At 35.3% G+C, this 144179-nt stretch overlaps 3 protein-coding genes across 8 annotated transcripts; 2 read left to right on the top strand and 1 right to left on the bottom strand.

The window, feature by feature from the left end:
• The first annotated feature begins 775 nt into the window (after positions 1–775).
• LOC126977003 (exocyst complex component 7) lies at positions 776–40473 on the top strand. 3 transcript variants are annotated; one of them, XM_050825638.1, is made up of 17 exons: positions 782–1097; positions 1171–1336; positions 2633–2760; positions 3714–3788; positions 5752–5869; positions 11521–11726; positions 11830–11894; positions 12149–12249; positions 14348–14524; positions 16177–16358; positions 17364–17502; positions 23017–23112; positions 28854–28960; positions 30063–30169; positions 31466–31559; positions 31999–32168; positions 40316–40473. In XM_050825638.1, exons 1-17 carry the CDS (start codon positions 1020–1022, stop codon positions 40401–40403), a joined length of 2097 nt encoding a protein of 698 aa, XP_050681595.1. In that variant the 5' UTR covers positions 782–1019; the 3' UTR covers positions 40404–40473. The 3 variants fall into 3 exon arrangements, with proteins under 3 accessions (XP_050681597.1, XP_050681595.1, XP_050681596.1); XM_050825639.1 differs by having other exon boundaries at positions 783–1097; positions 31999–32193; XM_050825640.1 differs by lacking the exon at positions 2633–2760 and having other exon boundaries at positions 776–1097.
• LOC126977004 (uncharacterized) lies at positions 40424–71022 on the bottom strand. 3 transcript variants are annotated; one of them, XM_050825641.1, is made up of 16 exons: positions 70798–71022; positions 70422–70587; positions 69233–69412; positions 67016–67267; positions 64286–64406; positions 61369–61539; positions 60103–60217; positions 57919–58055; positions 55953–56117; positions 53175–53284; positions 50396–50531; positions 49281–49432; positions 48461–48621; positions 47089–47206; positions 43013–43064; positions 40424–41198 (listed from the first exon to the last, which is right to left on the bottom strand). In XM_050825641.1, the coding sequence occupies exons 1-16, from the start codon at positions 70809–70811 to the stop codon at positions 41176–41178; spliced, it is 2073 nt and encodes a 690-aa protein (XP_050681598.1). In that variant the 5' UTR covers positions 70812–71022; the 3' UTR covers positions 40424–41175. The 3 variants fall into 3 exon arrangements, with proteins under 3 accessions (XP_050681598.1, XP_050681599.1, XP_050681600.1); XM_050825642.1 differs by having other exon boundaries at positions 42953–43064; XM_050825643.1 differs by lacking the exon at positions 43013–43064.
• A 51684-nt stretch (positions 71023–122706) lies between these two features.
• On the top strand, positions 122707–137469 carry LOC126977007 (facilitated trehalose transporter Tret1-like). Of its 2 annotated transcripts, none has more exons than XM_050825648.1 (3): positions 122707–122919; positions 133302–133437; positions 135354–137469. In XM_050825648.1, the coding sequence occupies exons 1-3, from the start codon at positions 122899–122901 to the stop codon at positions 136643–136645; spliced, it is 1449 nt and encodes a 482-aa protein (XP_050681605.1). In that variant the 5' UTR covers positions 122707–122898; the 3' UTR covers positions 136646–137469. The 2 variants fall into 2 exon arrangements, with proteins under 2 accessions (XP_050681605.1, XP_050681604.1); XM_050825647.1 differs by lacking the exon at positions 122707–122919 and adding an exon at positions 123610–123821.
• The last annotated feature ends 6710 nt before the right edge of the window (positions 137470–144179 follow it).

Raw genomic sequence — 144179 nt, forward strand, 5'->3', positions numbered from 1 at the left:
ATTAGATTCACCAACTTGTCAATTCTGTAATTTATCCATCCAAACTCTTGATCACATTTTTTTGACTGTCCCCAATATAATCTTCAAAGATTTACATTGATAGACTGCCTCTTGGATATTTATAAGAATGCTGAAGACATCCCGAGCTCACTTCAGCAGTTATTGAAAACTTATGACTACTTCGTGCCGCTTTACAAATTTATAGTTTCAACGGTAGGCGAAATTTGAAAATACGGCTTGGCTTTTGACTCAATCCCTTACAGAGACTTAAAACATATTCGTCCATAAATTATTAATGGACTTGTGTTTATAATGTAAATTTTAATGTATTAATGTAAATATTATATTTGTACTTATACCTTAAATTAGTTTCATATTATCTTATAATTATATTCAACTAATATTCATCATTATTACTTATAATTCATGTTTAATATATTTCTTATAACGTATCGAGATTTATATTTTAGTATTATATCATAAAAGTTTATTATTAAACCCCGGCTAAGCTTGGTCTTCATTGGAACAAGAATATTATCAATAAAAGACTTGGCATCGGCCTTTCATGCGAACCTATATGTATATGAAGAAAATGAAACATGAAGAACACGAAATACCACTTTTATGTGAAATTGTACTATTTATGTTTGAAGATGATATAAAGACTTAGCTTGACTTTGAACAAGCTGTGTAACGTGAAGAATAGAAAAATAAAAATGAAGACTTGGCTGTATGGGCTTTTGACCCCTTTGCCTGTCCAGATGGACGAACAGAACCAAAAAAAATGAGTTATTATTCTATTCAGTATTTGAAACTTTTTGTAGGTTCTAATTAGTTGCAATTGGTATTTATACATACATTTCACCATATTATTATTATGAGTTTATGATCGCAAACTCGTTTTTATCTAGTTATTAGGTAATCAGCTATTAATTGTGTATGATTAATTATTAAAGTTCTATGACATTCAATTTGTAAACACGGCGCCCTAAGATAGAAAATTATACATAGTTTGTTGAATGGTGCTGAGTGAATTTATGCCTGGAAAAATGTATGCAGTTGAGAAAAAATTAGAGATTGAAATGAAACTTAAAAAGGTATTTATATGCTTGTGAATACAAAGCAGTTCTGTAAGAAGCAATATTAATGGGGGCGTATTTATTAATGCAGGAAATGACTAACATAGAGGAGCTGAAGGCTGCGACAAAGCGAAGTTCAGCCATCGCGAATGATGTATGTAATGTGCTGGGTGCTTGTGAACAGAGACTGCAACAACTGGAGTCTGCAGTGCTACCACTCTATGGAGACACAGCAAGGCTACAACATATACATCAAAGTTAGTGCGTACTTTTTACAATATGTGAAAACACAACTACTATATTGTCCATAATTTACACCCTTGGTATTGGTATTGGTAAATGGTCTTTGAACAGGAAAAATCTATGTGTACTCACTAGGATGCTAACCGGGCACTGTCACCTAAACAAGCACCTCAGTGTGGTCAGCATCAAAAGAGACAAAACTTGCAGATTCTGCCTTGAAGATGATGAAACGCCTATTCATCTACTCTGCGACTGCGGCCTACTAATGCATAAGCGTAACACAATCTTTGGACTACTTTGTGCCACCAGATAGTGTTTGCAACACTCGCGTCAAGGAATTACTGCGGTTCGTAAAGGCGGCAGGGCTTGACAATGAGCTTTAGTATGAGTGGCGAACACAATAGTTCAGTTTTGGATGTGGTGTTACTAGGAATCTTTAGGACTAGGAAATAGCCACCCTCTTCAAATAATAATAATTGGTAGTTGTAAAGGGCTCCTGTTTCCGCAATTAGACCGCTTAGTTGGGTCCATTTTGTGTGCAGTGTTGGCCTGTCATTCCAACCAGCCCAGCTCCTTTCAGAAGTTCAGAACACTCCTGGGGTGCTCGCAGACTTCCTGGAGCGACCTTATATTTAACGCCCTCATAGGTTGTACAGTTTGATGAACAATGTACTATTATATTTCATGTTCTCTGAAAGTGTTGATGTGGATTGTTGGCCGAACCTGCATCATTTGTTTAGTTTAAATGAGTGGTAAAAACAATTGTGTGAAAATCAATATATAATGTGTTCTTAATTTGTTTTTTGGTTGATTATTGAATATTTTCAAGCAAGGCGATAGCACAGGCCAATTACAAGTTATGTGAAATGTAACATATTTTATAAAAAACTTTTTTATAAGGCTGCCAAACATTAGTCGTTTGTTTTCAGAGTAGCTTTCTGTTGAATTTGTGAAATTGATTATTGTAGATTAGCAACTGGTATTATAAAGTTTTAATAATTAGTTATACATTTACTTGTAGAAGTAGCATAAATTACTATGTATCACTCCAGAGAAATTGCAATTCACTTTCTTGACTTTATTTAGACAACAGATTGTGTTTATAGGAATTGTTAAAATTTAAAATCTTGTTAGTGAAAATATAATGTAATTTAAGCTCTAATTCTTATATCTTTTCATTTATCTGCCACAAAACAAAGGCAATTATATTGTGAAGTTACCTTTTTTTTTTTTAGAGACTTGTAGTTTGCTATTCACTCAAGTGTGTCCTGTTCCTGAGTAATTAAAAAATGTTTCATTTAATTTGCCAGATATGGAAAAAACAGTGAAAGCTTTAGATCATGTTATCAATTACTATATGGTGTCCAGAGAACTTGCTGATCTCATTCAAGCAGGGCCACACACAACCACTAGTGATGCTTTAAATATATATCTTGAGGTAATTTTGTAGTAAGTTTTCTTATTTAAAGTAAAAGTTTTGTAACCAGGGTTAGCAATATTCGGTCAAAAGCAACATACAATTGACAACAAGTCTCACAATCACTATCAAATATTGTTTAAAGGAAAACTCTGCCTGACAATAAATGACAAAGCATTCAGTGAAAAACTGTCCAACTAACATAATATATCAGGATGGAGTGTTATATTTCAGTTAAGTGCCCTTTGAAATGAACATAATTAGTAACATAATTTTGTTCATTTCAAACTGAAATTTTTTAATAATCATTATGCCAAATAATTATATTTCAATGGCTAAAATAAAATGTACTTGCCTCATGTTTGCTTCCACGCATGTGTTTCTAGCGAGTGACCTAGTGTTACTACTTACTAACATACAGTAGGCTTTGAACATTACTGCCGGTATAACGTAAGGTAATAAGGTGTTAATATAAATGAATATTAGACATAAAAATGTTATCTGTAGATACATTTATGAAGCCCGCTTTATATACCAGAGTTTAAAATATACAAGCCAAATAATAATAAGTGTTGTATACATATATACAATGCCACTTAGACATTTTTAGACTACATTTTAATAGGTGATTGGGAGTCTTAGTTGTTTATATGTCAATTGATTTACTGTCCAGGGAACCATCATTGTTCTAGAAATAGCTTACCACAAACCTCAACTGCCTTAGGTCCTTTTGTAGAGAATATGTTGGTCACCTCTTGCACCTACTTCTTTATATATTAGAGCTCATCAGGTCATGTCATAGGAGGTGGTAATGAAAATTAACTAAAGAACAGTCACAGTGGACTATCTAAAGCACAAAAAACCCCAAAGAAGAATACCATATAGACATTGACATATCACTAATTGCAAACCTTTATTTTTGTAAATATATTTTTATTCAGAATTAATTTGTAATTTAAACAAATATTTTTCAGGCCTTAGATAAACTGGCGGAAGCACAAAATTATTTTAACAAAAACAACCCACAAAGTGTTGAATTGGAAAATATTGTAAGTACTATGTCATACTCATATGTAAGTACAATTGATGATATGCCTTTACAACATGATCCCCAAAAATTAACAAATTCAGGAGTTGATCAAAATGCTTGGTGGTAAAGGTAAAGTTATTTATACTGTGGTTAACAGTAGTTCTTTTAGGATAATGGAGTGATTGCTTCTTGGCTTTTAATAAATCAATTTAATTGTAATGCATAATTATCTTGAATTTGGAATCAAATTATTTTTAAATTACACACATCAAAAAAGTCTAAGCAACATGTACTAATTTAAGTTTTGGGATGGTTTTTCACATTATAACATTGTATTTTATTTTTAAAATAATATTTTTAGGGTCATATAATGTAAAAATAACAGCTGTTGTCTTTATAAGTTCTTTTAGTAACAGAAATTAACAATATTAGAAATATACTGCAGAAACTAAGGTACATAAGCAATTAAACATTTATTTAATATAATGAAATTTCTAAAGAAAATGAATCTATTGTGAATGAATAGCATAATTTAATACAAAGTATGACCTCCTCTGCTATTCAGAACTTGTCGGCAATAATTATTCATTGAATTAATGAGACTGTTTATGTCATCTTGCGGTATTCGCTCCCAATGGAATTGTAGAAAATCTTCAGCTGTTGGGTTGTTGTCACTCCGTCCAAGTCCTTCAAAACACGTCTCTGGAGCATATCCCATGCGTGTTCGATGGGGTTGAGGTCTGGCGATTGGGCAGGCCAGGGTAATACCCTGACGTTCTCTGTTGCCAAGTATTGACTGGTTCTCCAAGCTGTATGTGAACGTGCGTTGTCATGCATTAACGTAAAATCGGAGCCAAAGGTTTGTGTTATATCCTCAACGTAATTTTCAGCGTTCATGTTTCCATTTACAAAAACGAGCTCAGTTCGCCTGTTCTTCATAATACCCGCCCATACCATAACTGTTGAGCCGCTGTATGAATGAACTTCCTGAATGCACCTGAGCCTTTCAGTATTTCCGGGCCGACGTTACACTCGCACCCTTCTTGTATCAGGCCTAAACCCGAATCGCGACTCATCGGAAAACATAATTTTATCCCATTGTTCCTGGGTCCATGTTCTGCGTTCTCTACACCATTCATTTCGACGAGCGCGATTCCCGTGACGTATCGGTGGGTACCTAATTGGGCGTCGAGCTCGTAGGCCGTACTCATGCAGTCGCACAGTTTGGGGACTTACATCAACACAACTTGAATTATATAGCCTCAAACTTTAAACTGAATGCTGTTAAGCTGGTTCCCTTGTATTATTGCAGCGCTGCCAAAGACGACAAATAACACTTCTATGAATGCCGAGATACCTAAGATTGATTACTTCCCGCTTGCAACATCCCTACAGCTCTTTGCATTTCATTTGCCGCCAAATGACGTCGCCTCATGACGTAAAGAATATCTAACAATTCAATTTTGTCGCTAACTTTACTTAAATGGTTGGTAAAATTATAAAATAAAGTCTAAACGTAGCAATAAAACGCACTTAAATTCAAACAAATTCCCTTTCATTTAATATTATGAAAAAAACAAAACAATCGATTTTTTTTACAACCAGCCAGTATGTCATCAATAACAAAAAAGTTTACATACCTATGCACTTTGAGTGAATAAAGACTTAGAAATTAATTAATATAAATGGTAAAATTGTAATATCAAGCATATTGCTTAGACTTTTTTGATGTGTGTATTAGGTACCAATATGATTGTTCTGATTAATTCACACATATGAAAAATACTTGCTCTTTTATGTGTGCATGTTATTGAACTCAAATCAGAGACATATTCAGACACATATTTAAACATTTAAAGTAAATGTTTTAAAACATATTTGTGTAGTGATTCTTTAAATAGATATTTGTTATCACATTTATGTACATAATCATACAAATAGTTGTTTACTTATTATTATTATTATTTATTTTCACATTTCAGAATCAGCTGTATAATTCAGGGGTGCTCAAGTTGGAAACTGCATTTGAGGAGTTGCTCAGTCGGAACACAAGACCACTGTCACCAACCACACTGATGGACATGATTGCTATTGAAGAAGGTAATATCTCTCATATAAATACTATTAAAGTGTATTTACTATATATAAATATATACAGAATATATAAATGAAATTTTATAAATATATGTGTTTGGTTGGCGATTTTAGTTGTCGCGGGTTTTATCTGGCCAATGTACTGTATCACGTTTTCCAGTGTTATATTATTTGCTAGGTGGCCTTATTTCGAGCACTAAGCTAAATATTTTCGAAGGGGATAATGGTGGGTTCTTAATGTTCACTTAAGCTTTTTAAGGGTTACTCAGCAAGATACAAGATACCAATATCACAATCAATTCTTGTGAGATATTAGAGATACCGGTTTCATTGTAAAAGCATCAATGGTTTGCAAGAGTGTCTGCTAGCCTGCTTTACCATCAGTAGCTATGGACTTTTAATTCTTACCATATATTAATTAACTTAGGAGGGCATAGTCCCCCACCAGACTTATTACTTATCGATTATTATTATTATATATCGATTATTTTTTTTGTTTGAATAATAAGTATTAACAAAGTATAGTGAGAACATTCATAAATAAGTTACACTATACCAAAGATTATCAACTAACAACACAACTAATACAAAACTGCACAGAATTATGCAACCAAGCGGGGCATGTGCAGACCGTCACTCGCAATTTGTAAATATTATACAGCTGTGACTATTATTAATAACAAAAATATGTTGGATATGAATTAAATAATGATTTTATTTTACCAGTGGGGGGCTCCTTTGCACAGGATGCCGGCTAGATTATGGGTACCACAACGGCGCCTATTTCTGCCGTGAAATAGTAATGTGTAAGTATTATTGTGTTTCGGTCTGAAGGGCCTCGTAGCTAGTGAAATTACTGGGCAAATGACACTTAACATCTTATGTCTCAAGGTGACGAGCGCAGTTGTAGTGCCGCTCAGAATTTTTGGGGTTTTTCAAGAATGCTGAGTGGAACTGCATTGTAATGGGCAGGGCGTATCAATTGATGGTAATTACCATCAGGTGAACGTCCTGCTCGTCTCGTCTTTTATTTTCACAAAAAAAAGGGTTGACATATGACCTCATCTTTATAGTTTGTTATAAAAATAACGACCCCTTATGATTTTCAAAGGACCGTATACCGTTATTACTAAAGGGGTCGAAAGAAACCATCAAAAGGGAGACGTACACACTGAAAATAAAGTGTTTGCTTTAATAAATATCTTTGTAGGTGTGATCCATATGAGCCTAAATAGTTCTTGACTTCTGGGTGCCAAGAGAACTTTGTTAAATTATCATTGTTCCATTTACTAAGTTATTTATTGGTTTAATCACAAGTAGTACTAAATTTAGCTCAACATTGGCTAGTTTAAAAATGAAAACTTGACACATTAACACACATAACTTATAGATTGAACTAAGATCTTACATGGATACATCTGTGAAGTGTTATCAGTTCAATTTTATTTATTTATTTTACATATTCTTTTTTTATTTAGAGACTTAAAAAAGTGAACAACATTTACACCATAATTTATAGACCAAAGCATTAGACTAAAACTTAAGGCTGTTTTTTGCAACTGGCAGACCAATTACACCGAAGCTTGTGCTAGGGCTGTCCAAATATCCTCGGCCAAATAAAAAAAAAATATAAGTTTACTTTTAGTTCTAATTTAATCTAAACTTTTAATCTTATGAATTATGTACCTAACTAAACTTTATTATTAGTTTCATTTGGATTATCATATTATTGCAACACTGTATTACTGTATTAAGTTTGAAGTATAGTTACTTGTAAAAAAAAAAAGAAACAAGAAAAAATGGCAAAATTAGAACACTATAGACTTTAGAGAAACATAATATAATTAAATCAGCAGGTGTGCGCAAAGGATTTAAAGAATTAAAAGAAATAAACAAAGACTGGATCCCGAAAGTCAAACGAGGAACAAAGGCCGTTACAAAAAGGGAGGATATAGTTAGGATAGCTACACAATTTTATGAAAAGCTATATACGGACTTCCCTTATTCCAAATATATATTTGTATGTAGATTTGCGGCGTGATTTTTTTTAACTACTTATTAAGATTTATTTTGAGAGAGGCCCAACTGAAGTGTAAATAAATACATTTTATATTTATTTCTAAACGTATAAACACTATTTATATTACGAAGGGGAGAAGGTAAGTTATTCCATATTTTAGAATAATTATAACAAAAGCCTCCTTCGAATGCCGCTGACCGGTGTGGTGGTACACAGAGCAGGTAAGGAGAAGCTCTAGTGTGATACTTGCAAGTGTCAGCAGATCATCGGAACTTGGTACAAAGATATTGTGGAATTTAGTATTTTATAACACCAAAAAGAAGAGTGGCGAAACGCAATTGTCTCCGATATTCCATTTTCAGCATTTTAGCATCATTTAGATATGGTGAGACATGTTCAGGCATTTTGTACCCGCTGAATAAGATTTTTAGTTCTTGATAAGAGCCTGTGACTTATAACTGCATTGGCATAATTGAATTTAGATAGAACTAGACTCTCACAAAGCTTGATACGTGTCCCTCCACATTCAAGTAATCCCGAATATTGTATAAAATTTTTAATCGATAGAAACAGTTTCGAACGGTAGTGAGTGTGTGCTTCTCAAATCTTAACTGTTCGTCCATTAATAAACCCAAGTTACGTGCTTCACTAACTCTTTCGATACTTTTACCATTTATTTGAAGTAATGGATGCTGTTGCCCAATAATATCGATGTGATTTTTAGTTCATAATATCATGAACTTCGTTTTATCGGGATTTAATAATAGAGTATGTGTCTCTGACCACTATGAAATACGTTATAAGTCTTCATTTAGTTTCGTAACAGTGTTACTAACATCGCCAGGCTTACATGTAATATATAATTGTAAATCGTCAGCATATAAGTGGAACTTACAATGCCTAATACTTTCTACAATGTCTGCGCAGTAAAGTGCAAAAATTATAGGGCCTAGGATGAAACCTTGTGGAACACCTCGATTGACAGGAGTAAATTCAGAAAAACATTTCTCGCCATCAATTGATGTAAGCTCCAAAGTTTGCTTTCGATATTCTAAGTAACTTAGAAACCATTTAAGGGTGTCCAAGCTAAAGACATAAAATTTTAACTTAGATATTAATAAAGATCTATTTATAGTTTCAAAGGCACGCGAGAAGTCTAGTAAGACCAAGATTGTACCCGCCCCCTTATCTTGGGCATCTAATATATTATCCAATACTTCCATTAAAGCAGTAGTTGTGCTATACCGGTTCCGAAAACCCGATTGCAATTTTGGTAGTTTGTTATTTATCTCTAAATAATCTGTGAGTTGAGCATAAACAATTGTTTCTAATACCTTTGATAGGCACGTTAATATACTGATTGGTCGTAACTCTTTCATTAAATTAATGTTTTCTTTTTTTGGTATGGGCTTCACCAAAACTGATTGCCAACTTGTAGGGCAATAATACATCAGATGATTTGGATGTATTCATTCTGCTAGTGATGACGGGTAAAGCGTGGGATAACAATAATTGAAGCATAACAAATGAAATTCCATCAAGACCAACGGCGTTAGAATGAAACGAAGTTTTATTTTTAAAAACAGATATTTCGTTCGTGGGCTTTAAAGAAAATACACTACGGTTATACCTATTATTTTCATAATAATAAAGATAAATATTGCAATGCGAAGTGTTTAAGGCTATCCAGAGTCAACAGATACTAAAAGCAGCAGGACCCGATAATATGTAGATATTATCAGTGTAGACTGAACTTCTAAAAGGGATGGCCACTGAACTAGCTCCTGTACTCATAAAACTATTTAATAGAATAATGACTAGCCAGTGGATACTAACACAAAAGGAAACATCACACATCATCCTATTACATAAGAAAGGTTCAAAGGAAGACATAGGTAACTACAGGCCCATAAGTCTGATATCTAATCTGTATAAAATATTCTCAAAGGTTATTTGATCGAATAAGTAAAAGACTTGATGAAAACCAGCCAATCGAACAAGCTGGTTTCAGGAAACACTTTTCAACATTAGATCACATCCACACAGTGAAACAAGTAGTGGAGAAAATAAGTACAACAAAAATCTGTACATGGCATTCAAAGACTATAACAAGGCATTTGACAGCATAAGCCACGAAGCCATGTGGGTAAGTTTGTCAAGTCAAGGTATTCCAGAGATGTATATTAATGTCATTAAAACCATATAAAAAAATAGTAAAGCAAGAGTTCAACTGGAAAAAATTGGCTCAGAGTTTAAGGTAAAAAGGGGTGTAAGACAAGGAGACCCAATGTCCCTCAAGTTATTTTCTGCAGTCCTTGAAAACATTTTCCGCAAACAAGATTGGGATCACATGGGCCTCAACATAGATAGTAAGAAACTAAACCACCTCAGATTTGCAGGTGATGTCATATTATTCGAAGAAGATCCAAAGAAACTCCAAGGTATGATCGAGTCACTATGCAAGGAAAGCGAAAAGGTTGGTTTAACAAACACAAAATTAATGACGAATTTAAAAAAAAAAACAGAAATTAACATAAATACAACCTTCCTGGAAAATATAGAAGAGTACACATGCCATGGCCAACTAATATCTCCTGTAGACCTCACAAGCAAAGAAATAAATACAAGAATAACCAATGGATGGAAAAAATGAGGATGAGGAGGAGGATGAACTCAAACTCACAGCGGGCCCGAATTGGAGTTTTTGACCCACGACAGACTCCAATGGAAAGAGCTAGAGGAGGCCTTTGCCAAGCGGCATACTGAGTTAAGAGACTTACTCTAACTCGGAATAAAAAGGGCTTAATAGATATTAGACAGTTACTTGTACATAGTAAATATAATAGTGTCCATGATACAAATAGCATTAGCATCAACAAATCTTGTCATAAAGACATTTAAAGTTAGTCAATGAAATTCTTATGTTGTTTGAACTAAGTTCTTGTTCTTATAACTTACTAGCTGACTCGACAGACGTTGTTCTGTATATAATAAATAAAATAATGTTTTTTTATGAATTTGTCAATAATGTATCATAACATAAAAATTATTTTTTATTTATTATTTATTCGTAAAATATGCACCCTGCTGTCGTAATGTAATTTTTTCACAGCAAAACTGTCAAACCGTGCGTCAATAAATTCTCTCGTAGAAACTATGTATGGACACATCAAAGGAAAAACAAATTTGTTGTTTTTATTTAATTTAGCATCATTTTCCTATTTACTCACTTTTAACCTTCCCTGGACTTCCACAAATAATTCAAGACCAAAATTAGCCAAATCGGTGCAGCCGTTCTCGAGTTTTAGCGAGATTAACGAACAGCAATTCATTTTTATATACAGGGTGTCCCAAAGTTATGGGACATGAAGGGAAAGTACCTTAAATATCGAAGATAGGCTATTTTACTGAAAGAAGACTTTGTTATTTTTAAAAGTTAGTACTTCTGCATTCAAAGATGTTCTAAAAATTACTTGCCTCGTCTGGGAATCGAACCGACTGAAATGAAAAAAAAAGCACCCGTACTTTTATAATGCCAATCGAAAGAATGTCCAAAAACTAAAACTTTGGGACACCCTGTATAGATAAGTACTCGTATGCTGGATCAATAGAGTCAGTATGTAATGAATGCCGGCAGACTCGAGCGCGGACAGTGTGAGCGTGGGCGGCAGCCAGCCGGCAGGCGGCGCTGCGGACGCCATGCGCGCGGCGGCGGCGTGGCTGAGCGCGGCCGGCCGCCCGCCCGCCGCGCCGCTCGTGGCCGTGCGCGCACCCGCCGCGCTCGCCTCGCTCAACAACTTCCGGCACTACCTGCGCTCGCGCTCCATGGCCGCCTCGCCGCTGGTGCGTACACACGTGCACAATGTAGCGCTGGCCCGCTGGCCCGCTGGCCCGCTGGCGGGCAGTGTGCTAAGTAAATACCAATGGCTCGTTTTGATACTTGCAGAGAGGAAAGAAAAATCTGAACCGGACAGACAGCACCACGAGGCGGACCAGCAAGATTCAGAAAGTGTAAGATTTAACTGTTTTATCTGAACTTACATACATATTATAGTCGAGATAGATAAACTTTAATTTGCAGTATATTTTTGTATAATACGTATAAGTACGTAAATATTTTTGTTTGTTAACACGGCTAGTGAGTTTATTATGATAGCTTCTTGTAATCCATATTGATGTGAAATTTTTACACATAAAGAAAAATGCTGTATAAAATCTTGAAGTTATATAACCTGCATCTGTATATCATATCTGTTGCTCGGCAGAATAGAAAAGCGCGCCATCAACATAATGATGAAAGCTTCGCAAACGCTCGAACAGTCGACCGGACTGGCCATCGGGCCGCGTCGCTCTCTCAGCGAACCTTGTGAGTACTACTGAATGATTCCATAGAGCCTATGTTATATTTTGTTCATCGGTCCTGGAATGTAACCTTGGCAAGTTCTCTTTCCCACACTACACTGCGTAGCCCCAGCCAGGTGCAGTAATACAGCTGCAACAATTGATAATCTTAATGCGTTGCGTTATCTTAAATTGTTAATTTGTTAGTGTAGTTAAAGTTGGAGTAGATTCCTACGAGGTCCGGCTATGTTGTCGTCATGTTTTTCCATGAAGATAAGCTGGAGTACGACGTGTGGCCTGAGCAAAAATGTTCCAACAGAGATTTTACGACTCTAGCAAAGTCAGTACGAAGTAGCGACTTCACATCGGTTTTCCGTGTGAGTGAGCTTTTAAAATGCAGGGCTGTTCAAGTGTACTACGAACTGTTTTCTCAGTCATGTAAGCATTAATACTAACCATATTACTTTTCCATCTTAACCAGAATTATTAAGTCAGAATATAGCCCTAAGCTGGGTGACGGCAGCCAGTTCGTGCTCGCTCGTCCTAAGTAACGGTTCTGCCCAAGGGTTTCTAAAATCTTTTAACATTGTTTTATCGAGTCCTTATTTACTGTTCAATCTTTATATATATATTTCTTGTGTGCGTGTATGTCACTGAACTCCTCCTAGACGGCTGGACCGATTTTGATGAAATTTTTTGTGTGAGTTCAAGGGTATTCGAGGATGGTTTAGATTCACAATTGAACTACCTCCTAAACGGCTGGACCCATTTTGATGATTTTTTTGTTTGTTTCAGTGAATTTGAGATTGGTTTAGATTCTCAATTCCGTCCATGTAATATAATTCTCCTGCTCATGTGTATGTTAGTAAACTCCTGAACTTGTTGGCTGGACCGATTTTTCAAATTTAAGACGTGTGTACAGGACAACGTCTTTTGGGTCCAGTAGTATAATATAATCCTTTAATTTAAAATAAATCTTTTTAACCGATTTTAAAAACGGAGGAGGTTCTCAATTCATCTGTATTTTTATATTTGTTACCTCAGAACTGGATGAAGCTGAATGAATGATTCTTTTTTATTTGAAAGCTGACGCTTCCCGTGTGGTCCTTTTTCATTTTAGTCCAGTTCTGACAGTGGGATCTATGAGAAAACCATATAAGTCTCACAGTCTAACCATAAAACCACAACATCACGCTAACCGATTTCGATGATTCCTTTTTTTATTGGAAAGAATGTACTTCAAGGGTAGTTTGATGAGAGTTTGGATAGGTTCTGTTGTTGTTATGGGATTTATGACAAAGTAACGGAACTCTTCAATTCTTAAGAGGTAACTAATAATACTCGGCCGAATCTTTATATATGCTTTGCGAATATTTGAGTGACCTACCTACCGACCTAACTTCGTTATGGTCAAGTAGCCCGACTGATTGTCATAGTCGAATATGATGATCAATGGAACTCCATAACGGCTTACAGTAAGGGTGTTCTATTCTTGGGCTCTTTGCAAGTCTCCTTTGAAATTATCCTCGAGGTAGATTTCCTTTGTGATGATGAGATGGGCGTGTCTCCCTGACTTCGTTTGTTTCATTTAAACGGCGCTGTCTCATGAGCAGCACGTTTAGTAGGTCTACAGATCTTGAGAAAAATTAGTTAGTGTTATTCAGATTCACTAAAAGTAAAAAAAAATAACAAAAAAGCAACCCACTTCAAAAATACTAATCCAATATAATATGCACTAAAATGTAAAAAAATAATTGCGTATCCTTCTACAACATTATAATCAGTATAATTTACAATTATTGTTATTTTTGGAGTCAGCCAAGGTAGGATTGTAACTACATACATAAATAAAATAAAATTAAAAATACATAATTATAGGTGGGATGTGCTTGTGACGTCACGTGGCGAGAGAGGGGCCGCGGCGGCAGGACACCGATTAGGTCAATAGAGATCCATAACAGAACGTTCACAGACACATTAGACATACCACCTTGTTTCTTCGATTGTCGATAGGTGCGGAGCGATATTGTGATACTCATAATATTGTGATAATGCCGTCTGTTTTAATTTTAATTATTGTAAAAAAAACTTTGATAAATTATAAAAGAGAAAGTGTATTGCAGATATGGAAGAGTTCAGCGAAGCAGTGGAGGAGCACGAAGCCGATGCGGCGGGGACCCTGGCGGTGGCGCTTTGCCGGGTGGTGCGCTGCGAGCAGAGACACGCCCTGGGGCTGGTGCCGCTGCCCCGTCTGCCGGCGCTGCTCACCGCCATCACCAGCCAGTGCATCAAGCTGCTGGGTACGTTGTGGCTAATGGAGCGCGCCTCACACTCAACTACGTCGGTCTGTCCACATTATGATATGACTCGTGTGTTGTGATTTGAAACCGTGCATTGAGTGAAGGAGCGTCATGCGAGGAGCACGCTTAGCACACATTGATAGTACAGTACTTGTGCGGAATGAAATGGAGACGAAACACGGGCAAATTATAATAAGCATTCTAATGATTAGATCCATCCATGGTTGCTATAGCTCTAAAGTGTGGTTGAAACATGAATTGAGTTGTGCTACGCTTGGTTGGACATTTCGATACAATGATGATTGACAACTGATAACGATGACAATGACGACGATTTTATCTCCACCCATGCTTTAAATGCTCTATTAAAGATTCTAAAACAGTAATATTTTTGCCAACATTAAAACACCCAATGTCCTAATAACCATTACATCATCCAAACGAGTATTGTAATGAAATTTAGTACAACATTACATCATCCATTTTCATTATAGCACTTGTTTGGATGATGTAATGGTTACTATGACTGGCTTTTTTAATGTAAGCAAATTTTTTTATGTAAGCTACCTGTTTCAGAATCTTTTATAGAGGATTCTTATTATGGGTGTCGATAAAGTCCTGTATGAAACTGTTGATAATTAGATATTAAAACACTCGTGTGATACTATTATTACATGAGTGTTTTAATACCCCTTATTATATACAGTTGTTTATAACCTTTATTTACAATTTTATCAATATGATTAACGAAGGTGAGTTTCGAGTATAAAATGACGCCTAGATCCCTAACTTCAGTGACTCTTGTAAGTTCTTTTCCACGAATATAATAATTGTAAAATATTGGATTGCGCTTTCTTGTAATAGTAATAATATGACATTTTTCTGTATTTAAAAATAAATAAATGTGCAATTAATTTCATAAATATTAAATATTATTTTGTATATTTTAGTATCATTTGCGTATAATATTGAATAAGATTTCCTTAGTATCTCAGAAATATCATTAATTTACAAGACAAATAATAGAGGGCCCAAATGCGATCCTTGTGGAACACCAGAACTTACTCATTTAAAATCAGAAACGAAACCACTTGTTGTTGTTGTTGTTGTTACAGCCTGACTCCTTTTAATGATGTATGACTTGTTGCCAGAGCTTTATCAATAGTGTATCATGACAAATTTTGTCAAATGCTTTGGCATAATCGGTATACACACCATCTACTATCTACTACATTTGATGTACTTTCATGACTTATACCAAGTGATTTTGCATATATTGTATGGTAAATGAATATTATTTTATTCCATGCATACTAATGGACAAACAATACCATGTTGCTTTTTATCTTATATTAATATGCTGAGAAAGATTTACTCCACGTTGGCGAGGTAGCGAGCTAGTGACATTACAAATCTGACAGAGACTTTTTTGTTACAAAAATCGGACGTAGAGATCTCTCACCGAATGATAAGTGGTCGGGAACATAAGAATCTGTTCAGCATATGACTGGATAGCTATTTTATTGTTCAATAATTCGTTGAGTGAATTCTATTCGAAAATGCAGGTGCCAATTAGTGCCTGTGGTTTTTTGCCGATTGTCAGGAAAGTAGTAAGTTAGTAGCGCTTGTTATATGAGGCGTTGTAACTACAGCGACGGAGGTCGAGAAGGCGTGCGCGCGCAGCCGGCGTGGCGCGGCGCGGTGCTCGGCGGGCGCGGCGGCGTGCTGGGGGCTGCTGGCGCGCCTGCAGCGGCTGGCGGCCGACGTGGCGCGCGCGCTGCACCCCGCCTCGGCCGCGCCCTACGCCGCGCTCGTGGCCAGCGCGCAGCAGCTGGTGAGTACAGTGTTGTATATAAAGAAGAAATAAAATATAAATTAAGAAGTTAATAAAAACATCACGCATTTAGTTATTGTTGCAACAATTTTCGAAGTGTAAGTAAAGAAGTTCTATAGAATCGTTGATTTTTGAAACTCGATGAAACGAAAAAGCTAGACGATAGAGGCGCCATTCCCTGCTATATCCGAGGTTTTCTAGGGTGCGAGAACGAATCATTTTTGAAATCCAAGATGGCCGCCGTGCAAAATTATGATTTCAACAATATGGTTATCGTATACGAGGGTGCAGAAAACGAATTTGGGATCATTTTTTAAATCCAAGATGGCTGCGGTGATAAATTCTTTTGAGGCTATACGCATGCGTGGTGGTTATAAACGTAATGAATGTTACCTTATCTACTTATATACTTGTATAAATGTAACCTAAAACAATAAAGTACCTTCTGTTTATTTGATTGTCGTGCCCACCGTTTATAGGGAACACACTGTAGTTACTGTCTATTCTATTGCCCTTACATACATACATGTATTGTGTTTGTCCCAATTGGTGGACCAAATAAAAAAAAAAACAAATCATGTGGCGTTGTACATTATAGCCTCCTATCAATATCTACAAATAAACACAAAAAACTATCCCAGCGGAGGAACTCGGGGTATATAGTACTTTCATAGTTGGCAACATATTTTTATAATGGCGTCTGTTTTGTTTACAAAATATTTTGAAGAATGTATTAGCTTAAATTAAAGGTTGTGAAATAGTATTTAGTTGTGAAATGTAATTTTCTTATCATAATTTTTATTATAAGACGCTTTGTGTCACCCTTTCACCGTACAATATGTTATTTTTCAATTAAATTTCGCGCACTGATTGTCATGGAAGTTGACAGTGAGTGACACGTTCTAAGCGTTATTATTCTAAGGTTGGCAATAAGCTAACTGTTTTAGAATCTTTAACAGAGGATTTAAGGCGTGGTGTAGATAAATGTATCTTACTGCATTACAGTGCGTGCGCTCGCTGGAGGAGTGGGTGGAGGGCGTGCGGGGCGAGGGCGCGGAGGGCTCCGTGGACGGCACCGTGCACCAGCTGACGGTCGCCGCGCTGGCCTACTGCCAGGGGCTGGCCAGCCACATGCGGCATCTGGGTGAGTGGAGGACGTGACACGTAGCTTGTACTGCATAACAGTGAGTGGAGGGCGTGCGGGGCGAGGGCGCGGAGGGCTCCGTGGACGGCACCGTGCACCAGCTGACGGTCGCCGCGCTGGCCTACTGCTAGGGGCTGGCCAGCCACATGCGGCATCTGGGTAAGTGGAGGACGTGACACGTAGCTTGTACTGCATAACAGTGAGTGGAGGGCGTGCGGGGCGAGGGCGCGGAGGGCTCCGTGGACGGCACCGTGCACCAGCTGACGGTCGCCGCGCTGGCCTACTGCCAGGGGCTGGCCAGCCACATGCGGCATCTGGGTGAGTGGAGGACGTGACACGTAGCTTGTACTGCATAACAGTGAGTGGAGGGCGTGCGGGGCGAGGGCGCGGAGGGCTCCGTGGACGGCACCGTGCACCAGCTGACGGTCGCCGCGCTGGCCTACTGCTAGGGGCTGGCCAGCCACATGCGGCATCTGGGTAAGTGGAGGACGTGACACGTAGCTTGTACTGCATAACAGTGAGTGGAGGGCGTGCGGGGCGAGGGCGCGGAGGGCTCCGTGGACGGCACCGTGCACCAGCTGACGGTCGCCGCGCTGGCCTACTGCCAGGGGCTGGCCAGCCACATGCGGCATCTGGGTGAGTGGAGGACGTGACACGTAGCTTGTACTGCATAACAGTGAGTGGAGGGCGTGCGGGGCGAGGGCGCGGAGGGCTCCGTGGACGGCACCGTGCACCAGCTGACGGTCGCCGCGCTGGCCTACTGCCAGGGGCTGGCCAGCCACATGCGGCATCTGGGTGAGTGGAGGACGTGACACGTAGCTTGTACTGCATAACAGTGAGTGGAGGGCGTGCGGGGCGAGGGCGCGGAGGGCTCCGTGGACGGCACCGTGCACCAGCTGACGGTCGCCGCGCTGGCCTACTGCCAGGGGCTGGCCAGCCACATGCGGCATCTGGGTAAGTGGAGGACGTGACACGTAGCTTGTACTGCATAACAGTGAGTGGAGGGCGTGCGGGGCGAGGGCGCGGAGGGCTCCGTGGACGGCACCGTGCACCAGCTGACGGTCGCCGCGCTGGCCTACTGCCAGGGGCTGGCCAGCCACATGCGGCATCTGGGTGAGTGGAGGACGTGACACGTAGCTTGTACTGCATAACAGTGAGTGGAGGGCGTGCGGGGCGAGGGCGCGGAGGTCTCCGTGGACGGCACCGTGCACCAGCAGACAGTCGCCGCGCTGGCCTACTGCCAGGGGCTGGGCTCTTTAATAAGTTTTCATTATGTTCCTTTATGTAGGTATTATAAGTTTCTGTCCTGTTTGTGAAGGATTTCAGAAATTCGGTGTATTCTTTATTAGAGTTCGAAGGTGTTTCGTCAATTTGCCTGTCTTGAATGTCGATAGGAGAACTCATTGGAGGAGGTGGATTTAAAGAAGGACCTTGGGCTGGTGGAGTAATAGTGATCTCTGGAGACGGAGGATTCAGTGGAGAGAAGTCAATATTTTGCTCATCTAGTGGACAAATACCCAAGACACTTAATTGAATTAAACCTTCGATGTTATTATCAGGAATATCTGATTTAGAAGTGGGTAAATTATCGGATAACCCAGATGTAGAAGGTAGTGGATCTGTGTCATCTTGTATGATTGGGTTGACTGGATAACGCGACAAAGTGTCAGCGTTGCTGTTAACTTTTCCTTTATAATACATGACTTCGTAATCATACTCCTCTAATTTCAGTCTTCATCTGACTAATTTTGAACCTGGTTTTTACAATTAAAGAGCCATTTTAGGGGCCGGTGATCAGTTACAGCCGTGAATTTGTGGCCATATAAATAAGGTCTGAACATTTTTGTGCCGAAAATAATCGCTAAGCATTCCTTTTCTGTAACGCTGTAGTTAAATTCAGCTTTGTTTAGTGTTCGGGATGCATATGCGATGGGGCGATTAGCTCCTATAGGCCCTTGAGATAGAATGGCAGAAATGGCATAGCTCGATGCATCGCATGTTAGAACAAACGGTTTGGTGACATTTGGGAACAGGGAATTCTTCTACTGCTTTGGGTTTTTCCGGATTGGGTCTGACACCTTGTTCAGTAGTTATATGGCCAAGATACGACACCTCCTTTCGGAGAAATTCGCATTTATCGGGTTGTAATTTGAGGTTAAAACTACGAAGTCTGTGGAAAACATTAGATAGATTTGTCAAGTGTGTGTCAAGGTCGTATGAATAAATGACAATATCGTCAAGATAGACAAAACACTGGATTCCCTGAAGGCCGGATAGAGATGTATTCATTAGCCTTTGAAATGTGGCTGGAGCTTTCTTTAGACCAAATGGCATACGTGTGAATTCGAAATGTCCTTGCGGAACTGAAAAAGCAGATTTAGGAGCGTCTATGTCGGAAATTCTGATCTGATGGAATCCTGAGGCTAAATCGAGAGTGCTGAAGTATTTGGATTTTCCAAGCTGGTCTAATATTTCTGAGATATTGGGAATGGGGTAAGAATCTCCTATTGTGATGTCATTAAGTTTGCGGTAGTCTATCTCTACACGCCATTTACGCTGACCTCCGACCCACTCATTTTAGGAACAATCCAGATGGGAGACGACCATGATGATGTTGAGGGTTTTATTATTCCATCACTTAACATTTTATTAATTTGCGATTCAACTTCTTGTTTATGAATTTCAGTGAAACGATAGGATTTTGTGGATATTAGAATTTAGGAAGAGGTCGTAATGTCGTGTTTAACAGCGTCAGTATACGTCAGCTTGTCGTCAGGAAGATAAAAAATATCAGAGTAGTTAGAACAGAGGTCATATAGTGCGTTGGATTCTTCTTGATTTAGGTGGGAAACTCGTAGGAGGTTTAGAACTTTTTCAGTGCTAGCTGAAATGTTCATATGGTCGTCGGAGTATGATGTGTGGAAAATCATTTTATGATCAATTTTATCTATAGGAAAGAAATTTAAAATCAGAATTTATTTGATTTGGAGATTCAGAGATATTTACGATATTTACGTTGACTCGACCGTTTGGTTTTACTTTTATAATGCAATTTGCGACGAGTACAGAGTCGTTTTGGGTTTTGATCAAAAATAGCACCTTCACTGACTTCAGGAATCTTTTAACATTCAATTATCGGTTATATTTGGTTTCTATGAAAGGCAGGATTTTTTTTGTTAGGATTAGTAATAATGTTATAAATTTGTGAGATATTTCCTTTCATTTTAGAAGCAGAGCATGAGGAACAGGATTTATCTGTTAGCAGATTGAACAGTAGTCGAATTTAGTAGTTTCTTTTGCTTTTCTTGGCTGCCCGAGATAGTATGGGGATGAGAAACAGTGGTTAGGGCGCCACGAATACAAGGAGGATTTAGTAAGTTATGTGATACAGTGAATGGGCTGTTTTGGTTTTGGGGCTGGTTACCCTGTTTGTTTACACGACCGGATGCAGTGGAAGCGACACTGTAAGTTTGGGGCTGGTTATCCGGTTTGTCAGTGCGCTGAGAAACAGTGAATGGGCTGCTTTGATTTTGGGGCTGGTTACTCTGTTTGTTTACACGCCCGGATGCAGTGGAAGCGACACTGTAAGTTTGGGGATGGTTACCCGGTTTGTCAGTGCGCTGAGAAACAGTGAATGGGCTGCTTTGATTTTGGGACTGATTACCCTGGTTGCTTGCACGCCCAGATGCAGTGACAGCACTACTATAAGTTTGGGCTGGTTACCCGGTTTGTAAGTAGGCTGCGATACGGTGATATTTTTTATAGAATTAGTACGGGTTAGCGATTTTTCAATTGTATAGTTTTTCTTATTTAATTTTTCCGCAGATACTGGACGGGAAAGCTTGTCCATTTTAAATTGAGATGATCATCTAATGTGGATCCTTCAGGATCGGATGAATTAATGCAGTGTATCGGTTGGTGTTGGCGTTTGAAATTATTAGTAGATGTATTTGGGTTTCTCTGGATTGTACTCAGGTCTCCTATTATTATTATACTCCCGTTTCCTACAATTATCGATACTATGGCCTATGTTTTTGCAAAATCTAGAGACAGGTGGATTGGGCCTCGACCTTAACTGAAATTGGTTCTGTGACCTTGAATATGAAGCAGTGTTATTATTAGGCCTACGCTGTTCGGGTTGGTTGGTATTAAATGTACGTGAAGGAAATTCAGATTTTTTTATTTATTTGTTATGCCTATAATTTTTTCCTCGGCTACGGCGAGGCTTATGGCTTCATTAAGTGTGGGTGGATCTCTACATCGTATAACCATACATAGAGATAGAGTCGCGGTTGCAAACCGATAATAATAAATACATTTAGCGCTAGATCTTGCATGGCTGCAACACGACCTGTCAACTCGTCTTTTTTCTTGGTAGGAATTGATATATTAATTTCGCTTAAGAGTTTAGCTACACAGGATTCCACGCGAAGGGAATAACTTAATAATAACGCGAAGGGGCTAACGGGTTCGGTAGGGCCCTATTTGCAGTCTTGCAGATCAGAGAGTAAATAGGGATAATGCTTCCTCTCGCCAAATTGACTTTTAAGGAATTCTTCTAGCTGACTCCACTTTGCAAACTCCTTAATAGCGCATGCTGATTCGGCCTTGCCTATTAAGCGGCTTAGTATATATTTTAATAGTATATCTGCCTGTGTGCTTGAAGCTAACGTAATTGCGTTGCGACAATTATTTATAAAGGGGCTCAATTGTTGCCTAGACCCGTCGAAGGTTCCGATAAATTTAATTAGGACGTTAAGGTCGATTTCAGACATTTTGATTTGTATATCTTCGTCTTTCAGTTATTATAAAATGCTTAAAAGATGTACAAAGGCACAGGCAACGTGAGGTTTATCAGTTCTAAGAAAGGTAATGTATACGTTTTGTGTGGGCGTCAGGTGACGACTCGAGCTCAAAGATAAAAACTATTGATATCTTATTTTATGAGAACCTACTCTATACATTATTAACTCTGAATATGACAATCTTATATAAATTAAATTTAGATCTTAAAAACCCTGTAAAATAACACAAATAGCACAATAATAAAAGAATCACGAAATAAAATAGCACTTTCACACAATGTTTATAAAAATTTCTCGACTTACAGTAAATTCACGAGCATTTCTTTCCATCTTAAAGATGGTTCAGGTCCGATTAGCTGCGTTTTCCCTTTCTGGATGCACAGGACACAGCGGGTCCCCGGTGATTTTGATTTGGGTATGACTGTATATAATATGCTCTAGAATACGGTGAATAAGATAGCATTCATGAAATGTTCTGCCGTGAAGCAGTAATGTGTAAGCATTTTTATGTTTCGGTCTGAAGGGTGCCGTAGCTAGTGCAATTACTGGGCAGATAACACTTAACATCTTATGTCTCAAGGTGACGAGTGCAATTGTAGTGCCACTCAGCATTTTTGGGTTTTTCGTTAGGGCGCATCAATAACCATCAGCAGAAGGTCCTGCTGGTCTCTTCCCTTATCTATGTCAGACCGTTTTTTTTGTGTTCCAGGTCCGGCGCTGGCGGCGGAGGCGTCGTACAGCCGCGCTGCCAGCCAGGTGCCCGCCGCCCAGGACCGAGATGCGCTCATGTTCTCTCTGTACATGCGTGAGTATAAATATGAGGCTTTCATCACAAAGCTTAGCACGTGAAACGATACACTCACGTCGGAATAATCAGTGTTGTGGTGACTAATAATGTATATAATAATAGTATACTCCGATTCAGATAAATTAGTCTGGGGACACGGTAGTGACACCGCCATGTGGAGCAAAAACAAGCGGTACGGCCTTACCATCATTATATAGGCTCTATAGATCTCAGTTTAAGTACACTCTATAGATCTCAGTCTAAGTACGCTCTATAGATCTCAGTTTAAGTACACTCTATAGATCTCAGTCTAAGTACACTCTATAGATCTCAGTCTAAGTACACTCTATAGACCAGGTGACTAAAATAGTTCACATAATGAAACGTGGTAAGTCACCAGATCATGATGAGCTTAGCTTAGAACATGTACTCTATGGAGGTGAACAATTGCACATTATATTATGTAGGCTATACAATTTGTGTATAAGATACTGTTATCTCCCACAAGACCTAATGAAGACAGTAATAGTACCGATTGTCAAAAATAAAACCGGTGATTGGGCTTCAGCAAATAACTACCGCCCAATCTCACTAGGCACTCTCACCGGTAAAATTTTGGAGCAGCTGTTACAACCCGATCTGCTGAAGAATATTGTGATTGACGACGCGCAATTTGGTTTCCGTCCTGGTCTCTCGACGGATTCAGCAATTCTTAGCTTAAAGTATGCCGTAGACTATTATACAAGTCGAGAAACATCAGTGTACGCATGTTTTTTTGGTCTTGAATCAAGCTTTCGACCTGGTGAATTATGATATTCACTGGGCGAAATTGTATCGTTCACAGGTTCCAAAAGATGTTGTGGGTCTCTTGAGATACTGGTACGGAAACCAAATAAACAATGTTAAACGGGGCGACACGACGTCTAATTCCTATAGATTAGACTGCGGCGTACGTAAAGGAGGTATCATCTCTCCGGATCTATTTAATTTGTATGTAAATGATTTGATAGAGGAGTTGAGAACCACAAATATCGGATGTCACATCGGTAACACGTGTTTTAACAGTCTCAGCTACGCCGATGACATGGTGGTCGGGCTTCTCAGCCCGTCTATCAAGGGACTTGGGAAGTTGCTTTCAGTCTGAGCATTATGCGAATGCTCACGGTCTGAAATATAACGTTAATAAGACAGAAATGTTGGTATTTCGTGCGGGCAAAGGTCCGGGGAGGGTATCTGAGGTGTTGTTGGATGGCTCAGCTTCAGCGGTTCAAGTTGTAACAGAGTTTAAATACCTGGGACATGTTCTTACAGAGCACCTGAAGGATGACTGTGATATTGAGAGAGAGGAGGGCACTCTCGATTCGTTGCAATATGTTGGCCCAAAGATTTGGTAAATGCAGCAATCCCATCAAGATTGTAATGTTTAATGCGCATTGCCAGTGCTTCTACACCTGCCAACTTTGGACTAAATTTCTCAAAAAGTCATATACGATAATGCGCTTGCAGTACAATGATGCTTTTCGCATATTGATGGGATTGCCTAGGTACTGCAGTGCCTCGGGTATGTTTGCTGAATCGAGGGTGCCTGATCTCTATGCTGTGATTAGAAAAAGAGTTGCTTTCTTCTGGGATAGACGTCGCAAATCTCAGAACTGCATTCTCCAAACGGTTTGTGACGGGATTCCTAGCAATATTTTTCATATTGGATATCTGTGCATCAAAACAAAAATAGTAAATAAATGACAGTGCCATGACCAAGACGCCTGGGAAGAGCTTTATTAACCTTTCCAGATAGAGTATAAGTTTTTGTGTATATTTTATCTTTATATACTGTATAAGAATATCACTGCTTTTATATAATGTATTAGAATATTACAACTTATTTGTTTCATAATATGTATAGTGGGTAATTTTACCTTTAATAAAAACTTATTATTATAGATCTCAGTCTATGTACACTCTATAGATCTCAGTCTAAGTACACTCTATAGATCTCAGTCTAAGTACGCTCTATAGATCTCAGTCTAAGTACACTCTATAGATCTCAGTCTAAGTTCGCTCTATAGATCTCAGTCTAAGTTCACTCTATAGATCTCAGTCTAAGTACAGTCTATAGATCTCAATCTAAGTTCCCTCTATATATCTCAGTCTAAGTTCGCTCTATAGATCTCAGTCTAAGTTCGCTCTATAGATCTCAGTCTAAGTACACTCTATAGATCTCAGTCTAAGTACACTCTATAGACCGCAGTCTAAGTACACTATATAGATCTCAGTCTAAGTACGCTCTATAAATCTCAGTCTAAGTACACTCTATAGATCTCAGTCTAAGTTCGCTCTATAGATCTCAGTTTAAGTACGCTCTATAGATCTCAGTCTAAGAACACTCTATAGATCTCAGTCTAAGTACACTATATAGATCTCAGTCTAAGTACACTCTATAGATCTCAGTCTAAGTACACTCTATATATCTCAGTCTAAGTACACTCTATAGATCTCAGTCTAAGTTCGCTCTATAAATCTCAGCCTAAACTTCCCTACACTTGAAAGTTTTGCCCCGTCTAATAATATAAAAAAAACTCATTTGGATTTTAATGAAAAATTTCTAGCGGCATTTTCGTAGAGGAATTATGTAATTCAATCCAAGATCCTGTCCCGTTATATCCACACAGAAACTGTGACCTGCGCCGTTGCAGTAGCCGATGTGATACTGTAGGGCATGGATATTTTTATACCAAGCTCTGTAGTACCGATCGGTGGTAGATCACAGCTCTGGTTCGATGCGTCAGTTAAAGCAGCATCTGACTGCATAAAACAGGGGTATCGGACTTGGGTTGCTGCGCTGGGCTCAATGGATCCGAACTGCAAAATACTGAAGAGGAAATATAACCGTGCCACCAGATTTTTTAAGCGGCAAATCGCCCGTGCGAAATCGAAGCACGTCGTCAGAATCGAGTAGCTTTCCAGTTACCCGACCGGAATACGCAAATTCTGGTCGTTGTCGAAAGCTCTTCTTGGCTTGCTCAACCAACCGTCCATGCCGCCGTTGCACATGAATGACACCCTGGCCCATACGGCAAAAGAGAAAGCCGATCTCCTGTGCACTCTTTTTGTCTCCAACTCTACTCTTGACGACAATGGAAAAACACCGCTAACCATACCGCGGTGTCAGAGCTCCATGCCTGAAGTACAGTTCAGACAGATAACTGTTCGGCGAGCTCTGTTTTTGTTGGACGTCAGGAAGTCGAGCGGGCCGGATGGCATTTCTCCCATCGTGCTTAGAACGTGTGCCCCTAAGTTGACGCCGGTGCTAACGCGTTTATTCCGGCACGCTTATTCAGAAGGCGTAGTCCCTGACTCATGGAAGTCAGCCCTTGTCCATCCGATCCCAAAAAAAAAGAGACAGTTCGGATCCGGCAAACTACAGGCCTATTGCTATTACCTCCCTGCTCTCCAAAATCATAGAGAGCATTATTAACCGCCAGCTCTTGGTATACCTTGAGGGTCACCAGTTTATCAACGACCGGCAGTACGGCTTTCGCCATGGTCGGCCTACTGGCGATCTTCTGGTATACCTAAGGCCGCGTTCCCACCTGCAAGATAAGTTCCGCGAGAAATGTCCGACAGTCTGTCTGACAGCAGCTTGCAAGTGTAAAACCCATTGCAAGTGCTGTCGCGACAGTTTGTCAAGCGTTTCTAGCGAGTAGTTGGGAAAACATGTCTAAACATGTCTGCATCGACTCCCTATAGATCTCGCTGCTTATCGGTCAAGTTTCGTATATCTCGCAGCAAGTATCGCCCGCACGGCTTGTGTTTTTGTTTAAATTAAAAATAATAAGTCATCGGCAAAGTCGTGTCATGGTCTCCTGAAGAAACTATAAAGTTAATAAGATTTTATGAGTGCAGTCCTTCTTTGTGGGACTAACGGCATGCGGATTATCAAAACCGAATTAAAAATAGCTCTGTGCTCAATTCCATCATAAAAGAATTCTCTACAACTGAGAATGAAGTCCGAAAGATCGCAGCATCAAATGAGTCTTTCCTTCGGTGATATCGATTCTCTGAAATGTGTGTGACTTGTGACTTGTTTTTTTATAACGTCATCAAGTTTTACATATAAATCAACTGCGATCATACGAATAAAATTGAAATATTGTTGACCATCTTCCAGTTGTATTTCAAGTAATAAATTATGGTAAACACCAGCTTCATATCTCGTAGAAATCCATTCTCGAACCCAATTTGATCTTTTTTTCTTATTCAACAACAAAATTATTAATGCAGCTGCTACACGTGCGCGTCGTGACAGTTCCTATCGCGATACTCGTAAGCTCTCGTGTGTAAACAACTCCGCGATTAGTTGCGATAGTATGATCCGCGAGCTTTTCGCAAGACATTTATAGCAGAAATAAATTGCAGGAATTAGTACAACATGTAAACACTATTGCAAGAACTCATGCAAGACTTCCGCGAGTTTGCTTGCAGGTGGAAACGCGGCCTAACACATAGATGGGCGGCGGCTATTGAAAGCAAGGGGGGAGGCCTGGCAGTTGGCCTAGATATAGCGAAGGCCTTTGATCGTGTATGGCACAAGGCGCTCCTCTCAAAACTTCCATCATTTGGGCTTCCCGAGAGCTTATGCAAGTGGACCTCCAGCTTCTTCACTGAGTGCAGCATACAGGTCGTTTTCGACGGTTATTGCTCGAATCCCAAACCCGTGAACGCTGGAGTGCCCAAAGGCTGTGTGCTATCTCCCACGCTGTTTCTTCTGCATATCAATAATATATTGGACACCTCCAACATACATTGCTATGCAGACGACAGCACTGGTGATGCCGTATACACGGGCCATGCAGGTCTCTCTCGGAAAGTCGTCGACCAGTTCAGGGAGAAACTTGTGTCCTCTATCGAGTCCTCTCTCGAGAAGGTCGCGGAATGGGGTGAATTGAACCTTGTCCAATTTAACCCCCAGAAGACTCAAGTTTGCGCGTTTACCACTATAAAAACCCCATTTGTCCTATCACCGCTCTTCGACAACACTTCCCTTAAAGCCTCGCCTATTATCGGAATACTGGGTCTCGAAATCTCGAGCGATTGCCAATTCCGTGGCCATCTGGAGGGCAAAGCCAAATTGGCTTCGAAGAAGCTGGGCGTCATCAATAGAGCACGGCAATACTTCAAGTCGGCCCACATTTTAGCGCTCTACAAAGCGCAGGTCCGGCCACACATGGAGTATTGCTGTCATCTCTGGTCTAGCGCCCCCCAGTATCATCTCGATCCATTTGACCGCGTGCAACGCAGAGCAGCGCGAATTGTCGGGGACCCAGTGCTCTGTGAACGGCTAGATCACTTGGCGTTGCGTAGAGACGTTGCTTCATTGTGTGTCTTCTCCGCATTTATCACGGGGAGTGTTCCTGCCGCCGAACTCCACCTTCGCACGACACGCCACAAGTTAGGATATCATCCCCACCATCTAGATGTGTGGCGATCCTCCACAGTGGGGTTTTCAAGGAGCTTTCTTCCTCGTTCGAAAAGCTGTAGAATGAACGACGATACGACATAGGTACCTTAAAAAAAGAGCGTACACCTTCCTTAAAGGCCGGCAACGCTCTTGTGATTCCTCTGGTGTTGCAAGAGAATGTGGGCGGCGGTGATCACTTAACACCAGGTGACCCGTACGCTCGTTTGTCCTCCTATTCCATAAAAAACTTCAATTCAAGCCAAAATAGGGATCGGATTAAATTAGCGGGCCATGGTTACAGGCAAGGTGCTGGCTCAGCTCAACCTGGCGCTACGCAGCAAGAGCGAGCAGTACCCCGACGCTCTGAAGGCTATATTTCTGCTCAACAACACTCTGTACCTACTGCAAGTGAGTATGCTTCGTTTTCTACTTGCTTGCCTTACATTTATAAAAAAACTTATCAAGAGTTCATTCAAAATATTGGTTCGTACCTAACAACACGTGCTAAGCGAAACCGGTATAGAATGTGAATTTGTCTGGACTCGATGAAGTAGTGATGATACATATATAATATGTCGGCGTATTAACCTTTCGGATTTCAACGCGCGTACTTCCCGTTGCGCGCCATTTTTTACTAGTGAAATCAATTAGGTCTGAAAATTTTCTCTTTTACAAGTTTTAACAAAGTAATCCGTAAGTTTGCTAGTTCATAATGACAATAGTATTTCTGGTATAACATCAACTGGAAATAGCGGGTGTTCAAGATGTCTCAATTCTCACGGCTAATGATCTAGAATTGGATCAGATATTGTGATGTGTATATATTTCTCGAAAATATCGCAGGGATTTTGGGAAGGAAGGCTTTTCAGGAAGCGTGGAACTAGATATGTTGAACCATGTATGAATGTTTTGACAGTTAAGGAGAATAAAGGATGTTAATGATTTATATTTTTCATAGATAAAATTTATCAGATATATTCAACATGTTTTTTTTTGGTTATTGTAAAATAAAGTATTATAATATGACGGTATTTTGATGCTTTTGTTTCGAATTTTTCACAATAAGTATTGCACCACACAGGGAGCCTAATGTGATTCACAGGAGTCTTGCTTTAATACGATTTACGTATTCAAAAATATAATTAACGATTAAGAACGAGACAGAGCGTTATGGTTTCATTCTGTGAAATAAGCAGTAATCAAATCTAGCAAACACTGAAAGCGTTATTTATGACGTCTGCAAATCCAGCGAGGTTGTTTTTAAATATTTTTTAGGTACTACAAATAAATAGGGGCCTAAAATCGCACTCTGTTGTACTCCACCGGTGACAGACAGCGGATTTGCCATAACATCTAATTTGTAGACTGTTAAAGAGCATTCCTCTAAGAGCTAAGCAATGTGATAACGACCCAATGACACTTTGTGCTATATAAGTCCTTCAAAACCAATCTAACATAGTATATAATAGCCCAAACTGAATGTTATGTATGTATATATTGAATTGTTCAGGGCCTGCAGCGTAGCGGCCTGATCGAGGTGCTGAAGGTATCGGAGCCGGGCTGTGAGGGACACTACCGCGACATGATCCACTCCCATAAGACTGCCTACCTGCAGAGGTATGATGTTCACTGCTCACCGCTTCATAGCCACCGGGGAACATTGAGTTCATATCATTGTTATATAAGAAAATATATGATGTTGGCACAAAACAGAGGGTGACGGTATTTGGCTATTTATAGCACACACTGCAAATAGTATGTTATGGAGAGAGGACTAACGAACCCGAGGGTTGCCTGATAGTAAGCGACCACAGAGTGTTGCTCCGCCTCCAACACCCTCTGTGTTAGAGGTGATCACTTCCGACCAGGTAATCAATACGGTCGTTTGTTCTAGACTTCCACTGAAAAAGAGTTTTTTTTTTTTAATTTCAAGTTACATATCTCTTAAATGATGCTTCACTTTAAATGATGATGTTGATAAAATGTTCGTCTAATGTATAGTGTCTATTGAGTAACTGTCAATAACTCTTGAGATGTTTATACTTATTTAATACATTTGCTCAAAAAGTAGACTTATCCATTTGTGTTTAGTGGACAGAAAGTTATTCTTTCCATCACTAGTGCTCTTTTATTGTTTTATTTTATTTGCAATTGTAAAAATGTTCGACGCACGTGCGAAGTTCTCATTTCCATTCGTCCCTGTTGTTGACCGCTTTGGTTACATACTCACCGGCTCCGGGTGCTTCAGACCTTTCCTTTTTTTAAAACATCCCCAATTTTGTCGACGAATGTTCTACGAGGTCTCCCGCGACCGACCTGCCGTGTGGGCAGGTCGGACACTTGCCTTATATATTTGATAATTCTTTATTTCTTCTATCATTCGCTTCGTGTCTAAACCATTTCAGCATTTCTTTCTTAGTCGTTGACCCGACATCTTTCAGACCACAGCGCGCTCGTATTATCTCATTCTGAATTCTATCAATCAGTCTCACCCCACACATACTACGCAGTGATCACATCTCAACTGAGTTAATTTTGCTTTCATGCTCTTTCTGCCATACCCAACTCTCACTTCCGTACATCAATGGAGGAAAGCACTCTTATTATAAACCGCCAGTCTGGCCTCTTCTGTTCATATTGATTTACAAGAGTGTCAATGATGTTGCGTTCCACGTAGTTAATCTTTCAGTTTTCTTGTTTGAGTATATTTTATAATTAAGTGAGCAGGCAAACATACCCCAATTGGTCGCAGTCCTATTCACTGCTTTTTTCATAGTTGTGAACTATTGTGCAGTATTTAGACTAGATAAACGGAAATAAAGTAATCATTAAGGAATATTCGTTACGAAATAAAGAAAGATCACCATCTACCTAATATTCTCTTCACAACTGTAAGTCACATTAACGTTGCAGCTGGAGCAAGTTGCTGTCATACTTGGTGCTGGAAGAGCCGCTGCCCGCGAAGCTCCGGGACAAGGACCGACAGATGCTCAAGGATAAGTTCTCTGTATGTTTGATACATTCACTGTGATAATTTGTATCATTACTCTAATAACTAGCAGGCCTAAGCGATTATATTTTATTACAATTTTCATGGGAGATTAAGTGGCAGATTGCTCGTTATAACGTTACATCTATATAATGAAAAAGTTTTTTGTTTAAGGCTCTTTCAAGCCTAAACCACTGATCATATCGGCATGAAACTACCACCATTCGATGCGAATTTTATCCTAGATGGTTTATGGCTTATTTAAAATTTCGCACAGCGAAGCGGACGGCAACGGTTAGATTTATATAAAAAAAACGTTCTGTACCATAGTATGAGATAAAATGTAGACTTTATATATTGCATGGTGGCCATTTTGGATTTCACCATCTTGGTTTTTGTACCGACAATTCTCTACTCAGTCTGATCAATATGTCATCTGTGTATCACTCCACTCCAGTCGTTCAACCGCGAGTGGGAGGACACGACTCGCGCCCAGCGCGGGTACGCCGTGCCCGAGCGCGAGGTGCGCGAGAGTCTCAAGCGCGAGGTGGCGGCGGCGCTGCTGCCCGCGTACTCGGCGCTGCACGCGCGGGCCACCGCCGCGCCCTTCGCCAAGAACCCCGACAAGTACGTCAAGTACACGCCGGTGCAGGTAACAGTACAGTACAGGCTCTATCGGTTCATGTTCCAAAAACATTTGGTGGTATGCGATTTGTGTCAGTTATCCCCAATCAACTCTTGTTTATATTGCACGATCTTACAAATAAAGAAAGACATTTGAGTCTGCAGCGATTGCAAACACGCTGGTGTGCCAGAGGACTCCTAAGTTTGGCCAAACTGCAGTAAGCGTTCGGCTGTCGTTCCGATCGGTCGTTTAAACTGTTCACTGTTGACTTCCTAAGCCGGTCAAGTGCAACTAGTGCTGGGCTAAGGTGTTATCGATAAGTTATCGATAGTTCACCTTTGTCCAACATGGAAAATACTTAAAATCGGCAACAACAACTTCGTCAAACTCCAGCGTCAAGCAAAAGACCTCTGGAAGACCCTGTGTCTCCTGGACGATGGAACAAGCCTAAAAAATATGTCCCAAATCCCAAAGAAACTGTAAAGGATGCAAGCCTACCAGTGAACAACAGCTTTAAAAGCTTGCCAATAGATGTTGGCGAAAAATCTTCAGCTCACTACCAAAATGCAGTTAAGAGAAAGGCAGCAAATAATACGCCATTAATTACCATTGAATTAAATGGAGTGTGAACGCATCAGAAAATCAAAGAAGTGATTTTTAAATATACTAAAGATTTTCACATGCAGTACAGGGGTCGAAAACTGGTCAAAGTACAGTGCTACAAGTCGGAGACCCATCAAAAAGTAAAGGAAGGACTACTAAGTGAAAATGTATATTTTCACACCCACGCTCGGAAAGATGAGAAGCACCTAAAAGCTATAATCAAGGGTCTACCAAAATTTGTGCACGACAACATACCTGATGAGCTTGATGCGTTAGGTTTCAATGGAGCCAAAGTGGTAGCTTTAAAAACACATTTTCCTACTGAATGTCCTCAAATCTTAGTACAGTTACCAATTGGGACAAACATGTCTAAATTTAAACAAATAAAAAAATGATGTGGTGTCGTGGGACACCAGGTAGGAAAGATGTTCCTTCGGCTAATGTAGAATCGACAAAAAGAGGGAGAAAGAGAAAGGTATTATACACTACTCGCTTGTGTATGTGACTGTCGCGCCTGCACACATCTCATTTAACAGATTTATTCCACGCACTTTTCCACGCACTTTTTTCCACGGATTTTTTCTTACGGTTTTACTATCACATTTTTTTCAGTTCGGTCGCGCAGCAAAATCCCTATCCCCTCCAAGCCTGTCGTAAGGAACTTCGTTCCAATATCTATCAAATTGTGTGATTGAGGTGAAACGCTTCAAGCCCAACAAAAAAGTGGGAACACAGTGTTATAGATGCCAGGGTTTTGGTCACGCCTCCAGCCATTGCAACAGACCACCACGATGCGTTAAATGCGCGCTACCCCATCCAATTTGGGAATGCTCGAAGAAAGATTGCGATAAACCAGCTCGATGTTGCAACTGCAAAGAAGAGCATCCGGCAAATTACGCACAATGTATAGAACGTCTAAAATACCTATAGCGAATTGAAACGAAGCGGGAGAGCCTACGTAAGGTTATTACCTCGAAGGCACATGGCGAAGATAAATTGACAATCAAAATACCTGAGCTCAAATCACAAGTGCAAATAAAACAAACGCAAACAAGAACTATCCCCCAAATAATTCATCTGCGATCCCAATGGTTAATACACAATTCGCGAAACAAACTGATGCCACAGCAATCGAAACCCGAATTGAAGCTCACCCCTCTACATCCTCTGGGGAAAATTATTTGAAGTGTCCATCGGATAATGGCACTACACAACATAATAATATACAAGATGTTGAAACTGTTGAGATGATGGAAATTCTATCCACTATTCAAACAGTAAAAAAAGAATTTAGAAAATGCCAAACCTTCATCAATAAGGTCATCCTAATTTTGACGCACCTTGGACATTATGTTTAATTGCCGAGAACTGCGCGTTGTTTACTGGAACGCTGATGGCGTACATAAGAAACAGCGAGAACTAGTGGATCTTGCGGTATGTAAATTGAATGCTGATATCATTGCACTCTGTGAAACAAAACTTACTAAACGTCTTACCCTTGATATTCCTGGGTATATTTGCTACCGAGCAGATAAACGTAGCGACAATACCGGCCAGGGTGTCGCTATTCTAGTACGAGCCGACTTGCACCATAACTTGGTTTGCCCGCCCCAAACCCTTCCCGCCCCAAATCTTGAAGTCGTGGGAATTACTCTTATTTCACAAAATAGCAGTGTGGTCATATATTCAGTGTACCAATCCCCAAACCTGCCACTGATTAAGAGTGATCTTGACCTCTTAATGTCGTCCGGCAGCAAGGTGGTAGTCATGGGTGATCTTAACAGTAAGCATCCGCTTTGGTCTCCTGGGGTTGGCAAAACGTTATATGAGCACATGGTTGCTAACGACTATACGATCCATGCTCCCCGTGACTATACTCTTGTCGACTACACCCCCGACTTAAAACCATCTACTCCCGACCTATTACTTGCCAAAAACTCTTACCCATTAGAGAACATACCAACAGTGGCGGCACTATTCTCAAACCATTTTCCAGTACTTGATAAATTCACTACGAAACTTCAACGCATCCAAATAAGAAAACTAAATTTTGCAAAAGCTGATTGGAACAAATACAGAAATTACCTTAATTCAAATACATATTTATCATCACAGACTTTTAAATCTCCTCTTGAAATAGATGAAGCTATTAGCAAGTTTCAGAAGTCCCTGTTACAAGCAAGAGCTTTATCTGTCCCCTTTTCATCATTGACACCTTGGAGCTCTCTTTCTCTGCCTCGTCGCATTAAACGTCTCATAAAACATAAAAACCGTCTTCGTAGGTACTCGCTACTTGAAACAAACTTACTTGTTAAAAGAATTTTAATTAATCGTATAAATCAATTAAAATCTCAGATTCGCATAGCAATAACAAGATACAATGACTACAAATGGGATTTCAAACTAAAGAGGGTGGACAATCCTAGCTCTGATATTTGGCGACTAGTCAAAGGTTTGCGTTCTAACTCGACAAACCCTATACCTGCGTTACACTTGGAGAACGGCCTAGTAACCAATACGATCCAAGAACAATTCAACCTATTGGGTAGGACATTCTTTAATTAATATGCGGCTGACAAGTGAATGGCCCAGCAACCATGACGAGCTTATCGATTGCTCACTGACTCGCTTAGAAAAAGAAACTCAAATTGAATCCATTTTCCTTGTCCGACCAAATGAAGTCGTTAAAGGTATTGCTAGCTTAAAACTGCGAAAGGCCTCTGGTGCTGATGAGGTCACCAACATCCTGATCAAGAACCTTCCCCGTAAGGCGATTGTATTTTTAACAAAAAAATTTAATTCATGTTCGACACAGCCATTTTCCATCTCCTTGGAAATCTGCAAAACTGATAGCGATCCATAATGCTGGTAAAGTTCGGACCAACCCAGCATCATATCGACCGATCAGCCTGTTGCCCTGCCTTGGTAAATTATTTGAAAAGATTCTGTACTCTCGCCTGCTACGATCAACTGACAAATACCTGATTGATGAGCAATTTGGGTTTCGCCAAGGTCACTCCACAGTCCAGCAGCTTGCTAGAGTTGCAGAATCGGTGTCAAATAATCTTAACCTAAAACAATCCACCGGAATGTTTCTCTTAGATATTGAGAAGGCATTTGACACAGTCTGGCATAAAGGTCTTTTCCATAAACTCCTTTCTTTCGGACTACCAATTTCACTAACTAAAATGATTCAATCATACCTATCTGATCGTAGTTTTAAAGTACACATAAAAAATAATTCATCCCGACCATTTCCTGTTACTAAAACTCAAACATCAGCAGATCCACATTAATCGTGCAACGAAATCTGAATAATGAAACGAATGAATATGTCTATACATTTCTGCGTTTAGTCCAATTTTTTAAGATATAATAATAATAAATAATAATAAAGCCTTTATTTAATGATTTTCCATTTGATTTCTACATTTTAGTGTTAGTATGTTAGTACGGTTAGTCGACAATCATGATTATTTTATTATTAACTTTTATGTTAGTAAGTTATAATGCATGCACTATGTTAGTTTTCCTGATCATTTTCAAATGGATCCCAGTTGGGTAAAGGCCTCCTCCATTCCTTTACATTGCTTTCTATTTTTTCCTTTTTCGAGCCTGTTAGTTCCGCCAATCTCTCTAATCTCATCGGTCCACCTTTTATGTGGTGTGCCCACATTTCTCTTTCCTACAGGTTCCTTCCATGTTGTGGTCGGAATGGTCCATCTAGCGTCTGTTAGTCTGGAAATGTGTCCGGCCCATTGCCACTTTAATTTTAATGCTTGATTTAAGGCATCAGTTAGTTTTGTTTTCTTCCTTATCTTCTGGCTATGTATCTTATTAATTTTTCTTAATTTAAGCATGCTTCTTTCCATTCCGCGCTGACATGTCCTAATTAAGTGTTGTATTTTCTTCGTAAACACCCATGTTTGGCAGCCATATAGCAAAGTTGGATGAACACAGGTTTCTATTACCGTTTTTTGAATTCTAAGCTATAGTTTCCTTTTAAAATTTCCTTCTGGCTCCAATATTTTTTCCAGGCTTGATTTATTCGTCGGTTTATTTCCTCTTCATGACTTATTTTATTGAAGGATATTAGCTTTCCTAGGTATACATATTCATTCACAAAGTCAAGTGTTTGTGATCCGGCGCTTATTGGTACTGATAGACCATTTGTCATAATTTTTGTTTTCTCAAAATTCATTTCCAAGCCTACTATGGCAATTGCTTCATGTAACTGATTAACCATAGATTGCAGTTGCTTTGGGTTCTCATTAAAGATGACTCTATCGTCGGCAAATGCTAATGCTGTGTGGCTAATGCTATCGAAAGCTTTGCTGTAGTCCACGAAGGCTATGTAGAGGGTTTTATTATATTCTTTGTACTTCTCAATTATTTGTTCGACCGAAGGTATATGATCCATTGTTGAGAAACCGGATCGGAAGCTAGCCTGTTCTTTGGGTTGTGTGGCATCTATGCGTTCTGTGATCCGGCTTAGTATTATTGATGCAAACAGTTTATAAATACTAGACATAAGACTAATGGGTCTATAGTTTGTTATATTATGAGGGTCTCCTTTTTTTGTATAACAGTACTATTTCTGAAATAGTCCACTGCAAGGGTATGGTTTCTGTGGTTAATATTAAGTTGAAAAGTCGAGTGAGATGAGTTGTTATGGCGGGTATTCCTATTCTTATAGCTTCGGCGTGATTCCATCCGGACCAGGACTTTTATTCAATTTCATTTGTTTTATGTGTTTTATAACTTCCGTGTTTTTGATTTCCATAACATCAGTGTCGGTAATATTTGAGTACTCGAAAATTTCATTTTCTGTGTGTCCATCCGTACATTTATAGAGCTTCCTGTAGTAGTCAGTAGCCTGTTCTAGTATGTCTATTCTTGAATTCGTTTCTATTCAGTTTTTGTATCCATTTTTTATGTGATATTAATTCTTTCTTTGCCCGTTTTGTACTTCTATATTTAGCCATATTGGTTTCTATTATTATTTTTCTATATATTTCGTAGTCTTGTTTAATTGATTTTTTTGTTTCTTTGAATATTTTACTAAGTTCATTTCTAGTTTTTCTATCTTTAGGTTTTGTTTTTTTAAGTTCTGATCTTTTTTCAATAGGCTTTTTGTTGTGTCATTTAAGATATTTTTTGACTTTTTTGTATTTAGTTTTAAATTTAATCCCTTAGTAATAGCTTTTTCCAATGTGTCGTAATATGTTTGTACATTATTTGTGTTTTGTTTTCCTTGCTCGGATTCTGATAAACATTTCTTTAGTTGTGTGATATATAGTTCTATTTCTTCTAGTGTGGTCGGGTGTTTTAAAGTTTGTTCTTTTCTTCTTTTGAGTTCCAATGTTTAATGTAGCGCGTAGGGGTCTATGGTCTGAAGCAAATTTAATATTTGTAATAACTTCTATATTTGTAATAAGTTTTGGTTTGCTACATAATATAAAGTCGATTTCATTTTTTATTGGTTTGGAGATAACCACGTCCATTTTCTACTCTCTTTTTTTTGAAGTATATGTTCATTATTGACATTTTGAATTCATTTGCAAATGAGATAAGTTGCTATAACTTTTTAAGATATTATTGGTCAATAAGCAGCAATGTAAACACAATTTCAGTTTCATATTTTGAATTAAGAACCCGATTTTGACAGTGACATCAGTGGAGTAGGAGTTAGATATTTTTTTAAACCCAGACGAATAAAAAGGTTGCTATAAGTTTTAATAAGTTAAGATAACGTTTAATGAGAGAAACTTATACTCAAATATAATATTTTTAGTTACATGTAATAATTAGTTAAACTGGTTCTTTAAATGTTAAGTTCCTTGAATTAAATAAAATTTGTCTTTTAGACTTGGATATCTTTTTCGTATATGCGCTATACACTAAGCGGATATCAAAATATATTTGTATGACAGGTTTGTCAAATTTTAAATGTGGTTAAATCCAAACAACTTAAATCCTTTAGTGATGAAATATAAATATGCTTATTTGGTTTGTAAATTTCCTCACATCTCTATCTTGCTACCAACAGGCGCCAATTCTGTTTCATTATCTCGTGTACAGGAAAACGTTCACTTTACGTTCTTGTAAGCCGTTCACATTACACAAAATTGCTAATCATTAGGCTCACTAGGCCTGTAAAAAAAATTAAAAAAAAAACAACCGATTTCAAAAACGTTAACGATTGTATAAAAATACGCAATTATTTTTATAGTTTTTAGCTCATATTATATCTACTGTTATGGAATAGTGTTTTTGAAGTTGTAATTATTTGTTTATTTATTTTTAGTGAATCTTAACTACACTAACTAATAATAATTTGTCTAAATTTGTGTAGATCTACTAAATTTTGCAATGCAGCAATGAATGTAAGCGCATTGCAATTTTATTACAGACAGAAATTCTGCCACAGATCGCACCCTTACTGTACGTCGTTACTGTAGTCGTTCTCCGTCGTCGTCGGAGTTCCATTGATATTTGATTACGACAATTATTTGACCATAACGACGTGAGGGTAGGTGACTCATATATCCGGATAGCATATAAAATTCGGCCTAGTTATGTCTATCGTTAATGTTCTCCTTAGAATGGAAGAGTTCCGTTACTTTGTCATGGATCCCATAATCAGAACCTAACCAAACTTTCACCTCATCGAAACCGGATGGCGCAATATTCAGTAATTCTTAAATTTGTCGCGTACATTCTTATAGCAAATTTAAGACTTATGGTTTTCTCATGGTTGCCATTATCAGATCTGAACCAAATTGCAACACGAGAAGCACCAGCTTTCAAATAAAAAAATTATCAATAATTATCAAAATCGGTTCAACCAGTTGAAACATCTTAGGTAAGAAACATAAAAAAAAATACCGACGAATTGAGACCCACCTCCCTTTTTGAAGTCGGTTAAAAAGAGCGACTCTATTGTTTTCATTTCTGACTGTGTCCTTTCATCTGTCCCATTCTGACAATCGGATCTTGCCTGGGAATTGTCAAATAATTACATACGCTTTTTGCATATCAATCTTATATTAATAAAATAACCTTACCGATGATAAGTCACACCATCTTTTTTAGAGTCGTTAATGAATTATTTGAGCACTTTTTATAGCACACTTAGGCCTATTGATTGACACACAGTTGACATACGACTAAAAAAAGGAGAAGAGTGTTAACATTATCTTTAAGCACACTTTTGCCGTTCCACTGTCAGACTGCGAATGATATGTCCATGTGTATAGAACGTCATTGGTATTTTTTTAAGTATTTTTCGAATTTGAAAATTCTGACGTGCATTAAATAATCCAAAGGACCAACTTTCACACAAATCGAAAGTTCAACTTGTATATTATACAGATATACCTATAGAAGAATAACAACGATATTTTTCGTTACAGATGTGAACTATGTGTAACTTTATATAATTGTGTTCTTTTTTTTATCAATAAACCTTATTTAAGAGCATAAATAAACATTGATGGGCACAGAAGTACTATGAAGAATATAAATATTAAACAATTTTTTTCAGATTGCTGCTCAACTGGACGGTTATTTTGACGAGGCTGCATGATAAACGAACGCTATTATATTACAACACTTATGCTTTGGTGTTATAAAAATGTAAATAAAAAACATATTTAATTTATTTAAAATGTTTATTGAAATATATAAAGCTATATATTACAACAATAACGTTTTATTTAACATTCCTTATCACATTAATAGTACATACAGTCAAGATTTTTATACATATTATTATTTATATAACCTAACCCGACAGACGTTCTGTAGATAATAAATAAAATACAATTTTTAATAATATGTCATAATGAAATTGTTTCACAGCAGAACTGTCAAACAGTGCGTCAATAAATTCTCTTGTAGAAAATATTTTCATACAAATCAAATATTGGAAATAAAAATCTATCCTATCTCTCAAGTTGGACTAAACTGCACTCGATAAACATCAGGACACTCGATTTATATAATATAAACTTACGTACTTTGAGTGTGGTTGATTGTGACTGATTCAATCAGTTATTTCTATGTCATGGTGGTTTGGAATTTATATAAAAATAAACCTTATTCTAATTAGCTCATAATCACAGAATATAAAACAATACTTTGTTCTACAATACACTATTCTCGAACTCAAAGTAAAGGTAAATCAGCTGACACAAGTTTGTGTTACTAGGTACTAGTTTTTGTTTGACAAGTCTCCTTATCCACATCTAATAAATGGAGATAAATCTGACTCGGCACAAGCTAACTACAATGTTATTTATTGTAAGGCTTTAAAGGACACATACCAATTAATTACAAAGTATTATTAATTCCAAAGATAAATCTCGCAACAAAAATAAAACATTGTGAACTCATTTTTTCTTCTTATTCTTCCGCTTGCGGGGCCACTGGAACAAGTTATAATAAATAACAACATGAAAAGTTAAAATACTAAATATATTTTTGTGGGATTCGAACCCACTATTACACGCATAGCTAAAATAAAATATCAATTCTTGTAAGTATATATATATATATATATATATATATACTTACAAGAATAATTATATATTTATTATTTTAATTGTTTAACATTAAAAATTTAAATACATTACAGCAAATTTGATCGCTATTAAGTATTAGAAATAGAAACTTCACATAAGTATAGGTAATTGACATTTCCATGTTGAGTATGAACTGAGATTTACATTTTTTATAGTCCATACCATACGATAGATATGAACGAAACTAGAAGATTTAGAGATTTTTAAACTGTCCAGACATCATTCATAATCAAGTTAAATAACCCTGAAGACTTATCTAACTTTACTAGTATAATGTTAGATACTGTGGACCACGAACCTGGGGTTCCCCACGGGTTCACTGATTTGCTGTTTATTCATTCTTTATGTACATCTAAATTGGAAACTTCAAAATGGAAGATCAATTAGTTATATAAAAGTTTATATATGATTGGATAATCGAGGGACAATTTAGATAAATTATAAAACAGTATACCTACTTGAGTTACTAATACTTAAAGGAAATATTAATGTTATTATTATGGATATTCACAATTGTATTGAGTCTCTTTAATAATGTTAATCACCAATCAGAAACTGCTAATATAATATATATCAGTAACTCCGCATTAGACTGATCGTTCTTGCGTTATTCGTACTGCAATACCAATGTATGTCCCCCGACTTTCAATCATACTAAGGCAGGGTTGCATCATATTAGCTGTCAAATTTAAAGTAAACAGTAACACTGACTTTAACATAGTGAAATATCAAGTTATTATGGAATATTTATTTGAAACTTTTGACAGGTCGCTAATTAACATTACCAATAGCTTTAGCCGGCGAAGACTGAACGGTACCCGTTTTAACAGTAAAAGTTATGACATCATCTAAAAATTGTCGAATGGTGCAACACATTTTTTGTATAACCGGTACTTTTACATGTTTGTTATTGCTAAAGTTAGTTGATGCAACCCAGCCTTATTATTTAATGTAATCCAATTAAAAAGGGATATAAGACCTTGTCTTACTAGCTTTTGCCAACGACTTATTGCGAGCTTTGTAAACTTTCAAACAACCAACTTTTGCCCACGATTTATTGCGAACATTACATATTTTCAAACAACTATATTTTGCCAGCGATTTCCTGCGATTAGGTAGAATATTTTTTATTTTCAACTAAAATTAGGTCAAGTTGAAACCGGTCCAACGCGCATTCAACACGCGAACAGAGGGCTCGTTTCCTAAACCCATCATGTTCGGCATAAAATAGAGTAGGCATGAAATATATGTTAGCCTTTCATCATTTGATATCATAGTGCAATACGGTTGTTAAAATCAATGATATTAAAACAACCTTAATACTACTCAACCAAATTAACACATCGTAATTGTGAAATATGAACCCAAAGATTTTGAGATAATAGTTATGAAAAAATAGTCTCCATCTGTTTCATCACCATAATATTAAGTACCTACGAACTTTACCAATACCCTTTATGGGTGATCGATATCTTTTAGATATAAATGTCTAATGTCGTTAACAAAAACTTTACCAATGACCCCGCGAATATCGATATCGATAGAATTAATGTAGATTGTGGTGATATCGACAGATGGAGACCTGCTTGATACGTTACTTGTGTCTGCGACTAGGTCATGGACTGCCCTTTGTCCTTATTTTCTAGAGTACATTGTACCTGAACGCCTTTGACGATTTTTTCTTCTCTTCCCGCCTCTGCCGGCCTCGCACTAACGAACAGATTGTGTTTCTTATCGTGATCACTACATGGTTATCACTGTTTGTCCAATAAAATAGTGAAATGGATAGTAATTATAAAATAATTCAATATTTCTGCAGCTTCTAGAAAAAATAAAATTCGAGCTTTTCTAGTTTATACAAACTTGTAAATGTGAAGATCATAAGTCACCTGAAAAAGTGAACTCTAAATATAATAAAAAATAGTTTCCATATCATTATTAAAAGGTCTAAACAATAGTATTACTCTTTTGTTCGATCACCTATAAATTATGACACGCAAACATAAAGGGTTTTAAGTTTAATTTGGACCTTTTAAGTACGGGAACCAAAATATAAACTTGTAGTGTGACAGGGATCTGAAACAACTAATGCAAGTACAGTGATATTCTTTTGGGCGGTAATCGCACGAGAGTTAAACAATCTTGATGAAGCATCAAGAAATTCCATGACGTACATTGAACCCAAAATCTCCCACACAAGCACACAGCTTTACACACTGACATATGAATTAACAATGCAAATACTTCAGCTCAAGCATTTATTATTGGACGTCGATGAAACTCCCGTGCGAATAAAAACCTTAAGAGGAAACATTAGATGAGGACTTTTTCAGATTTAAGAATTCTAGAACACCACACCGTCGCGCTCTCGCGGGCGTGGGCAACTATAAAGTTGTCTTTATCGCACCGCTATCTTATGATTATTCATAACTCAAAAATCAAGGTTTCGTTCTTGGCAATTTCCTCCTCCAAGAAATAACCAACCGTAATGAAATTTTGTTAAATGAATGGGACGGAAATATTCTGTATCGGACTGTTTTGATTTTTTTAATGTTTTTATTGTATACACGGCTTCTGTTTGCAACCTAAGTGATTAAACTGTTTAAAGCACTTTTTGAAGAACTCAGAACTTAAGTGCTACTCAGAAAAAAAAACTAAAAAAACAACCCAAAACAGTAAGACACAGATAATGATGATACTAATCTTATTTGAAAACAATAATGGTCTAGCATTAAAAGTCAAGGAGAAAGGAGTCGAGAACGTTTACATGGAAAAATGGCCACTAATGTTTCCTCTAAATGATAATCCGATCGAGTTTATTATAACTTGGAACACTAACTCGATCATAAAGTGAGGCCTAAATAAAGAGTACTGATGGCTGAACTGATGAAAGGGTTGCGTATCCTCGAGCTGTTCTGGATAGCCCGACCTTACTTTTACAGTTTAACATCCTCGCCCACGGAAGTGAAGGGAAGAAAGTGGTGGTGCTGAGAGATGCTCTAGTGAATCAGCGGTCTACTAAACATGCGATAGTGGAATTCCAAAAATAATTAATATTACATTCTAGATCAATATAAAGTATAGGTATTATAAACATCAAAATAAACATTTAAAAATTAATTGAAGTATTACACAAGATTCTAATCTAGTTACATAGCCTGAGATCTATACAGCGTACTGAGACTTTGCCCAGACTATACTTACGTAACACGTAGCTCGACTTTTGCAAAAGACTTTTAAAAAAGTGCAAAAAAATATGCTGGGAGAGTTTCTTGAGCCACTTCTTCTCTCTCAGAGCACCTTGTTTCCAAAGTGGTAGTAGTGTCTGGTATTATAGAAATGACATCAAAAAGAATTATAAGGGAATTTTGAAAAAATAAATGTCTTTTATGCCTTTTTCTGCATTGGACTGTCTTATCTTCAACTCAGCGTAATCTCAGTAGTCAAATGACTATAAATACCAACTCAAAGATCGGCTAAATTTGCACTCAGCTGAGTTTTACGTGAGTAAAGTTTAAGTAAGCTCTATAGTTAGTTATAGATCTCAGTCAGTCTAGAATCTAGATATTTATGCTAAATTATTAGTAGTTTGTATTTTTGCCACGCGACAACTAATACATTAGTAATGCAACGTTTGGCATAGTTAAACTATTGATGTTCATGACTTGTCAAAAATTTTACAAGATGGCGGCGGTTTATATAAAATAGTTGCTGGTTGCATTTGCAACTAAAGGTTTTATGTTAATAAAATGTTTAATGTGATAATAATCATTAACAGAGAGTTGTCATACTGAAACATGCAGGGCAAGCCTGTCAGCCATTATCTTGGCATAGCGACATCCCATTCGACACGGACGCACGCCATACTTGGCGGCGAGGGAAGAATTTTAGACCATAGTGAATGTAAATTCAAAACAAAAATATTTTGGTTACATTATTTATATTCCATTGATCTTACTAATTATAATAAGTTTAATAAACAGAGAGTAGCAAATCCAGGTCCAGTTTAGGGTTTGAGTTTGGAGTTGTTCCAAAATTTATTTAGCTTATCACAAAGGCAAAATGTTGTGTATGTGGAAGCTGTATTGAATATTGCTATAATTAATCGTCATTGACGTGTTATATGACGACGTATACAGGAAAATTCTTGAAGTATAGTACATAAAAATGTCCACTTTACTAACACACAAGACAATCATACGAATAAGACTTCTAAAGCTGCCAATAACTAAATATTACGACACGTCGCAATGATTAGATACTTTTTGTAGTTTTCTTACAAAAAATCGAATTTTTCATTGAAATTATTATAGTAGCTTCGTTTTTTGTTCCTCGCTAGCAATATTACCTAAATTTAACTTACGAAATGTGCAGTTACTGAAGATGCTTGAAAAAAACAAAAACTCGAGGCGAATCTCGAAAATTAGTATTACATATTTTAATAAAATATTGAAAAAAAGTGGTCAAAGTGGATTTATAGCCAAGAGCGATCTCATGGCTCTTTTAGAGTTCTCTTAAAATATGTGGCCGAGGGACTCATTCGATGGTAAGTGGACACAATACCCAGAGCGAGAGAGATACTAGTTTTGTATTTATCAGACTGGTCGTATCGACAAATGCCGGCTGATAAGTTCGTGATGTAATACTTATTATAATAACACTTACTGGTACAACAAATTGAAAAAAGGTTTTAAGCACTTTTATGTAAAAATTATTCTAAATAGTATAGATTAACTTTAAAGATACCATCTTTAAAATAAGAGTAACTCACTTAATTATAGATTATACAGTAAATTGTGTATTTTCTACTTATTGGATGCCACTTTTTAATTGTATTCTTTTGTATTATTCTATTGTAGATTTTTATAATTAACTAGCTGACCCGACAGACGTTGTTCTTTACATAAAATTAAGTTTATTTTTTAACTCCTGAGAAAGTTAGAAAGATATAAAGTATCTAATTAGTTATTCATTTTAAAGTATTCTTTCAATTTGATTTCTGAACGACAGGAACACATGAAAGGAAAAACAAAATTGTTGTTTTTATTTAATTCCGAGCTATTTCATTTTTATACACCTTTTAAACCTTCTCTGGACTTCCACGGATAATTCAAGACCAAAATTAGCCAAATCGGTGCAGCCGTTCTCGAGTTTTAGCGAGACTAACAAACAGCAATTCATTTTTATATATAAGATTACCTATTTTTCGCAAATGATCTATATCGATGGTAAAACTTACTAGTAACTTGAACTATTTGTAACAATTTACAACTGCTACATGCACTTCGTGGACTACCCGCACAAATATCATCTATACAGTTCACAATCCCTAGTTGAAATAAAATATTATATTTAACACTGGCATAGTGGCAAAAAAGCTTCAGTTAAAAGATCTTTAATCTAAAATATACTACTAACCAAACTAACTGAAAATAAACCACTAAACTTGCCCACTTTGTATATTATACTTAATGAATAGATTTTAAAAAAATTATGTTTTTTGCATTGGTAGCGTTAAAAAATGTAAATCATTATTCGGGAGGTTTTTAATAAATTATCTGAATAAAAATATTTGACATTTAATTAATATTTACAACTAGGTAATCATAATCCAACCTAATACTATTTAATAAAAAGAATCAACTCGAACTTATCAGCCGCAAGGAAATAAATCGTTGTTAGAAACAGTCGAAGGTAAAAATATAATAAATATGTTGTGTGTATGTGGACTGACCTTTATCGCCTGCGGGGGCGTCTTGTTGCGAGCGCCAGCCCCTGTGGCGCCCCGCCCCCCGAGGCGCTGCAGTTGGTCGGCGAACGGAGTGAACGCGCAGGGCAACACCTTACGAAGCCTGTACAATGTTACTTTAACATTACAAATCCATCTGTTTGTCTTACAAAAATGGCTCGGTCGTAAACCCTAACTCCACAGCCGAATATCTAAGTGAACCGTCAGCCTGGGACTAGATTATGATTATTTTATAACAATAGCAATGACAATACCATAAAGTATATTTGATTAAAAAGAGCGCAAAATAATGCTGTGAGAGTTTCTTGAGCCGCTTCTTCTCTCTCAGAGCGCCATTTGTTTCCGAAGCGGTTGTAGTGTGTAGTATATTAGAAATGACATCAAAATGAAATGTAAAGGAATCAATTTTGAGAAAATAAATGCCTTTTTTATGTATTTACAAAATAATAAGACAACAGATAGACAATTGAATGTGTGTAAATAAATCTAACTGCATATTTCACCACTAACTACTGCAAAACTGAGTCTATAGGGTATTTTTTTACTTAAACTAGATTCTCTAGTTTGAGGATATTTTTTTATTTATAAACCTGATATACACCTATAAAAGCTTCGCACAAATAGGATTTAACTGTTTCTACGTTTGGTTAAAACAATTTCTACTGTTTTAATACATATTGAATAGATTCTACGGACAGACGTCACATACCTCAAAGGTTTCAAATCAACTAGTTGCTTGCGGTACTTAGTCACTTAGGCTCAGATTCATAGAACGTACTTAGATTTTGCTCAGATTTTACTTACATAAAACTAAGCCGAGTGTGATAAAACGTGAACTTGACTTTTACAAGGGCTGTCTTAGATTAAGCTCAGCAAAAGTTCAGCTGTCTAATGACTTTTTGAGACAAGCTGGACATTCGGCTGATGGTAATTGATACGCCCTGCCCATTACAATGCAGTGCCGCTCCGGATTCTTGAAAAGCCCAAAAATTCTGAGCGCCACTACAATAATTGCGCTCGTCACCATGAGACATAAGATGTTAAGTCTCATTTGCCCAGTAATTTCACTAGCTACGGCGCCCTTCTGATCGAAACACAGTAATGAATACACATTACTGCAAAAATGGGCGCCGTTGTGGTACCCATAATCTAGTCGGCATCCTGTGCAAAGAAGCCTTCCGCTGGTAATGACTAAAAAAAGAAATCAAAGATTATGCTAAGATAACACTTAGCTAGGTTTTACGTAAGTAAAGTCTGAGTACGATCTATAGATCTCAGCCTTAGAGGGTGAGGGTTCCTTGAGTAAATACTATCAGTGACAGGCGTTCAGGCCTCAATAGCGAGTTACAACACTCACTTGTGTATCGGAAGCAGGGCAGTGGAGAGAGGCGGCGCCATCTTGAGGCAGGCGGCCTCGTCGGGTTGCTCCAGGGAGTCCAGCTCGAACTGGAGGTCCAGGCTGTCACTACCGGCCCTCTTGGCCGGAGCGTACAGGAGAGCGTTGGAACCGTGAGAGATCTACAAATAAAGACTTCAAGTTATTACTTGAACATAAGAATTATTTACATTTCGGTGTTCCCTATTCCAAAAGTGTACAGTTTGTATGTCACTAACAGGACACTGTCAAATACCTGAAGACACCTTGGTGAATATGTTATTATTATGAAAACTCTAACGGCCTTACAAATAAAATTGGCATAAAGTAATCACTAAGCATAAACCAAGAACATGTAAAATGTTTACAAATAGACATTTTGCTTACGAATGGTTTGTTCGGACGTATTAAGTTTCCCGCCTTTATTTGCAAGGCAGCTTGTCATTCGGAAAACTTCAGAATTGTCATTGTAATGACAGTGTTGTCAACGATATTGTAAACATTTTGCATTCTCTTTGTTTATCATCAGTTATAACTTTATACCAAGTTTATTAAAATACATAATTATGTAGGTACTTTATTTTTTTCATAAAGAATAATGGTAAGTGTGTGTGAATGTATGAGAGGGAGAGAGAGTGTGTGTGAATGTATGAGAGGAAGAGAGGGTGTGTGTGCAACCATGCGAGTGTGTTCTCGGTTCATAGGCGTGCTCCATGCCCACTGTGTGATATTAGTCTTGGAAAAAGAGCCATTAGTACACGTTCTTATGAACATTGAATGCTATCAGTCGTCAGTGACTCACGTGGTGCCGCAGCAGGTACCGGCCAGGCACCAGCCCCTGCAGCTGCTCCGTGGTGGTGTGTAGAGGGCGGCCCACGTGGTCCGCGAGGTCGGCGCCCGCATCCGCAGCCGGCTCCATCGTCACTATCTCGCCGCTGGAAGCGTCCAGCCGCACTGAACATTATAATTAATTACTTAGGTACGTACAGACGGACTGGTGAAATGTAACATGAAATGTACCATTCTACTATTACTATTTTAGAACCATTTTATGTTATGTTTGTATATGATTAGGTTATTAGTAGGTTACGTATAAAATTAATGAGCGCATCTCGCCGATAAACATAACGTTTGGCGAGTAAATAAATATAATTTAAATGTAAGTTGATATATGTTAATAAATAAATAAATAAATAAAAAAAATCTTTCATTGAATGTTCGGTGCAATCGTGGACGCATATTTAACAATGGAAGGCTGCCTTGCACAGGAAGCCGGCTAGATTATGGGTACCACAATGGCGCCTATTTCTGCCGCGAAGCAGTAATGTGTATACATTATTATGTTTCGGTCTGAAGGACGTCGTAGCTTGTGAAATTAATAGGCAAATGAAACTTAACATCTTACGTTTCAAGGTGACGAGCGCAATTGTAGTGGCGCTCAGAATTTTTGGGTTTTTCAAGAATCCTAAGCGGCGCTGAGGGTGTGTCAATTACGATCAGCTGAACGTCCTGCTCGTCTCGTCCCTCATTTTCATTAAAAAAAAATACGTTCATACCGCGCATTCACTACGAACCCGTACCTCTGTTTCCGCCATTCAGCCGCGAGCGCACCCCTTTGTGTTCGTTCGAAAAACCGACAAATCACGGGACTCTTGGCGCACGGCTTCTAATGCTCGTTATTTGACGTCTTGTGCGCGTAAATCGAGCATTTCACACGCACGCTACGTCCAAATTATGAGAAATTGTTCAAAATGTGTTTGTTACCTTTATGATATATTGCAACGAGGTGTACGTCGACTTGTTTCATTGCATGATAAATTTCATGTTACATTCCAATAATGGATCACATAACCATTACCAAAAATGCGGAAACATATTTTGATTTTATTTAAACATTAAAATAAATAAGCATTATACCTTTAATAGCGGTAGCGTTCTTCCTCAGAAGCAAGCTGAGTGCTAGACTCCTCTGCCGCTCAACAGACATGGCGACCCCTCCCAGCTCTAACTGGTATTCAGGTATCGGCTCGAGGATCACTTCACCCGAGTCACCCTACAATTAATGATTCCATATTGTATATAATTAGTGTCTCATTCATCGAGAAAATGTAACGGCAAAAACAACTTGCGGAACACAACACACTAGCTAAATAAATTTAATTTTCAATTTTAAACATTATTATTCCTTAAATAATAATAATAATATTCACACTTTTACACAAATTATTGGATATGGATGTTTATACTTATTTATGTACGTATGTACGTTTAAGTATATAAATAAATATAAACATATTAAATAAACATATAGTATATAAATAAATATATAAATAAATATAAACATATTTATTTATATACTTAAACGTACATAAATAAATATAAACACCCATGACTCGGAAACAAACATCTATATTCATCATATAAATGATTGCACCTACCGGGATTCGGACCCGAGACCTCTAGCTTAGTAGTCAGGGTCACTAACCATTCGGCTATATGGGTCGTCCTTATAGTGTCATTTCTTTAAATGAAAAAAAGACATTAAAACGCATTCAATGACAGAAAATTCATTAAATTTCATACATTGAAAAAAAAAATGAAGTGTATATACGACAAATAGAGAAGGACCTAAAATTAAACCCTGTACACCCTTTTGCATTGCTGGTCCACAGGTTGTCGCACTGATAAAATTAACGATTGTTTTATATGAAGCACTAAGATTTAAAGGATTATCTTTAACACCATATTTGCTGTGCTTTATAACATTCGCTGGATTTTTTTTAAAGTTTTAAAATTAAATATTATTACTTTTATAGTCTGTTACATTACCTTTCTTGTGGTATATCGTGTAGCTTGTATCTTGTAAGCAGACGTACGACGTCTGGTTTGGCACTCAACAGTAGTTTTGATAGCAGACGTTAGAGGTCTGATTGGCACCTCGCGGGTTAATGAGAAGTGTATTTTGACTGTTAATTGTGATTATATTTATGATAATTTACTACGTTCACAAGAATTGGCTCTTCGTGCTCTAAATAGAGATTTTCTTTGTTATGCTTCATTTATATCTTATGAATATATTTATAGCTTTAAAGCATGAATGTGTATTTTGTAACACCATTTTTAATTAAATGCCAACCGCTGTTTAGGCATTATCTACTTCTAAATATTTAGGCGAGCACTTGTTTCTAAAGCGGTGGTAGTGTTTTAATTGATATCAAAAAGTATTGTAAAGGAAATAATTTTAATAGAACGATAATAACAACGAGCCCTGTCTCGTAACCGTAAATCGGCCTACTACTAAAATCGATATTCGATAAATCGTCGCATTAGTCGTGTCGAATCCTACTCTTAGTTACATCGAAATCAATGTCGAAACGATGATTGAACGAACGAAATATTATTCGATATTATCGGTCCTAACCCTACTCTTAGTTGAAAATGTCAGAGACGAATATTCGAATTTCACTAATAATCCAACGTCACATTTACGATAATCTCAACGACACCTTCTAAGCTGTCGATGCTATTATCGTTTCAAGTTGTATAGATATATTTGCCATACAATATACATACTTAATAAATATTATTGAAATAATTATATGTGTTTTACTATTCAACAGAATTTTTTACTACTAAGTCATTTAAGTCATTTTGTTGATCGTTTATGCGTAGAAATAATGCAAATGGCCGCCTGAGAAATAGGAAGTCGACGAGAAGGATTGAGTTACTTCTTTTTTACATTTTATTATCCGCAAGTTTTGTATTATTTATTCAAATTTAAATGGTCATATTATATCCATTACATATTTTTTTCACATTTACATTATGTGTAAATGATACTAAATTGGTGGTGCAGAGTCTGGCATGGTCCTTAGCGCCTAAACTATGTTTTGACTTTTGACACTTAACAGCGACATAGCACAGGATAATGTTTAGGTTTGAACATATTTCATTCACACTAACATCGTAAAAAAATCAAAATATTAGTCTATGGTAACGATAAACGATAAGAAATTCGAACATTTGTAAGAGTAGGGTAGTTGCGATATATTCGGAGTATTTTCGTATCGTTCCGAATGTATCGTTGTCGATTTTGCGAGTAGACCTCCTGGTATGTAAAGAATATCGTGTTTAAGTCGATAGAATAGGAAATATTACCGTGTATGAGAAAATATATATAAGTATACAATTGACTTAGCTTTACAAATACATTGGATGTGCGTGTGACGAAAGATATACAGGTACGGAGGGAACCGACCTGGTAAATGTCAGTACTCCTCTTCAGCCCTCGGGGAAACAATTGGCCATTATATAAATCCTTTCTTCTTCGTTTAGTTAAATTAAACCATTAAATTACTAGAATACGCGGGGCGCAGAGCGTTGCATTGATCCACCGACGAGAGAGTGAGGGACGAGGTAGGGGGAGAGGGTGCGGAAGGAGGGATGAGGAAGCGGGGAGTGGAAACGAGAACTTGACAACTGACGTTGACGTTGACAGTTACAAGTTCATTCCGAAATGAGCAAACGAAATATGGCACCAACAATAGCAGTAAAAATCAAAGTTTCACTTTTAAAGGGCAATTCTTCATTTAACGATTGAATAAAGATTTAGCGTGTTTATCACTTTAGGATGGATTCCAAATACTATGCATAATAGATTTTTATTATAATGAACAAATGGATGACCGAAACTCACCCGTAGTTTATGCGGCGCGTGTACGATCATGTGTATGGAGTCGTTGTTGGTGACGTCACTCACACGCCAGCGGCGGAAGGAGCGCGGAGACGGCCGCTCGAGCGTCGTGTCTGTGGGGTGAGGACATACATGAATACAGTATTATGTACAACATACCATACAACATGTTATCACACAAGTTTTTACCAGTGGGAGGCTCCTTTGCTCAGGATGCCGGCTAGATAATGGATACCACAACGGCGCCTATTTCTGCCGTGAAGCAGTATAAACATTACTGTGATTCGGTCTTAAGGGCGCCGTAGCTAGTGAAATTACTGGGCGAATGAGACTTAACATCTTATGTCACAAGGTGACGAGCGCAATTGTATTGCCGGTCAGATTTTTTTCGGTTTTTCAAGAATCCTGAGCGGCACTGCATTGTGATCGGCAGGGCGTATCAATTACCATCAGCTGAACGTCCTGTTCGTCTCGTCCCTTATTTTCATACAAAAAAGAAAACGTTTCTTCAATTTCCTATAAGGACGGCAACACTCTTGTGTATTCTTTGGTGTCACAATATCACAATAGTATGCAGGCCGCGGAGGTTACATACCATCAGGTGACTCCTAAATATGCTGGTTTGTATTCCTCTTCAAAAAAAAAAAAAACAAAGGAATTTAAACTTTTTCACATCGATATTTTATATTTTACCTTAGAGGGAATGGCTGAAAATCAGTGCTAAATAAAAATATTATTTCAGGCACGTTAAGTCCTCTTTCCAAAACTTAAATGTATGTGTTTATCATTTGCAAGCAACAAATTATATTATTACTAGTGGACCCGACAGACGTTGTCTTGTACACACGTCTTCAATTTGAAAAATCGGTCCAGCCGTTAGGAGGAGATCACTAACATACGCATGAGCACGAGAATTATATTATATGGACGGAAATGAGAATCTTAACCAATCTCATTAACTGGAACACACAAAAAAACCATCAAAATCGGTCTAGCCGTTTAGGAGGTCATTCTCGTATCCACCTGAAGACACACACCAATATCAAATTCACTGGAACACACAAAAACATCATCAAAATCGGTCCAGCCGCTTAGGAGGTATTTCAATTGTGAATCTAAACCATTCTCGAATCCACCTGAAGACACACAGAAAGTTTCATTAAAATAGGTCCTGCCGTTTAGGAGAAGTTCAGTTACAAAAAATGGACAAAAGAAATATATATATTAAGACTAGTTAACCCGGCTTGACTTCGTACTGCCTCAAGGGATAAATAAAAGACCTAAACTTTTGTATAAAATAAACTTTAAACAAACAAAAGAAATCATTTTTTTATTAAAACAAATAAAAAATGCTCGGTATGAATGAATGTTTTTATTATTTTTGATAAAACACACATGATTTTGCTTACTTACAAAACAGAGTTTTCCTAAGATACTGGCTATTTATAATAATAATATTGACACCCTTTTTTATACACAAATTATCTTGCCCCAAGTTAAGCATATATAGCCTGTGTTATGGGTTACAAGACAACAATATATTTAATATATTTAATACACTTAAACATACATAAATTCATATAAACATACATAAATACATTTAAACATCCATGACTCGGAAACAAACATCCATATTCATCATATAAATGCTTGCACCTACCGGGATTCGAACCCGGGACCTCTAGCTTAGTAGGTAGGATCGCTAACCACTCGGCTATACAGGTCGTCTATTTATAAGGTTTCAATTTGATATTGACAGACACACACAGTTATGATACAGTGTGTTAATCAATTTAAAGCTTTCTGATTCTGTTAAACTATATTTTTTGTTTTGTTTTGTGATGCGGTTAGGTTCAGAAATTTAATTTTTTGACAAAACTTAAGATTTATCAATCTACATAAAAATAATCTGATAGATAGTTAAAAACTGTAGTTAGTCTACCAACCATAGTTAGCTAAAATTAAGTTTTTATTTACCTCCTGAGAAATTTTGAAAGATATAAAAATTCTAATAAGTTATTTATTTTAAACTATTCTTTCAATTTGATTTCTGAACGACGGGGGACACACCAAAGGAAAAACAAAATTGTTGTTTTTATTTAATTCCGAGTATTTTCATATTTATTCAAACCTTTTAAACCTTCTCTGGGCTTCCAGAAATAATTCAAGAACAAAATTTGCCAAATCGGTCCAGCCGTTCTCTAGTTTTAGCGAGACTAACGAACAGCAATTGATTTTTATATATATAATAATAATAATAATAATAACTTTTTATTTGCGAAAAACTGCCACTAAATTTTTGACAATTACAATAGATATGAACAATTAACATTAAATAAAGAAAAGAAAAAAAATTAATGCTTTAAAACATGTAAGGATTATTTAATAACTAGAAAACGAGGCAGCAGCGCGATTCGCAAAAAGGAAAGTTCTCAGCAAACGTTAGGACGTAAAACTGATATTATGAACTTCCTAATTATTTTTTTTCCGTGCAAGCTATTTTGGCAGTAATGTGTGAAAAAAAAATTATAATATTTAAATATTTATCGTATATCTATATCTAACAAACAAAGCTCAGAACTTAATAAATTTATAAATCTGAAAAGAAAATATATATCACGTAGTGATGCGGATACACGCATTAAAATAAATCCCGACTAGCTACACAAGTATTTAATAATTATAATATAGTATTAATAAAAATATGCATGAGTAATATAAAATTATATAGATAAAATATATCCATTTTGATACCCATCCATTTTTTTTTATCTGGCTTACCTTTACATGTACACGTGTATTGTCCAAGCCCACTTGTATTTAAACTAGTATCGTTATGGAGACTGGCATTTTTTTTAGAGACACTCTCATTCAAAGTGGCGGGCTTCGTCAGTCTAGTGTCAATCTTTTCTTGTGACACATTACAATCGCTTTCCTCTGTTTCACCTGAAATATTACGGTCTTATAATTAAATCAATTTCAACTTTAGTGATGGGATATCGCTTTTGAGATGGGCGGTGATGGCCAAGTTGGAAACTACGTGTCTTAGAGAAAAGTCGTGAAAGGAGTCATGCCCTCGACTTATAAGAAAACAATAACTGCATACATAGTTTCTTAAAATTTCTTGAACTTTTGACGGAAATCGACCCGAATGATTTTTCAAAAAAATTACAGCCTGTATTATTGATCCAATGGACTCTGTTGCTGATAAGGATCAATCTTTGGAAAGAAATGTATTATGTACTAAAAATGAAAGGAAATAGAAATTTTTTATAAATTGCTTTTCATATCTCATTTTTATCAAATAATAAATTGCTCAAAATGGTTTCCGTTGACTACAATTCATAAGTTTATACGTCTCTCTGATGACCTTACTGCGTTTTGATACCATGACAGGATTTATCCTCGATAGAATATCAACAAAAAAAGTAATATTTCTAACAAAAAGATTGAATAGGAGGTGAGTTTTCTTTCGTGTAAATAAAATAAAACAAAAAATTTGGTATTTCCTTTCATTTTAAGTAATACATTTCATTGCAAACATTGATCCTCATCAGCAACAAAGTCCATTGGTGCAATAATACAGGTTGTGATTTTTTTTGAAAAATCATTCGGGTCGATTTCCATCAAAAGTTCAAGAAATTTTAAAAATCTAAATATGCAGTAATTGTTTTCTTATAAATTGAGGGCATGGCTCTTTTCACGACTTTTCTCGAATATTCGTAGTTTTCGACTTGACAATCACCGCCCTTCTCAAAAAACCACCCTGTATATATATATTCTTTATAATGTTAAGTATGTGCATAGGCACATGAGTGAATTTGCTAGAAACTGTCATAACCATAATGTTAACACCAGGAACAGACATAAACTTATAATGCCTACTACTCGACTAAGTCTAGTTAACAAGTCTTTTGTGGGGCGATGTATATGCTTTTACAACAGAGAATGTTCAAAACAAAAGTATTACGTTATTCAAAAGAATTGTTAAAAAACGTTTGTGTGGTAAAGGTTAATATAACATAAATGACTTTCTTAATGATACCACTGATTACGAATGGAGCGACCACCCACAGGCTATTAAATAATAAATTTTATTGTATGTTGTAACCATATTTTTATATAAAAAAAGAAGCCGGCTGAGTTTGTTGCACTCGTTCTTCTCAGGTCTGGGAATGGGTGGTAGTTTTTGACTTTCAATAAGTGATTTTATATCCTATTTTGAATAAAAATATTAGAATTTGATAGGTTACAATAAATAGCTTACAGAAATATGTAGAGATACTTATATATTATGTTAAATAAGTGTTTATAACTATTGTTAGTATTGGAAATCAAACTGGGCTGTTGCTTTTCTGTAGCATTCGATTTAGGACCTGTATATGAAAATATATAATATGTTTTATAATAGCAAAGCCGTGTTGTTCGTGTTAACTCAATTTTCAATATCAAAAATTATTTATTGCATAACAACAGTATTTATTGATAATTTTAAAGTACACATAAAACCTCATAAAAATAATCAGTACTAAAATTAAATAAAATGACTAATTAGCGTATTATTATCCATTTCATCTCATACTGTGTTAGATATAATATGAACTGGGTTAATTAAATTGCCATATCTTAATGGGGTTTTCTTGTAATCGAGTATATTGAAAAATGATTTAAATATTCATCTTTTGTTGTATTTTAGTTTGAGCTGATGGTCTTGTTACCGATGCTCTAAATAAATTAATAAAAATACCTAGATCAATACAGAGATTGTCCTCATCATCGCTAGACATATCCCCCTCGTGGTCTGACGGAGCAGGAATTTCTTTTGTCACATTACCATTATGTTTCTGTGATGTTCTGCACAATATTTTCGCCTTCTCCGATACACTGCAATGTAAGTTTATTGAATTACAGGGAATGTTATAACGATATACTTCCTATAACATAGAAATGACTTCGATTTTGTTGGTTTCCATCAAAACCCATACACTACATCGCCAAACAGTCATTCTCCATTACGAATAAGTTCTTACAAAAAAAAATTGTTTTCGGGACGCTTCGTTTAGATAACAATTAGCTGATTACACTAATGTATAATGTCTAAAAATATATAATGACTATGCAAAAAACAAGTAAAATTGTAAAAATATCAAAGTCTTACAACGGCCTGGTTGCCATCACAATGTCACTAAAACCAGGCGTTATATTGTAAGAAATTAAGTCGCATTATTCACAATCTACCGTTAAATTATAATATCACGGCTTTAAATATAATTAAAAATAAACAAAATATTTCATTTGAATTTGGAATCTGTCATTTTTATATGATTGTTCATTGAGTTTTCTCATTTTGGAGCCAATACATTGTACAATATTTTGCGATATTAAAATGGAGTGGGGTGATAAAGAGAACCGAATCGCTGTGATTGCATTACATTAAGTAGGTATGGAGCCAAATGCAATTTTTAAAATTCTCCATACGCTTGGTATTAGTAAAATGTTTATGTACTGGGCTATTAATAGGTACAATGAGACCTCCTCTGTGACAGAAAAAGATCTGGCCGTCCACGGAGTGTTCGTACGAAAAAGGTTCAACCACCTTTTTTCACAGGAAGGGAAAGAATTCCTATCCGAAAGCAAAAGATTTTATCTCGGGAGATGAAGATAGCACCTAGAACCATGTAACGTATTTTAAAAGATTACTTAGGATTTGCAGCCTATAAGAGACGTACTGGTCATTTCTTATCTGAAAATTTAAAAAATTTACTAAAAATTACTGAAGCGGTACGCAAAGGGAGGTCACAGAAAAATTTTGTTTACGGATGAGATTTTTTTACAATTGAGCAACATTTAAACAAACAAAATGATCGTATTAATGCTTAAAGCTTCCCAATCAGTCGACTGAGAGGAACGTGGGCACTATCCGACTACAGTGATAGTTTGGTAGGGAATTAGCTATGAAGAAGTGGCTGAGCCATACTTTTGTGAAAAAGGTATCAAAACATCGGCACAAGTGTCTCAAGATACTATTCTTGAGAAGGTAGTGCAGCCCCTTAACTAAACCATGTTCAATAACCAAGAATGGTCCTTCCAGCAAGACTCCGCGACGGCTCATAAAGCTCGGTCTACGCAGTCTTGGTTGGAAACGAACGTTTCGGACTTCATCAGAGCTAAAGTCTGGCCGTGGTCTAGTCCCGATCTTTATCAGCTGGATAATCATTTATTATCAGTTTAGGGAGTACGGCTAATATGATAATTTGGAGTCCCTAAAGCAATCCGTACGATTGGCAGTGAAGAATTTTTACATGGAAAGAGTGTGTGCTTCTATTGAAACTGGCCTCAATGTTTAAAGGACTGTATTACAGCTAATGAAGACCACTTCGAATAAGCTTTTTATATTTTAAATTATTTTATATTTATGTATTAAACTAACACACTGTAAAAGTAATAAATGTTATTTGCAGTAGAATTTTTTTTCTTTGTTTCAGATTTATGGCAAGACTAGGTATATAAAGTTCTCGTGTTACAATTTTAGTTGCCATACTCCTCCGCCTTTAATAATATGTGTCTTTGATAGGTCTGACAATCAGTTGTTATTTATTTTTTATACCATAAAAATATTGCAATTATTTTTATTAATATTTAAGGCAACATATACATATATATATATATATATATATATATATATATATATATATATATCTAATGTTTGTTTGCTTAAAATCAGAAATCTCCTAAAGATTATTACAATTGGTTTTAAAATTTTTACACAACATTGTTCATATAAAAGCATGTTTCAATTAATCAAAGTATTTTTTTTGATATTACAGGACCAACACTAATGAATGATAACTTTTTATTTATCTTCTTTCAATCATCTTCACGGTAACACGATAAACACTTCATTCTAACAAATTTAATGTTTGTAACTTACGGCACTAGGTGTTCCTCCAACAGATGTCTGAATGCTTTGTAACTTCTGCGCAGCACATTTTCCTTCTTTATGGAGAATTCGCTGCCCAACACTATCACGTTCGATTTGTCGCCATCTGAAATGACACACACTGTTCAATACGAGAGCCTGATTAACCACCAAATACTCGGCAGCACTACTCCATTACAAAAGCCTGTAGAATAGATGGAACTACATGTGCAGAGAATAAAAGTGGAACTTGAGACCCACACAGTATTAGTCGGGAAGTATTCTGTCACCATTTCACGTAATTAAAAAATTTAACAGTGATTTAACGTTTGGTGTACGTGCTATATGGTTAAGGCCTTCAGACACTTTCATTTTTTTCAAAAGGTACGTTTTGTTAACCTTTCCAAAACGTTATCGAAAGTTATTTGGTTATTGAGAACCTATAGTTATTTGGTGTCCATGAAAAATTGTAGCATTTTCCTATAGCAAGATATAGCACAGGCAGAATATATCTAAGCCTAATAACATAAATAAGACTGTAAAAAATAAGTATGCATTTACTTACATAATATCAAAGATACACAAATAAAATTTGAAAAACAACAAAATTTTATGAACGATGCGGGACTTGAACCCACGACCTCCGGCATTCCGTGCCGGTGCTCTAACCAACTCAATATCAAAGATTCCACAATTCTAGAATTGCAGAGAAAAATAATTACTTATGATTTTACGATATAAAAAAAGCCCGGTTTGATCATTTACATCCTTTTTCACACTGTGAGGATTTTTCTACAGAACGGCGGTTTGACAAATTTCACAGTGACTTCTTAATTTTTAAATTATAACTAAACTAGCTGACCCGGCAAACGTTGTTTTGCCATATAAAGTATAATTCACGCGATAGTTTTATAAGTAACAAAATATTGCCTATATTATAGCCTGTACATCATTTTGTTCTATTGTCAATAGTTTTTGCAGCGCACGCAAAAATAGGTTTTCGATTTTACACCTTGTGTTACAAAATAGCAATTTTATTACGGATCCCTAATTTCGAAAAAAAAACATAGCCTATAGCCTTCCTCGATAAATGGACTACCCAACACTGAAAGAATCATTCAAATCGGACCAGTAGTACCAGAGATTAGCGCGTTCAAACAAACAAACACTGCAGCTTTATAATATTAGTATAGATTAAATGCCCTTCAGATTTCAATTTGTTTTTTAATAATCCTGAGCACCACTGCATTGTAAAAAGACCACAGTACGATAACTGACCTGGACCAATAACTTGACACACAGCAACTGTTATATACCAGTTCTGATCCAACTCCAACAGACACTTCAGGGCACTCTCGCTGGCGATGCATCGAGCCCCGTGGTCGAAAGCGTACTGCGCCAACTCACGCTCCACTTCTGTCTTTGGCAGCACGGTCACTGTATCTTCCACTGAAATGATTGACATTAATATTATTATCTATATATAAGAGATTTCCACGTATATAGTCACTCATCACGATATCTCTGGAACCATAAGGCGTAGAGACTTGAAATTTGGTAGAAATATGCCTTTCGCCGAGTAGAGATCAGCTAAGAACGGATTTAAAGAAGTTCAATCCGCAAGAGTTTTTTTATGACAGAACAACGTCTGTCGGGTCCGCTAGTAATATATATAATTGTAAAGGAACCTAGTGAGATCCTAATTTCTTTATCCGGTGTCGCTCAGGGCACAAAGCATTTTTAAGTGTGTGACAAATATTGTGCTAGTTATGGGAAAAGACACGATAATTCTGCTTAGAAGAAGAAGAACTTCTACCTAAGATCGTAGTTACGTGGCAATAATTCCGTCATTAACAAAGAACCCCTTATTCAATCAACTCAAAGTAACATACGTGTAATACGAAACTAAAGAGAAATATAGACAAAACGTGATCAATTGTAATTAATTTATAGACTACAGTAAAGCTTTTGATAGTGTTGATCATATACTCTTGTTGCGCAAGCTTCTGTCAACTGGAATTAGATTTCTTGGAATTGGAATTCTGTTCAGATGGTTTTGATCTAAAGTGGAAAATAGGTGTCAGCCTGTTTTACATCATCTTGGACAGAAATACCATATGTGTGTTTTCTTACATAACATTTGTTAGGCCGGATCTGCTGCGCCAATTTTTTAACAAAACATGTTAGCAAAATAGTCCGTCTGCTGCACCTGTTTTTGTTTCATTTCAAAAATGTCTTCCGATGAAGTGCATTCAGCTTTTTGTATTTACTTTTATGATCTATCAATGTTACATCCCAAAGAACCGGTCTTTCTGTTATCAGTTGTATGAAAACAAAGTATTTTCTTTATTCCACTCTATCACAACACACACCAAATAGAATTAACCCTAGCTACGAATGATAGGTACGTCTTCATTCAGTGAACGCTAACCTAATATTATGCGTTATTTTCCCTCCCCGCAGGCGAACGCGGGTGATCTTATCCATTTCTCGTGGTAAACATGTTAAGATGTTTTTTTTTTTGGAATAGGAGGACAAACGAGCGTACGGGTCACCTGGTGTTAAGTGATCACCGCCGCCCACATTCTCTTGCAACACCAGAGGAATCACAAGAGTGTTGCCGGCCCTTAAGGAAGGTGTACGCGCTTTTTTTGAAGGTACCCATGTCCTATCGTCCCGGAAACACCGCACAAGGAAGCTCATTCCACAGCGTTGTAGTATGAGGAAGAAAGCTACATGAAAACCGCACTGTTGAGGACCGCTACACATCCAGATGGTGGGGATGATATCCTAACTTGCGGCGTGTCGTGCGAAGGTGGAATTCGGCGGCAGGAATCAGGTTAAACAGCTCTTCGGAACACTCCCCGTGATAAATGCGGTAGAAGACACACAATGAAGCGACGTCTCTACGCAACGCCAAGTGATCCAGCCGTTCGCAGAGCACTGGATCCCCGACATTTCGAGCAGCTCTGCGTTGCACGCGGTCAAATGGATCGAGCTGATACTGGGGTGCGCCAGACCAGAGATGACAGCAATACTCCATGTGTGGCCGGACCTGCGCTTTGTAGAGCGCTAGAATGTGGGCCGGCTTGAAGTATTGCCGTGCTCTATTGATGACGCCCAGCTTCTTCGAAGCCAATTTGGCTTTGCCCACCAGATGGCCATTTAACGAAACTGTTAAGCCATGCCCCTAATCTGTTTATAAAATATGTTTTTGTGTGTGTATGTGTTATAACAAACACGAAAATACGGCGCAGCGACGCGGCTGTACGCTACGTTTTTTGCCAATTTGTTAAGTATTTTTTGCTGTGGGTTCATTTGTAAGAAAAAAATTAAATTTCGCTTGGTTGACTTATGAGTGTTAGTAAAAAAAAATTAAAGCTTCTCGTGGCAAGGAATATTTATTCTTATCGTTCTAATCAAACCATTTATTTTCAACATTATGCTATGAATTAAATTTCTATGTGGGTTGCGCGTACAGCTGTTTATCTGTTTTTCTGCAAGTAGTTGAGGTATTTCACAAAACTATTGGTATACCATTGTTTGCCAAAATATAAAGTTGTCTTTGTTAAAGTTTCTTAGAGTGAAATACTTATATAAAAACTCTTGTGAATTATGACAACGCGTGTAGATACGTCTATTTTAATTTAATATTTATTATTGGTGAAATAAACATTATACTATATTTATCCGAGATTATCTAAAATTGGCACGAGTTATCCCTCCTGAAAACTTAAATTCATCAACTTGTAAATGAAGAGCAAAGCAATTAGTAAAATATCTTCATATATATAAATTACGTGACACGTTGTGTGTACGCGATGGATTCCTAAACTAATGAACGGATTTATATGGGGATTCCTTCATCGAGTGCAGTTTAGTACAACTTGAGAGATAGGATAGGTTTTATTTCGATTTGAGACCCATAATTTTTTTTTAATTCCAATATTTGTTTTGTATGGACATATTTTCTATGAGAGAATTTATTGACGCACGGTTTGACAGTTCTGCTTTGAAACAATTTCATTATAGTTAACAACAGGGAGAATTATTAACGAAATAATAATTGATGTTTTGAAATATTTGCAAATTCCTATAAAGATTTTTTTTTTATTATCTACAGAACAACGTCTGTCGGGGCAGCTAGTAATAAAATAAATTATAGATATATTATATAATGTAATGAGGAACTTACTTGGCAGTATAAATCTACATGGATGTTCATTGCATGGTTCTGGTACATTGATTGGTCGCACTACACATATTTTAGTTTTTATCTGGTTGCTACACATCTGTGGTAGTTCTTTGTAGTCCACCTGTAATAATGCTACTATTTTACCTAGATATGTAAAAATTTATAGAATTAGGCATTCCATCACAGAAATTTCTGAATTGCTGATAAATGAAATATGGATCATGAATAACAATAAGTTTAATTTACAAAGCTGACTGCCAACCTTCGCTAGTCAGAGAGGCATGTACAGAAATATGATAATCTTAGTGTTGATTGCATGCAGGCTGGACTAAAAGTGATTGTCCCTCCAGAGAGACATTTTAAATGCCAACATATATCTCAAAAACTATCAAGAAATAAGATAGAATCACCAAATCCATCAAAATGTAATTCACTTCACTATGTAAGCTTACACTTAGGGTTACAGTGCTTAGGACAGTGATAAAAACAGATTTGGGAATACTGAATTGTTCATTTACTGAAAATATTTTGTGTTCAGAGGTGGAGAGCCCACAAGATACAATTTTAAGAAAACAACTTTACTTTTGTGCAACTTTAAAATTTGCATTGCACATCCAACATACAAGATAACGAAAATTTCTACTCAAAAAACACCTACTTTTCTACTCAATTGTTGAAAGCAGATTTATATTATCACTCCCCCATTTTTAGGCTCAGCAAAGCTACTAACAACCAGATAAACTGGATTGATTTATATAATGCTAGTTTACTATTTGTGTGTGATAGACACACTAAATATGGTATATATAAGTATTAAATATAAAGTATGGATTACAATGTAATATCGTACAATAAACATATATAATTAAAGAGCCTGAGGGCGTTCGCTTTATTCCCAGTCCATGGTGTCATTAAGAAAATCGTTTATGCTATAATAACCTTTCCCACATAAACGTTTTTTAACAATTCTTTTAAATTTCGTAACACATTTGTTTTGTACATTTTCTGGGATCATATTGTAGAAGCATATAGATCGCCCAACAAAAGACTTACTAACTCGACCCAACCGAGTAGTAGGCATAACAAGTTTATGTTTGTTCCTCATGTTAACATTATGAATGTCACAGTTTCTAGAAAATTCCTCAATGTGCTTATGAACATACAAAACATTATCAAAAATGTATTGAGAAGCAACAGTCAAAATGTTTATTTCTTTAAAATTTTCTCTTAATGATTCTTTAGGACCTAGGTTATAAATCGCGCGAATAGCCCTCTTCTGCAGCACAAAGATAGTATTAATATCGGCCGCACTGCCCCATAATAATATACCATAGGACATAATACTATGAAAATAACTAAAGTATACTAATCTCGCCGTATCTATGTCAGTTAACCGTCTAATTTTCTTAACCGCATATGCTGCAGAACTAAGCCTATTCGCCAATCCTTCTTCAATATGGGGGCCCCACTGCAATTTAGAATCAAGAGTAATGCCAAGAAATATAGCAGATTCCACTGGTTTTACCACCTCTCCATTTAATAAAATATTCGCATCTACATTTTTGACATTTGGCGCGGTGAATTTAATATATTTGGTTTTATGATTATTTAACAATACGTTATTGGCGCTAAACCAGTACACGATGTCAGATAGAGCATTCTTTACTTTGTCATATAAAACCTGGCTTCGTTTCACTTTGAATATAAGTGAAGTGTCATCTGCAAACAATACCACCTTGTGTTTTTTTTTCTAGAAGGTTAGGTAGATCATTTATATAAATTAGAAAGAGGAAGGGTCCAAGAATAGACCCTTGTGGTACCCCCATACCGAGAGGAGTCCCAGGAGATCTCCTGCCATTCACCTCGACCCTCTGAATCCTATTATTTAAATATGAGATCAGAAGATCGAGTGCAGATCCTCCTATACCATAGTGGCATAGCTTCCTGACCAGCGTTGAATGTTGAACACAATCAAAAGCCTTAGATAAATCACAGAAGATTCTGTGATTCCTCCCAGGCCTCAAAAATATTCCTGATAAGTTCAACACCTGCATCCGTAATCGAGCGTCCCCTAGTAAAGCCAAATTGTTTTATATGAAGTAACTTATAAGTGTTAAAGTGAGTAAGCATTTGGCTTAAAATAATTTAATCAAAAATTTTACTAAGGGTCGGCAACACCGAAACAGGGCGATAGTTATTCGGGTCAGAAGTGAGTCCCGATTTAAATATTGGTGTAATTTTACTATACTTCAGAAGGTCAGGAAACACGCCATGTTCAATACAGCTATTAAAAACTAGTGCTAGATATGGTGCTATGACGTCAATAACAGAACTTATTATTTTTACAGATATGGCCCCATATATCAGCAGTTTTTTTCATTTCAAGGATCTGAAAGTTTTAATTATTTTTGCTGGGCTAATAACACTGATTTTGAAATTTTGTTTACATTCCTTAACATTTTCCATAAGAAGTGACTCAGCAACACTGGTGGAGGAGACAAGGGTGCTTGAGATGGAAAATGGAATGTCAGAAAAAAATTTCTCAAAACCAGAAGCTACTTCCTGCTCAGAGTGGATTTTTTTTTTTCACTTAAACCATTTTTGTGTATAATTAGAAAGTAAGATGTGTTGATTAGTTAGTTAATTAATTATTGTATTCTTATATATAGTATTATAAGTAATTTTGTAAAATAGGTTTGCCCATTTATGATAAATAAATAAATTACTTACCATTACTAAGTCTTCGCAATGTGTGAATGAATACTTGTGATTGTTATAACTCAGCAATGGTATCTGAGCTGCTAGTTGATATCTTTTGGGGTAGCATTTCAGCTCATGAGCTTTCATTTTGAATCTTGCATTATATGTAGTCTCTACAGGTGCCTTCGGTCGAAGAGCTCGAATGCAATGATTTGTTAACCACAGTGTTTTAGCCCAATCTATGAACTCTTTTTGCTCTTTTTCATATTCTAGTTTAACATCCTGTAAATTTAGAGTATATAGAAATGGTATGAACCCCAGTACATATCTAAAAAAATTTACTGTACTCACTGATTACATATGTAACTGAGTATATCTACTGAAACGTCCGGGCAACTAGAGCGGCTTTTTTCTTTAGACAGTCAAACGTCCAGGCAACCAGAGTGGCCCAGTCGACTTGCGTATTTATTTTGTGTTATAATCTGTAGTATGAGTGAATTAGCTTGTCAAATACGATTTTTAAGACTCTATGGTAAGTAATTGTAATAGGCTTATCTTTAAATATCAAGTATCCGAGCAAAAATTAAAAGAAATAATTAATTGAAAATCGGTTTGCGGGGGGAATTGTCATTTGTTTATTTTTGTAGTGTCAAGTGTTTTGTTATTGTTTTGTTTATCATGTAAGTGTAATATTTTAATTACGTATTATATTTGTTTTATATATGAAATTAATCCTCATGATATCTAGTTTCCGATTTTATCTACAAATTACATATAAAATTCTTCTTACGACATTAAATCGACAAGTTATAACAGTATGATCGATACTACTTTATCGATTTGGTTTAAATATCAAATTTTTATTGTAATCCAATTAATTAACAGTATATCATTGCTTGTAATAGGGACTAAATATCATAAATATAATGTTTATAATATTCAACAATCTGGATGTATTGAGACAACCAATTATTTCACGTTTTACTTGTGCATTCCGCAGATAAATTGTAGGTATATACTAAGAATGGGTGCTTTATTTTAGTTTAATGCAACAATCCCGTAAGTCGAAGTAATGACATATTAATATCAAAAAATAATAATAATAATCAAGTTTTATTAGTTTGCGCGCTAATATTTTACATAAAAACTTAATATAATGAAAATGTTATCACATTTCTACCTATAATCTCGAGCTTTAACCTTTTATTTATATATAACTTGGGTTCAAAAACATAATTTATGATTTTACACGTTGATTTTCTATACTTTTAACTACGTGAATGTATTTTTTATATAGCCATAGGTGGAGTCGTTATGTAATTATATCGCTTTTAATAATGATGAATCTCGCGCTCGCCGTCGGATAATCTTAATCGCGTCATCGGACGTTTCGCTACCTGCCAGCTGTCATTAATCGGACGTTGCAATAGATATTTGAAGAATAATGTTTTTATTTAATCTTCTCACTGTCGAGACAACATACAACTATATACACCTTAAGATGCTAAATTAAATAACTGTATTTAGTTTTGGTTGTTGAATTAATAAAAAATAACAATAACCCGTCAGTGGCTGCCACAAAGGGCGTGGCGCCCATGGCAGTCTTAAGCCGCGGCGCGTTACCGACGCGCTTTTTTTTAGATTTACCTACAGATTACATTTCGATTATTACTAATGAATGTAGTAATTTTTATAACTAAAACATACTTCAAAGTTACTAATTAGACATAGAATAGTTACTAAAACATCATAGATAATACAAAAAAGGATTTTTAAATTGACTGCTTCAGATAATTTTTATGGCTGACCGCATTTTGACGACTTGTCGTATTTTACACACAAAGTTTTAAAATTAAATATTTTTACTTTTATAGTCTGTGAGATTACCTTTTTTTTATGGTATAGGAGGACAAACGAGCGCATGGGTCTCCTGTTGTTAAGTGATCACCACCGCCCCTAATCTCCCGCAACACCAGAGGAATCACAGGAGCGTTGCCGGCCTTTAAAGAAGGTGTACGCGCTTTTTTTGAAGGTACCCATGTCGTATCGTCCTGGAAACACCGCACAAGGTAGCTCATTCCACAGCTTTGTAGTATGTGGAAGAAAGCTCCTTGAAAACCGCACTGTGGAGGACCGCCACACATCCAGATGCTGAGGATGATATCCTAACTTGTGGCATGTTGTGTGAAGGTGGAATTCGGTTTCTTTCTTGTGGTTTAAGGAATGTGGAATATTTTTTAATGTTACCTCAAAAACTTTATAGTCCAGTTTGGTTGGCATTGGCATATAATCGCTTGGTTCTACAAATGGGTTATTGGCACTGATTACTTTTAAACACTGAAAATGTTGCTGAGGGGTGAGGGAGGACACCCTAGGATATGGAGGCAGCTGTCTTTGTCCTGGAATGTGTGATCTTTGGCATCTGTCCTGTAATTGAAAATAGTTAATACTGCTGATATTCGACATTCAAATTCAAAAGCACTTTATTCATGTAGGTCACGGAAATGACATTTATGATTGTCAAAAAAAAAAAATTGTTTCTTATTGAATTTACCGCTACTTTGTAAAGGGTTGAGCTAATGAGAAGAAGTAGCAAGAAACTCATTGCCACTCTTTTAAGTCAAGATTTACATTTTAATTGTTTTACAAATCATTTCAATTACAATATATGCAAAGTGACGCAACAAAAATACTCAAATGTCAAAAACTGAAAGGCTTACACCAGTAAGTCAAGAAAGAAAAAAAAAGTAAATTAATACTTATAAACACAAGAGTTATTGAGTATAGTAGATGCATCAATCCACACATACCGTAAATAAATAGAGGCATTTCATAAAATAAATAATAACTTTAACTTTAAATGAAATAATAATAATAAAAAACACATCAAGCAGACCTCCCGGTTACAAGATCATCCAGCCACCACGAGTAGCACCTGTTCACGAGCATGGCACATGGACCAGCCATCGCATCCCTCAACCATATTTTAGGGAAGGGAACGACCCGCCCCACGTCGCCGCCATTAAAAGAACACTAAGAACACATTATATTTTCATTTGTTGCCTAACAAATAGCAGCAACCTTTACTATTTATTTTTAGTGTATATAGTTGATTGATATTCTGAATAGCAACTATGTTTACTACAGACATTGTTTACTTGCTGAAGGAAAGGATATTTTAGACATTAGATAATATATGCAACAGTGTACACTAGGACAAAAAATAAATTGAAGCAGAGTTATATTACTCAACTTTTCTAATGTATCACTGAATAATTGTGTGGATGTAACTGAGTGTTAGCATCTCTTTCATGGCTTAACTTCTACTTCTGGATATATTGACAAAACTATTAATTATGAGCTAAGTATTTCAATTCACCAACTGCCATATAACTGGTTTATATACAAAATATAACAATACAAAATACTTAACTACCTTCTTTTTCCTGTTAAATACTTGATTCCAATCTACGACATTTGTTTCATCTTCATCACTACTTGATATCAGTGGATTTCGGAAAGTGTTCCTTAATATTTTTTCTGTTACACAATTATCCAAATCTACTGCAGTTAAGAAACATTCGTCGGAGCCAGGGTCACGCCTAAAATTCAGGTCTAACAAGTTAAAGCAGTTCACATTACTAATAAAACAATGTTATATATTGTATTGGATTTGAAAGAAAGGTTAGTTTTATTGTTATTGCAATTTACATTATTGTAATTTTTTATTTAGATTTACTGCGATGGAAATATTTTGCTTTTTGTACTATAAATGTAATGTAATGTAATGCATTTTATTAATTGTTACTAACCAAACCAATTCCATATTGTATAACAAACAATAAACTGAAAATTTTGCTCTAAATCTTGTTATGATGTACCGGTAATAATTTTGCCCTTTACTTCAATTTAGAAACTAAAGCATCCCAATTACCAACAATAATAGTTTACTATCACTATCAACACTTATGTATAAATTAATTAGGTATAACTATTTTCGTCTCGTCTCTCAGATTTTACTATTTAAAAAATAATAGGAAATAAAATTGAAATATTGACAACTCAAAGCTGTTGATTTTTTTTGGAGTTTATGGCCTGGTATTTAGACCTTTAGGCCAAGTCTTGAGTATTTTTATTCGGTTTATTATAATTTACCAACTGTATTTTTGATCAATTTATATAGAGGCACGTAATAGGATCTAATTTTCAACATATCACTCAGGCATTATTGTCACAGAAATCCTAAGTGTATAAAATGCGTAGGAGATCATTTGTCGATAGAATGCTCGCGAAAGACTAGATCTGATCAAGTTAAATGTGTCTTATGCAACGGGAATCACCCAGCTAACTATAAGGGCTGCCAAGTATACAGAGATCTACAAAAAGTTAAATTACCTGGTTCGCCAGGGATAGCAAAAAAACGTCACCTATTAAGATCTGACTCTATACGAAAGGCAGAAGAAACTCACAGAGACGTTCTTACGGAAAATTCGAAGCTAACTGACAAAGAAGATAATATCCCAGAAACAAACTCTAGCACAAATGACACTCGTGAGCTACTTATAATGATGAAGCAAATGATGCAACAACTTACTACGATGACAAACCTCCTAATAACACTCACGACAAGATTGACAATTTCGTTACCATAAAAATTGTCATCTGGAATGCCAATGGGTTGTCCCAACACACCCTCGAGGTGAAAGCATTTTTAGAATTGCATCAAGTTGACATACTTCTAATAGCAGAGACTCACTTCACTAACAAGAGTTAATATACATTATTATAAATTTTACCATACAATGCACCCTGATGGTACTGCACATGGCGGAAGCGCCATACTGATAAAAAACAATATAAGCCACCATGAGACTACTAGCTATTGCAAAAGCAAAATTCAAGCAACAAATATTGTCGTTAACGACTGGGCAGGACCATTGACAGTATCAGCAGTATACAGTCCGCCTAAACATAACATAAAGCAGGACGACTATGAGAAATTCCTAACCTTTTTGGGACCTCGATTCTTGGCTGGTGGTGACTATAACGCTAAGCATACTTACTGGGGCTCGCGTACAATAACACCGAAGGGAAGACAGTTACTCAGGGCTGTTGAAAACTTAAACTTTAGTTGTATCTCATCCGGCGAACCAACCTATTGGCCCACAGACGTAAGGAAAACACCAGATCTGATTTATTTCCTAATTGTGAAGGGTATAGCCAGCACAAACTTTGCATGGAAATCAATCACTGAACTTTCATCTGATCACTCACCCGTTCAAATATTGCTAAAGAGAAAAATAGCGTTAACTGTAAACCCATGCCAGCTGCATAATACAAAAACAGATTGGAGTTGCTTCCGAGAGACAGTAGCAGCATCTTTAAACTTGAAATCACCTCTTAAAACTGATCAAGATATAGAAGAAGCTGTTGAGTACTTTAACAATTGCATCCAACAATCTGCTTGGCTTGCTACACCTGAAACCACAAATACACTATGTATTGCACAGAGATATCCTATCAATATCAGGGAACTGATTGCCCAGAAACGAAAAGCACGTAAACTGTGGCATAAAACACGATATCCCGCAGACAAAACTAAGCTAAATGCACTGGTATCTCAGCTGAAACAATTGTTAAGTGATGACCGAAATCAGAATGTGCAAGCGTTTCTAACAAATTTAGACCACAGTGCCGCAACTGACTACTCGCTCTGGAAGGCCACAAAAAAACTCAAGCGTCCAATAGTATCTCGACCCCCCATACGCAAAGCAGATAAAAGTGGGCAACTAAAGACTCCGATAAAGCACAGGTATTCGCTGATTATCTAAAGAATGTATTTCAACCCAACCCTGATCACGGATTTACTCAGACTGTATCAGTATCTAAATTTCTAAAAGAAACACATCAGTTAGATCCCCCAATAAATGGCTTTTCGAAACAGGAAGTAAAACAAGCAATCAGAAAGCTAGATCAAAATAAGGCACCTGGATAGGATCTGATAACTGCGAAAGCCATGAGGGAATTGCCAGACGAAGGTGTATTATTCTTGACGTTCGTTTACAATTCTATACTGAGAAGATCAGCGGTGCCGAGACAATGGAAAGTAGTACAAATAATAATGGTCCTCAAACCTGGTAAATCTCCAGAAGATGTTAAATCCTACAGACCTATCAGCTTATTGCCAATATTGTCAAAAGTAATGGAAATTCTATTCCTAAGTAGACTAATGCCAATCAGCAAAGAAAGAAATATAATTCCTGATCATCAGTTCGGCTTCAGACATAAACATAGTACAATAGAACAAATCCACAGGCTTGTTAACCATATTAATATCGCCTTTGAACGCAAGCAATACTGTACAGCTGCATTATTGGATATATCTCAGACCTTTGACCAAGTGTGGCATGAAGGACTCCTATACAAAATTAAAAAATCTATTCCAATAGAATTCTATCAGTTAATATCTATATCTAAGTCTATATATCTATCTATAAGATCGTACTTAAAAAACAGACACTTTTTCGTGAAGCAAGGTGAAGATGTTACGCCATTATACGAAATACATGCAGGTGTACCGCAGGGCAGTGTAATAGGACCCATGCTATATCTTCTCTATACTGTGGACCTTCCTACTTCTGAGGTAACTATAACGGGCACCTTTGCCGACGATATGGCGGTACTGTCATCGCATGAGCTTCCAGAAAAAGCCACCCAAATGCTCCAAAATAGTCTTAATAGGATCGCAAATTGGCTCAAGGATTGGCGTATAAAGGCAAATGAATCAAAATCTGTCCAAGTAACTTTCACTACTCGGCATAACACCTGCCCACCAGTAACATTAAATGGAGTTCAGATCCCACAAGCCGATGAGGCAAAATACCTTAGGAATGTACCTTGACAAGAGACTCACATGGAGAAAGCATATCTTCACCAAACGACTGGCAATGGGACAACAGGTTCGGAAAATGTACTGGATGTTAAACAAAAAGTCACAGTTATCACTGACAAATAAGCTGCTTCTCTATAAATGCATCATCAAACCCATATGGTCTTATGGATTGCAGCTGTGGGGCACGGCGGCAAACTCAAACATTGAGATCCTGCAAGGGTTTCAGTCAAAGATGCTAAGAATGATAGTTAACGCACCATGGTATATCACAAACCACAGATTGCATCACGACCTTAACATAAAAACAGTTAAGCAAGAAATAACGGACAAAATTAAAGCCTATAATACAAGAATTTCGCACCATCCAAATGTACTTGCAATGCACCTCCTGAGTGTTACCATAACAAGAAGGTTAAAAAGGAAAAACCCACAGGATCTTCTACTGTAGATTGATTTTAATGAAGCGGACTTGTCAATGGACGAGTATCGCACAAGCCCGATATAATATATAAATTCATGACCTATTGATGATTGTCGTCCTAGACAGATTGCAATATATTATTTATATAAAAAAAAATATCACTCAGGCGGCGGGAGGGATCTTGCACTGTCAATTGAATTTGCACTATTTCACTAATTTCACTGACAGGAATCAATCTGTCAAACGAAAAGCACTCACATTTAAATATGAAATGTTCTTATCACCAACAGAATTATTGCAGAAGGTGCAGTAGCTACTCTCAACTATGCCCAACCGAGCCAGGTGGGCCGGGACGGTGGAGCGACCAAAACGCAGTCTGTTTATAGTCGTAATAAAGTCCCGACTGGCCATTTTCAATTTGTTATACCATGGTGCTACAGGGAGGTTTGCTTGAATATTTCCATACCGTTTACCCTTCTGTTCTTGGTCTTGTTTCCAAAATTCGACCCATAAACTATTGACCTGGTTGTCAATAGATTGATAGCAGTCGGTCAAAGGTACTTTTATTTATGGAGCTAACATCCAACATGTTGGTTCCATCACGTGCAATTTTATCTACTGTCTCATTTCCTGTTATGCCCCTATGTAATGGAATCCACATGAAAGAGACCTTTATACCCTTTTGTGCATAACTAAATAACAATTTTTTAATATTATACTAAATATAGTTTTTTTTAAAAGTCAAATCTGAGATTGGTTAAACTTTGGACCATACTTAAACTGTCTGTTAAAATTAAAAAGTTATTAAAACTATTTATACGTGCAATCCACTTTCAAACCTGTTGTTTATAATAACCTAACACGTCATGATCGGATTTGGTACAGCCAAACCTTCGGATGCGGTATGGTGTATTGTGCATCGTACGAAATTATTATTGCTAACCTCCATATTATTACCGGACTTACATACTTAGTACAACGTCGCACAATTTGGTGCGACGCGCTTACAGGGCCGTCCAATGGTCCGGCCGTATCAAATCCCACCTTGTGCTTGGGCTATAATTGATTAACTTTTTATTTTTATATTAATTAACTGGATGTCTGACAACATAAGTCTTTTGGATAAATACGAAGTGAGTGTGGTGTTGTGACATCACTACGTTCAGTGACCCTGCTCCACAGCGCCTAACAAACAAATTGATATTTCGGTAATAACAGATGTAAATAAAAATGGAGTCATTCTTTGCAGTGCCGGACTAATTATGAATTGATTATAATAACAAATAGGTAAGTGCAAGTGCTATTTAATTAATGATTTTAATTCCTGGTTATTATTAGATAAATATGAATACAAAGAAATGCACATCAAATTTTACTAGTGCAACCTTAGTAGGTAGTTACTACGTTTACCTATAAGTGTATTTCTGTTTTAAAGAAGAAACAATCTAAAATTATATAATCAACTTATTGTAAAAAGATATTGTTTGTCCTCAAAAAACAAAAACAAACTTTGTTGTACATCAAAATTTTAGATATTCCAAGGAGCGTTTCTTTACGCAATAGCAAATATCTATCCCCTAAATTATATTAAGTAATTGTAAGAGGCCATACCCGCCCCCCCTCCTTCTTAATATGACAGCGGTGCTCAAAGAGATTTTACCTCAGGAGGGTACCGGCTCTACCAGAGTCGGAGAATCCCTCCCCGAGCATTCTCGCTCGGGCTGCCCGTCGTATTCTCGGGAGGGCACATAACCGCGCATGACCGAGGACAAACGAGGCAGTAACACCACAGCACCCCGTGGACTTATGCAATATCAGGGGAATTCACTCCAATTTAAACTCCGTCGACGCAGATATCTCGACCTAGCGATACGTCATATTTAACGTACCCAGGGTAGCGTAGATTTAGAGGACCGCGTCCGCATCTATGCGTGCGTCTACAGGTCCCATAGTGGTAACGCAGAACCCGATCATGGGCTGAGTTCAAGCGGCAATTGACGAGGTGCTTGCACAGATCCCCTCAGCTGAAATCGTAGTCTTGGGTGATTTCAACGGGCACAATGCCGAATGGCTTGGATCACGTACCACAGACTACGCAGGCCGATCTGTGCATAGTTTCGCATTGGCGTATGACTCACCCAATTGGGACAGACCCAATTGGGTGAGTCGCCAACCCGGCTCCCGGATGTGGATAGCCATATGCCGTCCTTTTTTTTTGCCATATGGCGTCCTTTTCTTCAATTAATTTAAATTAAGTTGTTTGACAAGGGAGGACAACTCTTGCAATATCATACAAAATAGACAACATTCACCAAATATAAATGTTACTACTAGGTTTAATCATAATATAGAGCTCATAAATATTGTTCACCAGAATATACAAGGTATCTCAAGTAAGGAATTAGAAATTGAACTGTTTTTGAGTTGCTGTAATATAGATATATTATGTATTACAAAACATTGGCGTAAGAGTAATCAGCTCCAGTTTAGTTTTAGAGAACATAAAGTAGTCAGTTCGTTTTGTAGAAGTAGGGCAATACATGGAGGTTCCCTAATTATTATTAATAATTCTTCCTTAATTATTAAAATAATTAATAGTTTCTTGCGCCACTTTTTCTCTCTCAGAGCGCCATTTGTTTCCGAAGCGGTAGTAGTATCTACTAGTATAAGAAATGACATCAAAAAGAATTCTAAAGGAATAAATTTTGAGAAAATAAATGCCTTTTATGCCTTTTTATGCCTTTAATATTATTATTAAAATTTAAAAATAGAAGAGATATTGTTCATCTCTCTGTAGAACAACTATTGATATAGCTTGTATAGAACTAGAGCAATTTATTAGTGTATACCGCCCCCCCACTGCATCATATGAACAATTCCAACATAGAATGGAGGAGGTACTATCAAAATTTAGCAAAACCAGCATGTCAATAATAGTGTGTGGAGATTTAAATATAAACTTGGTTGAACCTTCGACCAATTTTACTAGCCTTAAAACTTTATTTCAAAGTTTTAATTTGTTCAATTTATTTTGGGAACCTACTAGAATCACTTCTACAACAGCAACCTGTTTAGATAATATTTTTACAAATGTTTTATTACTAGTAAACTCATAATTAATAATCTTCAGTCCGACCATAGTGGGCAACTTATAAAAGTAAATACAAGATTGGACAATGGTGGACAACAAAAGGTGACGATTTTACCTGTTACGGGTAGCCGTCTTGAGAGGTTTAGAAATAATTTGGTAAATACGATACTGTTTTTACACTTTGGTGAAACTACTAATTTTCACTATAACTTAGTCTTCAATTCCTTCTGTGAGGAATTTGACAGGATTTTTACTCCAGTAACGGTGACAGTAAACAACAAACATTGTTTCAATGATTGGGCAACAATGAGTATCCACAAAAGTCGTAAACGCTTATATGACCTTTATTATGAGAAACATTACAATAATAGTGAAGAATTTAAAATATATGTAAAAAATACTCCAACCTCTTTAAAGTAGTTTGTCATGAAGCGAAAACACGTTTCATTGCAGATAAAATTAAAAACAGTAATAATAAAGTAAAAGCGACTTGGAGTGTAATTAACAATGAAACTGGTAGATCGAATTGCCGTAACATCTCTATCTGCTTAAATATTAATAGTAGCGTTAAATTCGGAAATAGAAATTGCAAATGAATTTGATAAATACTTCTCCGAAATCCCGATTGTCACGACCAAAGACCTGAACTCTTCACCAAAAGCAGCACATGATATGCTTAAATTACACGTACCAGTATCTTCCACTGATCTAAAATTTAAGTATGTGACAGGTAGCGATATAATAAAAATCTTTAAATTAATTAACATAAAAAATACAAAAGACCAATGGGGCCATTCGACTAATAGTGTAAAATACATACTTGACATTATAGCACCTGAATTAGCAATAATATTTAATGAATGCATAGATGAGGGTGTGTTTCCTGACCTCATGAAATACAGCAAAGTTATACCTTTGTTTATATCGGGCAGTTCTTTTGACCCTGCTAATTTCAAACCTATTTCTGTGCTGCCTGTTTTTAGTTAAATTTTTGAAAATCTTTTGCTTCAACAGCTACAAATGCATTTTTGTAAATTAATGAACAAAAATCAATTTGGTTTCACTAGGGGCTTATCAACAATTAATGCGGGTACTAGACTCATTCAGCACATCTTTGACGCCTGGGAAGAGTCACAGGATGCATTGGGCATTTTTGTGATTTGTCCAAAGCATTTGACTGCGTCCACCATGAAACTTTACTCCTAAAACTAAAGCATTATGGAGTGAAAAATAGAGCCCTAAATCTGTTAAAATCATATTTAAGCAAAAGAATTCAGATAGTCGATGTAAATGGCAAACGGTCTTCGGGTAAACCTGTGGGAATAGGTGTTCCACAGGGTTCTATTCTCGGTCCTTTCTTGTTTGTTATACATATTAACGATCTACCGTGTGTGGTAGATGATAGCCATAAGATTGTATTGTTTGCTGATAATACTTCACTTATTTTTAAAGTGAATCGAAGTGCAAATATTGATGATGAGGTAAACAATGCACTCTCAAAGATAGTGCGTTGTTATATATATATAAACCGAAAAATGAAATAACTTTTTCGTGGTCGTGGCTGTCGGCTTAAAAAAGTCTGAGAAAAAACGGTCGAACACTAAAAATAATTTATGTGGCAAAACCACGTTTGCCGGGTCAGCTAGTATTTTTATAAAAATAGAAGTCCTCTGAGTTTTTTGCTCACGTTCTTCTCAGGTCTGAGGCATACTTTTTCGAATGGGTCTTAGTGTTTGATTTTCAATAAGTGATATTATATCCTATTTTGAATAAAAGTTTTTTAATACGTAAATCCTGCGGCATTTGCAGCGCAAACATGAATAGCTCGTAGATTTTATTCCTATTTATTGACAATTATCGTAATATTTTGGATAATTCACGCTATATCCTAATAAATTATAGACTATCTGATATGTGAACTATATCATTGAAAAGTTTTATTAAAATCCATTCAGTAGTTTTTGCGTGAAAAACTAACAAACATAGACACGCACTCACAAACTTTCGCATTTATAATATTAGTAGAATTATATTTATTAATAACTTTTCAAGCATTCATTAATTTTTCTTATCTTGACTTTAATATTTTTTTTGTATTGTATAAAATTATAATTTTGTGTTATATAAAATAATTTAATTTATATTGTAATACAATTTTTGCCCAAGACCAAGTTTGCATGCTATTGGTAATGGCTAAATAGGGGATACTTTAAGCTATTGTAAGACCAAATTTGTACCACCCTATTTAATAGCAAATAAATGAATATGAATGAATGACTGAATTGGTACAAATTAATTTTAAATATATGGTAACATTACTTGCAGCAGTTTTATTGCAGGATGCGTGCAGTAGCAGTGCAGTGAACATTAATTGAAAACGTAAACTAGCACTGCACAGCAACTGCAAAAGCGTATCAGTGCAGTTGTAGTTTTTTAACAGAATTGCCCTGCGGCTTTCATTTTTGCATTTTTACTATGTGTGCGTGTACCTATATTACGTTTTACACCACATTTATTATTATTATTTATAATTATAAGTATTTAAAAATAGTATATAACCTTTATATAAAATTAATTGTATTTGAAATTCTGAATTAAATAACTTGGAAACATAAAGCTCTGTTCAAACTGAGGCGAATAACGCGCGGGACTCGAGACGGAAGTCGCTCGTGCCTATTGTGTCAGCTAACTTGTATGGACATGTTCAAATTGACGCGAGTAGTCGCTCAGGTTGAAGCGAAAAAAGAGCGGGATGCCCGCCGGGATTGTTTGAACTCACAATGCATAATGTTTCTCCACTGGAGAACCAAAAAAACACGCGGGAAGTCGAGAGTCAGTTTGAGAGGCTAAGCCAGCGAGCGAATTACGCTAAAACGCGTACCGCTTCCCGCGCGTTTTTCGCCTCAGTTTGAACAGAGCTTACCTGATACGGGATGTTGCAGAGCTTGCCTTAGAAAAAACGTCCGCTCACCGATATACGATGTACTTGAAACGTTTGGTCAGTTCGTTGATTAGGTTTGTGTTCGACACAGACTAACATGATAGCACGATATCTGCCACTCTGTAAGCACCCTTTAAAAACTGAAGCGATGTTAGCGCTGATATTTATTTAGACTTCAAATGCAATGAAACCTTTTTAGTGTCAATATTTGTTAAAATAATAATGCTTAGCTAGAAATGGACACAAGATACCTACTTAAAAGGCATAAAAGGCATTTATTTTCAGGTTCGGAAACAAACGGCGCTCTGAGAGAGAAGGAGCGGCGCAAGAAACTCTCCCAGCATTCTTTTTTTGCGTTCTTTTTAATAAAAATATACAATATTCTTCTTTCATTGCTATTGCTATAAAATAATCATAATCTAGTCCCAAGCTGTCCGATCACTTAGATATTAAGCTGTGGAGTAATCGGATTTACGACAAAGCCATTTTTTAGTAAAACATTTAAATTTACTTATAGATGCATTTGAACAGTGGCTGGGATTTTATTATAAAAGTGTAAGTATACATTTACCCTTAAAGCTATTATATAGTATCTTATGAAGCCTATTCGAATTAGTCACAAGCAATCTCTTATTTCTAGTGTTATAATAATGAAAATCACTATTAAGAGCAAAATGGTGACGATTTTTGTGAACGTACCTATATTATATTTTCATAAATGTACTGACAATGAACAGTCATAATTTTTGTTTCTTTAAACTTTTCTTTGAGAGTGTCTATAACCAAGCTGATATATAGTACGAACAGCTCCCTTTTGCAAAGCAAACACTATCAATGTCAGCAGCATGATCCCACAGTAAAATACCGTACGTCATGATGCTGTGAAAATAACTGAAGTACACTAATCTAGCGGTCGCAACATTCGTGTACTTTTAAAACCCTGTTACATATATATATCATGCATGCAAATGCATAAAAAATTAAAATTATGGGTAATATACAAATGCTTCTGTAGTTTAACATTTTCAGAGCACGATTTCAGGGGGACCCCTTCTGCGTAGCGTTTAAATTGTCTTTGTGTCGGGCTAGCTAAAATAAAATTAAAAATATAACTTTTACGCAAAGACGAATTTAAAAACACAGTTTTAGTACACACGTTTTAATCCTTAAAACAGGTGTTTTATTTAAATATGTAGTCGAGTTGATCAAAGAAAATACTAAAATAAAGAAAATAATAAAATCTTAAATTTGTATGTCGATTTACTGTGTGTGCAAAATGTGCTGTGCAATTACCAATTTTAAGAACTATAATATGTAATCACGATTCATACAAATAAATTAATTTCATTTAATTTCAAATAAATGTACAAAATACTGTAAGTAGATATTAGGACGTAGTTCCTGAAAAACGTTCCAAGAAACAAATATCACATTTTAAGGAATTCGTGTTTAAAGTTTATTAAATATTAGTATTTTCCATACATGTGGGTTAGGCTACTAAGTCATGAAGTTATTTAAAGAGTGACAGTAGGGCTGCCATTTTTTGTCAGTCCGTTAATATGAATCACGTGACCAGTTTTGTGTTCTTCACTCAATTTCGACATGATTGTGGTTTGGAACGTCCAACGGTCACACTTCAAAGAAAGAATGCTGGTTTTCCAGATATTTATTATTTGTTTTTCTATATGAGTGAATCTTATTAAGATATTCCATTCATTAGGCGGTGATCACTTAACACCAGGTGACCCATGCGCTCGTTGTCTTCCCTTTCCATAAAAAACATATTGAATTTATAGATAAGGCATCATAAATAAAGGGTAATAGGGTGAGAAAAAATAGCGGTAACTGGGGGCCATTAATGAACCTGTCTGGCGGACAGGGCGCTCCGCAATAAATAGTGATCCGCAAAAACAGAGCTAAAAGTACGCAGTTCAGACCAATTGATTAGTGCGTGGCGGCTGCTCAGGTTGATTGCTTTTATTGCTTCCTTGTAATAAATTGTATAACAAGGAAGCAATAAAAGTAAAATAAACATAATCTATCGTTATAGTGCAAATCTTAACTTAATGTTCACGAATTATAATATGATTTATTGTTACTTATTTGTATAGATCTCATATAAAAATGCTTTCAGATAATTCTGTAGACTACGGGTTTCTTTTTAAGTTAAGTTAAATTTCGCCAAACGTCATAGTTTGATAATGACAGTTATTTTATTAACCTCACCAATAGTTACAAATCTGAAAGAAATATTTATAATTTAATTTAAAGAATTACCTTGCTTTATCGAAGGATCGAAAGATCTATTCAAACATATGATTAAAGGAAACAATTTTTTTTGGGCGTACTGGATATGGTGAAGTTTATTAATTGTATTATGCTAGTAAAATTGTTATTAATTTATTATTGTCAACAGGCCATAATTTATTGTATGTACCTACTTGTAAAACATTTTTATTAATAAAAGCACTCATAACATCATTGAACGTTAAATAGCTAATTGGTTATTTTTAACAATAATTTATAAAAGCAACTCTTTCTTGCCTCAAACTGCACTGAAGGTTTACAGCACAATGGCTTGTCGTGGGTTAATGTTTGTGTTAAAGTTAATAATATTAGGATTCATTAAAGAAGGTAATAATAATAAACGTTCATTTCCTAAATATTATTTTTATTGGTCTCCGGTCCATTATTAATAATTTATTTGTATGTATTTATATATTTTTTTAAGGATAATAAGGGATGAGACGAGCAGAACGTTCAGCTAATGGTAATTGATACGCCCTGCCCATTACAATGCAGTGCCACTCAGGATTCTTGAAAAACCCAAAACTTCTGAGCGGCACTACAATTGCGCTCGTCACCTTGAGACATAAGAGATTAAGTCTCATTTGCCCAGTAATTTCACTAGCTATGGCGCCCTTCAAACCGAAACACAGTAATGTTTACACATTATTGCTTCACGGCAGAAATAGTCGCCGTTGTGGTACCCATGATCTAGCCGGCATCCTGTGCAAAGGAGCCTTCCACTGGTAAAATGCCAAGTACACATCGACTTGCGTGGCTATCACTTGTGTTGCCTATTAGAACTGTTTTTTATTATAAAAAACATGAAATAGTAATTTTTTGAATCCAATAAAAACTATATCAAGAATGTCAACGTAGTGAATTTCCCCAAAGCCTCTATGACAGGTGGGTGGCGGGAAATTATTATTGTGTGGCCGAGGCGTCGAACATGTGCTGCTAGGAATAGCGTGTGACAGGACAGGAGTCATCTTGTGAAGTACTCTTGTTTAAATTGTGTTTTATAAAACACTTTATTGGAGTGAAAACTTTTAGGTGAGCTGAACACTTTGCTTCGTAGATATTGCAATGCTCCTTCCGTCAGAATCAGATCAGTCAGAACTAGATGATTGTAAATGCTATTTATGAATATATAATATATATAATAATAATAATAATAATAATAATAATAATAATAATAATAATAATAATAATAATAATAATAATAATAATAATAATAATAATAATAATAATAATAATAATAATAATAATAATAATAATAATAATAATAATAATAATAATAATAATAATAATAATAATAATAATAATAATAATAATAATAATAATAATAATAATAATAATAATAATAATAATAATAATAATAATAATAATAATAATAATAATAATAATAATAATAATAATAATAATAATAATAATAATAATAATAATAATAATAATAATAATAATAATAATAATAATAATAATAATAATAATAATAATAATAATAATAATAATAATAATAATAATAATAATAATAATAATAATAATAATAATAATAATAATAATAATAATAATAATAATAATAATAATAATAATAATAATAATAATAATAATAATAATAATAATAATAATAATAATAATAATAATAATAATAATAATAATAATAATAATAATAATAATAATAATAATAATAATAATAATAATAATAATAATAATAATAATAATAATAATAATAATAATAATAATAATAATAATAATAATAATAATAATAATAATAATAATAATAATAATAATAATAATAATAATAATAATAATAATAATAATAATAATAATAATAATAATAATAATAATAATAATAATAATAATAATAATAATAATAATAATAATAATAATAATAATAATAATAATAATAATAATAATAATAATAATAATAATAATAATAATAATAATAATAATAATAATAATAATAATAATAATAATAATAATAATAATAATAATAATAATAATGATAATGATAATAATAATAATAATAATAATAATAATAATAATAATAATAATAATAATAATAATAATAATAATAATAATAATAATAATAATAATAATAATAATAATAATAATAATAATAATAATAATAATAATAATAATAATAATAATAATAATAATAATAATAATAATAATAATAATAATAATAATAATAATAATAATAATAATAATAATAATAATAATAATAATAATAATAATAATAATAATAATAATAATAATAATAATAATAATAATAATAATAATAATAATATATTTTTATGAAAATTTAATATATGTTCACAAAAATCGTCACCTTTTTGCTCTTAATAGTGATTTTCATTTTTATAACACTAGAAATAAGGGATTGCTTGTAACTAATTCTAGTAGGCTTCATAAGATACATAATAGCTTTAAGGGTAAATGTATACAATTCTATAATAAAGTCCCAGCCACTGTACAGGCAATATCTATAAATAAATTTAAATGTTTTATAATAAAATTGCTCTGTCGTAAATCCTATTACTCCACTGCTGAATATCTAAATGATCGGACAGCCTAGGACTAGATTGTAATTATTTTTTAGCGATAGAAATGACTGTACAATATTGTATATTTTTATTGAAAAGAATGCTGGGAGAGTTTCTTGCGCCGCTTCTTCTCTCTCAGAGCGCCATTTGTTCCGAATCTAGTAGTACCTATAAGAAATGACATCAAAAAGAATTCTAAAGGAATCAGTTTTGAGAAAATAAATGCCTTTTATGCCTTTTATTGCTTTATAAATACTTAGTCTGGCCATAAATACTATTACAATTAAAAATAAATAAAATATTACATTTGAATTTGGAATCTGTCATTTTTATATGATTGTTCATTTCTTTTTTCAGTTTGACGCCAATATATTGTACAATATTTTGCGATATTAAAAAAGACTAGAGTGATAACACAAAGTAGGTATGAAGCCAAATGCAGTTTTTTAAACTCTCCATACGCCTGGCATATGTAAAATGTTTGTGTGCCGAGCTATTAATAGGTACCTACCTCGTTTTCCATAAAAAAAAACTCGAAACACATAGATACCCGGCGGACGAGGATTGAACCGGGGACTCCTTTGTGAGAGTCAACGGTTTAACCTATTGCATCACCGACGCTTGTAAATAATTATTTATAATCTTTACTTAAAAATAATTTATATTAATAGTTAATTAATTGCTATCAAAGCCCTAGTAGTTGTTTTTTGTTTGTCTTTTTTTCTTATAATACTTACCCCCTTATTCATAATGGTCCGCTAACTTAAAACAGCCGCCAAGGAGTGTTTTTTCTCATTCTGACTTAGGTCAATAGAAGAAGACAGGGTGAGAATTAGCAATGATTTAAGTTAGCAGAGTATTATGAATAAGGGGGTTAAACTTTTGTATTCACGTGTACTATAATTTACAGATAAACATTTTTCTTCTGTTCTATTTAACAATAAACATTTTTCTTCTATTTATTTCTACACTATATTCTTCCTAGTATAGCCTACTCGAGACGCTGGAATGACCTCTCTGGCCTCAGGACGAAATCTAACAAAGTGTGTCGAGGTGACCCTTGCATATCGGGTTGCCATCATGAGTGTGTTCAGAGATGAAGTTTGATTTGAACTGAGAAGATTGCTCTTATCCGCTCCATATTTACATATTTTCGTATACTTTCACATCCCTAAAGTTTTCGCCACAAATTCGATTATATCTAAAGGAATCGACTGTTCGCGATATCAATTCTCTTGGTATTTGTTTTCTGGCGGTGATGTTATTCTTATATATTCAATTCTTTTGCCCTTGTTGATTTTATATTAAGATTGATATCGTACGTTTATATTGAGGAGGTTATTGTTTTGTTCTGATGAAATATTTTACTGATAAAGTTACTCGATGTTGGATTTTTGGATCGAACTGAAACCGCTTTTAGTAATTGTAAAAGTTATTATTGCTCTTGGAATTTGAAATCTCTTTAAACCTGATAGACGTTGTCCTACTGGAACACTATATACCTATACCTACGAATAAATCAAAAGTAAAAAAGTAGCGAATTAGCTTTATTAATTATTTACATTTGAGTATATAATTTAACATAGATGATTAAATTTTAGAACAATTATTCTTAGAACAGCGCCACCTACTAGGTTCAATTAATGGATCAACTTTACACATCCATGAAATTTTAAACGTAAGAATTTGAACAAAATACTCGCGTGATTATCTTGCAAGCAAATATTGGTGACAAGAGGACTTAATTGGGCCCCGAACTGTTCTGTGGTGTAACAAGGAGTCTTGTTAAATCGACCCATATATAGTAAAAATAGGTAGGGTATTACCCATACCCTACCTATTTTTAACTCTGGAGCAGCACTCCGGGCTTACCCTACTCCAAAACCTTAATCCAACCCTTTAAAAAGGATGCTTGTAAGAAAGGTTGAAGTAACAACTGACCGACAAAATTGGATCTCTTTTTTCATTCAAGGCTGAATTGAGTGCTTCTGGCACCATATCTTTCAATAGGGTGCTTGCAATATAATCGTATGTTTCTCTTTTTTTCATAAATGATGGTTCCTACAGGGGGCTGCTAACATCAAATTCAAATTCAAATATTTTTATTTAAAATAGGATGTGACATCAATTATTGAAAGCCAAAAACTACTACCCATTCCAAAACGAATGTCTCAGACCTGAGAAGAATGGGCGCAACAAACTCAGCGGGCTGTTTTTTCATTGAAAAAATATGTTTACAAAGTAATATTGTACAATTAAACTTATTATTTACTAGCCTGAGGGTGGTCGCTCCATTCCTATTCTCATATGTTATAGTAATCTTTACCTACCACACAAACGTTATTTAACAATTCTTTTGAATAGCGTAATACTTTTGTTTTAAAAAATTTCTGGGATCTTGTCGTAAAAGCATATACATCGCCCCACAAAAGACTAACTCGACTTAGCCGAGTAGTAGGCATTATAAGTTTATGTCTGTTCCTGGTGTTAAAATAATGGTTATGACACTTTCTAGCAAATTCACTTATGTGCCTATGATCATATATTACACTATCAAGAATATATTGAGAAGCAACAGTCAAGATGTTAATTTCTTTGAATTTTGCTCTCAATGATTCTTAGGACCTAGGATATAAATAGCGCGAATAGCCCTCATCTACAGCACAAATATTGTATTAATATCGGCAGCGTTGCCCCGTAGCAATATGCCATAGGACAGAATACTATAGAAATAACTAAATTATACTAATCGCGCCGTATGTCATTTAATTGTCTAATCTTTTTAACCGCGTATGCTGGAGAACTAAGTCATCAGCGCTGTGTTGATATTATGTCAAGGCAGCACAGAGCTGGATCTCCTTTGAAACTGCTTTTGATAGCAATAATTGCTGCACAGTACTTTTAAATTAAGAACATCAATATATAATAACGTATATTTTTTCTTTTATTTTTGTTTGAGGTTTTTATAAGCTCTGTAACTATTTATTTCAGTATGATTGTGGGTTGTATCTGTGTGGGTTGTTTTTGTTAACAATAAAGTTTTCATTTATATTATTATGAACTCAGTAGCGAAAAAATATCACCAGGAAATAAAAAAGAAAATTTTAAATAACTATAACATATTAACAACATTATTTTGTTACATTATATTGTTGGGTTAAATCAATAATAAAATTTATGAGGCAGAGTGGACGAGATATGTTTGTATAATAATCAAAAATCTCAACACTTTAAAGAGATCTCGCGACGCTTCTTTGACAAGGCGCCTAACCATCCCAACATCTTGGTTAGGAAGGCATGCGGGTACACCCCCCTTCACCATAGTCTCAACCTAATAAGACGTCCCAGACACGTAACGGTAGACCCGGATGACGACATCACCATCGCGAACGCGACACCCACACAAACACCGACACAGACACGCACACACCGCCTTCGCAGGCGTAGGCGCGGTCAACCACCGCAAACCACTGGCACTCGTCACTCTGACGATGGCCAGCGGCCCGCACCCTAGATACACCACACATTGTTTTGATACCCGACGAGACGTTAGTCCTCGTCCTGTAATCGCTTCACTACACTCACTCACACACGGACTGACTGACGGACTGAGTTACACAATCACAAACACACTCCACAAACAGACACAAACACAAACATACATGCACACAAACATTTACACTACGTACATACATACAAACACACATACATACAATCATAAACACATACATACACACTTACATACATGTGCGAGTGTGTTCTTATCACGTTTTCATCTTTCATCTTCATTTCATCTTCATTTTCATTCTCTCTCCTTCCCACAAGCACACAGCCGGTCTGAGGTTCGAGTCTCCTTAGGAGACGCCCCGCGACTGTTGTTGCGTAGTCTTTGCGGCCTCCACGGCCCACGTCCTACTTCGCTGTGAAAGCCAGGGCTGCTAACAGCACAGAGGAGGTTTTAGTCGGTATGGGGTAAATACGTAACCGTTTTTCCTCATAATAAATAATAAATGATTTTTAATTTTATATGGAAAAGTTAGTTTGTTGGAAGAATAGGGATAGATACTTATAAAGCGTAACTTAAATATCAGTATTGACACACCAATTAACGTTATTATTGTTTTTGATAATGTTCACAAAGATATGGAAGCATCCTGTAATAGCCTAAACACATGATCGGATTTGATACGGTCGAGCCATCGGACGCAGTCTAGTAGCGGACCGTATTCGATGGTACGTCGCAATATCCATCGCACATAATTATTATTATTACGGCCCGGACCATACCCAGTACCGACGGACCGTCCGATGGTCCGGCCGTACCAAATTCGACCGTGTGTTTAGGCTATAAGCTGTGTGTACACAAATTGTCCGGCTGAGACATGTCTTACTTGACGCAATTCTAGTGTGACGTTCGTTCACTCTTGTTCCGCAATAATGTACAATTCACAAGAGTTGAAGCCCCCGGGTACAGGTGTTTGATACGGTACGAGATCGCTAATTACCAGCCCTCAACCCGACCCGTGCCTACAGGCAACATCGCACTCAAGTAAAAATACAAACGCTAGAGGCACGCACAGCTTATAATATGAGACAGGATCTTAACGTTTAATATAAACATTGATAATTAGGTTTTATACATCGAGATAGGTAAGCATAAATATATAGCACATAGAACGGACAACATGATCAAAATATTTTAGTTACTTACTACTTATTATAAAACAAAGTAAAACGCCGCGTCTGTCTGTTCGCGATAAACTCTAACGGCCTTACAAATAAACTTGGTATAATGTTATAACTAAGCAAAAACAAAGAATATGCAAAATGTTTACAATATCGTTGACAACACTGTCAATACAATGATAATACTGAAGTTTTCCGAATGACAAGGAGCCTTGCAAATAAATATGGGAAACGTTATAAGTCCGAATGAACCAATCGTAAGCAAAATGTCTATTTGTAAATATTTTGCATTTTCTTGAACTAAGATAAGATATAACTTTATGCCAATTTTATTTGTAAGGCCGACAAACTACTGCACCGATTTTCATATTGCGTGCACTAATGGATACCGTGGATCTTGAGGACTAAAACCTAATATATAATTTGTTACATTTTTGCATACATTTTGTATAATATATTAACGATATTTGTTGGAGATATCGGAAAAAAAAATAAGCCATCCGGGAGCTTTCAACGAAAACGCGGTGTAAACACTTTGAGATATAACAAAATAATCTATGGTGGAATTGTGTCTCTTGTATAGGTCTACAGAATAGTCTGCGATGGTATATGTATATCTCTTAAGGATAACATTCTATATGCATGTTAATAATTTAAAAAATTGGCTACTATAAAGCGGTAATGTGAGCTGTTTACACAAATACACATTTTATGACCACGGTAAAAAATAAGGACTCCGTGTCACCTTACATAAGAGTGTAGTACCAAAACAAGCCAATTAACGTGTAAATACATAGCCCCACGCACACACTTACACTACTACAGGCCGATAGGCGGTCATCGTCTGTGAGAGATCAGTTTGCGTCTCAATAAAATATTTTAAAAATGCCGTCGCGCGTTGTGAAAAGGTATAAAAACGAAACTCTATAAGTATTTGTGACCACATATGATTATTAAGAGACAAAAAATTGTGTAACTAGTATCCCCCATAACCGCACACACACTAGCATAACGGTGCTTCACTTGCTAATATCACGGCGTGGAGTCCTTCTTTTTTTACTCGTCCGTGTTTATGACAACGTATTATAAAATTATCCAGAAATACGTTTTTGTTTCATTTTTATCTTATTAAATTAGATACATATTTACGTCCTGATGAACGTATAACTTACTTATGTAAACGTAATAAAATTTTCTCAATATCAATTTAATTTTAGAACTTTATTTCAAAGTTAATGGAAATGGTAGAAAAAGCGATCGCTTCGTTGTTTTCCTTCGTAAATTGTACGTAACAAAAGGCGAAACTTTGTGAATAAAATTTCAAGCTTTTTTAAACCGCGAAGTTAAGAACCCAAACATATAAATACTGAATGAATTAGAATTAATATTGGTTTACGACTGTTATCTTTTGTAATTGAACCTAAAAGCAATTTTTTATTAATATTTTTCCACAGTGTTGGTGACACGTCCCATTGGTTAGCTAAGCAGCAGGGGAAACCGAGTCAGATTCTCGGAAGTGCATAAGTTTATTATAAGTCACACAAATGTTTGTTTTCGAGTCAAAAATTATTGTGTATTTATTAATTAATGTATGAGTACTATTTATGAATATTGGAACCTGATACCGATGGTTTTTTTTTATGAAAATAAGGGACGTGACGAGCACGACGTTCAACTGATACGTACTGCCCATTACAATGCAGTGCCGCTGAGGATTCTTGAAAAATTCCAAAAACTCTGAGCGGCATTACAATTGCACTAGCTTCGGCTTCCTTCAGAACGAAACACAATAATGTTTACACATTTCTGATTCACGTAGTACAGGCTAATGAGTCTCTTATTTATTTATTTTATAATAGCACAAAATAACTAAATAGTAAGTATTAATTCTTCAAATTCTAATAACTTTTTCTGCTTAGTACATATAATGAAGCGCTCGTCTCCCTACTGAATAAATTATGTAATTTGATTTAAATACCGAAGTTAAGCAAATTAAAAAAATAAAAGCAAAATTAAATTAATTTAATTATTCCAAACAAATGAAGCATATAAATGTCAAAAATTATACCACAAAAGTTAGGATATCATCCCCACCATCTGGATGTGTGGCGATCCTCCACAGTGCGGTTTTCAAGGAGCTTCCACGTACTACAAAGCTGTCGAACGAACTTCCTTGTGCGGTGTTTCCGGGACGAAACGACATGGGTACCTTCAAAAAAAGCGCGTACACCTTCCTTAAAGGCCGGCAACGCTCTTGTGATTCCTCTGGTGTTGCAAGAGAATGTGGGCGGCAGTGATCACTTAACACCAGGTGACCCGTACGCTCGTTTATCCTCCTATTTCATAAAAAAAAATATATTGTATGAAAACTCATTGCCACTCGAATACATATTGAAATAAAATAGGCAAACGGTTGAATCTAAAGACCATCCCTCCAATTATCCGCTAATTCCATACCTAAGCGCTTCAAATTGTACTTTTGACGATTTTGAACTCTTCCAGCTCCAAAATATAATTTTGTTATTTTGAGCGCTTCGAGCTCAAAGAGTTAGTTGTTCTATGTTTTTGCTAATTTTTAAAAGTCTGATAAAAGTTAAATAAAACCGTATTTTATACATTTTTAAACCGAAATTACTTGAATTACACACACACATACAGACGTACGCACACCATCGCGGAATTAGTGAGGGAGGCTTAGGACCTTAAAACGTCGAGATCTGATGAAAACACGATTTTCGAAAAGCGGGGTAAAACCGTTAAAAGTATCTAACCGATATGTTTGAAAATTTTCAATTTTCGTAGCGGGAAGTTAAAAAGCAAGATTATTTGCAATCTTGTAGATTGTGACATGATTCCACTGTTTATCAAAATATGAGGACAAGAAATGCTTAGTGCAACATGGCGCATGCATTTAGACCACTAGAAACTTTTAGTATGGCCCACGTATTGAAAGCGACCGTATGCCAGTATCATTATATACTCGTAATTGGATTGAGTAATTTAATAACAGAATAATACGAGTAGGCAGTAGGCAGGAGGCAGTAGGCAGTAGGCACTCGTAATAATGTGTAATGCTCGGTATTTGGCAGACGGCTTGCGATTCAATAGCGTTCCGGTTTTGGGCGGAATCAAACGTGATAGGAATCGAGATTCGCGCGCTTCAATCACGATAGAATTCTGTAATGTTTTCAGGTTCCGCTTATTCTTATATTTGACGAGAGTGCGACCAGAGGGACGCTCCTTTGCACAGGAAGCCGGCTAGATTATGGGTACCACAACGGCGCCTATTTCTGCCGTGAAGCAGTAATGTGTAAATAATACTGTGTTTCGTTCTGAAGGGCGCCGTAGCTAGTGAAATTACTGGGCAAATGAGACTTAACATCTTATGTCTCAAGGTGACGAGCGCAATTGTAGAGCTGCTCAGAATTTTTGAGTTTTTCAAGAATCCTGAGCGGCACTGCAGTGTACTGGGTGGGGCGTATCATTTACCATCAGCTGAGCGTCCTGCTCGTCTCGTCCCTTATTTTCATAAATAGATCATAAAATATGTAGCTGGTATCGTACTCATGTTAAATGACTGTACGGGAAACTTACTTTGTAACAATCAGTGGCATAGATGTAATTGTTATATTCGTATTAATTTTAATTTTAAATACCACATGATATATTACTTTAAATCTATATAACACTTAATAACGTTATAATTAATACTTCCGTATATTATGAGAACTTTTAATTAGGCAAGTAATTTTCCCATTTTGTACTTATTTAAGTATTTTCTTTTGCTAGCAATTCATGCAATAAAAAAAATACCCATATCATTATTTAATTTAATTATTAATCAAAGAAGTCGGTTGGAGTTGACCAAGGCTCATTACGTGGGTAACACAGTGCTGTACGACGCATGATAGAGGAAGATAAGAGAGTAACCTATCAGCAGATACGGGCAAGCCTAGGCATTGGTATGAGTCAAGTTAAAAAAATATTACACGAATATTTAGGCGTCAGGAAGCTTTGTACCTGAAGGATTCCCCATACTTTAACCGACGACCAGAAACACCTTCGCATGGACTGGTGTCGCCAAATGTAAGATAAGTTCAACGGCAGTACTTGATAATCATATACTATATCACAATAATGCTGTATTTGACATCGTCATAGGGGATGAAAGCTGGATATATTGCTACGAACCCGAAACCAAAAGACAATCAGCTCAGTGGGTGTTTCATTTCGAGGATCGGCCAACTAAGGTAAAGAAAGGAAGAAGTAAAGGAAAAAGATGATTGCCTCATTCTTTGATCGGAAAGGTCATTTCGCGACGGTTGTGCTAGAAGATGGAAGGACAGTTACTGCTGACTGGTATGTCAATCGCTGTTTGCCTATTGTCTTGGAAAAAAATTTGACAGCAGCGCCCTCGAAGCAGGATCCTACTTCACCACGACAATGCTTCAGCGAACTCCGCAAAACGGACTGTTGAATATTTGACTATGATAGGTGTCGAGATAATGAGCCAAACGCCATACAGTCCTGACCTAGCGTCCTGCGACTTTTATTTATTCCCAAGAACTAAAGATAAAATTCGAGGTATTCGCTTTACGAACCCTGAAGATGTGGTGAAAGCGTACGAAAATGCCATAGAAGAGATCCCTAAGGAAGAATGGGCCCACTGCTTTTCTCAGTGGTACCATAGAATGCGACGATGTGTAGAGGGGAACAGATATTACTTCGAAAAACAATAAAAGTATTGGCATCTTTCTAGATTAAGCCGTTTTTCATTTTCTAAACAGTTTCAGTGATACCTAGGTATTTACTGTCGTGTGATACTAAGTACACACGCGGTATTTTATATCATTATAAAATTTGTGTTTTTGTAGTGACGTCACTATGGAATCCTCACCAGAGAGATTCAAGATTATCCTCCGATCTTGTTACTTATTTGTGCTCTAAGATTTGTGACACAATCAAATGTCGACCAAATTAATAAAAAAGTATGGAATTAGGCGTTACTTTGCGAAAATCAATAATCATTTAAAGATAGTGAACGAAACTATTGCTTGTAACTAATTCTAGTAGGCTTCATATGATACATAATAGCTTTAAGGGTAAATGTATACACTTTTATAATAAAGTCCCAGCCACTGTTCAGGTATTACCAATAGATAAATTTAAATGTTTTATTAAAAATGGCTAGGTCGTAAATCTTACTACTCCACAGCTGAATATCTAAGTGATCCGATAGCCTGGGACGAGATTATGATTATTTTATAGCAATAGCAATGACAGTACAATATTGTTTATTTGATTTAAAAGAGCGCAAAAAAATGCTGGAAGAGTTGCTTGCGCCGCATCTTCTCTCTCGGCGCGCCATTTTCTTCCGAAGCGGTAGTAGTGTCTAGTATATCAGAATTGACATCAAAAGGAATCAATTTTGAGAAAATAAATACCTTTTATGCCTTTTAAAGTTTTTGGTGTTTATTATGCTTAGTTCTGTTAGTATAAGTGCAGAATGGATCACGCATCCGCCCGAACAGCCTAGAGTTACGCATTTCTTCAAAGACACACAACATTTATAAAATACTAGCTGACCCAACATACGTTTTTCTGTACATAATAAATAAATTACTATTATTTATAAATTTGTCAATAGTATTTCAAAACATCAAGAATTATTTCGTAAAATATACTCCCTGTTGTTATAATGAAATTGTTTCACAGCAGAACTGTCAAACCATTCGTCAATAAATTATACAAAACAAAACAAATATTGAAAATAAAAACATAACTATGGGTCCCAAATAAAAAAAAAACTATCCTATCTCTCAAGTTGGACTAAACTGCACTCCATGAAGTAATCCCCATTAAAATCCGTTCATTAGTTTAGGAGTCCATCGCGGACAATCAACGTGTCACGTAATTTATATATATTAAGATTAAATATTTAAATGAATCTATGATCAGACTGGATGGAACTAAAGTATGCCTTCTTGATTACCTAGCTTCTCTAGCAGAGAAAATACTACAGATGGAGGTTCACTTATTTTGATATACAAAAAAATTAAGTGTAAAAGTTAAAAACTACTGTGTCTCTCTCTGCTAAACGAAATATCGACAAAATTGAATCGTGACGCACCGTAATCAATGATATTTAAAAGTACCGCCATATTTATTTTATTTAGAGAAATATTGAAATCAAATAAAATACTTTATTTCATGATTCCTTACCTTACGCAAGTAAAAAAAGCAAAATTCCATGAATTTTGCTTACGTACGCGTGCGTACGTTTTCGTATCGAGAGAGCGGTTACGACCTCACGAAACAATTGACTCCCTTTAGGCGATTGATTTTCGGCGCGTTAGTGACATATCTACCCTTTTTTTTTATAACTGGCTCCGTCGACTGAATGTCGACGATTCGGCCAACGTCAAGACGGAGAGATTTTTTATTTTAATTTAGCTGATTGAATTATATAAAGAGCTGATTTAAAAGGAAATGATCGATGAATTGATATAGCTGTGGTTTTTTTGTGAACTGAAGAATAGGCAACAAGAGTTAGTACGGTTAGTAATAAACACCCATAATACAACAATATTAACTACTTTGTTAGTATCTAATCTTAGTTTAAGGGAGAAATGTGTGAATGTAAGTGGGAATATGTGCCTAATAGAAGCGTAGAAAGTATGGAGGATAGAAATTACAATTTAATATTATTGCGGGAGATAAATTTGTAAAGAATCTTTATGAAAGGGGAATGGCATAAAGTAAGAAGAAAAGGGATGTTGATGGGGCGAGGGATATCCTTCGGTAGAAGGTCATATAAAGGAATTGACAATTTAGGGCAATAGAAAAAAATATGTTCAAGAGTACCTTCCTCAAGGCCACATTCCACATATAAAATGGTCCCTTACCCGAATCTTGGCCCAAAATACAGGGGAACAGACAAATCCCAAGCGAAGTCGTATGGTGACAGAAGTGAAAAGTTTATTTTGTTTTTTTTTGAGGAAAGAACCAGGGCTTAGAGGGGATAAAGGGTTGGATAGAACCATAGAATTTACCTTTAGTTTGTTTTGTGATTTGCCATAAAGCATTCCATGAATCAACCAGAAAGTGTTTAGACATAGCGCGACTGACAGACTGAATCGCGTCTTTAGCGCACGAGTCTGCAATTTCATTGCCAGTTATCGCTAGATGACTAGGTATCCAAACTACAGTGATGCCTTTGTTCTTAAATTAATTGTGAAGTTGTTTGAATATTGAGTTTAAATTTAGTTACGGAACCACTTATTAAATAAAAATAGCATTTATTTCTTTCGAACTCTGTTTCCAAGTACCCCAGCTTATAAAAAACAATTAAAGTATTAAAAGCTGCAATTTTGGTAGCTAGAGGTTCCAAATTCAACATAAACATTTATATGATATCTATGACTTCGAAGTGCCTATTGGCAAAGGATTCCTCCAGTTCTCTCCAGTACTTTCGGTACAGGGTACCCTGGTCCAATATGGGCCTAATGTCTGAGATATTTCATCTTCCCATCTTTTTGGTGGCCGTCCTCTGAGCAGTTTTTCTTCTCTTGGGTACAAGAGAGTAACCTGCTTGGACCATTTTTCCAGGTTGCAGCGCAGCAAATGACCTGTCCATCTCCATTTTTGCTGATCAATTCGGAACCACTTATTAATGACCATAATTAACAATCTCACCCAGCAATAGCTAACAATGTCACCCAGCAATAGCTAACAATCACCTCTTGATGTAATGGTATTATATGTGTGCTGCGGGCCCTAAGTAGATATATTATTATATCATTGAATAAATGTAATTATATTTGTCTCGATCGCACACCGACCGTTGCGACAAATTTATAACCGATAAATGCAAATTAACTCAATAATTTGCATTTTATTCACTTCAATACATTCTGCCTTAAGTCGATTATTTCGAATGTGTATAATAATCACAATTAATTCAATTAACCTGCATTACATTCTCTTACATTCACAGCCTCAGCATTGTGCAAAGTATGTAGAATCATAATCTATGGATGGTGTTAAATTATGCCCATGTCAATCAATATTGTTGATAATAATTTTATTCTCAGCACCAAATAAATTTTAGTGCAAGCAATAGTTTGTTCACAGTGAGATCTTCATGGAACTTTCTTCCACGCACTACTATGCCGTGGAATGAACTTCCTTGTGCGGTGTTTCCAGGATGATACGACATGGGTGCCTTCAAAAAAGCGCGTACACCTTTCTGAAACTCTTTCAACGCTTTTTTTTATGAAAATACGGGACGAGACAAGCAGGACGTTCAGCTGATGGTAATTGATATGCCATGCACATTACAATGCAGTGCCGCACAGGATTCATAGTGAGACATAAAATGTTAAGTCTCATTTGCCCAGTAATTTCACACTAATGTTTACACATTACTGCTTCACGGCAGAAATAGGTGCCGTTGTCGTACCCATAATCTAGCCGGTATCTTGTGCAAAAGAGCCTCCCACTGGTTGGACAGGAGCCTCCCCTGTGATTCCTCTGATGTTGCAAGAGAATACGGGCAGCGGTGATCACTTAACATCAGGATGTCCTCCTCTTTCATAAAAAATCTAGTAAATTTAAATGTAATGAAAAGTGATGCTGTTCGTCAAAGAGTGCGACTTGCCGTTCAGACGAACAAAGTATGCGAGAGAGAAGAACATCTTTAATGGAGACACAACAAGGAAAAGGAAAACGAATGTTTTGTTTGCTAAAGCACACATTGACAAATAGGTCACGCTCTATCATGCTGTGAGCTCATCTATACGCTAGTGTATGCCTCGCACAGCCAACACTCTGTAGGGTCAACTGCCGGTTATAGTATATCTTTATTTCTTGCGGGAGAAAATGCCCGGCCAGTGTGAATACTTACTCCACTAAGCAAACTTGTTTACCCATCAAGTTCATTAAAATATACGTAATTTTATCGAAACACAACTATAATAAAATTGACATATTTTAAAACATATCTTACCCCAAACTAGGCAAAGCCTGTACTATGAGTACAAGACAAAAATATATTGAATACAATACACATGCTTAAACATACATAAATATATATAACCCATGAGTAAATGACATGATAAATGTTTGTACCTACCGGGATTCGATCCCGGGACCTTTAGCTCAGTACGCAGGGTCACTAAACACTACGCTATATGTGTAGCCTAAAATTATAAAAGAAAAACGTAACTCATTTCATGTGAAGAGTAAAACAGTATTATAATTTAAAGTATTATCACCAATCAGATTGTCATTGAACTAATTAAACCATTTCATTTGAATAAAGCGCGTGGAAGATATTTGAAACAGCTGTAGTGAACGAGCGTAGACCAATTAAACGGTATTATAGCCACAAATCTGCAATCGAATTGTCGGATGTGACGTCACGGGTGTCGCGGGAGGCTAATGATTCCCTAATGGCGAGGCTCAGAGCTCGGCTGATTGCTGAGCTGATTACACCATCTTCATTTCATATGCGCGCCGCGTGGCTCGGAATAAAGGGTATTACGTCATCAGTCTTTTTAGCAAATTAATTACTTTAGTAAGTAGTCAGGATGTAATTATACATCACAATTAGCTTGCAAATGATTGTAGTAAAAAACTGTTTTTCTACCTTAAGCCTACGTCTTTTTAACGGGCAGTGAAAGGTTGTCCTCTCATTTGTGTGCCAATGGCCATCCTCAGTGACGAGTGCCAGCGGTTTGCTAGGTCTGCCCGCGCCGACGCCTGTATAATAATAATGTTAAACTTTTATTGCGTGATCTTGTTAAGTATAACGTCATTCGGAATCGAATGAGTCATCTGCATCGCTCATATCTTTAGGTGCTTTGTCAAGAATTAACTGGCTTTGAACTTGTGGACTAGCTTATTTTAACTGAGTCACTTTAACATTTGCTTATGGAAGAGGAGAACAAACGAGAAAACGTGTCACCTCATGTTAAGTGATCATCGCCGCCCGCATTCTCTTGCAACACCAGAGTTTTCCACACGAGCAAAGCCAGGCTTTAAAGAAGGTGTACGCGCTTTTTTGAAGGGGTTTACGACATGGGTAATGTCGTATCATTCTGGAAACACTACAAATGGAAGCTCATTCCTCAATTTGGTTGTACGTGGAAGAAAGTTCCTTGAAAACCGCACTACGGAGGAACGTCACACATCCAGATGTTGGGACCGTCCAGAATCAGATCTAAATTATGAATAATTAAAGTTTTATTTCCCCACAAAGATCAATCTTAACTATGAGAGGACATGGAAATAATTGAAGGATTCACAAACACAAAGACACCAACAATAACACAATCACAATCGAAACAACCAGCGCTTAAATTGAGGAGTGTTGTTAGCAATAGAAATAATACAATTTCGATACACTTCACGGTAAAAACGTTCTGGTGAAGCATAAATATTTGAACGAATATCACTCGATAACAACATTCAGTCCGTCCACTTCACAATACCAGTGTTGGAGTAAAATGTTAACATTGTTCAGATTCATTGAAGCCGGGATAAAACAAACAATTCGTTCGAGCACCCAACAAGTTTAACAGGAATCTGAACTCGTCATAATAAAATAAATACTTCGAGGTGGATGTTAAATTGGGATTTTATAATTATACTTGTACAAGAAAATCTATTCATTTCATTTTTGTTCCAGTTAGAATAATCGATTATGCTTGCTGCTAAGTAGACCTTGAAGTACAGAAATTGAAAATGATAAAAATTAAAATGAATTTATTTTGGTAGAAAAGTCTTAATCTTAAAAACAAAAGAATAAAAAAAACAATGTGTGGCACTGGCCTTTAAAAACTGGATTCTAATCAGTTACAGTTGTGTCCATACTTTAATGAGCACAACATTGATTTCAGTGACCCCATTGTGTTGCGTTTGGAGCTGAACTGAGATATTTTAAGAGTGAAATATAAAGAATTGTGACACTAAAATATAAATTGAGTTCTATATAATATAATTAGACACACATAATTCAGCTGTTAACACATAAGACCGCATAATATCCAAAATGAGTACCAATTTTGTGCATACCTTGTAAGTCAGTGAGGAATTGCTCTAGTGGATAGTCTAGTACTTTTCAGTAAAATAATACTGTATCTGTTTTGACATTTGTTGAAAAAAATTCCTGTATGTGATGCATAAAGCATAACGTATCAATCAGGAGAAACACAATCGGTTTCGCCTAGTGTCTTCAAACTACGAGCGTATCGTAAAACTTGATAGCATTCCGCTTGGTCATCAATATAAGAACTATTTTGCTTGAAACTTCATGGTTGTGTCCACGGACGAGTAAAAAAGAAGGACTCCGCGCCGTGATATTAGCAAGTGAAGCACCGTTATGCTAGTGTGTGTGCGGTTACGGGGGATACTAGTTACACAATTTTTTCTCCCTTAAATAATCATATGGCCACAAATACTTATAAAGAATCGTTTTTACACTTTTCACAACGCACAACGGCATTTTTAAAATATTTTATTGAGACGCAAACTGATCTGACACAGACGATGACAATTCTCATAATGGCTGCCTATCGGCCTGTAGTAGTGTAAGTGTGTGCGTGGGGCTGTGTTAATCGGCTTGTTTTGGTGCTGCACTGTTATGTAAGGTGACACGGAGTACTTATTTTTTTACTAGTCCGTGGGTTGTGTCATGCGGTTTGTAGCGGGGCTAGCTATCATCTAAAAAAAACAATTCTCGATATTTTGATATTAATACCACTTGAATTCCATTCCTACATATAATTTTACAAAAAATATGAGTTTCGATGTCAATACAAGCTGACATAATTGTAACCTCTCTTTATGAGCGGGGGTTAAAAAGCCCGTATCACATAAAGGCTCGGAAGGATTACGTTGGTCGGTCCAATTTGATGAATAGAAGTCGAAGTCATATCAATATATCCATTATCGAGTACGGTCCGATCCCGTATCGTCTCGTAAGCCTCATAGTACAAGAGCCATGACAAAGTCAATTTATGTTTTAAATACACACAATATAGATAAATAATTTTCAATATTTTTTTTTATTTTCAATTATGGGGTAATTATATAAGTTACCTATTATAGAGTGTTATATTTAGTTAGTTGACTATCACTTTGGCTTAATACACTGGACAGCAAATAAACAGGGGACACCCGCTATATTGGGACTGTGATTTGATTTTCTCGAAAAGTACTAAACTTACAACTATTAAAGTTATACCTAAAGAGAGTGCGTTTGTACATTCATTGGGATTAATCATTTTCTTAAGTGTTACTTAAGAATTTCACAAATAAGAGTCGTTTTGAGTCGTATTAATCGCTTGTAATTATAAAATAATTTTTTTTCTCATTAATAATAAATAAATGTATTATAAAATAAAGTGAAAAATCAAAGCCTGAGACTAAACAAAAAATTATTTTTCAGTATTCTGTATTCTCTTCCCTTGCGAGGATAACTGCTAGCATCCTTGTATTCCTCGACCTCACGAGCCTGACGAGAAAATCTCGAGGAAATGCATTTAGCTCCTTTTCGATTGCTATTCGCAGCTCTGGAAGCCTTGTTGGAGCAGGTACGCGGACTCAAACCTGAAGTTTCAGCTTATCCCACAAGTGGGAGGCTCCTTTGCACAGGAAGCCGGCTAGATTATGGGTACCACAACGGCGACTATTTCTGACGTGAAGCAGTAATGTGTAAACATTACTGTGTTTCGGTCTGAAGGGTGCCGTACCTAGTGAAATTACTGGGCAAATTAGACTTAACATGTTATATCTCAGGGTGACGAGCGCAATTGTGTTGTTGCTCAGAATTTTTGGGTTGGTAATGGGTAGGGCGTATCAATTACCATCAGTTGAACGTCCTGCTCATCTCGTCCCTTACTTTCATAAAGAAAAAAAGTGTTCTATCGGATTCAAGTCAGGGCTTTCAGCTGGCTAATCCATTGTATGAATGCCGACGTCGCGTAGACACTGGGTTACCACTTGAGTAACATGCATCAACTGCATATTCTGTCCGATATACCCTGCGTAAGGTACCACATGGTCTGCGAGGATTTTAGTAATGTAGCGATGAGTAGTTAATCCACATGCATGGCCTCAGTCTGTCGGTTGGATGAAAACTAACGCTGTATGCACGGTTAACGAGATCCGTCATAGACCATTACAGATCCTCCTCCATAAGTAACAGTTTCCTCGGTGCAACACTGAGATTAACGTTCTCCAGGGCGATGATATACTCTTTGACGTCGGCCACTTCCATGTAGACTCACCCTGGTCTCTATCAGTGGAGAGAACATTACCCCACTGCTCTAACGGCTAATCCCTATGCTCTCGAGCGAATTCAAGTTGAGCTCGACGGTGGGCTACCGTTAATGCTGGGTCATTTACAGCTATGGAGTCATGTTCCGTTCAGCCAGTCTCCCTCTGACGATATCTGAATTTATGACGACTTGGCATTCGTCACGCAGACTTTGTTGGATTTGAGGCGGCAATTTCGCAGAACAGTAAGTTGGATTAACGATCATCTGCTGTTGATGTAGGTCTGTCTGTACCTGTACGGAGATAAAATGCTCCAGTCTCTCGGTATCATCTGTAAGCTCGTTGCACTGAAGATCTGGTGATTCGAAGTCTTTGAGCGACCTCACTATGCGTAAGGCTTGCTTAAAGTAGTGCTACAGCTTGAGCTGCTGGCTTAGGTGTCGTATCCATTGTTGTCCGAAAAAAGTAAATAAAATTGACGCGTTTGATGAAACGATTGACTAAACCTAAAGAAATTATTGTAAAAAGAAAAACGCTAATCGCGATCTCTATTTACAACAGCGCAAATCGGTAGCATTATGTTATTTTATTTGCTTGATTGCAATGTGAGTTGTCGGTACTTCAAAATAAATTAATAATCATGAAATGCACTTTCTGTCAATTTAATTATTTGTGAGTCTTATACTTTTTGAGAAAATCGAATCAGAGCTCCGAGGTATTTGCTGTCCAGTGTAGTTTAGGAACTGTTAATGATTATACATTAAAATTACTGTCTTATGTTCGTAACTCACACCGTTTTCTTCTTAAATATTATCGTAACGTGAGGTACAAGAAACTGTCATCATCTCTTTTTCTATTGTCGGATCTAACCGTAAGCATAAAAGTAAACGGCTCTTGGTTTCGATCGGTCCCCGATACAACGCTCGTTACTACATCGAAAATCTTCAAAAATGGACACGGTATCTCAACTTGGAGTCGTATAATTTTATAACTTTGTTTACGATCATATTTATTTGGCAAATAGTCAAGCAAAAACAGCATAGACAAAAATGAGAACAAACATAAAAGGGCAATTCACGAATATTATATTCAGAGCTCCAGCTCTTTCGCTGTGAGGTTAAATTTCAACATTTTAAACAAATTCGAAAGCGATTTGTACTTTAAATATAAGTGACAAATTTGGAATGAAATCACATTCACGACAATGTACAGATCGCTAAGAAATATTGTAGTCTACGGACACATACAACGCTTCCATCTTAAACGTCTCGCTACGCACCTCTTGACCTCTGTATTGTCCATAGGCAGCCCTTTCTGCCCGTTTAGCCCTTTTATAAAAATATATTCATTTTCCCATTTCATTCACATCCATACCGCTTGGATTTCATCAAGTCGGGTCCAGTCAAGTGAGTAGGTCATAATGCAATAGCAAACGAGATCTACAGATTGGTATGCACAATAATCAACCTCAATGTAAAAATAAATCAATAATACAATCAAAATATAAGGACACAACTGTTGCCCGATTTGTAAAAGACAAGACCGCGTCTCTTGATGATAGCATGACGAAAGTAGATCATTTTATTATTTATTTATAAAAAAAAATGATAAACGTTCGGTGAATAAGGTTACTTATTAAGTGCTAATTCAAATATTATTTTCATAGTCGCATATTTTACCGTTAGAATTTATTACTCATTCGAAAAGGTATATTATAAGACCTGAGAAGAACGGGGATGAAACTCAATGGGCTTTTTTATAAGGAAAATATTACATTAAATATATTTTATGAAACAGTCGCTACTGAAAGTTTTGTAATTGTAATAACAAACAATGTTGAACAACTAAATAAAAATATTGGTATGTATCTACTTTTTGTTTCTGCGGTGTTAACATTGAAAACTTAAGAAATAACATTAACACAAATATCCTTATAGTTTATGCATGCTCTGAATCTTATAAGTGGGTTGGTATGTGAACGACACTTTACCTACCAGCTCAAAAATATATATGGAAAAATGTATATTAGCATTAATTTGCTATTTTTAAGTGATTACTCACTTCTGGGATATTTTGTCGATTGGCTCGATTGGGCGTATGGCGCATTGGGGCGTATTCCGAGAGATGCCGGATCAAATCCCACATCGTCAATAAATTTTGGCACGAATTAAATTTGTGTACATTATTTTAATCTGTAAGGAACCCTGTTGTTCATCCTTGTCCGATTTTTGTATCGTGTATTACAAATTCTCTTTACCAATTAATTTAGGTAACAACAAAATAATTTCACATCCAAAAAAATGAGGTTCCTTATAAAGTTCGTGTCGGCTTGAAGGCTGCAAAGGCAATCAGAGCGAATGTTACCCGTAGCCGTAGTGTGTCTCAAGCCGGTCTTTATTTACTGGTCCCCCGCCCCCATACCATGACACGATGTGGTGAAATTTAACAACTCCATGTTAGTTTGAAAGAAACTTTAAAGCTATCTCATGTAAGAAACTGTGTTATTATTTGAAATAACGTTTCCGTTATTTCCGTACAGTTTTTTGATGTGAACATCTATAGGCGATGGTAAACCTGATTGTTGGCGTTGGCTATATTATAATGGAGTATATTGTGTACTATACGTAGTCTATTTTGATTTATTAATCAACATTTTATTGAATGTTTTTTTTTTGGAAATACTTGTATTTAAACTTTGTCCGTTGAACTTTTACATCTACTATGTGTCCCATCACACTTTTTTTTTTATATATGAGCAAATGGGCAAATGGTTCAAGTGATGAATCAACCGCTCGTGAACATCAGCACTATCAGGGTATGTGGGTCTCTAATTTGTGTCGGTTGGGGAATAATGCAGGTTAGTGATGTGTGTGACTGTTTTGTTATTACATAAGTACAATTTCACACAGGGGAGGATGGGAGCTAGTCCTAATGAGGGTGTGGTTTGTAGGCACGAGGCAAAGCCGAGGACCTTATAACACCCTAGTAGTAAAATCACACTTTCTCGCGACCGATTATCAGTGTTTTTACGTCCCTCCGAGGAAATAAAAAAGATTACCTATTATAACATACTAATGGATCCGACAGACGTTCTGTCTAAGCAAAATCATCGAAAAGTTATGCTAAGTTCTTATAATTCCTGTTGTTTTGCAGAGGTGATTTTTAACCCGAAATCTTTTTTAGGCACGCATAGCATTTTATTTTGTAAGTATTGTTTAGAACTGAGCTCACGCCATGTAAAGATATTTCGGGTAAAATCTTAAAAGCTAAATCAAAATTGTATATACATGGAAAGAGCTTCTCAAACGTAATTTTGTGATTTCAATAAATACCATAACTAAGGCAGGGTGACGCGGGAACCTACAATGACGTCTCTATATACACACACTGCTGGTATGCTTGAAGGTTTTTGTTTTTCCAATCATATTTCTTGATTGGGCACATTTTGCGTGAAGGATTGCCTGATCATTGTAACTAGCATTAGACTTGCAGGAATGTTCGCAAACAATCGCGCGGTTTGCGACTGCGCTGCTAGCAGAGACATGTATTTTTCGCTTCTTGATATAAAGGTATTGTTATATAATACAGATACCACTGCTACGTAATACTATCTCAGGCAGATGCCGTAGATTTAACCAAAAGCTATGATATATCGTGTACCGGTAGTTTGTCTCATACTTTGACAGTATTCTTCGTTAATAAAGCTATTTAAACGTACGTAGGTCGCATCAAATGTTTTGCGTAACTAAAAAAAACAACAACCACAATATTATGTTTTTCAAAATACTCTCTACATTTTAAGCATTTTTTCATGCGATCGAACAATTTTTTAAAATAGAAGGACCACCGATCTAAAGACATGTTTTCTACGTGCTGATTGAACGCTATTGCTGCCTCTTCGGAATTGGTAAAAGTGAAACCTCTAATCAAATTTTTTATTTTGGGGAAAATACAGAAATCACAGGGTGCTAGATCGGGGCTTTAAAATGACTTAATTTTGTTGGCCGTGTGTGATGAAGCGTTGTGATGATGAAGGAGAACGCGGCTTTTTGGTCGTCTTTCGCGATCTTCTTTTAACACCCTGGGTAGGCAAATGGTAGAATACCACTCGGCATTAACACTCTTTTGAGCTTCAAGTGGAATTGTGCAGATACTATTTCTCAGCTAGGGGCTGAGAAAAAAAATGCGATAATTTTTTTACCAACGTAACTCGCCTGCCTCATTTCTGTTGGCCTGTTCTCATTTTCAAACACTAATTTACAAGATTGCTGTTTTTTGGGTTCAAAACAATAAATACACGTTTCTCCTGTAACAATGTCATAAACAGCATTAGAATGTCCGTGGTCGTACTTCATTAGCATTTGTGAGCACCATTCCACGCGAGCCCGCTTCTGCTCCGCTGTCAGTTTATGAGGAATCCAATGACAATAAAGTTTCCGAACTTTGAATTCTTCGTGTAAAATTTTCTGAATTTGGCTCATACCAATCCTCAATAGACCTCGAATTGTCTCATAGGTAATCCGCAGATTTTCTTCAATTAGCCGCATAACAGTAGCCACATTATTTTCTTTAACGGCAGTTGAAGGCCGCGCTTCACGAAATTCGTCATGTAAAGAAACCCGACCTCTCTCAAATTCAGCAAACCATCGCCTCACGGTGCTCAAGCAAGATGCTTCCCTCCTAAAAGCATTTTGAAGACGAGCGGCACAGTCTTGCAGAGAGAGACTTTTAAAATCATAAAAAGTCATCGCTCTAAAATCTTTTCGACTTTATTCCATTTTCGTTGCGTACGTAGAACTTTTATGTGTGATAAAAAATAATTGACAATTGATTTCCCACCAATTGTTTTTTTTTATAACTAAGAAGGTTGCAACGTTTCAATAAATATAACATTCGAAATTTAAATAGTTCCAATTAGCTAGAAGTGCAAAACTTTTAGTGTGCCCCATGTAGAATAAAATAACTTGATTTCGTTGCTAAATAATGTAAAATGCTGTGATCAGAAATTAAAGATGAAAATCGAGGGTTCAAAATGTTTATCTCTTAAAGATAACACGCTCAAAGTAAATAATAAACGTAAATAAATAAAAAGTAAACTTAAGAATATAATTACGTTTTAATGAAAAACACAAGTTCGTGTCGATGACACCAATTTATTAAGATGTTTTTTCGTTTCTTTAACATCCCGTCAAACAAATTGGCAGAATAACTGAGGCTTGGAAACATTGTAAAAATTATCTTCTCAAAGGCCGTGGTAAGAAACATTTCGAACCAATGTCGTTAGGTGGTTATTCGCATCCCTGTATTATCGCGAAAGAAGCCATGGCTAGTCTGTACGTAATGCGCGTGAAAAAAAAAAAACTTACTTACCTCATATTAAACCTAAACTATCCTTTAAAGCAGAACATTACTATTATTTAATTTATAACAACTTATTACCATTGATGTTGCTTATATCATCAAATAATACTTACTCAATACCATAATAAAATAATTATGGTGAAATACAAAACAAGCCAATAAATTAGAAATAAGTTTTAACTAATAAAATATTATTTATTATTCGGACTCGCAACAGCTTATTCTTGTTACGGAGCTTCCGTGGTACACGAAATATGGCCGTAATTATTACGAAGGGTTTTGAATCGAGTCCTTCGATAATATAAGCGACTTGACAACTCGAGAGTCCTCAGCCCTGCCGCTTTTCTTCATTTAAATCTGAACTAGCTGACCCGGCAAACGTTGTTTTGCCATATAAATTGTGTTTTCCTTGCTAGTTGATAAGAGATGGCGCTAGTTGTATTCATTAGTACAATCAATCACACTTCTTTTATATTTTGTATAATTCACACTATAGTTTTATAAATTATAGCCTATTTGTTATTCTGATGGGTAAGCTATATTATTGTAAAGTTTCATCAAAAGCTATTCAGTAGATTTTGCGTTAAAGAAGTTCAAGTATACATCCAGACATACAAACTTTCACATTTATAGTATTCGTAGGATTTAACAAGTAATCTACCGATTAATTGTCGCTTGCTACAATAATCATCACAATCAATAACAAGGGTTTGTACCTCATATTAATAATTAATATATCTTCAATTTATTAAATTACTCATTCCAATAACAATTAAAACGAAGTTCCTTATAGTAGGTTGTGTCTAAGGTGTGTTCGCCAGTAAATCGTTAGCCCTGTACATCCCCAGTGCATTAAAATTGGTAACTAAGGCCTTTTTGATTTGGGTAAGTCACGACGATAACATGAACGAGTCGGACTCAACCTGATATTAAGACACTCGCACATATACGGGTTTGAAATAGTTCAAGCCATATTCCGTACTGGTCAGTGTCTAAAACCGGTACCCATCCCATCTCTAACATCTCTTTCAAAGCGTTCTTCAGGCCGCCTGTGTATTATAGGAAGTACATAGAACCGCTTATCGCTAAGAACAAATAAATCAACATACTTACTAACGTGTACATTTGCAAGGTCAGCTGATTCCATTTCAATTTAAAAGCCGTCGATCACCATCTCCAGTCTTGTTATATCTGATGGACGCGCAAGTGTATTCACGGAGCGACGTGGCGTGTCTAAAATATATAGGCAAATGGAGAAAGCCTTGAAGTTAGTCTTAATATAGTGAGGGGCTTTGATCGTTACACAAGGGGCTCATCCCAAAACTTCCCTCAATTGAGCGTCCCGAGAGTTTGTGCAAGTGAACCTGCAGCTTCCTTGTTGGTCGCAACATACTCGTACATGTCGCTGTCAACGGATATATCTCGAGCAGGAGGCCCGTGAATGCTGGATTGTAAGCTGCATGCTATCTGCTACAATTTTTTTTGCCATGCAGCATAGCAATGCTATCGTGATTCCTCTGGTATAACGAGAGAGTATGGGCCGTGATGATCAAAAGATCCTAATAATATATTCGTTTGTCCTTCTTTTCCGTATTTTTTTTTATATTGTCTTTGACTAAAATCAGGTTTGGCAGAAAAAGATTATAATAGAATATGACAAAATATGATAGACTGTGACAGCTGTGAAAACTTCAACAAAAATTAGGTGACCGTTAACCTTTACTTTGAGCAATGCGCGCACACAAACACAAAGTGACATAAGTAGTATGACATAGTATTGCCAGTAAGCTTAAAACTTAAGTACTTATTAGCCATTAACAAACATGGCAATCAAGAACATAACCCAATTATACACAACCACGATACTCGCTTGAAGTCCGCTGGTAAATTCGAGGTTCCTAGAATCAATACCTACTCGGAGATAGAACTTTGAAAAAACGCCTACTTTATCTATTAAACAGCTTGTCTGAGGACATCCGACTAGAAACCAGTAAAAGAAAATTTAAAACTAAACTTAAGAGATATTTACTGTCAATACTGCCTTAAAATTAAAATTAGATTTTTTATTATATTTTTATCAATATTTGTTATAAATAAAAAAAAATACAAATCGCAAATGTAAGACGTAGCTTGTAACCCACACTAAAGTAACAATCCTGGCATTCATCAGTTTTCTAACAGCAAGAGGTTCTATTTAGACGTATAAATTATCTAATTTTTTAAAATTATGACTTATTATTTTTTATTTAGCGCCAAGTAGGTACAGTAGGTAGCAAAGTACTTAGCTAAGCTCATGTGAGTGATGCATAATAGCATGATATCCAGTAGAAGTGCAAGTTACACATTCACGGAGCCAACGCTGTTTGCTCGAGTGTTGCAGCTCTATCCACTCCACCAAGGAACCGGCTCACACCAGATACAAATTGTATTCTAAATTAATTAAGTGCTTTTATGTTATTTTTGTTTGGAGAAAGTAAATAAATCTTTAGTTTGGAGAACGATATTTAAAGGAACGCTTGCTATTCCATTTCTTCTTTTTTATACATAAAATATTTAGACTTATTAACAAGTAAGCTGTATTTAGTATGGCATGTAACCTAGGTAATAGTATATTGATGCTTTTACCTAATGTTTCAGACGCAAATATCCATAAAAAATATAAACGAAATGTTTGAATCAAATCACTTTATTCGTCTATTATAAATCTATATTATAAAAGTGTAAAAATATTTTATTATCATTAAAGCTATTATGTATCTTATGAAGCCTGCTGGAATTAGTAACAAGCAATCCCTTATTTCAAGTGTTATGATAATTAAAATCACTATTTAAGTCGTATTCACAATTAATTTGCAATTCAGTTCAATTTGAATTTATTAAATTTGCAAATATTCAATGCAAAAACTGAGTGCTAAAACTAAAAAAAACTGACAGATGAAATTGAATCTCAAATTTACCAACAAGAACACATATGTATGCATCATCACAAATTGTAAAATGCAACTTTCACTTCAACGTAGCGAGATAAAAAGAGAGAAATCAGCATTTCTAATTATACATTCGCTCAGGACACACAATGCTGCATACATGCATGCAATTATACATTTTGAAATGGGAAAACGCTTAACTCTGGAATAATGAATACAAATAGCAGGGGAGCGGAGACATTAACTCAACAGTAATCCATATTTATTTTGTCGAACTGTAATTATGCTAATAGAGTATTGTAAAGTGCCCCACAGTATATTTCCTTCTAATTTTTGTTATTTAATTGTAGTTAGCGTCTCTTCTAGAATATAACTTATCGTTGTACCCAAAGTTTACCGACCGGTATTCCATTCATCTTTTGGTGTACTAAAAAAATTAAACAAAACGAAAGTGAACAAATAATATTCAAGCAGTAGTAGTTTAATTAAGGTAGTAGAAACAGCGTGATTAAAAAACAAAAATTCATTTCTCCAATAAATCACAAATAATTGCCAATATTAGGTTCGTAATGAAAACAAAAGCCAACTGTACCCGTACGTTTCACACACGACGGAATGCCATAACATGAATTTATCGCTCCGGGTTGCTTATTGAATTTTATCGCGGAAAGTTTTTACGCAATTATGAGAACAAATTAATATACGGATCTCGTTAGTTTTATTTATTGTCTTATGTTGGTGTGATGAATAAATCAAACTGCTCTTTTCTTTTATATTGTCTTGTTTATGAAGCCTTACGGTCATAATGATTTTGATGTTCCAAGGGCCAAATAAGTTTAAATTTTCCTTTACGTAAACATACGCTTTTTTGCATTTCAATTTTTAATTGGGTTCCCCGGAAGATTAGCGCTGATCATATCAGCTGTCGGTATGACCAGTATGAGGCTGAGGTGAACTCCAATTCTGCATGTTCATATAAATTATTTAATAAGTCTACTTGTATGCTTTACGTCGCAGAATAAATTATTTTTCTTTGTTCATTCTTTCTTTCTATTGTGACACTTTTCGGCATCTAGTGGTGCTACCCACTGACAGGTGGCGTTAGGTGTTGCTAAATATTCGAGAAAGTTCTGGATCTGGCTAGTGTATTCCAATGGCTTCGAGATGGCAATAATTGCATATGAAAAGGCTAGCGGTGCAACTACGAGTCAGTCTGCGTAGGAAAGGCGACAGAAGTGAAATAGTCTACTATGAAATAAAGTAACACCCGTGCAGTAGTTCGATTTGACTTACTGTTTTTATGTTTGACTTATTAGAATGGAAAAGAAGCGAAAAATAGATAGTGAATGTTAAAAGATAAATGGAACTTTCAGTATTTTGTAATTGAGTCCAGTAATAGGGCACTATTTTTAATTTGTAATTAGACCATAGCTGTTGTCAAAGAATATAACACTCGACACTATGAATTGAAATATCTTCAAAATTACTCGAAATGTACAGGAAGTTTGCGGATGGAAAAGATTTAAAGCTTTGAAGCGCGTACGGAAATCGCAGCAATATTTGTTTACTTTCGTTTTGGTTTGGCTCTTAAAATCGGAAAACGTAGAAAGCCATTCACCGATGGAGAAATGATAAAGGAATGTTTGATTGCAGTAGCTGAAGAAATATGCCCCGAAAAGGGTCAGTTTGTTAGCAAGTACCGTAGCTTGGAGGGTGCAAGAAATTGTAGAAAATATATCATCTCTACTGTCTGACAAAAATGTTTAACTTGAGTTGTTTTCTTTCCTTGCCTTGGATGAGTCAACGGATGTATCAGACTGCTCCACTTCTCAGGTATTGATTTTTTTCGCGGAGTAGCTAAAAGCTATAATTTGTATGAAGAACTTCTTGATATTGATAGTATTTTTGACATGAGCACTGGGGCAGATTTTTTAAGGGAGTTGACAATGCCATTTATAAAAAGAACTTTCGATGTAAATACTCGAAATCTATTACAACTAATGGAGGCGAAATATGTGTGGTAAAATAAATGATGATTGTTCTTATATTCTATCAGTCATGAACAGTTCTTGTGCCGAATATATTGTCATATCAGTTAAAAACTTCATCAAATCCACTGGGCTGAATTCCACGAGTTTATTGTAGAGATTGGAGAAAATGACTTACCATACTGCAGTACGCTGGATTAGTTGCGGAAAAGTCCTTAAGCGCTTTTTTTAACTTCGAGCAAAATTCGATTTTTTTTTTAATTTTGAATGAGAAGCATCGCTCTTTTGCCGATTTAGAAAATAGTGAATGGCTGTGGAAGTTAGCATTCTATGTCGATTTGACAAATCATATTAACGAACTGAATTTGAGAATGCAAGGAGAAAATTAGCTTCTCCTAGATTTACACACCAATATCAAATCCTTCAGCCAGAAAATAATATTATTTCAATCGCAATTACGTAAAAATTGTTTCACACATTTTAAAACATGTGAAATATTCAGCCACACTACAGAGACAGAATTTCCTGTCGATTTCTCAGTCGAAACTTTGAGTGCTTTAAAGATAAATTTTGATTCTCGTTTCACAGACATTGATGTCATTGCGAATGAAATTATATTTTTTCCAATTGGAAACAATTGATTTACAGTGGAACGATATGATTAAAAACAAATATCAAAATTCACATTTATTCGAATTTTATAAGAGCCTTCCACTGGTACAATTTGATAATTTTTGGTAATTGCCAAAATATGCTCGTGGGTTGTTTTCTGTTTTTACTACTTACTTGTATGAAAAAACGTTTTCCAAGATGAAGTACACAAATAATATTTACAGATCCAAATTATCTCTTTCAATAATTGGTACTACAAGTAAAATTGATCCACAACTACATACTGTTGTCGGTGGAAATTAACAATTACATAAATGTCATTAGAGTTTTTTTTACTTCAATAAGTGGGATTCATTTTAATTATTTGTTTGTTATTAATATGCTTAAGCTTAGATACTTGTTTTCTGCGTGATCATTTTTGTCGTTAAGTTTTACCTTGCAAGTATAATTGATTGCAATAAAACCGAGTAATTATTTATCATTCTGTGTTTTCTTCTTCAACTTATCACAGCAATAGTAACAACATTATGACATTGGCTGTCGCGGGTCAGATTTATTACACTAGTCCTAAGTCGTCGAAGGCTGGACTGATGGCACGGGCGGGCCAGATCTGGCCCGTGGGCCGTAGTTTGGAGACTCTAGTTTACCATTCTGTTTTATTTTTTGGCTCATGTACTATTCTGATATTTTGATCATGTGAGCTGGGTCTATCTATTTCATTGGGCATAAGTACCATACATGTTGCAGTAGGGATTCCCTCAACAAGAATTATACTGACTTATAGTTGCAAATCTGTCACTTCTATTTTTACTGGGGAATCCATTGCCATACTCGAAGTAATTTTATTTGTTAAGTCCCACGGCATGAACAATTCTATTATAGTTTCATTATACCAGCTTGAAAGCCAAGATGTGACAGAGTTGGTCCAACATATTATAGCAAGTGTCAAAAAATTCAATAGGTAAAGAACAATGGCGAAATTTTACCTGACTATAAGAATAACCGTCTATCGATAGGATAGTTACAAAAAAAAACTTCATAGATAAATTGACTTGTTAGATAAAATTGTATTGCAAAAGGAACCGGGGAAATAAATAAAATATTTATTTCATTTTCACATTATATGCTGTCACAACTAGGAAATCATATCCATTTTAGGTTACGTCAATATGACTGACAGCGATGAGCGAATGATCAATGAGTATCTATACCTGTCACCTATGCCTAATACTAATAATACCTATCAATTATAGTTACCGCTGTTGTGTTGTTTGTGCTTTCTTTATATTAATAAGTAGTTTCTATTTTACCTGGCTTGGTTTTGGACTTCAATAATATCTTTCTCTCGTTTTAAACTCTGAACCTCATTTTGAACTACTTCTGCTCTCCATTACCGGACTATGTTATCCCCCACGATTTGGTCTAACGTACGCTGTTTATATAACAATAAACAAAATAAAATATTTTGCTTGTTTAATTTACTGCTACCTACTTCTACAAAATAAGAACTTGGATTGAGAAAAAGACATTAGGAAACTAGGTACTTATTTTACCAGTTTTTTAAGATTATAAAAATGGAAGTACTTAGTTTTAAAGTCGACCCGAGCCTTAAACTCGGGCGTAGGTTAGGTACAATTTAGAAGTACCTACCTACGACTATGGATTGCGCATTTGACTTTCCTCTTATAAAATTACTTATAAAGCTATGGACAACCAACTCTGGTTTGTTGAAAATAAACTGTTTTTACCATTGCATCAAGTAACAAGTTTCTATTTTATCATAATATAATACTCTGAGTTGTTGACCGTAGACAGTTTAGTAATTAGGTATTAATTAACTATTTGCCTATGGTTACTAGTTCCTATCCTTAAAGATTTTTGGAATTCGTGTTATTCAGTGTTATTGTTGTTGGAACATGTTAGTTAGAATATAATAGATAAGTATACTATAGTTAGAACGCCAAAGTAATAAACAGAAAAACCTAACCTAAAAATTCAAACAAAATAATCATTTATTTCTCCATTATCCCGGTTCTAAATTAAAAATGAATTATGTCAGTAGATGCAGAAAATTATAGAGAATTAAGTAGTACACGTCAGTTCTTGAGACGCTACCATTCAATTTCAAATATTTTGTAGTATGAAACTTCGCCATTGTTCTTTTATGGAGAACTCCAACCTGAAAACCACAAATACCTTGATTCTCAAAATTTAGGATTCCCGTTAAAAAAGTAATATCTACAATTTCTACAAACGTCTTAACCACGCTTAGGCTACAGTATTTCTAGCAAAACCTACAATCAGAGCTTCCTTGTGCGGTGTTACAGGACAACACAACGTTCAAAAAACGTGCGTACAGTTTTATAAATGGCCGGCAACGCTGCTATGATTCCTCAGATGTTGATAGAAGGCCGAGGTGATCACTTATAGCAGGTGGGGTGTACGCAGGTTTGACCTCCTCTTCCATTAAAAAAGATTTGAGACCAATTCCTTTGTAATTGGGAAGGTGATTGTCCTAGGTGAAGGAAATGTGGATCACTTGTTCTTCATTTGCAATTTAATGCAATCTTGTTTGTACAATTTTTTTACCTCCTGAAGTTCTCCACCCAACTACCTTTAAATGTCTACTCTCACTAGTTTTCGCTTCTTTTCTAAATATTTTTTTTTTGTAAAATAGTGGTTGTCTTTAATGTCATATTGGCGCAATTGTGAAGTATCTTCTATAAAAGCCTCAGTAGGACGAACAGAATATAATAGAATGTAAAATTTTTCATCTGTCATTGATTGAAGGCGTATTTCATTAAAAATCTACATTAAGTGATATTAAACCCTTATTTTGTTATTACAAAAAAAAGAAACTGGTTTATCTGATAATTTTAGTTAAAGATATTTTATGAGATATAATAATACAGCAATTCATGTGCTATTTTTATGTGCCTATATATTTTGTGAGACTCCATATAATTTTAAGACTTACACATCTATCCTTATACCTATTATAAATGTGAGAGTTTGTATGTTTGAAAGTTTGTTTCTCAATCACGCCAAAACGGCTAAATGGTCTCAATGAAAATTGAAAGATGACACACACGTAGGTATATATTATAGATGTTTTAATAATGTAATGTCAATGAAGATGGAGTCGCGGGCAACAGATAGTAATATGAGGAAATTATATTATTATATAAATTTGATTATTTGTATGTTTGTTTGTAATGTTTCGGACACACCCACTGGTCTTTGCATTAAAATACTTTAAAGGTGTGAAAGAGAGTGACTTGAAAGATTTTTTCAAATTTCAAATTCAAATATTTTTATTCAAAATTGGATGTGACATCACTTATTGAAAGTCAAAAACTACCAATCATTCCAAAAAGAATGCCTCAGACCTGAGAAGAACGGGTGCAACAAACTCAGCGCGTTTTTTTTTTCATCGAAAAAATATGTTAACAAAGTAATATTGTATAATTAAACTTATTATTTAATAGCCTGAGGGTGGTCACTCCACGCCCAATCTGTGGTATCATTAAGAAAGTCATTTATGTTATAGTAACCTTTACCACGCAAATGTTTTTAACAATTCTTTTGAATAACGTTATACTTATGTTTTGAACATTTTCTGGGATCTTGTTGTAAAAGCATATACATTGCCCTACAAAAGACTGACTAACTCGACTTAGCCGAGTAGTAGGCATTATAAGTCTGTTTGTATATCTGTTCCTGGTGTTAACATTATGGTTATGACAATTTCTAGCAAATGCACTTATGTGCCTATGAACATACATTACATTATCAAGAATATATTGCGAAGCAACAGTCAAGATGTTAATTTCTTTGAATTTTGCTCTCAATGATTCTTTAGGACCTAGATTATAAATAGCGCGAGTAGCTCTCTTCTGCAGCACAAATATTGTATTAATATCGGCAGCGTTACCCAATAGCAATATACCATAGGACATAATACTATGGAAATAACTAAAGTATACTAGTCGCTCCGTATCTATGTCAGTTAATTGTCTAATCTTTTTAGCTGCAGAAGTAAGTCTGTTCGCCAATCCTTCAATAAGGGGCCAGCCTGTTTTAACGAAAGAGTCCTTTTGTTTCATTGCTACCTCTGAACGTTCACTTTTTCTATAGCTACTCATCTGCATGTAATTAAATAACTTGCAGAGAGGTAATCAATAAAGATGTTTTATTGGAGCTAAGCGACATACAAATGTACAAGTAAATTAACACGAAGAAAACTGAAGAAACATTTCGTGCAAATTTGAATCAGTCGCGTTGTCATAATTTATTTTAACGATAATCTTGTTTTCTAAACTGAAGGTTGTTGTTTCTTCACATTTACTTCAGTGGCAATTGTACAAGATATAACTCCATGTACTTTTAATATAAACATTTATTTTACTTTGAATGGCGTTCGTCTTGGAATTTTAACAGATTTCTAATTTGGCGGAGAACGAGCTTTTGCGGTCGCTCTTTTAATCGATTTTTTTTATCGTAATCCTAAATTATTATTTGAATCCATATCCGACACTTCAAAACGTCATCATATCGGTATTGACAGTCTTGTTTTTCTATGAATGTGATAGATATGCATTTTTTTCCTATATTGGCAATGACGTTCTATACATATAGACAATGCACCTCATACAAAATCAAAGCCGGAATATGGCACATGCTACAAATGACACTATAATAAGATTCGACTGCAATGTCTATACATTTCTGCGTTTACTCCATCCAGTTGCTTAAAATATTATTGGTCGATAGGCAGCAATGTAAATACTATTTCAGTTTTAGCTGCGTATTTTGAGTTTAGAACCCGATTTGAACAGTGACATCAGTAGAGTAGCAGTAAGGTATTTTTTTAAGCCCAGACGAAATTGAGGGTTGCTATAAGTTTTACCTTCGTTAGTATGTACCTATTTTCCGATCAAGATCTGTTCAGTCGCAGGTTTTTTACGTTTTTAATTCAAAATCACATATAAATCATATTATAAAGGGGAAAGTTTGAATGTTTATTTATTGGCTTGTTGATATTTATTACTTCTTTACGTTCTAAAGGGATTTGGATTTAATAAGTTAAGTAACCAATACTCAAACATAATATTTTTAATCACATAAAATAATAAGGTATACTGGTTATTTTAGTATTGTGTTCCTTAAATAAAATAAAATTTTTCTTTTAGACTTAGATACCTTTTCCAGGGTAATTTTTTGGTATATGTAAAAGTATTAAATTAACAAAAAACAACCGACTCCAAAGATAACAATAATCGTCACTAGAATTAGACTGTATAAAAATACGTAATTATTTTAATTCTTTTTAGTGCATATTATATTTATTGTTTTGGAATAGTGTTTTTTTAGTCGGTTATAATGAGCGACTCTATTATTTTCATTTCTGACTGTGTCCTTTCATCTGTCCCATTCTGACAAGCGGGACTTGTCTGGGGACTTGTCAATAATATTGTACCATATTTAATGAAAAAAATATTCGTTTTATTAAATTACTTTCGTACGTCGTTAATGTATTATTTAAGCACTTTTTATAGCACTCTTAGGCTTGTTGATTGACACACAGTTGACACACGACTAAGGAGAAAAGTGTGCTTACATTGTCTTTAAGCACACTTTTGCCGTTCCGTTATCAGACTGCAAATGATATGTCCATATGTATAGAACGTCATTGTATATTCGGTTATAATATGGAAGTTATGAGCGGCACATTGTATAGCAAATTCAGGATCTATTGACGGATGACACATGTCATTTTTTTTAAATGATCCTAATTTTATATAAATTAATTATTGTTATACATATTTTCATTTTATTAATAATATAAAATATACTGACTATGTGTAAACATGTTTTGGATGGGTCCCTGACCTTATTTACTTATTATTAATTCTATCAAATGGTGCTCATCCATTTTTAGTTATCGGAAGGCTCTTATATATTTATAGTCAATATTGTTACTCCAAATACTTAATAATTTTAATAATATTCTAGTAGGTTCCATTTTATTTTGTTTAATTTACACAAAGTGTATTCTAACATATTATTATATAAGAATCTTGTATAATTTTGCAGAACTGGTTACTTCCTACAGTAACAAAACAAGTTGAATTAGTATGTCCATGTAAGGCTCTTATAAATTTATGCAATCAATAAGACCGGAATATCCTACAGTATACAAGCAATTATAGTGCTTATGCATTAGAACATAAATACGTATGCTGCTACTTAGTTATAAAATTGAATGGCGTATTTTTTGTTGTGATCTCAGACCAAGAAACTCGATAGACGGAGCCTTTATTTATGAAAGAGAAGGACAAACGTGCGTGGTCACCCCATGTAAAGTGATCACCGCCGTCCACACTCCTCTGCAACACTAGATGAATCGAAGGAGCGTTTCCGGCCCTTAAGGAACTGATTGGCACTATGACAATCACATTACATAAATAACGTATACCATAATTCCAAACACCAAACTATCACATAGCAAAATTAGACTTGAAGCGTGGGGAAGACACCCATCATTCTATACTTAAGATATAATAAAATAAATAATAATTAAATATGGATGTGGTATGGTTAATGTAGATCACTGTGATTTGTTTCAGCAGGAGGATTTATCTTCAATCGAATAATCGAATAAAAATTGAGAAGTTGAGTTGAGATATGACAAGAAACTATTTCCAAGACAAACCTGTTACTATATACTTCCAAACTACTCAGTAATCCAATAATGAGAAAATAAACTTATTGGCCATTGCCAGCGAACGGCCTGTACAGTGAGGCGGGTACAGTACAGTACTTTTTAGTGAAATGCTCCTGTGATTCCTCAGCTGTTGCAGAAGTATTTGGGCCTGATGTCCTGTACGATCGTTTGTCCTTATATTATATACAATAAACCATTCGCCATAACAAATTGATTTGCTGTATAATACATTAATAATAGTAATTTCTTTGATTAACTCGTGTTTTATACATTTAACTAAATCACTTTTTAAAGGATTAAAACACGTGTAATTGTTACCGTGGCTTAACATTAGTTTATGCAATTTTATTGAAGTAGGCGTTACTTTGCGGAAATCCATAATTATCCAAATGATTTGAGTTTTCTTTAGTGTTAATTCCGCCAATACTTGTCGTTAAACAATTCGACACGTGTTTCGCCTCTACACGAGGCATCCTCAGGACATGTTGAGTCGCCAAAATCTGTCACGAGACTGAGACCTGTCTTACGTTTAAAGACAACGTAATTGTTTAAAGACAAATATTGGCGGAATTAACACTAAAGAAAACTCAAATCATTTGGAGGATTAGTTTATGCGTAAAAAATTAAATCATATTATTATTTTAGCTACGTTTCTTGACCTCGACTTGAAGGTCACAAGTGAAAACACAGTTACAAATAGACGCGTTTTAATCCTTTAAAAAAGTGTTTTATTTAAACATTTATAATGCTAGAAACTGAAAAAACTGGACACCACCACATGGAAACACGCAGAATACCATGTCGATCCCGGACACATTCGAAGCACTAAGACTTAAACTTGTTTGACTCTGCCATCAAACTAACACTTACTTGACTATTCCAACTGCTTAATTACAACCCCACCTCAAGAGCTTCTCGCACTAAATGAACAAATATACTTACTTAAATGAGAATAAGTGTTTTCTCCGTGCGAAGTAATTTTATTAATTCACTACATAAGGCGCCACTTCATTAAGCCGATGTGTGAAAAAGCAAAGTTAAAACAAGACAGCATAATAGAATCTTCTGATGAATTTAAAACGTTCAATTATTGGGTATAATGTAGGATTTAATTTCTCTTTCTGGATTTAATTTCTATTTTGTTAATAATTTATTTGAAAATTTGAGTGCTCAACTACGTACGCCTCAAATAATCTGGAGTTTTATTTTCGAAGAGATAATCCATGGTTTCCAAAACAACAGGAGTCTGAAATGAAAATGTCGAAAAATTTGAGATCTGCCCTGGGGTTTGGCAAAGCAGCATTGTCTTTTTGTTGGTTTTTAATATTTACTCGGATGTTGTAAAGTCCAAAATTCTTGGATATCTGGAATACGTTCTCCTTATGCAGCTTTGGGATTTGCAAGCATTTGAAGGTAGGACTGCTGATTAACAGTATGATAGTCCCCAGGGATCCAAAATAAAACTCTAACATGTCACTAGCAATACAAATTGAGGAAGTACGGTAGTATATATATAACTCGCAATATGCTCAAGTAAACGAGTCTCTTTCAATAAAGTGAGAAAAGTTTAATATTATTTTGTGTTCTGACAATTTCTTTCTCAGCTGTTGTCAATCTAATTCACCTCGTGAACTCGTAAAACCAAAGCGAAGTGTTAACTATACTTGGTTTAAAAGACAAAAGTTTGTTATTGGATCAATTAGGTTGCCTAATTCATAATTTTCCGTCTGTATAAAGTGATACATTTATATATGTGTAAAGAAACCCTACGTAGAGTACGTAGGGTAAAGAACCCTAATCCAGACTCAAAATCAAGTATTGAGAACCTTATTAAAATCGGTTGAACCACATAGAACATATTATTGTGTTCAACATGCACATACTTGCTACATAAAGTGTTCTTTGGTATGTCTATTCTTTTGTAAGTCTAATTAATATATTATTTAATATATATTTTTCTTCTTTGTAATTAGTTGTTGACAGATATTGTTCAGTGCCAGTTATTTTCAATATTAACTTTGTTGTGTGTGATGAAATATAATACATAATAATTTTCCGTGTATTATTGGTATATTTTCTATTTTTATTTTATTAAAAATCGTAACATTTGGAACAAAGAGCATACTGACGATAGTTTTTTGCTTTACCGGAATCATGTCGCCATTTTGTAATCAGGTAATAGAAGATAATAGTTTACTTATCCGTTCCATATGAATTTATAGCTTTATAATTAATTTTTATGGTGTATATAATATTTACCATACATTGTTAAGAAATGTGTCTTGCACAAATAAAACTGAAAACAAAATTTTATGAACGATGTGGGACATGAACCCGCGACCTCTCTGTTCCGTGCGAGCACTCTTTCAACTGAGCCAACCGTTTGAGTTACGTATCGTCATTTGTTAACAGTTTTATTTGTGTAATTAATCAAAGAAGTGAGGGTTTTCACTTTAAAACATAACAAATTGTTTTGCAAGAGCGATAACTCAATAAATTTTTTTAATATGCAAATATTGGGGTTGAGCAGGTTATCAACTGTTAAGTAGATCCTGTAGATGAAGCCACAACCTGAGAGTTAACAAAGCATACAAGATTTTATGACGATACGTCACTCAAACGGTTGGCTCAGTTGGGAAAAGCTCTCGCACGGAGCGCGTGAGGTCACGGGTTCGAGTCTCGCATCGTTCATAAAATTTTGCTTTCAGTTTTATTTGTGTAATTAATCCCAGAAGTGAGGGTTATTACTTTAAAACATAAGAAATTGTTTAAAGTGTCTTGCGTAATTTCTCAAATATATTAATTAATCACTATAGTTATACTCTAAGAAGATTATATAGTACATAATCGCGCCAAAAGTATTACCATTTGAAAAATTATATATGTTTGTACACATAACATCCTAGAAAAATTGCTCATGAGACCAATATAATGACGCGATGGCAAGCGTCCTAATGGTATTACCCTGGTGGCTTGGGCGTCGACACTCTAGTTCCTTCTCATGTCCAAGTTACGTCAGTTGGTGCTGGGGCTGCTGCTTCGACTGCCGAAGACGGCAAGCGTCACTGTCAGTCTCGGTGAGTCTTACATCTTTGTGCCCGTGGGGCCCAGAGGCGCGGAGAATGTACAAATTACTGTCTTCGCGCCTCAACAGGGCTACTGGAAACCCAAGCGCTGGCAGCTATAAGTAGTAGGGATTCGCTGGTTCTAGCTCAGCGTAGTGGGGATTCCCCGGTTCTGCCACCCCGGTTCTGGCTCACTTGTTCGTGATGCTACTTGGTATTGGACAATACTTCGATTCATATGATCGTCCAGCTCAGGGATTAGAGCTGATGTTTTTACAAAGCAATTGCAGAATGTATATCTACAATTATACTACAAGAGTAAAGTATTTATTTACCGCAGTATGTGTTGCCAGTACTGTTTAATGTATACATACTTTAAGTTTAATAAGAAGAGTTTGAATGATTTTATCAAATATTTTGAAAATGATATAATCTGCACCGATGTTTTATTATATCTATCTATCTATTATATATATAAAATTGGAGGTGTGTGTCCCTATATTTCACCTTGCAGCCAAAACTACGCATCGCAGACCAAAAGGGTTTTGTATGTGGCAATAGGTACAAGGTTCCCATTGTGCACTATGGTGGTTGCAAGTCGATAATTATAAGGGTGTAAAAGATACGGGGGTTGAAAGATGTTAACTTTGAAAATGTGACTATTATTGATCTAAAATGGTCTGGATTGTTCAGGAAATTTCTGGAATGTTCTAGAAAGCTTTAATATGTATACCAATGTTCTGATCGATCGAAAATGTTCTAGAAAATTCTAGAATGATCTAGAAAATTCTAGAATGATCTAGAAAATGCCAAAATGATCTGGGAAGTTCTAAAATGATATGGGAAGTTCTAAAATCGACGTTTAGATTCTGATCGAATGAGAATGTTCTAGAAAATTCTAGAATGATCCAGAAATGTTTAGAATGATCTGGGAAATTCTGGAATGATGTAGGGAGTTCTAAAATCTACGTTTAGATTCTGATTAAATAAGAATGTTCTAGAAAATTCTAAAATGATCTGGGAAGTTCTAAAATCTACATTTAGATTCTAATCGAATGAGAAAGTTCTAGATAATTCTAGAATGATCCAGAAATGTCTAGAATGATCTGGAAAATTCTAGAATTATATAAAGAGTTCTAAAATCTACGTTTAGATTCTGATTGAATAAAAATGATTTAGAAAATTCTAGAATGATCTAGAAATTTATCGAATAATCTAGAACATCCAAGAATAATTTGGATATCTTTGGAATGTATTCCAAGGCTCTGATTGATCAAATATATTTGAAATGTTCGAAAAAATTCTAGAATCACCTAGAAATTTCTAGAATGATCTAGAATATTCCAGAATGTTTTAGAAATGATTTATATGCCACGGTTTTGAACGATTAAGAATGTTCTATATATTACTAGATTGATCTAGATTGTATGCTAATTTTCTGATAAATATAAAATGTTCTGGAAATTCCTCCAATGATCTAGAAAGCTCCAAAATGTATCTCAACTTTTTGATAGATTAGAAATATGCTGGATCGTTCTAGAAACTTTTAAAATTTCTTGAGATACTTAAAAGTCGAAATTATTAGAACAATCCGGAAAATTTGGTCGGTAGTGGGGATAATTTTTGCGACTATATAAGCCGAAATGTCAAACCAGTGCTTCAGTCGATTTTTTATAAGAATTGTATAACGAAAAAATAAATATTAAAATAATAGAGATATAATTCTTCATTTACAGCGCTTTCTACATGAAAATAATGAGTTGATAAAGATATTTAAGACTGCGATGGAAAAAATGGTTTCGGATAATTATAAAATAATAATTCGGGCAGATAAAAAGCCAATTGGCGAACACGAAAGACGATTTAATGCACCTCAAGTAAATGAAATAGCCGTAGTTATGGTGGACTATGAAAGTAGTTATAGGGATATTGTGGTACAACGAAGAAGTAATAAGTTGGAACGCATCGCTGAAACTCATCACATGTATGACGCCTTACAGTATCCACTAATATTTTGTCATGGTGAAGACGGTTACCATTTTAATATTCAGCATGTTGATCTACAAACAAATAGCCCTACAAACAAAAAAGTTTCTTCCAAGGAATTTTACGCATATCGGATAATGGAGAGAGTGAATAAATACAATCATATACTCAATTGTCGGAAATTGTTTTTACAGTTTATTGTTGATATGCAAGCAAAAATAGAAGCAGAAAAATTGTTATTTATTCGTCTAAATCAAAATAAATTACGAACGGATGAATATATTCACTTACGAGATGCGGTTGCCAATGATGGGGATGTTGAAAATTTGGGACGATTAGTAATTTTGCCTTCTACATTCATTGGTAGCCCTAGGCATATGCTTCAATATGCACAAGACGCAATGGCGTATGTGAGAAAATATGGTCGTCCTGACTTATTCATAGCGTTTACGTGCAATTCGTCATGGAAGGAAATCAAAGATGAGTTACAATTTGGACAAAAGTCACATGACAGACATGATTTAATTGCGCGCGTGTTTAAACAGAAACAAGTAAAATTCATTTATGCAATTGTGAAGAGTTGTATTTTCGGAAATGTTAATAGCTGGATGTTCTCCATTGAGTGGCAAAAGAGAGGGTTGCCACACTCACACAATTTAATTTGGCTGAAAGAAAAAATTCACTCAAATCAAATCGATGACGTTATTAAAGCAGAATTCCCAAATCCGGAACAAATGATACATGGACCTTGCGGGGCACTTAATATGCAATCACTCGCTCAAAACGATATCCAAGATCATTTTTGAGTGAGACGCAAACGGGAGATGATGGATATCCGCAATACCGACGTCGACCACCGAGTGAAGGAGGATTTACAGCAAAAATTAGAGTACGGGGTGAAGAAATCGAAATTGATAATCGATGGGTTGTCCCTTATAATCCGTTATTATCGAAAATGTTTAATGCACATATAAATGTAGAATATTGCAGTTCAGTTCAGTTAATTAAATATGTGTGTAACTATATTAACAAAGGAAGTGATATGGCTGTCTTTGAAATTACAAATGAAAATAGATATGATGAAATTTTAAGTTATCAAATGGGACGATATATAAATAGTAATGAGGCAGCTTGGCGTATATTGGGGTTTCCGATTCATGACAGTGATCCAGCTGTTTTTCACTTAGCAGTTCACCTTGAGAATGGGCAACGGGTATATTTTACTAATCAAACAGCACAAAAAGTTGCAAACCAACCTGTTAATACTACGTTAACTGCATTTTTCGAATTGTGTCGAAGTGATCTGTTTGCTAGAACTCCTCTTTATGGAGATGTTCCCAGTTATTACACATTCTTCTCATCGCGAAAAGTATTTAATCGACGAAAGAAAGGAGTTTCGGTTGAAGGATTTAAAGGTGTCTTTAAAGATAAAGCTATTGGTCGAGTATATACGGTACATCCAAAGAATGCTGAATGTTTCTATTTACGTCTACTACTTCATGAAGTACGTGGACCAACTTCTTTTGAAGATCTTCGAACAGTAGATGGTTACATTTGCGAAACGTATCGTGAAGCATGCCAGCGTCGTGGTTTATTAGAAAATGATAATCAATGGGAGCAGGCAATGAAAGAGGCAGCAGAAACAGCAACAGCGAATCAACTGCGAGAACTCTTTGCTATAATTCTAACATCGTGTAATCCTTCAAATCCGAATAGACTATGTCTGAAATATCGTGATAGTATGAGTGATGATATTCTAGCAAGACTACGTAGAGAAAATCAAGATATGAATATTACATTCAACGATAATATTTATAATGAAGCTTTGATAATTTTAGAAGATCGATGTTTCGCAATATGTAATCAAACTTTAGTTACTCTCGGAGTGCAATCTCCTAAAAGAAACGAATTAAGCGTGACTAATTCTGAATTATCAAAAGAACTTAATTATAATAAAGATGAATTGCAACGTTACATTGAAGAAAATGAACCAAAATTAACACGAACACAACGAATAGTATATAACACAATAATAAATCGTATTGAGACGAATGCAGGAGGAATAATCTTTTTAGATGCACCCGGAGGTACTGGAAAAACTTTCCTCATTAATTTGGTCCTAGCTACAATTCGGGTGAAAAATGAAATAGCACTAGCATTGGCATCCTCTGGAATTGCCGCGACATTAATGGAAGGTGGAAAAACGGCACATTCTGCACATAATTTGCCATTAAATGTAGCTGAACAAGAATTCCCAGTCTGTAATATCACAAAATTTTCTGTACGTGGCCAAATTTTAATAAGATGCAAACTTATAATATGGGATGAGTGCACGATGGCTCATCGAAAATCACTGGAAGTGCTGGATAGAACATTACAGGATCTTCGGAAAAATACAAAACTAATGGGAGATGCTTTATTGCTACTATCAGGGGATTTTAGACAAACGTTACCAGTTATTCCAAAATCAACTGAAGGGATATGTCATGTGGTAGACACCGAAGAACACCTTATAGACAAAATTTATCCATCCATACAACAAAATTATTTAAATAAAACATGGTTGTCTGAGCGAACAATTTTGGTTACAAAAAATGATGCAGTAAAACGAATAAATGAAAAAATACAGGAAATGATACCGGGAGAGGAAAAAATCTATAAATCAATAGATACAATGATGAATCAAGATGAAAGTTTAAACTTTCCAACGGAATTTTTAAATTCATTAAACCCACCTGGTATGCCTTCTCATGAATTAAAGCTAAGAATTGGATCACCAGTCATATTAATGCGAAATCTTAATACGCCAAAATTGTGCAATGGTACAAGATTATGCGTAAAACAAATTTTGAACAACATCATTGAGGCAGAAGTTCTCACTGGCAAAGAAAAAGGAAACTTGGTTTTTATACCAAGAATTCCAATAATTTCGAATGATTTACCATTCTATTTTAAACGGTTACAATTTCCTGTACGATTAGCTTATAGTATGACTATCAATAAGGCGCAAGGTCAGACGTTCCGATTTTGTGGAGTTAATTTAAAAGAATCCTGTTTTTCACATGGTCAACTCTATGTAGCTTTTTCACGCGTAGGACAGAAAGAAAATTTATTTGTTTATGCACCAGAATGCAAAACTGTAAATGTAGTATATAAGAATGTATTTCAATAAAAATGTTTAGGATATCAGTTAATGTTAGATGATAAAAGATATTAATGTCTACTTAGTCGTAATATTTTAATGTAAAAATAAGTAAGATCAATAAATTAATAAGAAAAAAGAAAATGTGTCTTTTATGTGAAAAAATTGTGAAGTAAGTAGTGATAGATTATTAACATTAACAAATAAGTATACAATTAAAAATGACCCAGCGAAGCGGGTATTCATTAGTACTTTATATAAATCGTCTTTTAAAAATAAATAATAAATACAGCACAAAACTATCGTTTTAATCGTAGTAACGATTGTGAGAGAGGTGATTAGTAAATTACCTCTATCACATTCATGGAAATTTTAACATTGAGTCGCTCACCAATCATTAGCTTAATGACTGGCACCTTCGACTGCCATGTTTATACATTTCTGGGTTTACTCCAGTTGTTTAAAATATTATTGGTCAATGGGCAGCAATGTAAATACTATTTCAGTTTCAGTTGCGTATTTTGAATTAAGAACCCGATCTGGACAGTGACATCAGTGGAGTAGCAGTTAGGTATTTTTTTAAACCCAGACGAAAAAGAGGGTTGCTATAAATTTTACGTTCGTCAGTCTGTCCCTATTTTCCGATTAAGATCTGTTTAGTCGGAGGTTTTTTTCGTTTTTAATCAAAAATTACACTCATATTATAAAGGGGAAAGTTTGTATGTTTAATTATTGGCTTGTGTTTATATTAATTGTTACTTCTTTAAGTTCTAAAGGGATTTGGATTTAATAAGTTAAGGTAACCTTTAATGAAAGAAACGTATACTCAAATATAATATTTTTTTATTTACATAAAATAATTACTTAAACTAGTTATTTAAATGTTAAGTTCCTTGAATTGAATTAAATTTATCTTTTGGACTTAGATATCTTTATCAGGGTATCTTTTTGGTATATGTAGTGTATGTGTGTTTAGTGGTAAAATATAAATACGCTTATTTGGTTTGTAAATTTTTTCACATCTCTCTCTTGCTACGAACTGGCGCCAATTCTCTTTCATTATTTCGTGTACGGGAAAGCTTTAAAATATTAGCTTTCACCTATTTGCGATGTAAATAAGTATCAATTATCACTAGGTAACGATACTTCCGTGATAACGTGTAAATAGCACTAGTATGTAATTGTTCACGTTATTGTAAGCCATTCACATTACACAAAATACAATATTACTAATCATTAGCCATCACTAGGCCTTTAAAAAAATTTATAAAAAAACAACCGACTTCAAAAACACTATTCCAAAACAATAGATATAATATGCACTAAAAAGTACAAAATAATTGCATATTTTAATACAATCTAATTAATAAATCTAATTCTAGTAACATGGAACATGGAAGCACCAGCTTTGAAATAAAAAAAGAATTATCAAAATCTGTTCAACCAGTCGAAAGTTCTGAGGTAACAAACATAGCGACGAATTGAGAACCTCCTCCTTTTTTGAAGTCGGTTAAAAAGAGCGAGTCTATTGTTTTCATTTTTGACTGTGTCCTTTCATCTGTCCCATTCTGACAAGCGGATCTTGTCTGGGGACTTGTCAATAATTAATACCATATTTAATGAGAAAATATTCGTTTTATTATTTTTTTTTGCTTTTTGCGTATCAATCTTATTTAAATAAAATAACCTTACCGATGATAAATTACACCATCTGTTTTTAGAGTCGTTAAGGTATTATTTAAGCACTTTTTATAGCACACTTAGGTTTGTTGATTGACACACAGTTGACACACGACTAAGGAGAAAAGTGTGCTTACATGGTCTTTAAGCACACTTTTGCCGTTCCGTTATCAGACTGCGAATGATTTGTCCATATGTATAGAATGTCATTGTCTAGATTAAATAATTTAGTCTTTAGTGAAGCACGGCAATCAAGTCGCCTAGGACTATAACAGGATTATTCCAGAGGTGGAACGTGTACTTAAATATTAATAACACTATTGGACATATAACTCTAGGTATGGAATGGCAAATTTATACATATTTAATGAACTTCAGAGTTAGATCGACGATATTTTCGTACCGTAATGTGCCTTTTATCTTTTTTGTGTTCTATTTATGGTAGCCTGTTTGATATTCGACGTCAGGTTCTGAATTTTCCGTATTTTGCGAGTTTTCCATAATGTATTATATTTTATTCCAAATTGAATTAATTTTAAACACATGGAAATGTTACAATTTTATCTACCTCTGCGGTTCGAAAGGAAATAGCTCAAAACAAGAATTATAAACGCAGCAAATGCAATGCGGAATAAATTGAATCAACTCAGGAAATATGCTACTGCGTACGCAATAGGGGAAGTGTTAAGTCAAGTCAAGAAATTTTTTATTAAAATAATTAATAAAATTTAATTTTTAATAAAATCACAAAATTTTCACATTTTTTATTAAAATAATCGCTCTTCGTCTCGTTCTCTTGTTCGTTGTTTTAATATTGATAAAGACCCAGTGTTTAGTAGTTTTTATAAAACAGAAGAAGAAATTAGATTTAAATTCATATTGTTTTTATGAATTTCTGTTTTTGTATTTTTGACGTATATATATTAAAAAACAATATAACTCAATTAATATGGTTCACTTTTGAAAAATTCATATGGGGGTTAAATTATGGAACATGTATGTATATGAGAAAGCTTGACAAAAAAGCGTTACTATGCCGAAGAGCTTACAAATTAACTAAATAATAAAATCACACTAACAAAAAGGAAGAAATTAAAAGAGTCAAAAGTTAGAACATATTTCTGACAATACCTAGTTATGTATTTATAAAGCTGTCATTCACTTAATTGGTTAAGCCATATTCTTCCCCAGGATGTAAAAATAATAGGGGAGTCCCAGGCCCAAGGCACTGTATATGTATCAGCTAAACCAGTACGAAACGACGCACGCACACAGACACACATATATATATACTGGGCCCAGGGGTATCGTAAGATGTGACTAAGAGGTCTTCGATTTCGACCAGACACGACCGTATTAACACCAAGCACGAAAAAGAAAACCGGCGTGAAGTAGCGGCGTACCATCGCTGTCTTTCGCATGGATGAGTGTCGAAAATCGACACCCATCCCCCTATCCCTCAAACACAATATGACAGCAGGTCTTTAGGGAATCTTACCCCAGGAAGGTACCGGCTCCTCTAGCTTTCCAAGCATTCTTGCTCATGCCGCTTTTCTAACAGGGCTTGCTTGGAGCACAGTACCTCGTCTCACCTAGGATAGACGCGGTAAAAACACCACCTGACTGCACTTCTTATTTGTAGACTTTTGCTAAATTTAGGCATTTAGCTCCAACTTTAACGTCATCCACCACAACGGTGTCTACAGCTCCCATGGTACCCTACCCTATAATGCCCTACGAGAATACAGCCAGTGACGTGATATAAGACCCAAAACTCATATCAAAAAGAGACGAGATGTGTAATTACAGTGTCGCTATGTAATTTAAATGTTTACTGGTTGCTTGGAAAACACTACTATTTATTAGTGATCAATAAAGTGTCCAATAAACACTGATATGTTTATCGAGTGTATATAGTGTGCTCTTACCGTAAGCCAAGTTTAGACTTATAGTACTTTGAGAATGTACCTAATATACAATTAATTATACAACGCTTACAGAAAAAATAACACAGATGCTTTATATGCCCCTGGTACGTACAAAATGACAGCCTTAATCGTGAAGCTCAGGGGCAAAGAATTCATCATTCCCGTGATGGTATCACGGCTGTAGTATGAAGACTGTAAAGAAGTAAACCTAAACTAATCATTGTTTCAATGTTTCATTGTTTATATTATAAAGGTAAAAACTGTAATGAAAATGCATGAAAATACTTCCTCGTACTACAAAGCTGTGGAATGAGCTTCCTTGTGCGGTGTTTTCGGGACGACACGATTCCTCTGGTGTTATTCCATAAAAAAAAATACTGTCTTCCTTATAATAGAAACTATAAGACAATTGCTAATGGACATCTTCATACTTTTACTCTCATTCGTAAATTAAGTTTCAAACAGTTTACTAGCCTAAGGATAGATTGCGAATGTGACCCATCATTGAAAAGCTCCGGTGGCAGTTTGTGGTGTTGATGATGATACAATTAATTGAAAAAAAAAAAAAAAAAGACTTTTTAATTACAAAAAAAAATAAACGCAGAAGATAATTACGTAAAACATAAACAGGAATTTCTCTAAATCCTCAAATTTCTCTAAATTCCTCTAAATCATAAATTTTTTCAGTAGAAAATATAATGTTGTCTGGTTTAGCTTGTGCATCTGATATATTGATTGTATTTTTTTTAATTCCAGCTGTTCGTGGCGGCATCACCTTTACTATCCGCGCTCTCGTCAGGAGGTCTCATTGGCTACCCGAGCGTGTTATTACAACAATTCAAACAAAATGACAGCTCCATTCATATTGATGTCGACACATCATCTTGGATCGGTATGTCATCTCAATAACTTTCTTTTAAAATTAAAATAAGGGTTGAGAGGAGCACGACGTTCAGCTGATAGTAATTGATACGCCCTGCTCAGTACAATGCAGTGCCGCTCAGGATTATTGAAAAACCTAAAAAATCACATAAGTTGTCAAGTCTCATTTGCCCAGTAATTTCAGAACACAGTAATGCTTACACTTACTGCTTCGGAAGAAATAGGCGCCGTTGTGGTACCCATAATCTAGATTTTATTACTTTCTATTCCTATTTCATATAAAACGGGTTATGGCCTTATATTGATTGATTGACATTAATTATTATTAGAATATATTTTAACGTCTAATGTGTGTATGAAAAATAAAATAAACAAAAAGTTATAATATATAATAATATACAGGGTTATTGGTAATTCGACGTATTACCGTTACGAGGTGATGGGAGCGATTATTTTATCGCTCATATGCATTTTGCTAAAGTGATAAAATCCTTGAGTTTTAAGTTTTTTAGCTTTTTTAAAAAAAAGTTAGAATTGCCACTTCAAAGATTTATTTAAAAAAGTATACATTCAAATACTTTTTCTTCTTCTGATGTATAGAAAAATTAAATACTGGTTATTTATCAATATTAAAACAACAATTACGCTATCGACGTCCAAATTTAAAAAAGCGAGCCAAAAAAAGAGTCTATAGCCAGCCTAGAACTATCCAATGATTGAGAAAATGGCTATCGAGCCATCGCCTAACATTGACACCAGAATCTGCACATTTATCTTAATTGTTACTTATTATTAATTATTTATTGTTATTAATTACAGAAGATTAAATTAGTTTGAGTTGAATTAGTTGATTACACTAATGCATAACTAAAGTCTAAGTCAAAGTTTTTATTTGCATAAACATGTTAGATTGAAGTTACATAAATATTATTAAGTACATGTTTGCCACATTTATGATGTGCAAATTTTATAAAATACATTTCTAAATCATTAGTTACAATAATGTAAATTGAACAAAAGATTAGTAGCAGTATTAAATAGTATATAGTCAAGTTTTTAGTTGAAAATATTCGTCTAATGAATATAAGCAGGTTTTACTAAGGTATATTTTCAATTTAGATGAGAAATTCCTATGGAGGATACCTCTCTTATTATTTTTGGGATGTGATTATAGATTTTTATGCACATACACGAACAGTTTCTCTGAAATAATGTAGTTCTGCAGCAAGGTACTTGTAGTTTGGTGGGGTCCCTGGATGGGAAAATGGTGTTTTCATGTTTACTGAATTCGCTAAATTGTTTTCGAACAAACATACAGCACTCAAATATGTATAATTCAACAATTGTTAATAAGTTATATTTTTTAAATACGGGTCTGCAGCTTTCAAGGGGTCATTTTTCTGCTGGAAATAATAATAGAAAAAATAATGACTATACAATAAATACAAGAAACTGACCAATCAGAGACGGCCTCATACACTAACCATCAGTAAAATTGTCGGAATATAATAATATTGCCTTTCAATATCACTATAGAATACCTGTGACATTATAATGTCACTAAAACCAGGCCGTAAAATTGTGAGAAATGAAGTCCATTCACCATTTAAATTTTATAATTTCACTAGTGATGAAATTGTAATGTTACGGCTTTGAAAATATATCTATGTCATATATTCTATATTCAGGTGTAAATAAAGTTCAGACCTGAAACAAAACCTATTAATAATCATTATAATTCTATTGACATCTGCCAATAAAATTACCAGCTCTAAAAGAAAAATAAGCCCTTATTTCTCTATTTAATAACATTTTGGATTTAGATTTGAACTACCTCTCACTACCAAAATAATTCATTAACTTATTTAGTTTTGTTTTGTTTATTTCGTATTATTGTATTTATTATTAATATATTTTTTGTTCCAGCTTCCATACATGGCCTTGCGGGTATTCCAAGTTTATTTATACCTTACATTATGCAACATCGAGGTAGAAAGTTTGGCTACCACATTTGTTGTTTACTCGTGATGCTCGGATGGACGATAATTTACTTCGCGAAGAACGCAACAACTGTTATTATTGGCGAATCCTTTCAAGGTCTCGGTGCTAAGAGTCTATTAGTAGTAAGCTATATGGCCATCAGTGAGATGGGGCATCCACGATATCGGAATATATTAATGCTCTTTTATACGACTTCACAAACAATAGGTGTGACATCAGTACATATTATGGGCGCTTACATTTATTGGAAGACTATATGCATTGTTATGTTATTGCCTGTTGTTTTTGCATTTTTTATGAGCTGTTTTTGGCCTGAATCACCAGCATGGTTAGCACATAAAGGCAGATTTGAAGAATCCAAAAAATCTTTTATTTGGCTTCGAGGGACAGATGAAGAGTCTGTTGCCGAAATGAATGCATTGTTAGATGCCCAGAAAAGTTATATACTTAAGAAAAAAACAAATATTTATGGAAAAAGAAATCATTTTGCAAGAGATGCCTGGGAAAAAATATCAAGTAAAGACTTTTATGTGCCAGCTACTCACATGTTCCTCCTTCTCTCCGTTTATTATTGGAGCGGTAACTTAGTATTCCTCGTATATGCAATGAACATGATAGAAAACGTAACCAAAGATGAAAGTTCCGCTTTTGTTGCAATGATTGTAATGGATCTTGTTACCTTATTAGGAAATACTGTTGCCTTTATATTTTTTAAGCATTTTAAAAACAAGACTGTTCTTTTAACAAGCGGAATTGGAAGTGCTTTTTTCTTATTGGCTTCCGCTATTGCTTCGTTTTTACAATTTGATGGATCATTGTCAAGGGAATCTTTATTATGTCTTTATTTTTTAGTAGGATTTATGATTGCATCTAGCTTAGGAATATACACTACACCGTACGTAATGGCCTCCGAGATAATGCCAATGCGACATCGAGGAATAGGAGGTTCTTTGATGGTTATTATTATTTGTTCTTCGTATAGTTTTACTCTCAAAATAGCTCCATACTTAGTTCTTTACTTAAAACTACATGGAACCTTTTTATTATATGCAATAACACTAAGTGTATGTCTTATATGGGTTTGGATGTTTGTTCCGGAAACAAAAAATGAAACTTTGCAGAATATTGAAAGACATTTCATTGATACGAATATAAATGATTCTACAAATCTAGAAAATGACGAAGCAGAGAAATTGAATCTAAGAGTTGTATTATAGATAAATCTGTTGAATATGAAGATACAAAAAATAAATAATATGTAGTTTAAAAAAACTAAAAAGCACGCTTTATATAAAATTCTACTAAGGGTGTTAGTATTAATTATTAAGTATTATTATTAAGCACCCCACGCTTTTTTTACAATAAAATATATTTTTTTTACACTATTTTCAATTTAAATTTATTTTATATTTTTTAGTTGAATTTTATACAAAGCGTGCTCTTTAGTTTTTTAACTATTATTTATTTTTCATTTTTTAGTCAAATTAGTGTAATTTCATCGGTCCTCGATAAATCTACAAAGTTTGAACGAAATCTAGCCGTTTAAAGTGAGTCAAAATCGCGCCCAAAGAAGTCGGTTACAAACATACAAACATCCATACAAACATACAGGTGAAGCTAATATAAAGCGTATAATAATTGTTGCTACGAAATAGATGTGTTTAAATAAAACAAACCATTTGAAATTCGATTGAAAAAAATACTTCGTCAAATCCAATATAAAATATAAAAGGCTAAGTAACAAAATATTTTTTTAGTTTGAGAAACACTTCTTACGAACGTTCTACTAGACCGTGAACAAATAATAATTACAACTATTTTGTTCTTTCCTTTATTTGGTGAAACAATAATAAGTCTTTCCTTAGTGTCACACTCAGATTCAGATGTTGAATTTATTTTTTAATTCACATTTATAGATCCACGACATGACAGATTAGGCACTTTTCATTTATACATCTATGTTATATTGGAACTAAAATATATAACTTTGAGTTTTCACATTTAACTGTCCAAATTGGTTTATAATAAATAATGGACTCGATTGTTTTGTTTTGTTTAGTGTAGTTGTTTATATTGGCAATAACGTTTGACATTTGTGATGTGTGTTTTAACACATTTAGTGACTTTGACATAAAGACAATTGCTGTCTCTTAATTGTCTTATTAACAAAATTAGCAGCAAGCTACACGTTTTAGGAAAGTGTATTATTCTATCTATTTTATTTATTCAACTAATATACGAGAAGTACTTATAAAAGGGTATTTTTCATTTATTTACACACCAATCATAATAAAGACTTTTACTTCAAATAAGTAAATATAGGATGAGACGATATTTGAAGCAACAATAGTATCAATAAGTGTTCACGGTGGTCGCTTCTGCTCGCCAAGCCGGGTATACTCTGAACCAATATCGGTTTAATTACACCAAAGACAACATTTGTGCTACACTCGTGTCAGGAGCGAGATTGAGATCAGTTCTTAATGATTTCTGTTATTTATAGTATTACAACTAAGTTGTTTTATATCAGTATTATTTGGAAGAGTTCATTCAAGTGGCAAATGATAGTTGGCAATCGAAGAAAGTTTTAGTTAAGGGACGAATATGAAATATATATTTGTTTATGATTGATACCTACAAAGGTATCGATCATCATATCTGTTGTAAGACGTCCAAGTGCGGACAAAAATCTCCACGATAATCGGTCCTGCGCTACCCTCATCCAACGTATTCCGGCGATCCTGACCTGATTATCAGTCCATCTTGTGGGGCTTGCCAACACTGCGTCTTCCGGTACGTGGTCGCCATTCGAGGAATTTACTGCCCCAAGTAGTTCCCACTATGTGCACTGCCCACTGCTACTTCAGTTTCGCAACTATTTATACTATAGGCTATATCGGTGACTTTACTTTTTCTTCTATGGATGCCCTCATTTCATTCGATCTCGAAGGGAAACTATGAGCATAGCCCTCTATGATCCCTCATAGTTATCAAAAGCGATCAAAAACGTAGAATAACTGGTGTTCAATGAGATTTTATTACTATTATGTCTGTGTAAAATAATGCCCAATTATTGAATAAGATAGTTGACAGAGTTATGTGAAAGCTTTTCATCCTATTATATTTATATTAACAAAATAATAAGCATTATTATTAACGAGTATATAGTACGATATTGGTACAATCCTTATTCAAACACTTCATTAGCCTGCAGAGTGAGGTGGAGGTAAAGGTGACGTAGCGTCAGTTATTGACATGGAAATCTTAAAGAGAGATAAGATACATTGAAGCAAATTGCCTGTATAAATCTATAAAGTAAATCTGAAGATATACTTATATTATAGAAACATCAACAGGGACTAGAAGAAATTCTTCAGAAAAGCATTGTGGGTATGGTTTAACGCCGGTAATGCCCTCTGTGAATCCTTCGGAGCTTCAAAATTAAAATATTTTTATTCAAAATAGGATTCAAAATCACTTATCACCAAAGAACGCGGAGATCACTTAATTATAAGAAGGAATTATAATTGATACTTTATTAAATAGTGTTGAATGGCTTCAAAAGGAACATTTCATAGATAATTTCGAAAAACATAATGGATATAATCCAGTAAATATAACCACGGGTCTTCAACATAAACATTTGTCAAGGTTTGTTACGACTACGAGGGCTGTAAACTGAAAGCTACAATGAATAACCCTTATCTAATTCACAGAAACAATAACAAATAAATTAAGACTCGCTGTCTTGATTTTCATATTTAACTTAATTTGTATTCTTCTAGGTGTTAGATAGCGGCCCTGAATTCTCACAATAAAATAAAGAACTGTCAGTCGTAGGACCGCACGTGAGAAGTGAAAACTATTTTTTTAATTAAAATTTACATAAAACGCTATAATTATTATCGATAGATAAACAAAAATTAAATAAATTGGTTTTTTAATATATTTATTCCGTTATTAGAACAATTCTCGACACTCATGGTTTTTGTTAAAATTGATACAAGTAAGTCAAAAGCATGACGAGGTCAACCATGACTTCAACCCATAAGTTCTTCCCCTTCCGAAAATCACTCTAGCAAAAGAACTTTTAACAAAAAACTTTTCGGTAATTAAAAAAACTAAATCTCTTAAACATCACCATCTTTTAAGTCTAATAACTTGACACACTTTTCACACAAATTATCTTGCCTCAAGTTAAGCATATATAGCCTGTGTTATGGGTTACAAGACAATGATATATTTAATACAATATACTTACTTAAACATACATATATTCATATAAACATACATAAATACATTTAAACATCCATGACTCGGAAACAAACATCCATATTCATCATATAAATGCTTGCACCTACCGGGATTCGAACCCGGGACCTCTAGCTTAGTAGGTAGGATCGGCTCTCGGCTATTCAGGTTGTCTAAAAAATGATGAGCTTTTGTACTCACACTGTCAGTTAGTTTAAATAGAGTAGGTTATACAACAAATAACCAACAGTTTACTGCACATACCTCATTGTCTATCTCTCCAATACTAAAAAAAATGCAATTAACCGGGTACCAATAAACTAGCCATGCTCTTACAAGTCTAAGGCTACTAATATTAATAAAAATTATACTAAATTAATCACAAATTATGGTTTTTACTTTACATCCAGTATTTCGAACATTAATTATTATGTACAGATATCAATCTATATATATAAAAGAAAGTCGTGTTAGTTACACCATTTATAACTCAAGAACGGCTAGACCATTTTTTCTGTTGTTTGATTTTTTGGGTTACTCTTAGTCCGGGATAGGATAATAAGTAATAAAATATCGAAAAAATCACAAAAAAATATTATAATAAAAACATTTATTTTCTCATACATTTTTTATGGATTTACATTTTCCTGACATCTCGAGAACAGAAAGAATTCAATGAAGTTTTTTGTTAGTTTCACGCTACATGAGTAATAAAATACAACTGACAGTGCACGTCATCTTATTCAAGTTGACTGGTGACAAGTTCTAAGAACGACAATTTAATCCGATATTCAGGGTATTAATTTATTTATATTCTTACACACAATACAGTAGAAGAATAACATACCTACTATACTTATTCCTATGTATTATGTATGCTAATTCTAAAAATAAGTGTTTATAAATCAGTAATACGGACTTTGCTTTTGATTTTGTAGATACAAGGACAGATTCACCATCGAATTGGATCATTGCAATCTCTCGAAGATGCACACCATAAATTTTAACAATTATATTTCATGGGCACGATGGAGGAACAACGACATGAAGAGATCAATGCAGCAATGATAACAGCAATTCTTCATGATCTGCAGCAACTACTTCATGAACATTTTGCATGTCGAGTTAGCCCGCAAATCTTTAATTTCCGATCCGTCTTGCATTCGCCATGACCATTAACAAATATCAAGGCCAATTGCTGATAGTTTGTGGTCTGAATCTAGAAAATCCATTTCCCATGGTCAATCTATATATATATATATAGTCACTCATCACGATATCTCTGGAACCATAAGGCGTAGAGACTTGAAATTTGGTAGGAATATTCCTTTCGTCAAGTAGAGCACTAAGAACGGATTTTTCAAAATTCCATCGGCGAGAGTTTTTTTTAAAAGAACAACGTCTCTCGGGTCCGCTAGTTATTAATATAGAAAGTTTTCGCATAACTGATTGGAGTTCAATCCAGCGACAAATATTTTATACAATAATATCGAAAACACAAAGTTGCACAGCATGAGCTAGTAGGTAATAGTAGGTATACATCGATAAAGCACAACTCTAAAAGTGTTTAAAATTTCTATCTCGTAGCGAGTAACGAATTCAATAAGAGTCGTCTGAGGTGGACGGGCACGTGCCAGTCGCTAGAGCCACCTACTGGCTACACGGGCTAGCATTTCCTTTCAGCGCTCATGTAATATTAATACAGCATTCACCTTAGCACCAATATATATTTAAAATCTTCAGTAGATAGCTGCAATCCAATACCAACGTATTCGGATATTTTATGTTTCTTTTTCTGCAATGTTTTCATATAACTTGTAAATGTATATGTACTAGTTATTTATTGAAATAATATTTCTAATATCAATAATATAAATATGAGAGTAAAATTATTATGATGCGCACGCGCAGTTACATCATTTTCTGACTTCGTGAATTTAGTCCTTTTAAATAGAAAAGAAGGACAAACGAGCGTACGGGTCACCAAGTGTGGTTTATAATATCATTCTTTACACACAAGTTTTAGAGTTAGAACGATTTCGCTCCGTACCCGTGAAAATATAGTCCGAAGTAGTCGTAGACCTATTTCTATGGTAGTTTACGCATAAGATCCGGCTTCCGTCATCCGATTTCTGTCCGTCAACTACAACTACATCGGAAAATTTTTCATGGATACTCATCGGATTCGGATCGAACGTAGTGCAAAAGCGCTCTTATTTTTATTTTGCCGTTGACGAAAATATGAAATCCGCTTAAGTGCGTACATAAATAGACACTCACACACTTAAAATAAAGAGTAAATTATATTCACGATATATATATATTTATATCATTAAAATAGTCTATATATAGTATATATATCATTAAAATAGTCTTAAATTAAATGGTGCTTCACTAGAGGAAATGGTACTTTTGTAATATTCAAATTCAAATTCAAATTCAAATTCAAATTCAAATTCAAATATTTTTATTCAAAATAGGATGTGAAATCACTTATTGAAAGTCAAAAAAACTACCACCCATTCCAAAGTGAATGCCTCAGGCCTGAGAAGAATGGGCGCAACAAACTCAGCGGGCTTTTTTTTTTCATCAAAAATATGTTTTACAATTAAAGTAACATTGTACAATTAAACTTATTATTTAATAGCCTGAGGGCGGTCGCTCCATTCCCAATCTGTGGTATCATTAAGAAAGTCATTTATGTTATAGTAACCTTTACCACACAAACGTTTTTTAACAATTCTTTTGAATAACGTAACACCTAACAATATTAGGATTTAAACAATGAAATTGTTTTTTCGTACTGAAAAATTAAAATAATATTTCTTTATAAGATAAAATTTATAAATTTAATCGAAGTATTTACTCTCGTAATCTATACATTCCTGTTATCTCAGGGGAAGTCATTTTATCTCTTTGCGGTAGAGCTTTGGGGGCCGGACTCAGTTAAATTCTGTGAACGAATTTTAAATTGTTTTTCTTGAAAATATATTTGATAGGGCAAGAGAGATGTTCGAAGATTTCTAAATGTTTATCGGTTCGTGTGAGGTCTTCCGTTATTGTCATAATAGTAGGGGAGCCCAAGCGGGGATGTCGGGATTTACTAAAGCGCGGCAGATTAATATACAGGGGGATACCTTGTACCCGGTTAAGTACCTCCACCAAACATGAGGCCCATATATAAGGCCACCCGTGAAGGATACAGGATCATTTTAGTAAAAAAAAATTAACCATCAGAAATTCTCGAGCGCGTCAGATTAAGGTAGGGTGAGTTAATTACATCCTAAAAAGTGTATATTCCACTAATCTGACAATTTGAGAGTGAAGTAAAGAAAGGGGAGGGCAGCAAACTTGTAAAAAAAACGTCATCTCGACATTCTCGAGCGTAGCTAAATTTTTTTTATTTTGAAGGAAATAATTCAAGAATAATGAAAAATATATAATCTGACGATTTCCGCAAGCCGAAATAACAAAAATTCGTCGATGAAGTTAAATGCGTGCAGCTGCGTAATGCCTACATTTCCTTCTCTGTGTTTCTATTCCTCTCTCACTCTTTCTCAACCTATTACTCTCTCACTCCGTCCCCACTCTGGTTTCTGCTGCCATGACGCCATCACAGCTGATCATAAGGACTCGTTCGAAAATATTTAATATGAATGATAATAATTTAAAATGTGTATTTTGTGGTGAAAGTACCTTACAAAAAACAATTAAATTTACAGTGGCAGTTAAAAAAATGTGTTGATATTTTTGGAATATCGTCGGAGCAAGCCGGTTATCCGAAACTATCGAAGAACATATGATAACCTCGAATTGTCGATGAAATCATCATTAAATGATTTATATCACGCACAGTGCTATAAATAATTTACTGCAATTAAAATACCGCGAGACTTTCAGTATTTACAAGATCGAAGTGTAGTGGAGCATGAAAATGCACCGGAAGTTTCGGGAAATAACTCCGTAACACATGCTCCTGTTTCTGGAGAGAGTTCTGAAGCACATGGTACTATTGATTCTTTGTCTACTGAGGTTGCTGGTACATTGACAGATGAGTAAGTGCTAACATGACTTCATTTATTAAATATTTATAATACTAAAATTGAGAGACATCTGATAATTTTTAGAATTTTATTAACAAAAACTTCATTTTTCAGAACTTCTAGCTCTGAAAAATTATAAATGAGATTTTTATAAATAATTTTCTATCTCTAGTTTATTTTGATATTTGTGACTCTACTAAACGGCGTTCTAAAGAGTTCCCTCAAAATTAGATTTCCTGTGAATTTGAACCGATTCGGACCCATAGATTTTGAGAAATTTTGAAAAATCTCAAAAAAATACGTATTTTTTTAAAGTGTTTTTTTTGGAATAACTTTTAAACGGCTTTATCGATCAACTTCAAAAAGTAATCCCGTAAAGTAATTAAAAAACCTCGTCGATCGCCACCAAGCTGGTCAAAATCGGTTGATTCGTTCGAGAGATATCGTGAACTAAAGA

This window comes from Leptidea sinapis, chromosome 43, assembly GCF_905404315.1.
Source record: "Leptidea sinapis chromosome 43, ilLepSina1.1, whole genome shotgun sequence".
Taxonomy (NCBI): domain Eukaryota; kingdom Metazoa; phylum Arthropoda; class Insecta; order Lepidoptera; family Pieridae; genus Leptidea; species Leptidea sinapis.

Excerpts from the sequence above, each read along its gene's own strand:
- LOC126977003 (XM_050825638.1), top strand. The coding sequence starts at position 1,020 with ATGGTGCTGAGTGAATTTATGCCTGGAAAAATGTATGCAGTTGAGAAA. Across the intron at positions 14,525-16,176 it reads CCAGTGCATCAAGCTGCTGG|CGACGGAGGTCGAGAAGGCG; the intron begins GTACGTTGTGGC and ends TTGTAACTACAG. Across the intron at positions 17,503-23,016 it reads CAGCCACATGCGGCATCTGG|GTCCGGCGCTGGCGGCGGAG; the intron begins GTGAGTGGAGGA and ends TTTGTGTTCCAG.
- LOC126977004 (XM_050825641.1), bottom strand. Across the intron at positions 50,532-53,174 it reads ACGCGCCGCATAAACTACGG|GGTGACTCGGGTGAAGTGAT; the intron begins GTGAGTTTCGGT and ends CATTAATTGTAG. Across the intron at positions 49,433-50,395 it reads GAACGCTACCGCTATTAAAG|TGCGGCTGGACGCTTCCAGC; the intron begins GTATAATGCTTA and ends TATAATGTTCAG.
- LOC126977007 (XM_050825647.1), top strand. The coding sequence starts at position 123,684 with ATGGCAAGCGTCCTAATGGTATTACCCTGGTGGCTTGGGCGTCGACAC. Across the intron at positions 123,822-133,301 it reads AAGCGTCACTGTCAGTCTCG|CTGTTCGTGGCGGCATCACC; the intron begins GTGAGTCTTACA and ends TTTTAATTCCAG. Across the intron at positions 133,438-135,353 it reads CGACACATCATCTTGGATCG|CTTCCATACATGGCCTTGCG; the intron begins GTATGTCATCTC and ends TTTTTGTTCCAG.